The sequence below is a fragment of the Schistocerca gregaria genome, chromosome 2 (genome assembly GCF_023897955.1).
Source record: "Schistocerca gregaria isolate iqSchGreg1 chromosome 2, iqSchGreg1.2, whole genome shotgun sequence".
Lineage (NCBI taxonomy): Eukaryota > Metazoa > Arthropoda > Insecta > Orthoptera > Acrididae > Schistocerca > Schistocerca gregaria.
In genome coordinates this window covers 431,300,230-431,444,408 of record NC_064921.1, presented here as the reverse complement: position 1 = coordinate 431,444,408, position 144,179 = coordinate 431,300,230, and the positions used below count along the sequence as shown (strand labels likewise).

At 41.0% G+C, this 144,179-nt stretch overlaps 1 protein-coding gene and 1 long non-coding RNA gene across 2 annotated transcripts; one reads left to right on the top strand and one right to left on the bottom strand.

Annotated features, from left to right (window-relative positions):
• The first annotated feature begins 52,543 nt into the window (after positions 1-52,543).
• Positions 52,544-70,945, top strand: LOC126324574 (uncharacterized). The gene is made up of 2 exons (XR_007559895.1): positions 52,544-53,437; positions 64,791-70,945. It is a non-coding gene; the product is annotated as an uncharacterized LOC126324574 (long non-coding RNA).
• An 886-nt stretch (positions 70,946-71,831) lies between these two features.
• On the bottom strand, positions 71,832-139,569 carry LOC126324558 (protein takeout-like). Its single transcript, XM_049995072.1, has 6 exons — positions 139,469-139,569; positions 102,150-102,242; positions 99,897-100,044; positions 87,718-87,851; positions 87,009-87,158; positions 71,832-72,225 (listed from the first exon to the last, which is right to left on the bottom strand). The coding sequence occupies exons 1-6, from the start codon at positions 139,536-139,538 to the stop codon at positions 72,071-72,073; spliced, it is 750 nt and encodes a 249-aa protein (XP_049851029.1). The 5' UTR covers positions 139,539-139,569; the 3' UTR covers positions 71,832-72,070.
• Between the last annotated feature and the right edge of the window lie 4,610 nt (positions 139,570-144,179).

Below are 144,179 nucleotides of genomic sequence, written 5' to 3'. Positions count from 1 at the left end.
TTTTCACACTATATATAAATAACCTAGTAGATAGTGTCGGAAGTTCCATGCGGCTTTTCGCGGATGATACTGTAGTATACAGAGCAGTTGCAGCATTAGAAAATTGTAGCGAAATGCAGGAAGATCTGCAGCGGATAGGCACTTGGTGCAGGGAGTAGTAACTGATCCTTAACATAGACAAATGTAATGTATTGCGAATACATAGAAAGAAGGATCCTTTATTGTATGATTATATGATAGCGGAACAAACACTGGTATCAGTTACTTCTGTAAGATATCTGGGAGTATGCTTGCGGAACGATCTGAAGTGGAATGATCATATAAAATTAATTGTTGGTAAGGCGGGTACCAGGTTGAGATTCATTGGGAGAGTCCTTAGAAAATGTAGTCCATCAACAAAGGAGGTGGCTTACAAAACACTCGTTCGACCTATACTTGAGTATTGCTCATCAGTGTGGGATCCGTACCAGATCGGGTTGACGGAGGAGATAGAGGAGATGCAAAGAAGAGCGGCGCGTTTCGTTACAGGGTTATTTGGTAACCGTGAGAGCGTTACGGAGATGTTTAGCAAACTCAAGTAGCAGACTCTGCAAGAGAGGCGCTCTGTATCGCGGTGTAGCTTTCTGTCCAGGTTTCGACAGGGTGCGTTTATGGATGAGGTATCGAATACATTGCTTCCCCCTACTTATACGTCCCGAGGAGATCACGAATGTTAAATAAGAGAGATTCGAGCGCGCACGGAGGCTTTCAGACAGTCGTTCTTCCCGCGAACCATACGCGACTGGAACAGAAAAGGGAGGTAATGACAGTGGCACGTGACGTGCCCTCCTCCACACACCGTTGGGTGGCTTGCGGAGTATAAATGTAGATGTACTTTCTCAAAACAGCCATAGATTGCCAAGCAACCAAATTCTGTGGTGTCGGAGTAATGTCACTGCCTACTAAAGACAAATTTGCAAGCGAAAATGACGAAATAACACTAGTGAAAGTAGAAAGAGAGAAGAAAGAAAAAATCGTTACATTAGCATATGTCAAACATATGTAAAAAAATAAGTAAGAGCCGTTGAACGGAATGGATAGTGTCTTGAAAGGAGGATATGAGATGAATATCAACAAAAGCAAAAAGAGAATAATGGAATGTAGTCGAATTAAGTCGGGTGATGCTGGGGGAATTAGATTAGGAAATGACACACTTAAAGTGTTAAAGGAGATTTGCTATTTGGGGAGCAAAATAACTGATGATGGTCGAAGTAGAGAGCATATAAAATGTAGACTGGCAATGGCAAGGAAAGCGTTTCTGAAGAAGAGAAATTTGTTAACATCGAGTATAGATTTAAGTGTCAGTAAGTCATTTCTGAAAGTACTTGTATGGAGTGTAGCCATGTATGGAAGTGAAACATGGGCGATAAATAGTTTAGGCAAGAAGAGAATAGAAGCTCGGGACATGGATGTGTGTGATGTCCTTTGGTTAGTTAGGTTGAAGTACTAAGTTCTAGGGGAATAATGACCTCAGATGTTGTCCCATAGTGCTCAGAGCCATTTGGACGAATCTCGTTTCAAATTGTATCGAGTGGATGAACTTTCACGGGTATGGAAACAACCTCATGAATCCATGGACCCTGCATGTCAGCAGGGGACTGATGGAGGCTCTACAATGGTGTGGGGCATGTGCGGTTGGAGTGATATGGGACCCCTGATACGTCTAGATACGTCTCTGACAGGTGACAAGTACAAAAGCATCCTGTCTGATCACCTGCATCCATTTATGTCCATTGTGCATTACAGCGGACTGTGGAAATTCCAGCAGGACAGTGCGATACACAAGTCCAGAATTGCTACAGAGTGGTTGCAGGAACACGCTTCTGAGTTTAATCACTTCTGCTGGTCACCAAACTCCCCAGAAACGAACATTATTGAGCATATCTGGGATGCCTTGCAGTGTGCTGTTCGGAAGAGATCTCCAGCCCCTCTTACGGGTTTATGGTGTCAGTTCCCTCCAGCACCACTTCAGACATTAGTCGAGTCCATGCCACGTCGTGCTGTGGCTCTACAGCGCGCTCGCGGCGGCTGTACATGATATTAGGCAGGTGTACCAATTTCTTCGGCTCTTCAGTCTATAAATAAAAGCAATAACAACCTCTGCACGTTTAGTATCCGTAAAATCGACACTCAAGAGTAGTCATAGAGCAGAAACGGTAAGTTACAGAACATCTTAGAATAAATAGAAACCTAGAAACATTTCACAAAAGATCCACGTAACATTTTAAACGAACAAATAGAACTCAGAATATGTTAAAAACTTTGACGAAATTCTTGTAGATAATAAAATTCAGGACAGAAGACAATCCCAGTTTCTACGCACAGTATGAATCAATTTTCGTCAAAGACATAAATTCAATAAAACGCCGTATCTCTGACACATAAAACGATATCGCAACAATTATGCACAAATATAATAAAGTCAAAGTAGACCATAATTGTTAAATAAAAAAAATGGTTCAAATGGCTCTGTGTACTATGGAACTTAACATCTGAGGTCATTAGTCCCCTACAACTTAGAACTACTTAAGCCTAACTAACCTAAGGACATCACACACACCCATGCCCGAGGCAGCATTCTAACATGCGACCACAGCGGTCGCGCCGTTCCAGATTGAAGCGCTTAGAACCGCTCGGTCACAACGGCCGGCTGTTAAATGACATTTAAGATTTTATACCGTAACTAAAAATTTACCGACCACCAAATAAGCATACAAATTTACAGGTTTTTGTTTTAACTTGAGACAACTAAATATCACGAAAACGACGCATCGTACGTAAAAAATTTTCTACGAGAAAAGTTAACATTAGTAAAGGGGATATCCACCTGTTCAACAAGTGTCCACCATATAACAACCGTTACTGAGTGGACAGAATAAACTTTATATTTTTACATGCGAACCCTCGATTTTTATTACATATTGGGATTAACACCAAACAGTACTAGTGGTTCACTCAAACTATTGCTTTCATTTCGTGGTGGATGGCGCTGTAATCGGAAATATCAAGTGTGCCTGTTTTTGCAATTAAGAATTGCCCCATTTCTTATTTCATTTACGATGTAAAGGTAAACCTTTGTTTTCTAACGGTTGATATTTATGTTCGAAGTTTAATTTAGTGTGGCAGATTTGCATGTACGGTACATTATGGTTAACCGTTTCAGTTTATAGTTAGAAACTACGTTTAGCGCGAGCCAGGAATAGCGGCGTCAATGTAATAGTTTTGTGTTCCAATCGGAAGGCTTGATTTCGGTGAGTCCCCTTGCCTCTCGCCATTGGGATGCTTGATTTCGGTGAGTATCCATGGCAGGTGCGCCACCTCATTATCATTTTACCTTATTACAAATGTTGTGAAGCGTGCGAGCTTTACCGTGGTAGAACGGAAACACACAACGAAATCAGTCACCCTGAAGACAGCATTCGAGGACGGCCACCGAAATTACGCATTCCGATGGTTTGGGGACTCATCTAAGTCAAGCCTGTAGGCAGCAGAAACCTACACAGTACAAAGTGTACACAAATTTCTTCAATCATTAAAAAAAATCATAACCTGGAAACTGTTAGCGATAGAACAAAACAGTTTGTAGTAAAAGGGACCATCACGTCCGAATCATCTATCAGGAAATGTGTCGTTCACCACATCCCACATGTTCAGTCTCCAATGTGGACTACACCATCATGCTGGGAGATGGTGGACGGCTGCAGCTCTTTGATCTGTGGTAGTGAATGTGCGAGCATCCAGGTAAACGTTTCCCGTTAGAGTTTTTCCCTGCTAAGAGAAACGAGCCAACCAAACATTAAGCTTCGTGCTATCACGAATGTAGTCACGCGTGTTGTATGGGTTTTCGGAGCCCCAAATCATAATGTTGTGGTGATTCACTTGTTCAGAGATGTGGCAAATTGCTTCAACTGAACTCAGGCACTTTTTCAGGTAGGCACTGTCAGCACGTATGGAGACAAGCATGGAACACGCGATTGCATAGCGCAGAGAATGATCGTTTTGCAACAATTCTTGGACCATTTTCCCTTCGTACACAAAAAGCCTAACCCGCCTATGTAACACTTTATGGACAGCTGACCTTGCTTCCTGCAATTCGCTTGATACACGACGAAATGACTTCCGGTATCTGCGTTTAAATGCAGCTTTCATCCTATCAACACATGCTCGAGATACAGGGGGCTGTCTGACGCTATGGAAGAACATCAATGGGTTTGATTTTGCCAGTGGTGCCCTCCCATATTGGCTTCAATAATTCCGCAATGCCGTTAACACAGATTTCGATTCTGCTTACCAGACGAGACATTGCGCATTCTCCTGATATGCGGCCATTTTGATGCACTCCAAATCAAAACACAACATAGATCAAAGGAAAAGAGCCGCTAAAAGTTTTACAACAAGTTATGATCCTTTGTTTCTAATCGGTCCATGCACAACAATAAACGTTATCATTTTGTTCCAAAAAGCCGCGCGCGAAAATGCGTTTTTTTTCAGGGGTCATATCTCGGTTTCTATTGATCATAGAGATAAGGGGTCAAATGTTTTGGGTAGCTCTTAGCCCAGTAACCATTTGTATACCTATAGTACGCACGGATATACCCCAGCTATCCATCAGAACATGGTCAGACTTCAGACATTACACACTATTTTCATCCGAGACAAATTAGCATATAAGTTGGTTCTTTTGCATTATGTGTGGTCTAGAGTAGGCCTCATGTGGCTTATAAAAGCAGTTCTTGAGAAAACATCGAAAAACCATTATTTTTGGGCTCCAAAAATACCATTTGTGGCGATGGGCACTTCTAGAACTTTTATTCAAGGCAAATCATCGAAATTTTTATTATACAATCTTAAGATGGTGTTCTTAGGAACCTTGAAATTTTTTCGGTAATTTCCATTGTCGAGACCCAGAGTTTGAAAGTTACCGTTCGGATGCACGTAAAATATGGGAGCAGTATTAGGTCTGAGGCGTAAATGTATTGTAGCGGCACCACCGTTAAAAGTTAGATTCGGTGCAATATTTCTGAGCGCACAACTTACAGCCAGGTGCGGGTCTGTTGACAATAATTTACGCTTACCAGCGGTTGCGAAGTGGAATGGAGGCCACAGGGCAATAGCGCCACTGAAAAGAGTTAACGCAGCGGCGCAAGTTACAGGGAGAAGGAGCCCACTGGCCCAACCTAGATGTTATGAGTACATGACTCGGAGTGGCGTGTTGGCAAAACAGAGGCGCTCAGCCATGCATAAATAGGTGCCGGTTTTCTAACGAGGGGGATTCAAGTGTGGCAGCTCTCTTGGACGGTGGGGCGTGTCACACCGCCGGCTACATGCAGCAGCAGATGGGACGCCAGCGTTCCAGTCCATGCCTGGTCACTGGTTCAACGCTCTGAGGCCAACGCGGGGTCCGTAGCCAGCCAGCGGCGGGCCACTCGACGGCTCACTACTACGGGCAGTCATGTTGGGACCCAACACACGCCAGAGGCATCCCGAGGCGAGGACCGCAGATTTGGCCGTCAGGTCGCAGGCGCTTGTTGTCGCCCACGATCTTAACCATGACAGCGAAGAAGCAAGCAGTGGGTCGCCCTGTGGCTCCCGGCCAGCGGAGCTGAGGCAATGGGGACGAAGGCCACTGTGTCGGCTGCCAGCGCATCCTGACGTCGTCAAAGCATCATGACTGTACACGACTGGCATGCTGCAGTACGTTGCATGGGTCGCAGAGGTAGCCCTTCTGTGCTAAGCTGCTTTGCAAAGTGGCGTCCTCAGCATCATGGGACCCTGTGACACGGACAGAGAGGAATGCGGTACTGTAGCTGGCAATAATAAAACTCTTGAAGATCACTGCCGACTTTTAAAACGGCGCATCCTGACAGTTTCCATCTACGTCCAACATTCCTCCACCGCACGCCAAGATCTACATTTTGCAGTGACGGCCACAGTAGTTTCAACTGATGTAGTGAACACATGACAACAGCCCTGGTGTGATCGCAAGGGTTCTGAGGTCACCAGTCGGTTTTTACCAATAAAGCTTTATGACGCACTGTGTCTGTGTAATGGGTATTTCTCCCCTATACAGACTGTCTTGATCTGGAAATTGTTCTATGGTGCCACGTGGCGCGTAAGCACTTTACAAAGAATTTTTTTGTCGCACATAATTCTTTGTATTTGCAAATGAAACAACGCAATTTTCGTATATTGTATGTGTAGCCTTAAAATGTTGCAGATTTTTATGTAAAGTGAACTTGCGTTAGACGGGAGACGATTTTCTGTTAACCTTATATTATGCATACTTACTTGTTGTTTAAATCTGTCAAAATTTGTAAATACACTCCTGGAAATTGAAATAAGAACACCGTGAATTCATTGTCCCAGGAAGGGGAAACTTTATTGACACATTCCTGGGGTCGGATACAACACATGATCACACTGACAGAACCACAGGCACATAGACACAGGCAACAGAGCATGCACAATGTCGGCACTAGTACAGTGTATATCCACCTTTCGCAGCAATGGAGGCTGCTGTTCTCCCATGGAGACGATCGTAGAGATGCTGGATGTAGTCCTGTGGAACGGCTTGCCATGCCATTTCCACCTGGCGCCTCAGTTGGACCAGCGTTCGTGCTGGACGTGCAGACCGCGTGAGACGACGCTTCATCCAGTCCCAAACATGCTCAATGGGGGACAGATCCGGAGATCTTGCTGGCCAGGGTAGTTGACTTACACCTTCTAGAGCACGTTGGGTGGCACGGGATACATGCGGACGTCCATTGTCCTGTTGGAACAGCAAGTTCCCTTGCCGGTCTAGGAATGGTAGAACGATGGGTTCGATGACGGTTTGGATGTACCGTGCACTATTCAGTGTCCCCTCGACGATCACCAGAGGTGTACGGCCAGTGTAGGAGATCGCTCCCCACACCATGATGCCGGGTGTTGGCCCTGTGTGCCTCGGCCGTATGCAGTCCTGATTGTGGCGCTCACCTGCACGGCGCCAAACACGCATACGACCATCATTGGCACCAAGGCAGAAGCGACTCTCATCGCTGAAGACGACACGTCTCCATTCGTCCCTCCATTCACGCCTGTCGCGACACCACTGGAGGCGGGCTGCACGATGTTGGGGCGTGAGCGGAAGACGGCCTAACGGTGTGCGGGACCGTAGCCCAGCTTCATGGAGACGGTTACGAGTGGTTCTCGCCGATACCCCAGGAGCAACAGTGTCCCTAATTTGCTGGGAAGTGGCGGTGCGGTCCCCTACGGCACTGCGTAGGATCCTACGGTCTTGGCGTGCATCCGTGCGTCGCTGCGGTCCGGTCCCAGGTCGACAGGCACGTGCACCTTCCGCCGACCACTGGCGACAACATCGATGTACTGTGGAGACCTCACGCCCCACGTGTTGAGCAATTCGGCGGTACGTCCACCCGGCCCACTATACGCCCTCGCTCAAAGTCCGTCAACTGCACATACGGTTCACGTTCACGCTGTCGCGGCATGCTATCAGTGTATGCAACTCCGTATGCCACGGCAAACTGGCTGACACTGACGGCGGCGGTGCACAAATGCTGCGCAGCTAGCGCCATTCGACGGCCAACACAGCGGTTCCTGGTGTGTCCGCTGTGCCGTGCGTGTGATCATTGCTTGTACAGCCCTCTCGCAGTGTCCGGAGCAAGTATGGTGGGTCTGACACAACGGTGTCAATGTGTTCTTTTTTCCATTGCCAGGAGTTTACACCGAAGTATAAATAATCTGTTAAAACTTTTCATTTTACATAAGCTGCTGCAACATGGAAAAGAAGGAAACCAGCTGAAAAATGTTTCTGTCAAAGAAGTCGAATTTGCTGCTCTTTAAAAGACTTACATAAAAGTGGGGAGCTAAGTGGTTCTAGGTGCTTCAGCCTGGAACCGCGCGACCGCTACTGTCGCACTTTCGAATCCTGCCTTGGGCATGGATGTGTGTGATGTCCTTAGGTTATTTAGGTTTAAGTAGTTCTAAGTTCTAGAGGACTGATGACCTCAGATGTTAAATCCCATAGCGCTCAGAGCCATTTCAACCATTTGAAGAAAAGTGGGGAATCAGCTGCCTCAATCAACATTCCATCTTCCTCACCAGATACTTGGAGATCCGAATATGTTTGTGTTTTTTCTGCTGAAAGACAGTAGAAGAGAGTGACGGTGGTAGAGAGAGGGACCGAGCGGGGTGGCGCAGTGGTTCGACACTGGACTCGCGTTCGGGAGCACGACGGTTCAATCCCGCGTCCGGCCATCCTGATTTAGGTTTTCCGTGATTTCCCTAAATCGCTCCAGGCAAATGCCGGGATGGTTCCTTTCAAAAGGCACGGCCGACTTCCTTCCCTGTCCTTCCCTACTCCGATGAGACCGATGACCTCGCTGTCTGGTTTCCTTCCCCATACAACCCCCAACCCAACCCAAGAGAGAGGAGACAGGAACAGTGGGAGAGAAAGAGAGAGGAGATGGTGATGGTGTGAGAGAAAGTATCAGTGAAAGAGAAAAAGAGGTGAGTGAAGACAGTAGCAATGGGAGCCAAGGATAGAGGAGACGTTGATGGTCAATGGAGGTAGTGGCAGTAAAAGAGGAGTAGTGGGAGCAGAAGAGAGAAGAGAGTGGAAATGAGAAAGAGAGATGAGTGGACACCATCTATAGGTCTGCGGTGTCTGTAATCCTGGAGACCGGCGAACTGTAACACGAAAAAATTTTCCCATTTCCTTCCATCCTCTACACTCACGTGTTAAAGTTTCCAGGTCTTGGCGTCAGAATAGAAAGCAAATCATCTCCATGTTTGGATTGGTGTCAATGATGGTTCAAGAGACATTGGCAGTGGGAGAGAAAAAGAATGGGAGAAAGACCATGGCAGGGGGACAGAAAGACAGTGAAAGTGGGAGATAAGAAGGCAGTAATAAGAAAGAGCGAGAGAAAGGGATATTGGTAGAGACTGGCAGGAGAAAGTACCAATGGGAAATTAGCGTATGGCATTGCGGGCTGGGAGTCACTCATTTGGGGAAGTTCGTTGGCTGAGGCAAGTACTTATTGCTTTCGACGCTACATTGGGCGACAAGTGCGTCGGAGATGAGGATGAAATAATGATGAGGACAACATAACGTCCAGTCCCTGAGCGGAGAAAATCTCCTGCCCCAGCCGGGAATCAAACCCGGGCCCCTTGGCGTGGAATTCCGCCGCGCTGACCACTCAGCTAACGGGGGCGGACAATACCAATGGGAGAAAAAGGAGACAGCGGGAGAGAGATACACTAGTATGTAGACATTGGGAGCGAGAGGGAAATGTCTACTACGAAAGTTTCGCTACAAAGAGAGACTGGGTAAAAGGATTTAGAATATTCTGTATTAAAAGCGCTTGATATGTTCGCATACCAAAATTTTTGGTTACGAACACGGAATGAGAATCAAGTCATCTGGTTCCTCACTTTCCTATCAGGCGCTTTTAGGGAGGAACATATTCGCATTTTTGTGCTTCAGCAGCTGGTAGTTTCTCCTGTACAAAGTCACAATTTTTACACAGTCCATCTTCTTTTACAGTCCAATCTAGACACTGCCACAAATGATGAAGATGATGAAATGATGAGGACAACACAAACACCCAGTCGCCAGGCAGAGAAAATCCCCAAACTGGCCGAGAATCGAACTCAGGACCCCTTGAGCCAGAGGCAGAACGCTAGCCACTATACCACGAGCTCCGGAGTGGTAGTTTATGCTCTCTCTCTCTCTCTCTAATAGTTTCCAAGTTATGATTTTTTGAAATGATAGCGGTACTTTACGGACACTCTGCGTGGGTAAGAAGAACACGTAGTTAAATTTCTAGATGATTTGCGGGAATACAAGGTGCAAAGTATATTGCACAGAGCTGCCGCCTCTGGCAGTAACGGGGGCTCTCACCCGGCTGGCCATCGAATGTCACTGCGCTTGGATGACCGACAGTGACATGTTATTCCACGCTGCTTCATCTATACGCTGCGTTCCATAAACCGTGGTGGATAGCGAGCGGTTGAATGCCAGTCTCCCGGCAACCGATCCAGCCCAACCCCTTGGGTTTTGTGTCCTCAGTGTTTCCTTGCAAGAATTCACGTAATAAGATTTTAAATCGTATCACTGTAGTACGATCTGGCCAAAGAGTTTTTAGATTTTGTCAGCTATTTAAAAAATACAGAGCTCTTTCCTGATTAGCCTCTATAGCGGCTTCAAAGGCTAAATTTAAGTTGTGAATTGATTCTTTTTTTTTTTTGTATTTCATTTTAAGGTAGATTCCGTGACGACGTTACAAACTTTCAGGAATGATGGAGAAAGATAAATGTATCAATCTGCTGGGTCGAAAGTTGTAAGCGAGAACTGTTCGGATTCCCTTGATAATGTAATACATGTACCGCTACTCTTGTTGCTAAGACTGTGTGGTAGGCTACTTTTAGAAGTGGAATTGCGAAAAAAACAGAAAAAAGTCCAGAAAATATGGGCTCTAAAGCGCATACTTTAAGACCTGTGAACACATGTTCATGTTCAGTACTGTGAAACACATCTCTTCCATTGAACAAATGCCATAGCTATTCAGGTACGCATTTTACGAGCCCATGTTTATTATATATTTTTTTCTTGTTTGGGTTCAAATCCCACCCTACAGTCCTACAAACAGCAGTGCCGGTACATGTATTCCATTGTCAGAGGCACTATTTTTGCTTAGAAGTTTAGACTCGGTCGTTTCCGGACAAAGGTCCGATACCTCAAATTCACACATTTGCCATTTTAAATCATCCATTAAAATTTGTAACATCATCACGGAATAACCCTTTAGATGGCATTTAAGAGGTGTGCACCTCCATTGCCTTGGCTACAACATTTGTTCACGTCTATCTGCTTTCGTACTATATATTCAATTAACTGATATTCGAATCTTAATGCAGATTGGTGTTTGACATGACTGAATGATGTAAATGCATCACATTTCTTTACCTCTGAAGGATTCCCAGAACCATCATTGATTTTTTTTCTATTTTTTTTACTTGTCCTCTGAGGCCACGTGGTTTTGTCGAAGTTACCCCAGTACCTCAGCCTACTGACGCCAGGCAGTCAATGCGAAATGTCTGCAGAGAAAAATGTGAGATATTCCAGAAAGGAATGGTCGTCGGGAGGTCTGATTCAGCGTATAGTAGAAAAAGTAGAAGTTTAAAGCAAGGGTGGCTATATTAAGAGTGCAGTGGGAATACCACTGTTAAGCGCGGAGGAGAGAAAAGATTGGTGAGGAGAGTAAACTGAAAGTCTCTATGAGGGTGGGGACTTGTCTGGTGACGCGCCAGGCGAAGAAATAAGAGTTGCTAAAATGAGATTTTCACTCTAAGCGGTGTGTGCGCAGACATGAAACTTCATGGCAGATTAATACTGTGCGCTGGACCGAGACACGAACTCGGGACCTTTGCCTTTCGCGGGCAAGTGCTCTACCAGCTGAGCTACCCAAGCACGACTCACGCCCCCTCCTCACAGCTTTACTTATGCCAGTACATCGTCTCCTACCTTCCAAACTTGCCCGCGAAAGGCAAAGGTCCCGAGTTCGAGTCTCGGTCCGCCACACAGTTTTAATCTGCCTTGAAGTTTCAAGAAAGAGTTGATACGAAAGTCTCAGTGGAGCCAGTATTAGAGTCTTAGGTCAACATTGTTTTGGGAGGCTCTCGATCACGGATAAACAACAATTTCTGAAGTAATTAGGGGAAACTTCTATTCAGGCTGGTGTGTATAATCTGTGAGAGTGAACTCACACTATCAGACTTTCTGAAGAATACAACATACGATCCAGGAGATAGAAAGGACAGGTAAATACGAGAACTGCTGCACTATAAGCTTAACAGCTCTGGTAAGAATAATATACAGAAGAATGAAAAAGAAATTTGAGGATTTGTTAAATGTAAAGCAGATCAGTTTTCGGAAAAGCAAAGGCACCAGAGAGGCAGTTCTGACATTGCGATTGGTAATGGAAATAAGACATAAGAGAAATCAATACACGCTCATAGGATTTTTTGATCTAGCATTCGACAAGGTAAAATGGTACAAGGTGATGAAAATTCTGAGGGAAATGGGAGTAACTAGAAAAGACAGGTAATATACAATATATACAAGGACCGAAAAGGAAGAAGAAGAATGCATGATCAAGAACGACGTGCCCAGGTTATAAAGAGTGCAGCCTTCCGCCCCTGCTGTTCACTCTATGAATCGAAGAAGCAACTTTGGAAATAAAGGTAGGTTCAAGAGTGGGATTAAAATTGATCTTGAAAGAAATTCAATGATAAGATTCACTGATGACGTTGCTGTCTTCAACGAAAGTGAACAAGAATTACAGGTTCTGTTGGATTGAGAGTAAACAGAAGAAAGGCGAAAGTAATGGGTAGTTGCAGAAATGAGATAAGCGGTAAACTTAACATCAAAATCGGAAACCACGAAGTAGATGAAGTGAAGGAATTATGCTGCCTTGGAAGCTAGAAGGACTTAAAAGGCGTTCTAGACCAAAAGAAGTCTTGTAGTGTCAAACACAGGCCTTAACCCCAGGAAAAAGTTTCTGAGAATACTCATTTGGAGCAAACCATAATAATAATGGTAGTGAATCATGGGAAATAATGGTAGTGAATAGTTCGCCCCCGGGAGCTGAGTTGTTTGCCGGCACGGTAGCTCAGCGTGTTCGGTCAGAGGGTTAGCAGCCTTCTGTAATAAAAAACCTGAGTTAATGGATCAACAACGAACTTAAACGGGTGTTTTATGACGTCCGCCCCGAGCAGATGCAACGAACCAAAGTGAACAAAATGAGATTAAAAAAAAAAAAAAAAGTGGTCAGCGCGACAGACTGTCAATCCTAAGGGCCCGGGTTCGATTCCCGGCTGGGTCGGAGATTTTCTCCGCTCACGGACTGAGTGTTATGTTGTCCTAATCATCATCGTTTCATCCCCATCGACGCGCAAGTCGCCGAAGTGGCGTCAAATCTAAAGACTTGCACCAGGCGAACGGTCTACCCGACGGGAGGCCCTCGTCACACATTTCATTTCATTTCATGGTAGTGAATCATAGACCATGGGAAAACCAGAATGGTACATATTCTAAGCATCTGAAATGTGGGTCATATAGAAATATGTCAAAAATTCTAAGGAGTGATAAAATAAGGAATAGCAAGGTTCTCTGGAGAATCAGTGCAAAAAGAAACAAACTGTAAACACTGAAAGAAAGTAGGATCAAGGTAATAGGAAATGTTTTAATACATCACCGCATAAGTTCCATGGTAGTAGAGAGTAAAAACTGTAGGTAAAGATAGAGACTGGAATACATGAAACAAATAATTCAGAACGTAGGGTGCAAGTGCTGCTCTGAGATGAAGAGGTTCAAGAGAGGAATTCGTGGCGGGCCACGTCAAAACAGTAAGAATGCTTTTTCGAGAAACTAGGCTCAAGTAGTTGTTTGGCAGTTCCAGTTAATTCTTTTATTTATTTGTATTTATTTTCTTGACGCTGAAGGCAGTTAAATAATTTCTTTTATGAATTTGTCTTCTTGGTAATTTTCCAAGTGGAAAGGGCAGCACTGGAGTCAGGCAGTGAAGCGCCGACAAACGATAAATAGTGCTGTAATGGAAATGGTAGAGTCTTATACCGCTAGGAAGCAAGGAGACGATGTAGTTATGGGTGACCGGTATCCTGTTTCTGCAACACAAATGCACATGTGGATGAATACAGTTCTTTATTTACATGAACTGGATACTTAACTTTAATAGAGTCCTTATGTTTGTGGTAGAAGCTCCTCAGTAATAGTCCCCTTGCAGACAGTATCGGTAATCTTGCTATTACAAAATTTAGTCTCACTGCTGGAAATGTACAAGTCCCGCTATAGTCACTAATCTGATCGCTACTCACTGCCGTAGCCTGTGGCGTGAACCGAGCCCGTACTGCAACTGACAGACGCCAGACCGGAAGAGTGAATCAGTGTGGCCCTCTGGTCAGCGGCGGCGGCCTAAATACATGCTGTCGAGAGGGCGTTGGCGGCATGTTGCTTGTCGGTGTGTCTCTGGCTTCTCTCGTGAGAAGCATTCTTGATCCAGCGCCTACTGTCAATCTTCACTCTACATCTTTACCGACTGGTGTGCTGGCCACAGCTTACACCAGAACAGAAATAACTGGGTCATTTGTTTAGGCACCATACATTTAAGATTAAGTACATGATAATTATATCTCATATCTGTCGATACAACATGGTGTGGTTCTCATACTGACAAGCAAATCCAGTGGCACGGTTTTATAAGGTTGTTGGCCCCACTTTGTAGCAATGAATCTTTTGTCGCTTGCAGAAATGCTGCAACATACCCCTTACGAAGTAGATGACTTCACTGTAAAAGAACTGTCAGCATCACTTCTTGTGTGTGTGTGTGTGTGTGTGTGTGTGTGTGTGTGTGTGTGTGTGTGTGTGTGTGTGTGTGTGTGTGTGTGTGTGTGCAATATCTGCGTTAAACCTATAGGTATACAGTGCATGGCTTTATAACTCATTATAGCTCCTGATTGTCTCTTTTAAACATGGTGTCTACTTATGGTATTGTGTCCTACCACTACCAAATAATCCACTAACTACAGTCTTCCACAACATCTACACAACCAGAAAAATATAACGCTCAAGTATTTTAATTTTAAGATTTATAACCAGGAAGATGTCATGATCAAAAATGGACAAAATTGTAGAACTATCTTCGGAATACACATACGAAAATTTTAATAGGTAATGGTCTAAGTCTGCTCAGTAACCATTACCTCCTTTACACATGCAGAAGGTATAATTTGTTCTATTTCTTTACCAGCAAGACATTCAGAACCTCTAGAGGTGTATAATTGTCTTAGACAGTTATCCATTCAGGGATAGTATACAAGTAGAACTCACAGCAATTCTGTTTGGGAGCTCATTTAGTCGACTACCAGATTAAATAAATAAAATTATAGACATGTAGAACATAGCTTCATAACCAATTATCAGTGCTAATTACATGGGATGTATGCACAGCCACACAATCAACATTATTTACTTTAATTTTGTGGAAGATGCAGATTTAGGCCCCATATCAGTCTTCAATCTGTCTTAGTATTCATAAAAGTGAAGGACAAACACTGGAATGCGTCTTATCATGGAAATACAACCACCAATAACAAACTCTTTTTGGTAATGACGAATATTCACTCTAGTATCAAAAAACATCAGGTAAAGGTCATGATGATAACACTATAAGCCAGTTGATCTTCTGGTCATACTCTCTAAATGTGAATGGACTTGCAATCCTATTAAACTATTTTGTGTGTATGTGCCGTGAACCAGATACTCCAAGGGCTATGGGCGCTGATGACCTCGATGTTGAGCGCCCATAAGCCCCAACACACCACATCCAAGGGCCATTGGAAGGGAAGTGGGTCAGGGAGCGACAAGAACATGCACTCAGTATGGCAGCACTTTCTGTTATATCATCCAAATGCGGCTGTAAGTACAGCCTTTTTACATGTGCTGTGACGTATATGCCTCAACACCATAAGTAGGGTGGGTGTGATATTTTTCCTGTATGCATGAACACAACACATAACGGATACTGGTGGTGAAAATTCACCTTAAAGACACCAGGCAGCGTTATAGCAAGAGGTTGATTTATTTTAATCATCATAACAATAACATATGATGGTAGAATGGAGGATGGAGACAGAAGGTCGCAGGATGACAGTTAGAACTATCACAAGATCCTGGTGATTCAGCTGAGACTAACATACCACAATGGGATAGCCGTGAGTTATGAAGAACTAACTGCGCTGACAGCATCTTTGACCATCCATCTCCACTGAGCATTGAGTCCCGTCCATGACACTCAATTGCATACTCTTCAAAAGCAGTGAATTTCCCAAGACTGATAGCTACTGAAGAGAACAGTCGAAAAAAAAAACGGTTAAATGTAGGATAAATGATTTTAAAAATAAATGACTAGCAATAGTATTAGTGCTAATCTAGTCGTTAAAATCCCTCTATACCGATTACCGCATCTATATAACGATTTTTAAAATTTCTACGTATGTGTATTAGTTCATATCTCTCCCTATGTCCCTCTGTATAAGAAACATAATCCTTACCTTCTTTTCAGGGGTCTATGAGCTCTCTCTCTAGCTCTCTCAGCCTTTTAACGTGGATCTATGTCAAATTGGAGGTAGATGGTGCTGTGATGCAAATAGATCCGTTCTCCTTGTAGTTTCTAGGAAAGTATCAAAGAGATCTCCATATGCTTTGATCTAGTGCTTATGTCACAAAAATTTGCCTACACTCTAAGCATAAATACAGATATCCTGTATGATCATGTCGTATCTAGATCTAACGGAATTTTTTGTATTTTCCATATTTGCCCCTTTTTTCCGATAATTGTCATATGTGCATGGTTCAAATGGCTCTGAGCACTATGCGACTTAACATCTGTGGTCATCAGTCGCCTAGAACTTAGAACTAATTAAACCTAACTAACCTAAGGACATCACACACATCCATGCCCGAGGCAGGATTCGAACCTGCAACCGTAGCAGTTGCACGGTTCCGGACTGAGCGCCTAGAACCGCGAGACCACCGCGGCCGGCATATGTGCATGTACAAGTACATAAATGCTCTTATTGCTAAAATGACCAGGTGTGGCTTCCTACTTTTTTGTACCATCTTTCTAAGATACAGAGTTCCAGTCCAACCAGGGTTCCTACAAACAAGACTTATTCCTCCAAATGTCAACACAGAGTGCCAATGCCAACACTAAAACACACTTGCATGTACATGGATTGCTGTGGGGGGTAAAGTATTGACATTATCCCTTTGGAAACACGCATACACACACACACACACACACACACACACACACACACACACACACACACACACAGAGAGAGAGAGAGAGAGAGAGAGAGAGAGAGAGAGAGAGAGAGAGAGAGAGAGAGAGCACAGTTATGCTATTTTATGTGCTAGCTTCACTATGGGGACATCAACTCCCTCCCCCCTCCCCCCACCAATGCTGGAGCATTGTCAGAGGCAGCAGTGGTGATGACAGTTTTAGCGGCAGTGCTGGCAACCTTGGCAACACTGGATCTAACATCAGAGGATACACCTTTTGGACACCATCCTCTATATCATATGTTGATGCAAACATATTGAAGATTATCTGGGAATTATTATACAGATGGATCCACCCAACTGTTACCCCCGTCTTTCTACAGGTGGAACCTGCCCAAACAATATTCCCAGATGCAGTGCATACTGGATCCAGCCTGCACAATATTGGCAGATGTAGCACATGCTGGATGCAGACTGAATAATTTTCTCAGGCTTTGTGTAGCTGAATCTGCCCTGAACAATATCCCTCGACATAGTGCATGCTGAATCCATGCCTAATAATATTTTTATGGCAAAGTGCATTGTGGTTCCAGCACCAGCAGTATCCCATACATATGCAGACAAATCTATCTTTCACATGCAACTCTGAACCCACCTCAGAATGCTGCCTCTACCAGCGCCAGGTAACGTCACGCATACAGAAAAAAATCACATCCACCCTACCCATGGTCTTGGGGTAGCAACATTGCAGCACAGATGTAAAAATAATGTGATTACAGACACAATTAGACCATATAACCGAAAGTATTGCCATATTGAGTGCATGCTGTTTGTCATTGCTGGACCCATGTCCCTCCTCATTGCTTTGTGGATGTCCAAATGGCAGCATAATGTTGGGGAGGGAGCGCAGTTCCTCATAAACTAAATGCGAATTTGTAGCAGTCTTTGTTATTTCTGGGAGTGCAGTTCGTCATAAACTAAGTGTGAATTTGTAGCAGTCTTTGTTATTTCCACCAATGTGTTGGGATATGTATGCCACTATTACTGTAGATGGCGGAATCCTTGGTCAGAGCTGATATAGCAGCTGTGCGTTTTATTCTCCACCAGGCTGGAGATGATTACATCTATAATTAAGCATCTTCTCGGTCATTGCTGGGTGGAGGGAGGGGGCAGTGTTCATGGCTGTACACCACATGTCAGAGGTTGAAGAGTGGGCTACCCAGCAGGCGACAAACTTTTCACTGGGGTCTTCTATTGGGATCTATTTCTAACTGTGTATTTTGTAGCACTGTGCTACACAAGCAGTATCTTTGGTTGGAAGCGTAAGAATTTTGCTATGACGTCACACAATCCAATAATGTGATGGTGGTCTGCCAGGTGTCTGTCTATTGTATTGTGGTATTTCTTATTCATACATATCTTTGGTTTAAGTTTGGTAGTGCTTACAGAATTTGCTGCGACATTATCAATATGACGTAACGTCATTATTTCTGCCAACATGTTCATTTCTAACTCATATACTATGGCGTCACACACATACGTGTAATGTAGTGACGCCTTATCAATGATTGATAGTTCGGATACTTGCTGTATTTTGATTAATTGAGAGCATCATGAATTCGATGGAATGTGTTGTTGATGTGACGTCAAGACAGAATTTATGTAATTAGATAAAAGTCATAAAATTGTGGGAGAATGGGACTATTTACATATTTGCATTGGGAGTAGTCTCTGTCGGTGGCTCAAATAACGAAATATTAAATTGTTACTAACAAATACCCCTCCAATGATGTGACTTAATGTAACTTTTTGTGAACAAACAGACACATTCTGATCCTCTCGCTATACTGTTTTAATAGGTAACTGGATAGGGCATTGGTAGGTGGAGGTCTGTAACTGAAAGAATTCTGCAGGAAACATATCAAACTTCAGTTACTATTTCTTTTTACAATTACATTGCATACTGGTAGCAAAAAAATTTTGAAAAATGATGTTGTCTGTAGGCCTCAAGCTCGGCCAGTATGACATTCAAGTTAGTAGGTGGTGTTCTGAAAGTAGGAATTCTCCCTGTGAACTCACTTTCTATAGTATTTACAAACTCTACAGCTACACACTTTGGCACAAAGGAATACAGAAATTTATACACAGCTCCACTTGGTAAACACAGAAAATATTTTTGCTTAGATAGTCTACAAACACATAGTAAGTTGCTCTTACATATGGCTGCCAACGACAGTCTTTCTGTGGCAAGAAATATTGCACAGTACATATCATCTAATTGCACAACGCTTGAATTCACCATATATTTTAACTATGGTCACTTTACGTCTTAACATTTGAATGACAGTCGGTGTTTAGGAAGGATCCTACTCGTCTGTCACACCTCATGATACTGCACATGTACTTTCGAAGGTAACCTGAGTGTTGATCTTTGTAATAATTGTATTGTTCTTTTTCAACTGCAATAACCATGGAAAGGTCATTATGCGTATACAGGTCCTCATTTACTCGTTTAGATCCACAAGCAGTAACGGTAGGGACCTGAGGTCATGTCTGTGGTTCTGTGAGCTCCAATGGTGACAGGAACTGATGCAAAGGTACACTATAGTTGAATGGCTGTGGTTGTCACGACGATACCAAATAGTTTAACAACATTAGGTCCAGTGTATCAGGAAGCCCTGTATACGTGATACAGACCTGGAGATGTAAGAAGGTTTCAGATTGATTATATAATGGTAACACAGAAATTTAGAAACCAGGTTTTAAATTGTAAGGCGTTTCCAGGGGCAGATGTGGAATCTGACCACAATTTGTCGGTCGTGCACTGCAGATTAAAACTAAAGAAACTGGAAATTGGAAGGAAACTGAGGAGATGGGACCTGGTTAATTTGAAGAATCAGAGGTTGCTGAGAGTTTCAAAGGGACCATTGGGGAACGGTTGACTATAGCAGAAGATAGGAACATGTTAGAAAACGAGTATGTAGAGATGCAGAAGTGAAGGCAGCAGAGGATCATATAGGTAAAAAGAGAAGACTTAGGAGGAATCCTTGGATAAAACAAGAGATACTGAATTTAACTTAGGATAAAACATAAAAATACAGCCAATGATGCATGCGAAAGGGAATTCAAACATTTAAAAAGTCAGCTTGACAGGAAGTGCAAAATGGTTAATCAGGAATGGCCAGAGGACAAAAGGAAGGATTCAGAAACATATTTCATTAGGGGAAAGAGAGATACCGCCAAAGAGGTCTTTGGGGAAAAGAGGAGCAGCAGTATGAATACCAAGAGGTAAACTAGCCCTAAGCAAAGAAGGCAAAGCTGAAAGGTGGAAGGAGTGTATAGAAGGTCTATACAAGGGAGGTAAATGAGAAGGCAATATTATAGAAAGGGAAGTGGACATAGATGGAAATGGGATGGGAGATATGAAACTGCTAGCTGAATTTGACAAAACGCGGAAAGATTCAAGCCTAAATAAGGCCTTAGGGGTAGACAATGTTCCGTCAGAACTGCTGATAGCCTTGCGAGACCCAGCCATGACAGAAATCTTCCATTTGGTGTGCACATAGAATGAGACAAGTGAAATACCCTCAGACGCTGAGAATAATGTAATAATCACAATTCCACAGAAATCAGTTGCTGATACAGGTGAACATTACCGAACTGTCAGTTTGGTAAGTTATGGTTGCAAAATTCTGACATGAATTCTTTACAGAAGAAAGGAAGATCAGTTTGGATTCAGGAGGTTTGTAGGAACACGCAAGGCAATACTGACCCTCCAACTTATCTTAGACGGTAGATTAAGAAAAGACAAATCTATGTTTATAGTATTTGTATACTTACAGAAAGTTTTGACAATGTTTATTGGAATAATACTTTTCAAATTCTGAACGCATCAGGGTAAAATACAGGAGCAAAGGGCTATTAACAATTTGTACAGTAGCTCAATGGCAATAGTAAGAGTCAAGGGGCATGAAAAAGAAGTAGTGGTCGAGAAAGGGAGTGAGGCAGGGCTGTAGCCTATCCCCGATGTTATTCAATCTGTACATCGAACAAGCAGTAAAGGAATTTAAAGAAAAATCTGGAGTAGGAATTAAAGTTCAGGGAAAAGAAATAAAACTTTGAGGTTTGCCGACATTGTAATTCTGTGAGAGATGGGAAAGGAAGAGCAGTTGAATGGATAGACATGGTCTTGACAGGTGGATAGAAGATGAACATAAACAAAGGCAAAACAAAGATAATGGAATATAGTCAAATTAAAGCTGGTGATGCTGAAGGAATTGCATTAGGAAACGAGGCACTTAAAGTAGTAGACGAGTTTTAATATTTGGGCAGCAAAATAACTTATGAGACCAAAGTAGAGAGGATATAAAACGTAGACTGGCAATGGCAAGAAAAGCATTTCTGAAGAAGAGAAATTTGTTAACAGCGAATATAGATTCAAGTGTTAGGAACTATTCTCTGAATGTATTTGTCTGGAGTATAGCCATGTATGAAAGTGAAACATGGACGATAAACAGTTTAGACTAAAAGAGAATAGAAGCTTTCGAAATATAGTGCTACAGAAGAATGTTTAATATGAGAGCGGCCGAGCACATAACTAATGAGGAAATACTGAATAGAATTGCGGACACAAAAAAATTGAGGCACAACTTGATTACAAGAGGGGACCAGTTGATAGGACACATTCTGAGACATCAAGGGATTACAAATTTAGTAGCGGAGGGAAGTGTTTGTGTGTGTAGGGGGGGGGGGGGGGGGGGAATCGTAGAGGGAGACCAACAGGTGAATACAGTAAGCAGATTCAGAAGGATGTAAGCTGCAATAGTTTTTCAGAGATGAAAAGTCTTGCACAGGATAGAACAGCATGGGGAGCTACGTCAAACCAGTCTTAAGAGTGAAGACCACAACAACAACAACATATATTTTAATAACATTAGTAACAATTACATTATTATTATTACATAGTAACTTTCATATCTACACTACCGGCCATTAAAACTGCTACACCATGAAGAAAGCAGACTATAAACGGGTATTTATTGGAAAAATATATTATACTAGAACTGACATGTGATTACATTTTCATGCAGTTTGGGTGCATAGATCCTGAGAAATCAGTACCCAGAACAATCACCTCTGGTCGTAATAACGGCCTTGATAAGACTGGGAATTGAGTCAAACAGAGCTTGGATGGCGTGTACTGGTACAGCTGCCCATGTAGCTTCAACACGATACCACAGTTCATCAAGAGTAGTGTCTGGCGTGTTGTGACGAACTAGTTGCTCGGCCACCATTGACCAGACATTTTCAATTGGTGAGAGATCTGGAGAATGTGCTGGCCAGGGCAGCAGTCGAACATTTTCTGTATCCAGAAAGGCCCATACAGAACCTGCAACATGCGGTCGTGCATTATCCTGCTGAAATATAGGGTTTCACAGGGATCGAATGAAGGGTAAAGCCACGGGTTTTGACTCATCTGAAATATAACGTCCACTGTTCAAAGTGCCGTCAGTGCGAACAAGAGGTGACCGAGACGTGTAATCAATGGCACCCCATAGCATGACGCCGGGTGATACGCCAGTATGGCGATGACGAATACACGGTTCCAATGTGCGTTCACCGCCATTACGCCAAACACTGATGCAACCAACATGATGCTGTAAACAGAACCTGGATTAATCCGAAAAAATGACGTTTTTCCATTCGTGTACCCAGGTTCGTCGTTGAGTACACCATCGCAGGCGCTCCTGTCAGTGATGCAGCGTCAAGGGTAGCCGCAGCTATGGTGTCCGAGCTGATAGTGCATCCTGCTGCAAACGTCGTCGAATTGTTCGTGCAGATGGTTGTTGTCTTGCAAACGTCCGCATCTGTTGACTCAGGGATCGAGACGTGGCTGCAGGATCCGTTACAGCCATGCGGATAAGATGCCTGTCATCTCGACTGCTAGTGATACGAGGCCGTTGGGATCCAGCAACGCGTTCCGTATTATCCTCCTGAACCCACCGATTCCATATTCTGCTAACAGTCATTGGGTCTCGACCAACGCGAGCATCAATGTCGCGATACGATAAACAGCAATCGCGATAGGTTACAATCCGACCTTTATCGAAGTCGGTAACGTAATGGTACGCATTTCCCCTCCTTACACGACGCATCGCAACAACGTTTCACGAGGCAACGCCGGTCAACTGATGTTCGTGTATGAGAGATCGGTTGGAAACTTTCCTCATGTCAGCACGTTGTAGGTGTCGCCACCGGCGCCAACCTTGTGTGAATGGTCTGAAAAGCTAATCATTTGCATATCACGGCATCCTCTTTCTGTCGATTGAATTTCGTGTCTGTAGCACGTCATCTTCGGGGTGTAGCAGTTTTAATGGCCAGTAGTGTAACAGTCTTATTCTTCTTGTGTCTGGATTACACTGGCTGGTCCCTGCTGCTGCTGCTGCTGACACTTCATCATCTTCTCATTGTGAAGATCAAATCTCGAATGAGGAGGGCTCAGGCAGCTGGATTCATAATATAATAAAGGGATGGGAGGGAGAGAGAGCTCGAATCTTATTGGTCCATTTATTGTGCGCCCATTGGCTGAGAGAAAGAGGGAGGAGTTACCCATCATTTTTACGTTATGTGACCAGTATCAGTAACTCAAATAACTGCCTAAGATCTGTGAGGATTCTCCTGACTGACCTTGAGCAATTCCCGGTGGTTCACCTGGGGGGGAGGGGTGAGGGGGAGATCACCAAGGAGCTCAAGTGTGTAACCTGACACCGGATGTGTAGCCTGGCATCAAATGTTACCTCTCCAGTCGTCCATAATTGCGAAAGTGTTGCCAGTGCAGGATTTTGTGCCCGAACTGAGCTCTCGATTACATTCCATAAATGTTCGACGGGATTCACATCGGGAGATCTGGGTGGTCAGATCACACGCTTCAACTGTTCTGAATGTCCTTCAAACCAATTGCGAACATTTGTGGCCTGGTGAAACAGCGCATTATTATCCATAAAAATTCCATCAGTGTCTGGGAACACGAAGTCCATGAATGGCTGCAAATGGTCTCCAAGTAGCCGGTTCCGTTTGGCCCAGAGGTTCCATTCCATTCCATGCAAACACAGCCCACACCATTATGGAGCCATCACCAGCTTGCACAGTGCCTTGTGGACAACTTGGGTCCGCGGCTTCGTGGGGTCTGCGCCATATTCGAAGCCTACCGTCAGCTCCTATTACTTGAACTGGGGACTCATCTGACCAGGACACGGCTTTCTTGTCGTGTAGGTTCCAACCGATATGGTCACTGACCCAGGAGTGGCTCTCCAGGCGATGTGGTGCAGTTAGCAAAGGCATTCGCGTCGGTCTTCTGCTGTCATGGCCCATCAACTCCAAGTTTCGCCGCTGTGTCCTAACAGATACGTTTCAGCGGTTATTTCACGCAGTGTTGCTCATCTGTTAGCACTGACCGCTCTCACAAACTCGGCTGTTCTCGGTCGTTATGTAAAGGCCATCAGATACTGCACTGTTTGTGGTGAGAGGTTATGCCTGAAATTTGGTATCCTGGGCACGCTCTGGACACTGTGAAACACGGAATGTTGAATTCCCTAACAATATCCGAAACAGAATGCCCCATGGGCCTAGTTCCAACTGCCATTCCGCGTTCAAAGTCTGTTACCTACCGTTGTGCGGCCATAATCACGTCAGAAACCTTTTCATACCAAACGTTTAAGTATAAATGACAGTTTCGCCAACGCACTGCCCCTTTACATTTTGTGTACATGCTACTATCACCATTGTATATGTGCATATCGCTATCTCACGACTTTTGTCCTCTCAGTATTGTGCTAAGCACTTGGATATACTCGTAATGAGTTCCTCTTGAACTTAAATACACCAGGTTACAATTCAAATCCCATCTTACCGGATTTTCAAATTTATCGTTATGACTTTGCTACAATAAACTGTATATATTTCGTTACATTGAGATTTTTTTGTTATATGTTGACACTAAAAGGCGACAAGGTATTACTTTAATGATGAGATGTATAGCTTCAAAAGTCGGCATCTGATATTTTGCCTCGAAAATGAAGTACGACGATTTCCTGTTTCTTTACCTTGAAATATGTCCTAAAAACACCAGTGTACTCTCCAAAACCCGTCTCCTCTTGTATTAGATAAGCATTGAAACTCAGAGTTATTTCCAGAACTGAATATATTCTCGTAAGAGAACGTTCCAAAACTCGACATGTGCAGTTAATTCCAGTCAGATGCACTCCTGGAAATGGAAAAAAGAATACATTGACACCGGTGTGTCAGACCCACCATACTTGCTCCGGACACTGCGAGAGGGCTGTACAAGCAATGATCACACGCACGGCACAGCGGACACACCAGGAACCGCGGTGTTGGCCGTCGAAATTAAAGCGAAATTAAAGCTGGAGAAAGGTAACGTTATTCTCGCGAAAACATGTGTGTTTAACCTAAAGAAATGGTTTTCCAGGTACACTGAGTTACTGTTCTACGGCCACCGTCGTACATCTAGTGCAGAAACCACGTGAATAAGATAAGAGGGGTTGACGCATATCGACACTCATTTTCCTCTCGAAGAGTTTGTTTATAAAATAACGTTTTATGCTATCAGTCACGAATTTCCTTTCCTTTGTCTTTTGCACGATGAGTTTCAGGAAAAAATGCATTTTTCGTGTATTATACCGTTTATTCGAGAAGATTTTTGATGCGTCACGTACTTTAATGTTCTCTTGACTTTGAGCAATTTTGTAAGTAAGTGATCGGTCTTTACACAGAGTTACTAGGGAGTTTGGAAAAAAGGTGCACTGACTGTCTTACCGCAGTCCGCTTTTGTAGGAACTCGCCCATATTAAAACAGCTCGAACAATTTTCTTTCCATAACACACGTTGAAAACCTAAAACGTACAAAAACAGTCACAAAGATATTTTTGCATGTAGTCAACGAAGATAACGTTATACACCGTCCATAGAATATGATATACTATTCTTTCGTAGAGAGGATATTTCTCGTAAACTATTTCTTCCCAGTATTGCGTACAAGCAACACGAAGTTTAATTTCACTGAATACCTTAAAAATGAACTTATTATACATAATTCATCCTGTACGTGTTAAGTCACCCAGAAGTTCTCTCTCTATGTTTTTTTGTATTTTACAATTAGTCCAACACATCGTGAAAAAACAATAAATCAATGAAAACTTCGCGCTGCGTGTACGTAATACCGGGTAGAAACTGGTTAATAATCTGGATAGTAATTTGCTGTTATATACACTCCTGGAAATGGAAAAAAGAACACATTGACACCGGTGTGTCAGACCCACCATACTTGCTCCGGACACTGCGAGAGGGCTGTACAAGCAATGATCACACGCACGGCACAGCGGACACACCAGGAACCGCGGTGTTGGCCGTCGATTGGCGCTAGCTGCGCAGCATTTGTGCACCGCCGCCGTCAGTGTCAGCCAGTTTGCCGTGCCATACGGAGCTCCATCGCAGTCTTTAACACTGGTAGCATGCCGCGACAGCGTGGACGTGAACCGTATGTGCAGTTGACGGACTTTGAGCGAGGGCGTATAGTGGGCATGCGGGAGGCCGGGTGGACGTACCGCCGAATTGCTCAACACGTGGGGCGTGAGGTCTCCACAGTACATCGATGTTGTCGCCAGTGGTCGGCGGAAGGTGCACGTGCCCGTCGACCTGGGACCGGACCGCAGCGACGCACGGATGCACGCCAAGACCGTAGGATCCTACACAGTGCCGTAGGGGACCGCACCGCCACTTCCCAGCAAATTAGGGACACTGTTGCTCCTGGGGTATCGGCGAGGACCATTCGCAACCGTCTCCATGAAGCTGGGCTACGGTCCCGCACACCGTTAGGCCTGCCTCCGCTCACGCCCCAACATCGTGCAGCCCGCCTCCAGTGGTGTCGCGACAGGCGTGAATGGAGGGACGAATGGAGACGTGTCGTCTTCAGCGATGAGAGTCGCTTCTGCCTTGGTGCCAATGATGGTCGTATGCGTGTTTGGCGCCGTGCAGGTGAGCGCCACAATCAGGACTGCATACGACCGAGGCACACAGGGCCAACACCCGTCATAATGGTGTGGGGAGCGATCTCCTACACTGGCCGTACACCTCTGGTGATCGTCGAGGGGACACTGAATAGTGCACGGTACATCCAAACCGTCATCGAACCCATCGTTCTACCATTCCTAGACTGGCAAGGGAACTTGCTGTTACAACAGGACAATGCACGTCCGCATGTATCCCGTGCCACCCAACGTGCTCTAGAAGGTGTAAGTCAACTACCCTGGCTAGCAAGATCTCCGGATCTGTCCCCCATTGAGCATGTTTGGAACTGGATGAAGCGTTGTCTCACGCGGTCTGCACGTCCAGCACGAACGCTGGTCCATCTGAGGCGCCAGGTGGAAATGGCATGGCAAGCCGTTCCACAGGACTACATCCAGCATCTCTACGATCGTCTCCATGGGAGAATAGCAGCCTGCATTGCTGCGAAAGGTGGATATACACTGTACTAGTGCCGACATTGTGCATGGTCTGTTGCCTGTGTCTATGTGCCTGTGGTTCTGTCAGTGTGATCATGTGATGTATCTGACCCCAGGAATATGTCAATAAAGTTTCCCCTTCCTGGGACAATGAATTCACGGTGTTCTTATTTCAATTTCCAGGAGTGTATTTGTCTTTGACTGTGCATCACGATAGCATGTAATGTTCCAGAACCCGACATCTTTTCATACGACGTGTGTTGCTTTAAGACACGTGATATTTATTTTACATAAGTTCGTAATACTACATCTTTATTGCGGGCTTTTCGCTGGAGGGAAATTTAACCACGTAGCGTTAGCTTCATGTCATATTATTAACCTGCATTATCGCCACATTCGCACTTGTCTATCGTTTCTCTATGTGAGTTGGTGTGTTATCCTGAGGTTATAAAACGGAATATCACGCACAAGAGGTGTCACCAGTAGAGCCAGGACATGGAAGGAAGAGAGTACGCGATACCACTGAATGGACAAAATACAGGAAACAAATAGAAAGGTAGGCGTCAAGTATTTTATATTATTCTATTGTATTGGCTTGTTTTCTTATGTCCACTCCGCTGCGTATTTGTTTATGTTCTAATTGTGTTTTTATTCCTTATTGTAGGCACTCAGCGAAAAGTGGTACCAAAGCTCCAGTTTGTAACCATAAAACAGCAGCTTTCCAATGCATTCTTTTATCCGTACGTGATATGAAACATTTTCATATAGTGTTTTATAGTGTTCTTAAAAAGATGGGTTAGGATGCATTGATTCTGAAATACAAAGCAGCTTATAGTCCAAGAAGTCATAAGAATAACACTAGCGATAATAAAAATAAAAAATCTCTTCTTTAAGCATTTTGTAAAAGAGCAATGAGACGCTCAGGGATGAAATCACTTGTTGTCCCAGTTTGCCAACAAACTTTCTTAGGAATATTGCAAGACTTGTAGATTCGGGTAGGGCTCGTCTGCAAGCAGCGTTTACAAAACTGACTACCACCAGTAGAATAAAAGAGGACGTGATGTGAACTCAAAAAGGTGGATATGAAAAATTTCATCGAATATTTGGGTAACGTAGCTGAACTCCATTATTGCAGAGGTCAGATTAAAGGCCGCCGGTACCTGCTAGATATTACCAATCTCTGGAGAATGTTCAATGAATCGGCTGCAACTGATATGAGAGTATTTCTGACATTATTTTTGTACGAATTACAATATGGGCTTTGGAAGTTCATCAACTGATGTTTGTTCCACCAGTTTTGTGCTGAAAGAAAACAAACACCCCAAGACAAATTAGAAATGATGACTACTATAAGAGTACGTAAGTTAAAAACCCAAGCTTTCTACGTTATTTTGCGAAAGGAAGAGACTGATCAATTCATTCTTGGTTACGATATCCGAAAAAAAAATGTTGGTATCCCGGAAATCCCTGATCAGGCAACTTAGCACTCTCAACAGTTTTACATGTACAGCTACACTATTGGTGTTAGTTCATGGTCTACAAAATAAGGACAGTACTTTCATGTTTGGCTATAATAATGTCGCCGTAAGGGATCCAACGAAATCCGTCTACAGTTTTACAGATTATACAATCTTGATCTCTCTGACCATAAAAAATATTAAGCTAATTGACGACGGATGCTCAGGGAAAAACAAAAACAGCGTTATTGGCATGATTTCCTGTTGAATGAGAAATGGAGCACCACAGAATATCGATAAAGCTCAGTTGGTCTCTCCAGTTGTTGGCCTCTCTTTTATCTCGCCTGCCGAGTATTCAGAAGACTAAGAAGGAGATAAAGAAAATGGACACCATTACAAAACCGAATGAATATTACAACTTTATTCAACAACTATGGTTCCCAAAACAAATTAGGTGCTGACTGTCCAGTTTATGACTGGAAAATGAGTGCACGAAACCTTTTCAACCCGCCAAGTATATGGCATTTCAAAATTGCAAACGAATTATGATAAAAAGGTCGAAAAATGCAGTTGTAGTAAGAAATGAGCAGTACTACAGTAGTGACCTGAACGTGTACAGAGGAATACTGTTCCGGCGCGACGGTAAGCGGCGGCACGAGATGAAGTACCTGGAGCAGGCTCGTCCCAACTGCGCCCCTGGGGCGCTAGAGCCCGCCATCGCCCGCGGCCAGCGCCCCGGGCGAAGTTGCTGCAGTGGCCGAGCCGTGCCGCTTACATCCACATCTACATCTACATTTATACTCCGCAAGCCACCCAACGGTGTGTGGCGGAGGGCACTTTACGTGCCACTGTCACTACCTCTCTTTCCTGTTCCAGTCTCGTATGGTTTGCGGGAAGAACGACTGTCTGAAAGCCTCCGTGCCCGCTCTAATCTCTCTAATTTTACATTCGTGATCTCCTCGGGAGGTATAAGTAGGGGGAAGCAATATATTCGATACCTCATCCAGAAACGCACCCTCTCGAAACCTGGATAGCAAGCTACACCGCGATGCAGAGCGCCTCTCTTGCAGAGTCCGCCACTTGAGTTTGTTAAACATCTCCGTAACGCTATCACGGTTACCAAATAACCCTGTGACGACATGCGCCGCTCTTCTTTGGATCTTCTCTATCTCCTCCGTCAACCCGACCTGGTACGTATCCCACACAGATGAGAAATACTCAAGTATAGGTCGAACGAGAGTTTTGTAAGCCACCTCCTTTGTTGATGGACTACATTTTCTAAGGACTCTCCCAATGAATCTCAACCTGGTACCCGCCTTACCAAAAATTAATTTTATATGATCATTCCACTTCAAATCGTTCCGCACGCATACTCCCAGATATTTTACAGAAGTAACTGCTACCAGTGTTTGTTCCACTATCATATAATCATACAATAAAGGATCCTTCTTTCTATGTATTCGCAATACATTACATTTGTCTATGTTAAGGGTCAGTTGCCACTCCCTGCACCAAGTGCCTATCCGCTGCAGATCTTCCTGAATTTCGCTCCAGTTTTCTAATGCTGAAACTTCTCTGTATACTACAGCATCATCCGCGAAAAGCCGCATGGAACTTCCGACCCTTCCGCTGGCCGTGCTGACCGCACGAACTCCAGCCGATAGATATATTTGTTCTTCCGTTTTCCCTTCGGGCAGAGGACATCTCGCAAGTGCTTAAACTAAAACTGATTGATCTAAAGTTCCATATCCGCCTGAAGGACCGCTTTCTTATGTGTAAAACTTTGGATGACTTTAGCAGCTCTTCCACGACAGAAATATCCTCTTTTGCACAAGCAAGCGACCAAAGTTCTCTCAATGTTTGGTTCCACGTATACTTGTGAGCGCTTTTTCTCTCTTTTAAAGCTTGCTAAAACTAAGAACCGTTCATTCCTTGGCGATCAAAATTTGACCAATTCTTTGAGGTTAGCAGTCTAACGGAATATTGTACCAAGCCTAGACAAAATCGATTCCTCGAAAAAGAAAAACGTGTAAAATGTTAATTGTCTTCTTTAACAATGTTGACTGTAAGAATTAAAGAGCTTTATAACCTTAATTCTGTTTTAATAAGTTTTAAAACTTGGTCAGTTAAAATTATTACGTACAAAATAGCAAACTGTTGTTGTTGTTGTTGTTGTCTTCAGTCCTGAGACTGGTTTGATGCAGCTCTCCTTGCTACTCTATCCTGTGCAAGCTTCTTCATCTCCCAGTACCTACTGCAACCTACATCCTTTTGAATCTGCTTAGTGTATTCATCTCTTGGTCTCCCTCTACGATTTTTACCCTCCACGCTGCCCTCCAATGCTAAATTTGTGATCCCTTCATGCCTCAAAACATGTCCTACCAACCGATCCCTTCTTCTAGTCGAGTTGTGCCACAAACTTCTCTTCTCCCCAACCCTATTCAATACCTCCTCATTAGTTACGTGATCTATCCACCTTATCTTCAGCATTCTTCTGTAGCACCACATTTCGAAAGCTTCTATTCTCTTCTTGTCCAAACTAGTTATCGTCCATGTTTCACTTCCATACATGGCTACACTCCAAACAAATACTTTCAGAAACGACTTCCTGATACATAAATCTATATTCGATGTTGACAAATTTCTCTTCTTCAGAAACGCTTTCCTTGCCATTGCCAGTCTACATTTTATATCCTCTCTACTTCGACCATCATCAGTTATATTACTTCCTAAATAGCAAAACTCCTTTACTACTTTAAGTGTCTCATTTCCTAATCTAATTTCATTTGACTACATTCCATTATCCTTGTTTTGCTTTTGTTAATGTTCATCTTATATCCTCCTTTCAAGACACTGTCCATTCCGTTCAACTGCTCTTCCAAGTCCTTTGCCGTCTCTGACAGAATTACGATGTCATCGGCGAACCTCAACATTTTATTTCTTCTCCATGAATTTTAATACCTACTCCAAATTTTTCTTTTGTTTCCTTTACTGCTTGCTCAATATACAGATTGAATAACATCGGGGAGAGGCTACAACCCTGTCTTACTCCCTTCCCAACAACTGCTTCCCTTTCATGTCCCTTATAACTGCCATCTGGTTTCTGTACAAATTGTAAATAGCCTTTCGGTTCCTGTATTTTACCCCTGCCACCTTCAGAATTTGAAAGAGAGTATTCCAATCAACATTGTCAAAAGCTTTCTCTACGTCTACAAATGCTAGAAACGTAGGTTTGCACTTCCTTAATCTAGCTTCTAAGGTAAGTCATAGGGACAGTATTGCCTCACGTGTTCCAACATTTCTACGGAATCCAAACTGATCCTCCCCGAGGTCCGCATCTACCAGTTTTTCCATTCGTCTGTAAAGAATTCGCGTTAGTATTGTGCAGCTGTGACTTATTAAACTGAGAGTTCGGTAATTTTCACATCTGTCAGCACCTGCTTTCTTTAGAATTGGAATTATTATATTCTTCTTGAAGTCTGAGGGTATTTCGCTTGTCTCATACATCTTGCTCACCAGCTGGTAGAGTTTTGTCGTGACTGGCTCTCCCAAGGCCGTCAGTAGTTCTAATGGAATGTTGTCTACTCCGGAGGCCTTGTTTCGACTCAGGTCTTTCAGTGCTCTGTCAAACTCTTCACGCAGTATCGTATCTCCCATTTCATCTTCATCTACATCCTCTTCCATTTCCATAATATTGTCCTCAAGTACATCGCCCTTGTATAAACCTTCTATATACTCCTTCCACCTTTCTGCCTTCCCTTCTTTGCTTAGAACTGTGTTGGCATCTGAGCTCTTGATATTCATACACGTGGTTCTCTTCTCTCCAAAGGTCTCTTTAATTTGCCTGTACGCAGTATCTATCTTACCCCTAGTGAGATAAGCTTCTACATCCTTACATTTGTCCTCTAGCCATCCCTGCTTAGCCATTTTGCACTTCCTGTCGATCTCATTTTTGAGACGTTTGTATTCCTTTTTGCCTGCTTCATTTACTGCATTTTGATATTTTCTCCTTTCATCAATTAAATTCAACATTTCTTCTGTTACCCAAGGATTTCTAGCAGCCCTCGTCTTTTTACCTACTTTATCCTCTGCTGCCTTCACTACTTCATCCCTCAAAGCTACCCATTCTTCTTCTACTGTGTTTCTTTCCCTCATTCCTGTCAATTGTTCCCTTAAGCTCTCCTTGAAACTCTGTACAACCGCTGGTTCTTCAACTTATCCAGATCCCATGTCCTTAAATTCCCACCTTTTTGCAGTTTCTTCAGTTTTAACCTACAGGTCATAACCAATAGATTGTGGTCAGAGTCCATATCTGCCCCTGGAAATGTCCTACAATTTAAAACCTGATTCCTAAATCTCTGTCTTACCATTATATAATCTATCTGATACCTTTTAGTATCTCCAGGATTCTTCCATGTATACAATCTTCTTTTATGATTCTTGAACCAAGTGTTAGCTATGATTAAGTTATGCTCTGTGCAAAATTCTACCAGACGGCTTCCTCTTTCATTTCTTAGCCCCAATCCATAATCACCTACTATGTTTCCTTCTCTCCCTTTTCCTACTGACGAATTCCAGCCACCCATGACTATTAAATTTTCGTCTCCCTTCATTATCTGAATAATTTCTTTTATCTCATCATACATTTCATCAATTTCTTCATCATCTGCAGAGCTAGTTGGCATATAAACTTGTACTACTGTAGTAGGTATGGGCTTTGTGTCTATCTTGGCCACAATAATGCGTTCACTATGCTGTTTGTAGTAGCTTACCCGGACTCCTGTTTTTTGTTCATTATTAAACCTACTCCTGCATTACCCCTATTTGACTTTGTATTTATAACCCTGTATTCACCTGACCAGAAGTCTTGTTCCTCCTGCCACCGAACTTCACTAATTCCCATTATATCTAACTTTAACCTATCCATTTCCCTTTTTAAATTTTCTAACCTACCTGCCCGATTAAGGGATCTGACATTCCACGCTCCGATCCGTAGAACGCCAGTTTTCTTTCTCCTGATGACGACGTCCTCCTGAGTAGTCCCCGCCCGGAGATCCGAATGGGGGATTATTTTACCCAAGAGGACGCCATCATCATTTAATCATACAGTAAAGCTGCATGTCCTCGGGAAAAATTACGGCTGTAGTTTCCCCTTGCTTTCAGCCGTTCGCAGTACCAGCACAGCAAGGCCGTTTTGGTTAATGTTGCAAGGCCAGATCAGTCAATCATCCAGACTGTTGCCCCTGCAACTACTGAAAAGGCTGCTGCCCCTCTTCAGGAACGACATGTTTGTCTGACCTCTCAACAGATACCCCTCCGTTGTGGTTGCACCTACGGTACGGCCATCTGTATCGCTGAGGCACGCAAGCCTCCCCACCAACGGCAAGGTCCATGGTTCATGGGATAGCAAACTAAGGATCCGATTTCTAAACTCTGAAATGGGATACAAAAAATTGTAGCACGAAGTATAACAAAAAACACTTACTTGTAACTACTAACAGTAAGAATGAGACTCTATATCCCTTACATGAAATTAATTCCAAAATAGAATATTTTGTTTACGTTAGATCTGACCGCGGGACAGTCCAACGTAGAGCAGTGCTGTCCGGTCTCACTCGCTCTGCAGCTCTCTCTCTCTCTCTCTCTCTCTCTGTCTCTCTCTCTCTCTCTCTCTCTCGCTCCTATGCCGACACTAGCGACACACGGTCGCGGACGGGGCGCTGAACTACACTGTCTTGCGCCCGGGCGCGCCCGCCGGGCGCAATTCTTGGATGAGCCTGACCTAGAGCTAAGAAGGCTGTGAGACGACGACAGCCAAGAGCCCGCTGACAAGGACCGCAGTACGATACGAGCGCCCTCTAGTCGAAGAGAATATAAGCGCCCCTCCTGCCAGCCTCGGCTGCACAGTATTAGCACGATACAAGACCCAGCCTAGCAGAGAGTGCTACGGTAGCAGTTAGTAGTGATCCATATCAGCTGCTTACATGGACACTGTCATAGCGAAGAATATTACTTGTTTGCATGTTGTCCATCGCTTCCGACACCATTGTAAATTCAAAGTTAGGTATTGTCAATCTTCTTATTTGTAATAAAAACTGTTAATATGAATTGCTTGAATTGTTGTATAGCATTCTGAGAAAGCAGCATCCTTTAGGCACCCTATACGAGACGAATGGGCAGGGTCCCACTTTGGCGATGAGGACTTCAGACGCACCCTGGGCCTGACGTCCACGGAATTTTCTGGTTTTTGCTGGAGCCTTAATTTTCTCTTATCTTCACTTTGCAGGGGCGCTTACACTACTGACCATTAAAATTGCTACACCAAGAAGAAATGCAGATGATAAACGGGCATTAATTGGACAAATATATTATACTAGACTTGCATGTGATAAAATTTCACGCAATTTGGGTGCATAGATCCTGAGAAATCAGTACCCAGAACAACCACCTCTAGCCGTAATAATGGCCTTGATACATCTGGGCACTGAGTTAAACAGAGCTCGGATGGCGTGAACAGGTACAGCTGCCCATGCAACACGATACCACAGTTCATCAAGAGTAGTGACTGGGGTATTGTGACGAGCCAGTTGCTCGGCCACCATTGACAGGACGTTTTTAATTGGTGAGAGATCTGGAGAATGTGCCAGCCACGGCAGCAGTCGAACATTTTCTGTATCTAGAAAGGCCTGTACAGGACCTACAACACGCGGTCGTGCATTATCCTGCTGAAATATAGGGTTTCACAAGGATCGAATGAAGGGTAGAACCACGGGTCGTAACACATCTGAAATGTAACGTCCACTGTTCAAAGTGCCGTCAATGCGAACAAGAGGTGACAGAGACGTGCAATCAATGGCACCCCATACCATCACGCCGAGTGATACGCCAGTATGGCGATGACGAATTCACGCTTCCAATGTGCGTTCACCGCGATGTCGCCAAACACGGATGCGACCATCATGATGCTGTAAACAGAACCTGGATTCATCCGAAAAAATTATGTTTACCATTCGTGCAACCAGGTTCGTCGTTGAGTACACCATCGCAGACGCTCCTGTCTGTTCAAATGGCTCTGAGCACTATGGGACTTAACAGCTGTGGTCATCAGTCCCCTAGAACTTAGAACTACTTAAACCTAACTAACCTAAGGACATCACACACATCCATGCCCGAGGCAGGATTCGAACCTGCGACCGTAGCAGTCTCGCGGTTCCGGACTGCGCGCCTAGAACCGCTAGACCACCGCGGCCGGCGCTCTTGTCTGTGGTGCAGCGTCAAGGATAACCGCAGCCATGGTCTCCGAGATGATAGTCCTTGCTGCTGCAAACGTCGTCCAACTGTTCGTGCAGATGGTTGTTGTCTTGCAAACGTCCGCATCTGTTGACTCAGGGTTCGAGACGTGGCTGTATGATCCGTTCCAGCCATGCGGATAAGATGCCTGTCATCTCGATTGTAAGTGATACGAGGCCTTTGGGATCCAGCACGGCGTTCCGTATTACCCTCCTGAACTCACCGATTCCATATTCTGCTAACAGTCATTGGACCTCGACCACAGCGAGCATCAATGTGGCGATACGATAAACCGCAATCGCGATAGGCTACAATCCGACCTTTATCAAAGTCGGAAACGTGATGGTTCGCATTTCTCCTCCTTACACGAGGCATCACAACAACGTTTCACCAGGCAACGCCGGTCAACTGCAGTCTGTGTATGAGAAATCGGTTGGAAACTTTCCCCATGTTAGCACGTTGTAGGTGTCACCACCGGCGCCAGCTTTGTGTGAATGCTCTGTAAAGCTAATCATTTGCATATCACAGCATCCTCTTCCTGTCGGTTATATTTCGCGTATGTAGCACGTGATCTTCGTGGTCTAGTAGTTTTAATAGCCAGTAGTGTATTTGCTTTAACAGTTTCTTATGGTTTTTGCTAATCAGTGTTTTCAGGTGGGCATTGTAGATTTTTTTTTTTTTTTTTTTTTTTTTGCTTGTATGTTTCTTGAGACTGTATCTTCCAAAATTCCCACACCTCCTGTCCCGTCCCCAGCTCATGCGTCGCAGTCGTGAGCATTAGATGCCACACAGCTAATGCAGAGGTTTCACTTCCAGTCACATCAGATACCTGCGCTACTCAACATGCTGCAACAGCTACTGCCCAACGCTGCTCTCCCGACGGAACACCACCTACCGCAACACCTATTGCTATGCCGCCTTTTCGACTGTTTAGTGAACATGAAGAGGACTGGATCGAGTGGTTTTCCCAGTTTGAAGCGCATCTCCTCGCTGACAAAGTACCAGGTACTGTGAGAAGCAATTATCTATTATCAACGGTAGGAAGTATAGTGTTCCGCCTAATCAAAAAACTTTTTCCCCAACGCCACTCCGAGTGAATTGTCTTACCACGAGCTGGTGTACCCGCTAAAAAACTATTATGACCGACAAGTGACTGTGGTAGCAGCTCGGTTTCAGTTCTTTAACTTGCAAAAAACGGTCGGAACAAACTTATAGCGAGTGAGTAACAGATTTGCAGGGTATGACAAGGAAATGCAAATTAAAATGTGCTTGCGGTGCTTTATATTCAGATGTTATGTTGCGTGATGCGATCATGCACAGTGTACCTGATGTCAAACTCGGAGAACAAATTTTGAAACAGTCTGATCTATCATTTCAGCAGGTAATCCAAATATCAGATCAGTATGATTCATGTGCCTTGTCGGCTCATAAATTTGAGTGGCCAGCTATTTGTTAGGTTGAGTCCCTTAGTTGCGATTGGCCCATGCGGCGGCGGCAGCAGCTCGCCATGCCGAGTAAACAATCTTCCACGCCACGTAAGCAGTTTGTTACACAGGCGGCTACCTCAGCCAAACAGAATTAATTCTTGGCCTCGGTGTTATTCACGGCACAAATGCCAAGACTGCCCCTCCCGACAAGCTCAGTGTTACGCTTGTTATAGGAAAGGACATATACAATCCGTATGTTTGCAACGGAACAAACATAAGAATTCGGCCCTCTCACAAGAATCTAGTCACAAGACCCCTGTCATTAATCCAGTATATTCAAAGTCTGCAACAGGTAAGCTTGCAGTTTTTTCAGTGATACGCCAGTCAAACAAACTTTTTGATCAATTACTGGTTTGTGGGAAACATGTGAAATTTCAGTTGGACACGGGTGTCTCTGTCACATTGCTAAACCGTCACACATATGAACTGTTAGGCCCCCCAAGCCTGTTTAAAACTAGCACGAAACTGATGGCTTATAGTGGACAAGACATTCCTGTTCTCAGAAAATGTTATTTGCCTGCTATGTATCGCTCGCATACGCCAATAGTGACTTTTACAGTGCTACAATCAGGCGAGTGCGAGAACATATTTGGTCTTGATTCTTTTGATTTGTTTGGCTTTAACATTCAGGACAATGTGATGTGTCTACATTCCATGTAAAAGCAGTGTATAGCTTGCTAAAAGAATTCCTGGAACTCATTTCTGAAGGTTTAGACAAAGTTAACAATTTTGTTGCACATATTACGCTGAAAGACAATGCTCAGCCGAAATTTTACCAGGCCAGAACTGTTCCCATTGCATTATGGGGCAAAGTCGCTGCTGAACTTAAGGAATTGCAAGATAACGGACTTATTGTGGCCTTATCAGCTAGTCAGTGGGCAAGTCCACTGGTTTTGCTCCCCAAACCTTTATGTTGCATTTGCCTCTGGGTTGACTTTAAAGTGTACAGTCAACCCACAAATTGTCATTGATACTCATCCATTGCCACGGCCAAAGGATCCCCTGGACAGATTAGGCGCAGGACACTACTTATCAAAAACTGATTTGCGCGGCGCGTATCTTCAAATACCGCTCAACGAAGAATCTCAAAAAATGTAGTAAATACTCATTTGGGCTTGTTTAAATATTTGCGTTTGCCTTTTGGCAGTGCTTCCACACCCGCCATTTTTCAATGGTATTTCAAACAGCTGACTGCACAAGAGCCAAACTGTTCAATGGCTCTGAGCACTATGGGACTTAACTTCTGAGGTCATCAGTCATCTATAACTTAGAACTACTTAAACCTAACTAACCTAAGGACATCACACACCCATGCCCTAGGCAGTATTCGAACCTGCTACCGTAGCGGTCACGCGGTTCCAGAGTGTAGCGCCTAGAACCGCTCGGCCACATCGGCCGGCCGCCAAACTGTTCAAACTATTTGGACAATATAGTAGTAGCAGGTCTTACACCTGAGGAACGTATTGCAAATTTGCGTGCTTTGTTTCGTGTGCTATCTTAGACATGACTTACGTGTAGACTAGACAAGTGTGATTTTTTTTTAAACCTGAGTTGCAGTATCTTTGCAATGTCATAAACAGTCAAGGTGTACACCCTCTCCAGTCGCATTTATTAGTCATCCCTGCGACTTGCCAGTTCCTCGCAATTTCACAGAATTGCAGTCGATTTTAGGGAAAATGAACTATTATATTCGGTTCATACCGAATGCTGCACAAATCGCAGCTCCATTGCATCGCTTCAGTCGCAAGAATGTCCCCTTTGTTTGGGCAGATGAGTGCCAAGAAGCTTTTAAAAAAACGTAAAGATGTATTGCTCATTGATCCTGAAACAACAGTTGTATTGCAAGTTGACGCTTCCTCTTACAGAATCGGTGGAGTGCTTTCCCACAGAATTGGTTTCAAAGACAGACCTATCTCTTTCGCATCAAAAGTGTTTTCCAAAGCTCAATGTAACTATTCCGAAATTGAAATCGACGCTTTGGCTATTGTGTACGGTGTCACCAAATTCCACCATTATTTGTACGGCAGAAAATTCTACTTAGTAACGGATCACGTCGCTTTGCAGTACTAGTTTCATCCGACGAAACCGGTTCCTCTACGAACTGCCCAAAAATAGCAAAGATGGGCTTTGTTGCTGTCTCAGTGCCAGTACGAGATTGTGTATCGTCCCAACAGCTCAACACGGTAATGCGGACGCGCTTTCACGTCTTCCGACGGGCCCTGATACAGACTTTGATGCCTCTGCTGCATCTTGTTGTCATATCGATTGTCAGGATTCTGAATTGCTTTAATCTTTTCCGCTGAACTATAAGAAAACTGCACAGGCCACGGAAGCTGATTTAGATTTAAACATTTTGCTAACATACATTAGCACTTCTTGGTATCGTTCCTTGCGCAGCATTCAGAACCCTGTAGTGCGCCGATACTTTGCCCGTTAACATAGCCTCGCTATACAGAAAGGTGTGATTCTTGTTCAAAATGACAGTGGATAGTCACTTGTGCTGATCCCTAAAGCTTTGCGAAAAGAAGTGTTGCAGTTATTTCACCAAGGACACTGAGGGACTGTTCGTACGAAACAGTTAGCGCGTCGACACTGTACTTGGCATGGTAAAGGCGCCCACATAGAACAGATAACGTCACAGTGCCACGTACGTGCGGAAAATCACGCTGCTCCGCCACAAACATGCTCTGCTTGGCCAAAGTCGCTATCACCACTGCAATATGTGCACATAGACTTTGCGGGACCTTTTTGGAACATTCACTGGTTGATTGTGGTTTATTCGTATAACAAGTTTACTTTTGCTGTGCCAATGACCTAACCGTCACGTAGCACATTTTCACGTGTTGTCATCGATTTTTTTCCTCGAGGGTTTACCTGAAACCATAGTGTCTGACAACGGCTGTCAGTGCACGTCAAATGAATTTGGAACATTCTGTGAACGCAATGGCGTACACCACGTAACTAGTGCAACGTTCCATACACAATCAAACGGCGAAGCGGAACGTTTTGTCAGGACCTTCAAGCAGCAGATGGCCAAACTCCGCTCCGCTCACACCAGGGATCAAGCAGTGCCACTGTATCTCGCCTCATATCGTTCGCAGCCACGAGATGGACCATCGCTGGGGGAATTACTCCACGGCCGCCGCCATCAACACTGCTCCACCCTCCTCGATATCCGACGCCAAAGGAAGGCTGCAAGTTCGCTTCGTGCAGCATGATATTGTCTTTTACAGGGTTTTTAGCGGCAGTATACGATGGGCGCTAGGCGAAATCATCTGTGACTTGGTGCTTTCTTGTATCTAATTTCAGGTCCAGATGGCTTGCAGCACCGCCATCAAAATCAACGTCGCCTCTGTCATGTACACGATGATCTTTCAGTCTTTCTTCACCCAGATTCACGGGTCCACAGGACAGCACGGCCATGGCAGCCGCCAGAGGGTGTCCTCACGACACCGCAGGACGAATCCATAGAGACGGAACATTCGCCTCCTCCGCCTAATCTAGTCCTGCCGATGGAGCAAGACCCGCCCACACCGCAGCAGTCGCCGCCTTCTTCATCTGGTCTATGGCAGCAGGAGGTGGACGCGTACCCTTCTGGTCGTTTTCTGGGAAAGTTTCCGCCACAGCTTCTAGTCTAGCGATGTGACTAGACTCCTGCCTTCCCCGCCGTGGTCGCACTCCCTACACATGGTCCGTCGCTTAGGACGGGAAGAATGTTCAGGTGTAACGATAAGCGACGGCACGAAGATGAAGAACGCAAGAGCAAAGAAGGCTGTGAGACGACGTCTGCCAACAACCCGCTGACAAGGAGCGCACAACGACAGGAGCGTTCTCTGGACGCAGAGAATATAAGCGCCACTCCTGCCAGCCTCGGCTGCACCATATTAGCACAGTGCTAGACCCAGCCTAGCAGAGAGTGCTACGATAGCAGTCAGTAGTGGTCCACATCAATTGCTTACATGGACATCACCTATAATAAAGAACACTACTTGTTTTCATGTCGCCCATCACTTGCGACACCATTGTAAATTCGAAATTAATTATTGTCAATCTTCATATTTGTAATAGAAACTAAAAATGTGAATTGCTTGAGATGTTGTACAGCATCCTTTAGGCACCCTATACGAGACGAGTGGGCATGATCCCACGAATACTAAAGCAGGGAAACACACTTTCTAACATGGCATAAACGGGGCTTCGCACAGATGCCTCCATCATCGAAAATGAAAAACTGCGTGATGTTGAGCAATTACTTGGGAAACATTTTGGAGATAGCTGGAGACAGATGGAATCCTTAGTGTGTTACAGGAATATAATAGATCGTATTTATGATGATGATGAGGGGGAGGGGGAGGAGGAAAATGTGCATCCAGATCCAGACTGTGCTATATGTGAACCACAGGAAAATGAATATAATCTTATCATACAGATATTGTACTACATCTTATTAACTAACGAAAACATAAATACAGCCTAAATTAGTAAATGTTTTTATGTACAACATTTTGAGTAAAATAAGCATTCTTAACTAAAATAGCACATATGGCTTCATTATGAGTTCCAGAGCCTGATATTTTCAATGTTGTTCGTTTCAAAAGGTGGCATATTCAATAATCAGTTCCAAAACGCCACTTCTCCACGTTTGTAGCCCTTATACCCCATAAAATAGGTACTTTATTTTATTCGCACCTACATATTTTGTACTTAATGTCCTTTTTAATGACAATTATAATTTCCATTTATTTTTCTAAGAATGACTTTGTAAGAGGATGTCGCCTTTTGGAACTATATACATCTTACATGTTCCTGTATGTATTGGAAAAATCACCACATCGTTTAGAGACTGACATACTTGAAAGTTGAGGAGTTGTCTTAAGACTGAGGTTCCAGGTAACAGTTGGTGATTCATGAAATCACCACGTGCTAAAGACCATTGCTGCCAGACGCAGCCAGGATTGAGAGACATTGATGAAGATGCACTCTCCAGAGATTCTATCCAATGCCGATGTTGGAAGACTACTTACGTCAGGGAGCAGCCCCACTTGCCCCACTACGTGATGGCCTACTATGAGAACAGTTTCACCGTAGATCAGGTGTGGCAGTGGTAGCATTACTAGTCAGATCTATGTATCAAACATTATAATTAAATGTACACTGACATGTGACTCTTTCAATACTATTCAATATTATGATCTCTGCAACAGTAGTAAAAGTATACCTTTTTGGACAGAACGTTCACCCTAGATATCCTTTTTAATGGGATCGCATACACATGTGGTAGGTAGGTTTGTCACTCACTGCTTATACAATGAATGCAATTGGATGTAAATTAATAGTTCGGGAAAAAGCAAGCCAACACATTCAACCCATTGAAGTTAGCCACGTTTACTTCCATTACATTGAAGACTTCGTGGAACGCACCTGACTATAGTGTTCTACAACTTCCTTGCATAATAATTGCAAATGAAGGTTTCAAGTGATAGCACCGCATGATAGAGTATGTGTGTCCTGAGTGGGCCAATGCTTCAGACACAATACAGAAGCTGCAAGGACTACAGAAAATAGCATATCTGTTCTGTCATAACCATAAGTGCCGGAACAAAGATGAATGCAAGAGAAGAGAAGGCGGAGAAACGACATTGGCCAATGGTGCACTGACCAGGACATTGCCATGATAGGTGCGGCATCCAGCCAAAGTTAACATAAGAGCCACTCCTGGCAGCCTCGTCTGGACATTAGTGGACAGTATTCACAGAGTATTAGTATGGTCTTTCAGAGGGTGCCTCAATAGCAGTTATTAGTGATACACAAACTGTGTGTCAAACTTGCATGAACATTATATATAAGAAAGGACTCGGATTTATGTTACATGTCGCCAATCGCTTGCGACACCAATTTTATTTCAAAGTTAAGTATTGCAATCTGCTTTATCGAAATAAAACTACCAATGTTATTTGCATGAATTCTTATGTAGCATTCCGAGAACGCAACATCCCTTAGGTACCCTAAACGAGACGAGTGGACAATACCTCCACACTTCCGGCATTACATGTCCTTACTTAGTAAAGGTCACAGAGTTACTCATGAGACAGACATCCCACGCTTCTTCCAGAGATAAAAGAAGCTGCCAAACAGTTTTCATCTTTCATGACATACATCTCAAAACACATGTTTGGAACCTAGGGATTATGACACGAATGGAGCCTGGAAGAACTGGTGGCCCTTGTGACTGTTAAGGGATTGAGGCGACTCACTTCCAAGTCATTATGATTTCGACCTGTCACACCCAAGCCATACTTATTTCCTTAATAGTTGGTCTCTAATCAATTACTGTCATATCATATCGATCAATAGCTATCACCATACGATGGCATGTAATATTACAATAAATATTAACTGGGAATAGACATTTGTGGTCTTTGAAGACAAGCGCACCTAGTGATGTGGCAATTGGGGGGAGAGGCCTTTTCGTTCCTTAGGAAGGCAACCTTTCCACAACAGAACCGTCACACTGGATATCTGTTTTTAAAGGCGCCATGTACACATGTTGTAGTTTTTTCACTCATTGGCCGATAGTTTCACTTCATTTTATTATAGCATATTTGAAATAACCAGAGTTTTGACATATGATCTTTCTTTCCTTATGAGATGCACATTGTTCACAAACAATAAAATCCCAGATTATCTGGCTGTGGGATTATAAAAACAATTTTACATGTTTCATCAAACAGATACCATTGAAGGATGATGTCATATTTAAGATTTGAATCCTTTTTTTAATGTTTGAGTTTAATGTATGTACACGACACCTTTAGTTCTTTTAATGTTGGCAAGACTGGATAATCTACATGCCTGTAGCAAATAAGCAACAAGGTTACTCAAGAATGTTTCATGCATGTTGAAAATAAATCAATAATTCATCTCCTTATTATCAGTGTTCTGTCATTCATTGTTGTTAACTTGTAAGAAATACGTGTACTTAAACAAAAATGTCAATATTTTGCATCGCTATTGTACCAATTTTGTCACCCATCGTGAAATATCGATATTCATGTGTCGATTTTTTTAGATTCTTTTTTGAAAATATCGGAAATCATCACACATATTTCAACAGACGTTAAAAGATTTTCTAACTACAAGCACATGTTATCTGACAATGAACTTCCTTCGTTTTTGAGAACTTTTTCATGATGTCTGACATACACTGCTATAGTTCTACTACGGCTCTACAACAATTTTCGTGCATCTTCAAAGAATGAAGGAAAACATGGCGATTTTGAACTAATTATCATTTTTTGTAATTCCGGTTCCAGTCTTCTATAAAGTTCTTCATTCCTCTAGTTTGTAATATAACTCACTTAACATACATTTTATACAATTTTTACATCATTTTATCTATTTTTTCAGGTCGCTTCAGTGATAATTTCCAAGGTATAATTGGTTGTTAAAGTGTGGTACTTGAAGTTAAGAGTCCTTTTTCATATTCTTAAAGTAAGTGAATTATCACTGGGGATGACACCTACTATTAGCTCTACCCCTCATCAAGTGATGTGGGAACTGGAGAGGGTGACCTTTTCGTTCATGTGGAAGGCTACTTTTCCTAGACAGAACTCTCACCATGGATATTTTTCTTAATGGGACCACATATACAAGTCACAGATTTGTCTCTCATTGAGTTTACTTAATTTCATTATTGCTTAGTAGTAAAGATCAGAATTTGATGACATGTAATCTGTCTTTCATTCTGAGTTATGCATTATAAAACCCGAATTATCTGGCTGCAGGAATATAAAATTAATTTCATACTTTTCGTCATACAGATACCATTCAAGGATGGTGTCATTTTTTAGATTGTAATCCATTTTTAAATGTTTGAGTTTAATGTACAAACATAGCATCTTTAGTTTTTTTAATGTTGGCAGGAACAAACATGAGCGACCATGTTGCTCATGAATGTAACATATATGTTGAAAATATATTGATGGTTCATATATGTAATATCACTGTTGTGTCGCTCAATGTTGTTAACTTGTAACAAATATGGGTAGTAAAATAAAAATATTAATATTTTTTATCGCTATTGTACCAACTCTGTGCCCATTTGTGGAATATCGATATTCGTGTGTCGATTTTTTACATTCTTTCTTGAAAACATACTATACTATCAAAATTCACTCAACAAACATTAAAAGATTTTCTAACTACAAACGTATGTTACCTGACAATGGACTCCCATCAATTTCGAGAACATCTTCATGCTGACTGCCACACACAGCAGTAGTTCTACAATGGCTCTACAACAATTTTCGTGCATCTTCAAAGAATGAATGAAAATGTAGCAATTTTGAATTAATTACCGTTTTTTTAATTCCAGTTCCAATCTTCTATTAAGCTCTCCATTCCTCTAGTTCGTAGTGTAACTCACTTAACGCACATTTTATACAATATTTACGTCTATTTATCTATTTTTTTAGGTCGCTTCAGTGATAATTTTCAAGGTTTTATAGGTTGTTAAAGTGTGGGACTTGCAGTTAAGAGTCCTTTTTCATATTCGTAAGTGAATTACCAGTGGGGATGACACCTACATTCAGCCCTACCCCCCTCCTCCCCTCATCCATGCCTTTCAGGCATTCCTGGTGTGTGTCAGCATGGTGAAAATTGTTCTTAACGGTTGACCTATGCTGCAGCACTGAAGTGAGTCTTCTTTAAAGCTCATGTAAATGATGGAACAGTTTTGTCAAGTTTTGCTATGTCGTAATGATAGCAAGATCACATCTTTCACAGCCACATATTAAGCAGGAAGAAATTAAGACGAAAATCAGTATTTGACACAACATACAAGCTGGAGTCCAATAAAGTAAAGAAATGGAAGTTCTCACTTTTTCCTTCAACAGTTTTTCATATGTATATTTCTTTCTCATATTAAACCGTTTACAAAAGCAGCATCATATTTTCTTGTTGCCACTGGCAACATTACAAATGCCTTATATGCATTTGTGGCTGTACCTACTGGTGTCAAAACACAGTACACACAAACAGTGTCTGCTCCAAAAGTGAGGTTAACTTGACAAACTTTGTTGGTACATGTACAGGTTTGTCTGACAAATCCATGACCAAGTAAAAGTAAATTTGACAAACAAATTTAATCATCCATGAGACCTGAGAATTAATTTGCTACTATATCGAGTTTTTTTGTATTGATATGAAAATTTCACTATCCAGCAGCAATTTTACCGAAATGGGATATTTGTCGCTATGTTCGAGTTGTACATAAGACAAGGTAAGTCGTTAATCTTTGTACTTATTATGTTAATGCAGTTCACAGGTCAGTGCTATTACCCATAATAATGGATGAGATTTTGGTTCAAATGGTTCAAATGGCTCTGAGCACTATAGGACTTAGTTTCTAAGTCCCCTAGAACTTAGAACTACTTAAACCTAACTAACCTAAGGACATCACAAATATCCATGCCCAAGGCAGGATTCGAACCTGCAACTGTAGCGTTGCCTGGTTCCAGACAGTAGCGCCTAGAACCACACGGTCACTCCAGCTGGTGCGATTTTGGTATCCAGCTTCCAAATACAAATGCTGTATTCCACCTTTGAGCACCTTTACATGCAAATTGTTTCATTCATCAATGTTAACACAATAATAATAACAAAAACTAGGACAAATGTCATTATGAACCAGAAAATAATGCAATGTAGATACACTGTATATTTCAGTAGTTGAAATCAATAACAGAAAGTTTGCTGACAGAGCAATTAATAGATAAAAGAACTACACAGTTGAGTGAATGACAAAGAGAACAAATAATTAAACAGATAAATGACAATAAGTACATGAAACAATAATAAAATAGTTCCACAGATTAGCATATATACTGCTTCTTGTTAACTTACTGTTCATTCTCATAAGAAATGTGAGTCATTTATCACACACTCAAGGAACTCTTGAGCAGGATAAATTTCTTTACTTTTCATCCATCTCCAAAAGCTAGTTTTAAATTAATTTACTGCCAATGTGTAAGCATTTTCAGGTAATTTGTTGAAGTAGATGAAGAAATTTTTAATTGTTATGGGTCTTTGGCAGTGCAGTGTACAGCACATTGAGTGTATGTCCACTTCTGTGTTGTAGTCATGAAATGTCCTCCTTAGGTCAAATTTAATTAGATTCGCTTTAACAAAGACAGAATAGTTGTAGATATACAGGCTAGGTGCTGTAATTATATTTAGTTGATTCAAATAAGATCGACATGATTCATGTGGGCTAAGTTCTGCAATGGACCTTACAGCTTTCTTTTGCCATTTAAACACTAATTATGAGCCTACAGTATTACCCCATAACTGGATCCTGTCACTCAAGTGGCAATGGAAGAATGGAAAATATGCATATAATAGAAGTTTCTTCTGCAGTAAAGTGCCTCAAACGAAGTATTACACATTTCCAATGTTACTAACATGCTGTGTGGCACATTTTCAAGGGTAGTATCACGTGTGATGATTGTTATTTCACATGCACATAGCAGTGTAACACATGATACAACTGTGGATAAACCATTTATATAAATAACGAAAAGGAAAGGTCCAAGAACAGATCCTTGAGGTGCCACCCTCTTTAAATCTGGAAGATATTCTAACTTTGGTTATTTACTTTAATAACGGTTTTCTGTTGTCAAATAACACTGCATTAAGCACAGAGAATTCTCTCTCACTCCACAGTGGCATAGTTTGTATATGAGAATATCAAAATCTTTCCTGAGGCTCAACAGTATTACGCAGATAATATTTTTATTTTCAAAATAATTATATGTCTTTGCTGCCACGCTCTCAACTGATTTGACTGTTAAAAGGCAGAATCTGAAACCATGCTGTGAGGAGCTAAGTATATAATTAGATTCAAAATATTAAGTCATCTCTTTATGCATGCAGGATTCTGTTATTTATGAAGATGTGGGTATATGTAATATATGTCGATAGATGGATGCTGTACCTCCTTTATTGCATCTCCTTTCTTATGTATGGGTTTAACAACAGTTAACATTCTGGATAAATATCTTCATTTAAGATTTTATTGATTATTTTCGTAAATATCATTACAATTTGAGTTTTGATATATACTGACAGAAAAACGCAACACCATAAAATATTTAATGTGGAGTAATGAAATTTTCGGGAATACGTTTGTCTAGGTAACATATTTAAGTGCTTAACGTTGTAAGATCACAGGTTAAAGTAAACACAAGATAAGATATTGCAAATGTGAAATGCTGATACATTAATAACCAGCGTAATTCCAGAGTTCAATGCAAGCATGCAAACATGCATTGTGTTGTGCAGCTGCCAGGTTTCAGTTTGTGGGATGGAGTTCCATGCCTGTTGTACTTGGTCAGTCAGTACAGCGACAGTTAATGCTGGTTGTGGATGACGAGAGTGCTCATATTGACATTACAAATTGCTCCCCAGACCTTTAATCCAAATGTAGGTACAATGTGTGTAGCACGCAAACAGTTTGGTTGCAGGCCCTCAACTGGCCTCCTTGTAACCAACCAATGGCCGTAATTGGCACCAAGGCAGAACCAAGTTTCATCAGAAAACACAATGGACCTCCACCCTACCTTTAATTGAACTCTCGCTTTACACCACTGAAGTCGCGAATGGCGGTTGTTTAGGGTCAGAGGAATGAACGCTAAAGGGTATGTGGCTCGGATCTATCCTTGAAGTAACCAGTTTATAACAGTTTGTTTTGTCACTGTGGTGCCCACTGCATCTTATCTTGTCGATAATTTATTCTGAGTACACATTCTTAACTATCTCTGAAAGAGATGTCCCAGACTTGTTGAATTTCGTGGATTTCACGGCTGATGCCTCATTAACACGAGAGGTGATTCCAGGTGTGTGGCAATCCGCTAGAATGTAGCGGTTTTCCTGCGCAAGTATCTGTGTGTGCAATAATCGCTGCAAACGTGTTGTGTTCACGCGACAGAAGTTCCAATATGGTGCTCGGTCGCCATCTGTCGGTGTAGAAAGGAAACCTCAGTGGCTTACGACTACACTCCCGTAACATCATAAATTTATTTCATTTTTTAGGAATGAAGGCAATTGTATTACGGTACGTGTTCGCTATTTATGTCACAAAAAAGAAATGCAAATAAATTCAAAAACAGTAAGATCGATCAAAACGATCTAGACGGTAGCTGCTTAAGTGAAGGCAGTTTTTGTAGATAAATTCAGTTCACGAGTGGCAGGGCAAATCCGATGAAAGGTGTAGGAAGGAGCTGTAAGGAGCTAGAATTTTCTACTGCAGATTCAAAACAAGAATTGAGTGAAATTCTACCCTAGATTTTGTGAGATTCTCTCACTCTCTTTTATGTCTCAGGCACGTTCCTCCCCCACTGAATCCGCCTTTGCACCCAACAAATGCGATGCTATTGACCCTGTCATGAAGAATGACTTCATGAAGGCAAGTTAAGTACTGTTCCTCAATTCTGGCAAGTTGAAGATAATATTTGAAAATATGTGGTAACTTTGTGTGGTACGACATTGCTGAGGCAATCGGTCCCGAGGCTTACACACTACTTAATCTAACTTAAACTAACTTACACTAAGGACAACACAAATATACACACACACCATGCCCGAGGGATGGCTCGCACCGTGGCAAGGCGCCTCAGATCGCACGGCTACCTCACGCGGCTTACAAATAATACTTTTAGTTTGAAATAGTGTATTTTTAGAAATTATACAAGAGGCCGGTGACATATAATGTAGTTTGTTTCTGAGTCGGGATTAGCAGTTCCATACTTCAAGTCTACCAGCAACCTGTTAAAGACTTTTAACCAGAATATAAAACTCCTTTCTGAGTTCTAAGCAGGCAGTCATAGTTTATCTGGAGTTTCACTTCCAATATTGCGGTAGTGAGTTGTAACAGTTCACCTCTATACCACTCTGGTTATGAATCACATATTATAATAGGAAGCAAACAAAGTGTGACTATCGTCCCTGGAGAAACTGTTTCCAGATTTCCCCATATCAGCTTAACGCAATATTCTGACTGCACTCTTACTTAGAAAACACAGAGCCTACTTTATTTTGCTACACTGCCACATAAGATTGTACCGTAGCACCAAGCTGAATGTTAGTAATTCCCCTATACTAGATCAAATAGAATTCGATATTTTTCTTGGCTCTATGCGATAAACCGTCCACAACGAGTTTTTTTATTACCGTTTCCTATTTGCCTTAGGGTCAACCGGTCATAATTTGTCTCTTAAATAATAAGCCACCGTCTTCTCTCTATGGCTGTAGTCCCTGTTTCCAGTTTTCCACGAACATGTATGATTCCTATACATTTCTATGAATTCGTCAATGAACTCTCTACAACATTGAAAGGGAATTTGCCATTATAAATGCACTATGCACACAGACGAAACACACTAGACTGAATAAACATCTGACTCAAACACGTTTCGCGCACCAGATTTTGCGGCGATCTCCAGTTACATGCTCCAACTTGCCTGAGCACTTGTAATCTGAACTCTGGTACTATTTCACATATACTATTATTTATTTCATTTTCCCATTGTTGTGTTAGATTTAAGTTTCTCCCTGCCCAAAATCCCCACTTTCCCGAGGTAGTCCCGTTAGATTAAATAATTATCATTATACATTAACGCTATTTTATAATATTACGACTTCACAATATATATATATATATATATATATATATATATATATCAGCGTCATCCATCAGCACAACTATAATGACATAATATCTTACATTTTACGCACATTACACACATTACGCACATTAATGTATAATGATAATTATTGAATCTAATATATATTCGAATTTAAAGGTTCACTGTGCAATGCGGTAATAGTACAGTGCAAACTATCAAAGTATAAAGACAATATATATCCATGTAACAGCAAAAAAATCATGATCGCTTACAGTGCACTCGTCCACATACAAGCGCGCGCACACACACACACACACACACACACACACACACACACACACACACACACACACATTTCATGGTTAAATAAATAACCACATTAATTTTGATTGTAATTTTAGCGTGTGCTCTTTTATCTGTTTACGAATATCAACCACTGTTTTCAAAGTTTGCCTCTATGTAGCGTTACGGATATCAGCCACTGTTTTCAAAGTTTGCCTCTATGTTTATTTCATACACTCAGTTTGTAAGTGAAGCTCATTTTCTAATTGTTTTCTTTTGCAGTAGCAATATCTCATATTTATTTTTCAGTTTTTAATCTCATTTAGTAGTACAATGATGACCTCATTTGCATAGTCTATGTAGCTAAGGTTTAAACCTAATCTACAGTCGTTATATTTGTTGCATACCAAATTTTGCGCTTCGCTTTCCCATCAGCACAACTATAACGGCATAATATCTTACATTTTACGCACATTACACATTTTATTGCGCGCTTTTCGCAGGTTCAAATATCAGTGCTTATTTTTGGCGATTAGTCATATGACGACGTGACTCCCGCACTCGAGAATTCACTTGCATGTTTTTCAGTTTTAAGTTTATTTCTGGCATTTTTGTTATTGTATAACACAAAATACACTCTGTTTCTCTGTATACATAAAATTTTCTGCATTTCAGACACTATTCTCCGGAATTATTAATTGTATTTACGATCCAGCTAAACTCACAACTTACATTTTGCATCACGTTAACGTTACTAGATTACAAGCAATATGGGCGTTCCTAAGTTACAATTTCTAATTCGAAGTGTGAATAGTAAAACGACTAGTGTATGCTGTTCAATATCAAATTATGCGCCGTGAGAACTCAAAGTCGACTGCTCGCTTGAAAATGAGTCATCTGTAGAATCGAGCTTTCTGGTCGAATTATCGACTTTAGCGACTTTATGTGTCCATTCGCGCACATCTCTACTTGACATACGAAGTCCGAAAAGGAGAGGAAGTGGGTGTTTGTGTGTTATTATTGTCGAACAATGGAAAGTCGCCCGTGCATTGGAGGTGTATGATCTCATAAAAAAGGATTTGAATCGTTTGAATGATATCGTAATTTTTCTCCTCTGCAATAAATTTTTCATTGTGTCATGCGGATCTGTGTCACGGAGTGACAGGACTTGATTATTTGGGCGAGAAAAGAATTGTATTGTTAGAAATCAAGACCTGGGTGTTAGTTTTCTCCTTTGTTTATCTGACTGCATTGGTGAACTTCTACAAACATTAAAGGCGAATTACTTTTGTAGGTTGTGCCATGCCGGCAGCAGCTAAATTAAGGAAATATGAAGAACATAACGTACGCAGTTTGAGAAACAAGATGTTGAAATCTGCATGTGGATAGACAGTACAGTATTGTAACATTTCGCAGACGTGAACAAGTTGTCAGTATAGCTCTGTTGCAGGATATGTTGTAATGTTGAATGGCAGTGTATACGGACTCCCACTGACAGTGAATTCAAGAAATATCAGTCTAGGGCTGTATTTATACTAAGCGTGCAAATACTCAGAAGAAGTGCAGATTAAAATGTCACCAAGACCTGGTATGCCTCCAGGCACGAGTACTGACGCACCACCTTCACCGCCTCCCAATGAACCGCCGTCACCGAGACAGATGAAATGTGCTGAAGGGTTGCCAGAGCCTCCTGGTCTAAATGAAGTTGAGATAATTCTCAGACCTAATCGTACTTTAATGGGAAGGAATTGCACAGTCGTTAAATCATTAAAATTGAGAGCTACACGTTACCTTCGAACGACGATTAATGCTTCAAGTAAGTGTTTTTATCGTATTCTGTGATTAATCTGCTCGGCATGCGAAGCGTTTGTAATGAAGTTTAAAGTCATTGTAGAAAATTAGTGTGCCGTAATTTTGCTTGATGTAATCAACTGTTAGGGGCGAGTTTGTTATATGCATATGTGCTAGTTTCGTAACTACGTATCAGTATGACGGGTAGTAATATAGAAATTTTGCGAACACTACTGTTGTACTATTTTTTTTTTTTTTTTCTTAGATATCTAAGTGAGACCTCATTTGTGAATTAATGGCTTTCTTTCACATTAGTACATTGCCATTTCGTCTGCCAGCCTACAATCATATGGTGTGTATGTTTTCATCTCATGTTGCACAGGCGGACTCAGGCTTTCTAGGAAAACATTTTTGTTTGATTTGTTCCCACGAAAGTGGCGAAGAGGCTCAGACAGCAAAGTATTAGGAAAGTAAAGTCATTGTGAAATACCTGATGTTAAAATTGGGTAAGCATATACAAGACATAAGATTAAGTCTCTCTGATTTGTTTGTCTTATGTTAATGTAGGCTTTGACTCATTCCACATCCTTGAAGGTTTTCTGCCTTGGATTCTATGGAACACAATGAATGAGTAAATGGGTCATTCCATGTCAATTCAACCAATATGAGAAAATGTTCTAGTTGATAAGTCTCAGATTTGGCTGAAATTTAGTGCATCAATGCTGCCAAGTGTGGAACACTCATGTACAAAATTTTAAATTCTCCTTCCAATTAGTTCCAGAATTATGGCTTGTGAAAGAAGGTGGCATGACTCGGAAATTGCAACCCGCATCAGGCAATCTATCTTGGGTCCTCTGCTGTTCTTAATATATATTAATGACTTGCCATTCTATATTCACGAAGAAGTCAAAGCTGGTACTTTTTGCCGATGATACAAGTATAGCTATCACACCCAGCAGACAAGAATTAACTGGTGAAATTCTAAATGATGTTTTTCAGAAAATCATTAAGTGGTTCTCTCCAAATGGGCTCTCATTAAACTTTGACAAAACACAGTATATAGAGTTCCACACAGTAAATGGAATGACCCCATTAATAAATAGACTTCGATCAGAAATCGGTAGCTAAGGTAGAATATTCATAATTTCTAGGTGTATACATTGATGAGGGGTTGAACTGGAAAAAAAACACACTGAGGATCTGCTTAAACGTTTGAGTTCAGCTACTTATTACATTAGGGTCATTGCAAATTTTGGCGATATACAGCTGAGTACATTAGCTTACCACTCCTATTTTTATTCTCTGCTTTCGTATGGCATCATATTCCGGGGTAACTGATCATTGAGTAAGAGTGTTCATTGCACAACAGTGTGTAATCAGGATAATTGCTGGAGCTCATGCAAGATTATCCTGCAGACACTTATTTAGAGAGCTAGAAATCTTCACTGTAGCCTCACAATATATATATTCACTTATGAAATTTGTTATTAACAATCCGAACAAATTCAAAAATAATAGCAGTGTACATGGCTACTACACTAGGAGAAAGGATGATCTTCACTACTCAAGGTTAAATCTTGGCTCAGAAGGGGGTAAATTAAGCTGCCACAAAAGTCTTTGGTCACTTACCTAATAGCACCAAAAGTCTGACATATAGCATTTAAAAAGGAAATTAAAAGAATTAGATGGATTTTTGGATATAGTAACTGGGTAATTTTCCAACCTCCACAAAAAAATTAAAAATATTGAGTGTCATGTAATATTTTGTCTAATTTAATATCTTGTATAGACACCTTTTATTAACCTTGCACGTTCCACATCATTACGAAGTGTCATATTCATGATCTATAGAACAAGCACTAGTCTAATCTAATCTTCAGACCCAACTTCAGGTCTTAATAACTTTGGAACTATTCCGCACAGTCCAGTGAAATTTTTACAAGTCAGTAACATCCACTTAGAAAACACACTCCAAGGAATAAAACACCAACAACATATTTCTGAGGGAAAATAAAAAATTTCCAAAATGTGATTAAAAAATGTAGTACATTAAAAGGTACATATTGTAGGTGCCCTCTATGCCAAATATAATTCACTCAAAAAGGGTATAAATTTTTTGTGGTAGGCCTAAGCTTAATGTGGCTAAACACACACAGAACTCGTCTTGCCCATATCATTCACACAGACAGAGTTACATGCACACGAAAATACAAAAACTTCAAAAATTACCTGAAGAACATGGATTTTCTAAGTGTGGTAGCTCAAAAGGGACAAGTGATATTGAAGCCAAATTTCAAACACTGCATAAGTAGACCATAATATAATATGTGGCAAAATTTCAACTTGTTTTTGCAAGGCATTTGTGTACAATAAAAGATGACAGAGATGTATTTGGTTATGTTTCTTTTAACACGATTAGCAAATAATAGTGATGATACAGACAGCTTGTTTCAGATAAAGCTGCAGCAATTATTGTGAACCATTAGGCCACAGAAAGTTAAACAATGGTAGTTTTCAGGGACTGAATGAGTCATTGTTAGGCAGGAACAACAAAGCAAACAAGCAACAATTACAGGTTACTCATGTTTTTAGGATTCTAGTTCAGACTGACCATTACTGTTGTGGAAAGTCAGTATGGAGGCAGAAGAGTGTACTATTGGTGCTTTTGTTGAAACAAGTTGCAGTATTGGTAGAGCACAAGCATCTGAATTTCATAAAACAAAATGTGGCATTCACTTTGTACTGGATGATCTGGATGAATCGGACCAAGATTTGTTGCTATGGAGATCCGGGATACACCCAAGGACACTTTAGTGTTTGGTATCATCATATGAAAGTGTTTCTGGCTAAGTATTCTTTGCTACAAAGAAGTTGTTTTGATCCATTTCAGATTCATAAGAAGACAGTGAAGTGCAGCCTCAGAGAAATTGATATAAAATCAGTATTGAAAGTGAATCAGTGCATGGGACTTAACATGATATCAGGACGAAACTTATGTTCCTGGTGTGTCACACTGCTAAAAATGAAGAGTATTCTGATAATTTACATGACAGTTACGAAGAGTATCAACCACCTACAACCACATCGGATGAGCAATTAATTACTTCAGTGACTGCTCTTGGTTTGTCTCTCATGAAGAGACACAAAGTTGGGAAAAGAGACAGGCCCAGCTATGGTAGAAGAAAACTACAAGAAGCTCAAATGGAATTAAAGCACTAAATAGCTGACACACTAATGGTGGGAGAGGAAGAACTATCTGCTCCAAAGGAACAGAAATCATGCCAGAAGTGCTCTGATTTTGACAAAATTGTGCATGATTTGAAAGAATAATGTGCCATATCCACACGCCAGAAAAAAAGTAGCTCCTCTTACCCTTGCACCTTCCAGCTGGTCTATTGGCTACATTGCAAAGGAATTCAGTGTTTCTACATATATGGTAAAACAAGCTAAGAAAATAAAAGTAACCCAAGGAGTGCTTCCACAACTTCAGCAGGCTCAGGGTAAGCAGTTGAGTTCAGAAATACAGGTGCTAGTGTCGAAGTTTCATGAAAATAATGACTACAGCCAAATAATGCCTGGAAAAAAGACTGTGTAGCAGTGAAAATGGGAAATGTATGTGTTCAGATGCAAAAAAGACTGTTGCTATTCAACATATCAGAACTATATCTAGAATTCAAAGAAAAGTATCCCAATACCAAAGTAGGTTTATTATCTTTTTTCAATCTTTGGCCAAAATGGGTTGTGCCTGTAAGTGCAAGGGGCACGCACAATGTTTGTGTATGTGAGAGCCATGAAAATGCTAAGCTGATGTTTGCTGCTATAAAGGATTCTGGTCTGGATTGCAAAGGTGCAATGAAGCTGCTAGTGTGTGACTTCAGTTCCTACCAGTGCATGATACACAGGTGTGAAAAGTGTCCAGGTAAGGCAAATCTTGCAGAACACATGAATAACAAACTGTATGGTGAACTCCTTATGGATGATGATGATGATGATGAACTTGAACTTGAACTTGAACTTGAACTTGAACTTGTTTCTTATAAACAATGGACACACGTGGATCCCACAAGTCTTGAAACAAAGCAAAGTACAGTGGAAGATTTTGTTGAAATGTGTTGTAAAAAAAATGGACAAACTGACCACACACTGCTTCACAGAAACAGCACAATTGGCTTATTTCCAGTTTTGTAAGGATAATTTGAAACAAGATGAAATTATAGTTATACTAGACTTTTCTAAAATTATGCATTTATAGTTAAAGACGCCATCCAAGGATATAATTGGGACAACAGTCATGCAACCCTCCAGCCATGGATGTACCCCCCTCCCCTCCCCAGAAGATATTTGCAGTTTTTCACTAGTTTACTGTTTTATTTAATAAGAAATGCTGCATGTTTTCTTGGATTGTACAAGTTCATTCTGGTATTTAAAATGTTTAGTAAAAGCAGTTTTTCTACTGTTTTATATAATAAGAAGTGCTGTGTGTTGTCTCGAGTCCTTGTTTCCTGAGACTAGTATGACCTGCTCCGCCCCCCCCCCCCCCCCCCCCCTACTTCAGATCCTGGGTGCGCCCTTGCCTCCAGCCATTTGCGATTTACTATAGAGGTGAATCAGGTGATGTGATGTGTCTGTCATGAACCTGTGCGTTTTTAGTGACTGTTTAATTCATGATGCCATTTCAGTTCATGCCCACATTCGCACTGTTGTGGCATATGTGAAAAACAAGCTGCCTCACATACATTTTGTGAAATACTTCAGTGAGGGGCAGCTAGTCAGCGCAAAAACTGTAAAAATCTCAAAAATTTATGCACACATTACCATGATTTTCAGATTCACGCAGAATCGATTTTTTTCACAAGTCATGGTAAAAATGTATGTGATGGTATTGGTGCTATCATTAAGCGCATGACATCACTAGCTAGAACTACAATGAGCCCAATATACCTCCCTGGGATGGGCACACCCAAAGTTAGTTATACATCTTTGATGACTCTTCACCCAAGATAACATGCTGCACATTTCCTGCCAAGAAATTCTCAATACAGTCACAAACTTTTTTTGATATCTCATATGATCATATTTTTGCTAATAATCGCAGGTGTGTTACAGAATCAAATGCATTTTGGTATTCAAGAAATAATGTACCTACCTGATTGTCTTGATCCATGGCTTTCAGGATGTCATGTGAGAAAAGTGTGAGTTGAATTTCACATAACTGATGTTTCAGAATCTGGACTGATTAGTATGGAGATGGTTATTCTGTTTGAGATACCTCATTACAGTTGAGCTCAGAATGTGTTTTGTGGTCCTACAACAGATGGATGTCTAGGATACTTTACCATGTTTTGGTGAATCACTTCTGCCACTCTTTTGTAGTAGATGGGTTTGACCCGTCTTTTCTTCCAACTTTTGTGACTGGTTTTTGTTACAAGGATTTATGCTATCTTATGGTAAAAAGAGGGACAAACTAAACTGTTGTTTCAGTATAGACTCAGGTGATGATTCCTTTGAGCCCTGGAGCTATGTTAAGTTTGTGATTTCATCTGTTTCTCAACACCACTGGCGCTAATATCACTCAACTTTCCAGTGGTGCAAGAATTAAATTGGGGCACTACCCCTTAATTTTCATTTAGGAAGGAATATCTGCAAATGGAGTTTAACAATTGTGCTTTTGCTTTGCTATCCTCAATTTCAGCCCCCATCTTGCCCACGAGTATCTGGCTTTATGTAGGGCTAGAATTGCTTCCAGTTTTGAGAGACGTAATTTGATAATATTTTGCTATGGCTCTTTTAAGGCTTCATGTCATGGTATCTTGACATCCAAATGCATTTCATCCATCATCTGACTGTATATAGCCCTATGCTTAGTTTTAGCATGCAGTTGTCTTTCTTTAGAAATTTCTTTACAGAGACTATACAATGAAGGACCCTACCATCATGAATTTGTGTTCTAGGTACACATCTGCTCAGGGCATGGTCAACTATTCTTTTAAACATGAGCCATAGTTCTTGTACATGCTTGTCTCCTGAAATAAGTTTTTCAACTTTTTTATTGAGGTATGACACGGGTTTTTTTATTTAGTTTGCTGACTATATAGGTCAGTGTACTTATTTAGATGCCCTTTGTACATTGGTAACCGTAGTTGCTACAACTGTCTCATTGTCACTGATACCAGTTTCTATGTGAACGACCTCAAAGAGGTTTGATCTATATGTTGCTAGTACATACAGTTCTGAACAATCTGTTCTTTGAGAAGGCATTTAATAATGTTTTGCAGAATGCCTTGTCATGCCCATTACAAAACTAATTTTCCTAATTGATTGTTGGGTGGTTAGTATCCTCCAGTGATGATAATATGATTGGGGAACGTATGTACTATGGAATGTAGGTTTTCTCTAAAGTTTTCGGTTATATTTTGTGGTGATTGATAGAAGGATCTGATAGTAGTTTGTGTCCAGTCTTGATACTGAGTACTGCTCAACAGACCAGCAGACAGTCTCGTTGCATGAAGTTACGTTATCTGTTTTGAGGGGGGGGGGGTTGAGTTTCTTGCCTACTGTGACAAATACACTACCTACATTTCTCCATTTACCAGTAGCTATGCTTTTGATGTATGTTAAAATTTTCCCCAAATATCTCATTGCTGTCAGTTTTGGTTTTTTCGGTACCTAATATGTGAACTCCAATGCTTTCTAGGTGTGCGTCAAACACTGGCACTTTGTTGCAAATGTGTTGGCAGTTAATCACTGAAATGAAATGAGTGTATGGCATTGTTGGCAAAGAGGCCCCATCCACTAAGGTTTTAATACTCCCATCTATAGGTGGTATTTCTTTGGATCATATACTGATGCTTTCGAGTTGTCATTATGCAATCTGGATAAAAAGTCACATAATCTAAAAGAACAATCATGTGCTCCCCATACACTTTGTTACCTGGATAGCAGCCTTTGATGTGTAGTGCACTTCTGACCCATTTATTGGGGCCTTTCAGCTTTCAGTCCTATGACACAAGTCCAGGAAGTTGCAGCCTAGCTTGTTACAGAATGTTTGAAGTCTGTGGTTCAGCCCTTACACTCCATCCAGATCCAGGAAGCCACAAACAGTTCTGGGGACAATGCTGTAAATTGCGAGTTACATTGAAACCCCCTGAACAAGACTGATCTTCTCAACCTACTTTGTCAGTCTTTGGAACAATCCAAGTATGAATTCAAAGCCTGACAGCAGGCATCTTTTATTCCAGTGTGTGCCACAAAATTTACAGTTGGTTGCACCCTGTGCTCCTCAGTGGCTGCCTTGGTCAACATTGAGTGAAGTCCCCAGGAATACACACTGAATACACCTGGTGTTCTTCCAGTCCCTTGCTGCCAGTTCCCTGAGGGGTGCTGTTATTCATCCTAATCTTGTATGTTTACCTCCTCTTGATACAGCAGGTTTGCAATAGGAGAAATGAGTCCTGCTAGCTCAGTCAGTTTCAGTGAAAGCCAAAACCTCAAACTTGTTGGTTAGGGGATCGGTATAATACCTTGAGTTCTCCCTGGTCCCTGTCTCCTTTGTACAGGGCGCCTAGCCGTACCACTAATGCGCGTGGCACTGTCATGTGGATGAGTGGTGACAGATGCTGTACTTCTTGTAGAGGAGACAAGATCCACAGAAGAGTATAGTGCTTAATTCTCCCTTTACCAAGCTGTTTCACACCTCTATTTATCTAGATGGGGTATTTGGACTACCCCAAAAGTGTTTTATGTTTTATTGTAATATTTGTTCTCAGTTTTCATTATTTCCATTGAAAGGGTTTATTTAGTATTGAAAAACAGCTTTTCAGATTATTAGAAGTATTTAATCAGATCACAGATACAAAGTACAAAATTTTTTTTGTATCTTTCACTAAATTCAGTATTCAATGAACAGAAAATTTATAATCTATTTACCTCAACAGTTACTGCAGTAAAATACCACAAGACTTTTTTCAACTTTTCAGTCAAGTTCATTTTTGCACTGCATGCACTTCACACTAACAGTTTCTTCTCTGTGTATATGACAAACAGGTTTCTTGCACGTTACACAACAGAATCTTTTTTTCCAATCTTTGTTTCTCTTGCAATCTTGACATCGTTGTGGCATTGGTAACTTGGATCACTGGGTCTAGATGACTGCTGTAGGAATTGCAATACCACAAGCTTTCAGTGCATCTTGTACATGTTTATGAAGACAATTGATATTTTTGGCTCTTTCTTCCATGTTGCCTTTGCTGAGTCCAAATGCTAGTTCAATCGTGAAGCGTTTACGATGGCTTCGGTTATTCTTCTGCCATTCAAGAAATCTTTGAGTGTACAGAATATATGAATTTAGTGCTGCAATATCTATGATTTCAATCGCGATTTTTAATGGCCACCGCCTTGTTCCTCTAACACAACTGTATTCTCTTGTCATTTTATCTCCATTCTCTACAGCACCTTTGGTTTTGTTGTAGTGCAGTGTGATTTCGGGTTTGTGTTCACTTTCTTCACCACTCACTTGTCTCTCATTATGCTGAGTAGAGAGTAGTATTACTGCCTTTCCCTTCTTTGGAATATAGAAACTAGGGTCAAGTCATTGTGAAACCAAACATTGAAGAGTGAACTTCTCTCTTTCTGTTTGGCAAGAATTCCTTCGGAATCTCTTTCTTATTGGAACGCAAGGTACCAACCAATGTTGTTTCGTTTTAGTAGATCAGCAGCCAGTGGAAAACTGAAGAAAAAATTATCAGTTGTTACAATATGACCGTTATTCAGAAATGGTTCCATCAGATCCAAAACAACTTTCTGTCCTTGATTCACTTCCCGAGTATTGTCCACCATTCCTGTGTAAATTTGGATTCGTAATAAGTAAGATGTCTTCACATCAGCACAAACTGAAATTTTAATGCCATACTTGCCAAGCTTGCTCTTCATATAAACCCTAAAAGGGCAGTTTCCTTGGTACATTGCTAATCATTCATCAATAGTCACGTATTCATAATGATAGAAGTTCTTGCACAGGTTAGACTGAAATTTGTCGAACACTACCCTGATGGCTTGTAGCTTGTTCTTGGTTCCTTCAATTCTCTGTGCTCTTGTGTCTCTGTTGTCAAATCGCAAGAATTTCAGTATAGACAAAAATCGGTTTCTTGACATGGCAGTGGAAAAGAATGGTTGCCAAAGGCAACATTACCTCCCCACAGATTGGAAGCACTTGTGCAATGTCCATGAGTTCGATCAGCTCCTATTAGAGTTGCTAATACAGCATACACTTCAGTTTCATTTATATCTTTCCATGTAATTTTGTTCGAAGAATGAGCTACATTCCACAAAGAAATTACTCGTTTGGCTTCCCTTTTTGTTTCTTTTACAGTGATGCTCATTATTTCTGGTGAGATAAATAACAAATGACTCTTGTTATTGTTTTGATTGTTTTTCCAACATTCACTGGGCCAGGTATTATGTTCAAAATGTTGCGACGTCGACGTCGCCCACCATTTGCTGGTTCACTAGAAAATTGTAGGCCACTTCTAGAAACAAACCAATCTCCAGTGTCTTCGTCTTCTTCTTCATAACAAATAAGCATTGTTTTAGAAAGCATCTCTCCATACAAAACTCGGCTTGCCCTTTTCTACATTATATACTAAGAATAATGGATGAAGGGCAACAGGCAGATTCCATATTTCTAGGTTTCTGAAAATCATGTCACATGGTGCCCCATGGCAGGCTGTTCATGGATGTAGAGCATATGGAATAAGTTCAGAGATATGTGAGTGCCTCGAAGACTTCTTAAGTAATACAACCCAGTATGTTGTCCTCGACAGTGAATGTTCGTCATAGACAAGGGTATGCCACAGGGAAATGTGATAGGACTGCTGCTTATATTATCTACATGCATAAATGATTTGGTGGACTGGATGGGCAGCAGTCTCGGTTGTTTGTCGATGATGCCTCGCCCTGTCCCCCTGCCTCTCCCCCCTGCCTCCCCCCCCCCGTCCTCCTGCCTCCCCCCCGTCCCCCTGCCTCTCCCCCCTGCCTCCCCCCCATCCCCCTGCCTCTCCCCCCCCGTCCCACTGCCTCTCCCCCCCCGTCCCACTGCCTCTCCCCCCCCGTCCCACTGCCTCCCCCCCCCCCCGTCCCACTGCCTCCCCCCCCCCCGTCCCACTGCCTCCCCCCCCCGTCCCACTGCCTCTCCCCCCCCGTCCCCCTGCCTCTCCCCCCCCGCCCCCCTGCCTCTCCCCCCCCGCCCCCCTGCCTCTCCCCCCCCGCCCCCCTGCCTCTCCCCCCCCCGCCCCCCTGCCTCTCCCCCCACGTCCCCCTTCCTCTCCCCCCCGTCCCCCTGCCTCTTCCCCCCTGTCCCCTCTCTCTCTCTCTCCCCCCTTCCTCTCCCCCCCGTCCCCCTGCCTCTTCCCCCCTGTCCCCTCTCTCTCTCTCTCTCTCTCTCTCTCTCTCTCTCTCTCTCTCTCTCTCTCTCTCACACACACACACACACACACACACACACACACACACACACACACACACACACACAACCTTTTCCAGTTGCTTAGCAGTGTGATTTTTTAATGACTTCATGTTTTTTTTATATGTGTGTAAGCAGATACAAATATATCATTGATGGTTTTTTCCGTTTTTTGGGTTGTAATTTTTAATTGTTAAAACTTGTGAAACAGGTGGAAGATGAGAGTGGGAGACATTATTTGGTATCTGGTTTCATCGAACAAAAATTTTGCTGATCTAGCTTCTAGCCCCTAAGGTGTGAGCTGATTAAAGTCAATAACCACTGTATTTTGGTGCAACAGTGTAATTCTATCTTACTTCAAAGCGAGGTATTTTAAGAAACGGAATGAAAAGGGACTGAAGGGCTATATTATTTTTGTTCTCCTTCTTTTGGAGAACTATTCTGTCCCATATGAGATGTCACATGTTAATGTAACTGTGTGCATGAGTGGTGTAATAAAAACTCTTTAACAGGAAAGCACAAAGAGAACTAGTCTCTTCTGTGTTCTTGTACAGTGATTACCAGGGTGCAGTTGTAGATGTGAATGCAGATTTGAGCAAGGGGAGAACTATTGTGCTTTACTTACTATTTCTTTTCTGTCAAATTCCCATTTGGATGCTTTTGTTATCATAATGTAATGAGCTCTTGTCGTATACATGTGCTCCAAGCAACTCCTTTGCTTTCCAACATCATTTCCAAAGTTCCATTTCAAAACATTTACTAACCCTGTAATACTGTGTTCTGTCATGAAGCACATATGTATTTTATAATGGTGATTTATGTATCTTTTCATTGTTTTAATGAAGTGTATATTGTAAATAGGTAAAGTTATATTTACTACACAATGTTATATTTAATGTGTTCACTATTTTGTTTGTTGCAGTTGATCACTTGAAGGAGTACTTGCAGTATTGTTTGTCACGTGACCTGCAATGTGATATTAAAGTGGCAGACATGTCTATTTATGTACAACCAGCACCTCATGGTCCGATGATAGAAGTTAAGGGAACCCAGACAATCCGTTGTGTCCGGTACAAGTACTGGAGGTTTAGCTTATCACCTATTACACTTTATTATTGCTGCAAGAAAGGCTGATTTCACAGTATTCACCAACATTTTTCAGGCATGAATGTACAGTAATGAAAAAAGGACTCTGAAATGGATATTGAGACAACCCATAATTTATTTATAAAATGATGAGCAATAAAAGTGTTTATATTATGGTTATGAAAACTAGAATTTTGAGAGATTTCACACGTGAAAAGATTTGAGCATATGTGAGACAACTTGGGAGCACACGGAATTTGGCTGTGCATTAGAGATTGTCAGTAGTGATAAACTGTAAGTAAGTTTAAGTTATCTTGCTATATTTCATCAGCTGCAAGGAATGTAAGACCTATTGATTTGTATAAAGAAAGTGGTCTCTTGTACATAATTACTAGTCAGAATTCATATATTACTGGAAAATATATTATTTGAAACCAAACATAGAACACTTGACACAGTCTAGTTACCCCCAAGACTAAACATATGCCAAGTTAAATATTTCTGTAACAGACCTCATCTAAATGCTTTCTTCACTTCTTGAAACTAGACTAGTTACCTTATATCCTTTTTCCTTGATTTTCATTCTTTTCTTCCCTCCTTCAATTCCTTTTATCTGATCTTTTAACCTGTTGTAGGTAATGATATTCCATATTTGTTTGGAACCATAACTGTAGGGTCATGTAGCAGCAATAATATAAGGCCTTGATGACAACAGAAACTGTCATTGACTGCTTTAAGGTAACTTTACTGATTCAAATTTCAGTGCTATTCATTCACGACGAGACGATCCCACACATGCATAACAGTAAAACCCTTTGTAGTCACAATTTCTACTGGAAGAGACAAGACTGACTATAGGAAGTGAGAGAGATAATCTGTAACATATCTTGCTCTGCTGTGACAATTGAGAGACTGTACATGTCAGCTGTTGACTAAATTTAAAAAAAAAAAAAAAAAAAAAAAAAAAAAAGCAACCCCAGTAAATGAGAATATTTGAATATTTGCTGCTCACTGAAAAGTATTTTATCAAAGCAATATTTGCAGTCTAGGAATATAACACTGTTGTGTTATATAATAGTCCAGTGTAGTCATTTACTTCCTAAAAGTGCATATGAAATCTAATGCTTAACAGTAATCCAAATAATATCCATTTAAAATCTAGAATCTTGTGCAAGTAGTTAGGTGGTTATACATTACAATAGCTTTCTGCACATTTTGTATCGACACTCTTTGTTGTCATCGCATTAATAAAAGATGCGCTCATACAACTGTAGTGTGCATTTTCAAATATTTTAATGTAATTTTTAAGCATATTAATGGAGAAAATTGTAACAGACTGAAGTCCCACGTTAATATTAACAACTTTAGAAACTCTCTCTTCCTATCCTGTCATTCAATATTACTAGATTTCTTAATACTGAATGAGTCATCCACAGTGTGTGTAGCACATCAGTAACCATGTATTCAATGGTTAAACAGTAGGCAGTCAGCTTTAAGAAGTGATTGTGCCTCTGTTTATGCAGTCCTTATAATGAACGGTGGTTGTTTATTGTTCTGTCCAATCATGGTACTCTACTACATGCACTGGCTGACTGTTAAAACTGTGCATATTCTGTTAGTGGGTGATGCATGTTTCTTAAATTTATCTTTTCATGGTATATTACCAGCATGATCAATCTTGCTGTGAGAACATTCTCAGATAAACACTAAAAGTGATGGATTTGCATGTTTTACATGACCACTGTTTTGTTTTTAACAAACCTAATTCAATTTTCAAAGGTCGACATATCACGTCTTCTAAATTTTTCGATGGTTAAGTTCAGTTTCCATTTTTTTTATCATCCAAGGAATTATTACTGATAAAGTTCTCGAGCCCAAAAGAAGTTACTTCTGGCATTTATAATCAACTGATAAGATATCAGGAAAGTCATTGTACATAGGAAGTTCCTCACCTACAAATAAGTGTTGTGGGCATGGGGAAAAAAAAAAAAAAAAAATGAATTGTGTTCTCTCATCCATGTGATTTTAGATTTTGATAGACCAAATCCAACTTCAGTGATAATTCTACAGCATATGAGGTTAGACATACAGCAGGTAGTATGCATTTGATAATATCTTGACTAGTGCAGCATTGGTGCATTTTTACTTCTGAATTATAATGCATGTTTAATACTTTATTATTGTGAGTTAGATATCTAACTTAATTTGAACTAGTATGAGTAAGATGTGGGTATGTGTGGGGAAGGGTATGTGGAAAGATAGGCTATTGAAAATGATTGTCATATGTTAATCATTGCAGTTAATAAGACACATCATCTTATGGGGTATCCATTGCAGTACTTCTGGATGAGTGATAATATCAGTATGTTTAACAAGCTAAGAGTCATTTGACTGAACATTTTGCTTGATACAGTACTCTGTAAGTAGGCAAGATTAGAGAAACAGATGTATGCAAGCACTCAATCTGTTGTAAGAAATTTGAATTTTACAGCCTTGACATTTACTTGTAGCTAAACATGTGAAAGATATTATTAATACTTACAGAAATTTACAAACTGATTGACCAAAAGTTATGGTATTAAAAAGTAGAGTTTGAGTCAAAGAACAATTATTTAATTTGATTGGATTATTAGTACACTGATCAGCTCTATTAATTTAATTTTAGTAATAGAAACTAGTACATTCTGAAATCCACTATAATTCCTCTAAGTACTTTCAAATCTGGTTACTGTGTTCATTTCTTGTTCTCTCTCTACAATCTCTCTCCCCCCCCCCCCCCCCCCTACTTACCTCCAGTACTAAATTGGTGATCCCTTTATGTCTCAGAATGTGTTCTATTAACCAATCCCTTCTTTTCGTCAAGTTGAGCATAAATTTCTTTTCTCCTCTCATTAGTTACATGATCTACCCATCTAATCTTCAGCATTTTTCTGTAGCACCATATTACAAAGTTTTCTGTTCTCTTCATGTCTAAGCTGTTTATGAGCTCTGTTTCATTTCCATATATGACTATGATGCAGACAAATACCTTCAGAAAAGACTTTCAAACATCTAAATGTGTATCTGATATTACCAAAGTTCTCTTCTTTAGCAATGCTTCTCTTGCTATTGCCAATCACATTTTATATCCTGTCTATTTTGGCCATCGTTCATTATCTTACTGCCCATATAGCAAAACTTGTTTCCTACTTTTAGTGTCTCATTTTGTAATCTAATTCCAGACTACATTCCATTTACTCTTGTTTTGCTTTTGTTGGTGTTATTCTTATACCCTCCTTTCAAGAAACTGTCCATTCTGTTCAACTTCTCTTCCAAGTCCTTTGTTGTCATTGATAAACCCTAAAAGTTTTTATTTCTTCTCCCTGAACTTTCTTTCCATCTTTGTTAGTTACTCTCATGTTCCATGAATGATTTTGCACAATAAATTATAATGCTGTGGATGGATTTTACATTCACATCGCAAATTAATTTGTAAGTGTGCCTACTTGCTGAACATTTGTAATTTTTTTTTAAAATAATTCCTATCCCACACATTTTAAACATTACAGAAATAGAAATTCTTCTGCAGAGTAGGAGGAGTTGTCAAGGAGTAACTTCTTCAGTTTTATTTTTAAATTTCTTTGGGGTTGCTTAGACATTTTATGTCACTGGGTAAGTGATCAAAAATTTTAGCTACTGCATTATGCAATGTTTTCTGTGCTAAAGCCAACTTTAATATGAAGTAATAAGTGTCATTTTTCCTTCTGGTATTGTGGTTATGTACATAATTGTTTCTTTTGAACTGCAGTATGTTATTTACAACAAACTTCTTGAGGGAATAATTATACTGTGAACCAGTTGTCAGAATACGTAACTCCTTAAACAGATATCTACAAGATGATCATGGGTGAGCACCTCATGTTATTCTTAGAGCATGTTTTCTTTCTTAAAACTTTGTTTCCCCAAAACTTTGTTCCATAGGACATCAGTGAATGAAAAGATCCAAAATATGTCAACTCACTGATTTATCTCTCCCAAAGATTCACTATGATTTTAAGTGCAAAAGTGAAGTAAGTTTTTTTGTGCTTCAATTTTTTCTTTGGTGTCCTTTACTGCTTTCTCAGTGTACAGATTGAATAATATTGGGGATAGGGTACAACCCTGTCTCAGTCTCCTCTCAACCACTGCTTCCCTTCCATGCCCCTTGACTCACATAACTGCGGTGTGGTTACTGTACAAGTTGTAAATAACCTTTTGTCCCCTGTATTTTACCCTGACTGCCTTCAAAATTTCAAAGCCTTTATTCCAGTCAGCATTGTCAAATACTATCTTTAAACCTACAAATGCTATAAATGTAAGTTGGCCTTTATCTTTGAAGGGAAATTGTATGGTCAGTATTGCTTGGGTGTTCCTGTATTTTTCAGGTATCGAAATTGATCTTCCCGTGAGGTCACCTCCTACCAGTTGTTCCATTCTTCTGTAAAGAATCCACATTAGGAATTTTTAACCATGACTAATGAAACTGATAGATTGGTAATATTCACAAATGTAAATCCTTGTAAAGGTATTAAAATTCTGACCTTTTGTGACTGCTTGCTTTCAAGATTATTTTCCTTTCCCTGTAATCAACATTGCTGTTGCACACTAATGACTTGGAGGTAGTTGCTTCAAATCCTTTTGATGGAAATTTTCTTCATCAGCATTTCACCAACAAATGTATAATCAGACTGTCGAAGTGAATTAGCTTAAATTGTGAATTTGTCAAAGATTTCCAATGAAATGAGAATATGTGATATTTTTCTTCTCCTGTTTGAATAGAATAAACTAAGTGCCACCATGAGGTTTCATTTCATCATCATCATCATCATCATCATCATTACAAGCAACAGCAGCAATCACCACTAACACGTGATGTTATAGTGTACAAAACTACTCAGTCACCTGTAAATATCTGCAGCATTTACACCAAAGATACACATCATGTTTTGGCACAGAAACATGTCTAAAGGGTGACAAATAAAGAAATCCTTATAAATGTAGGCAGCTGAATGCATAGAGCATCTCAGCCACCAACACTATGTAACTGCAATTTTAACAGGTGCATCTGAAGAAGGAATGTAGAAGGATGTGTAAATATAGTTGAGACATAAAAATTGCAAGCTGGCAATCATATTTCCTGGAAAGAATAGTGTGCTGAAATTACGAAAGATATTGAATCATTATTTAAGCGATACTAAAAATTTTTAAGAATGACTACAGTTCACATAACTATTGAAAAATCTTGCGGATTTCAATTGATGCCACTTTCCTTCTTCACCCAACAGTCCTAGAAGCTTGGGTTATTATTTTATACTTAAATAAATGTTGAAAGAGTTTTTACTTGGCAGATGGCACTATAGATAATAATATAAAAAGGCACTAAATATCAGATTCAGAAATTCCTTCATTAGCCAAGTGAAGGGAATAGGACAGCTGCATCGTGAAGTAGGAAAGTTGTCAAGGTAAACTGGGCCCGGTAAGAAGAGCAGTTATTGCTTTATGATTGTTGAATCCATTAGTTTTGTTGTAATACAATGACATTTTATGATTTTTTTACCTGCACTACTAAAGAAACGTGGTAGTTCTAGTATAAAAATATCTTTGTTGCATATAGTGTTGCATGGACCATGTTATATTTTAATACTTTATGAAGTTGATTATATTTGTTTAAAATAGCCTGCTCGGGAACTGTTACAATTATATTTGTATTCTACACATTCATTTCCTTGTTGGTTCCTTGTGACAGCTAAGAGGAAAGAAGCAGTGATACATTAATATAGAATGATTTAAAGACCTTGTATTGATTCTTCTGCTACCTATAGTTACAACAGACTTGATAGCTGTTCATAATTGTTATGTAGCTCTATGAATGCAACTGAGAAAATGAGTTGAAATTATAGATGAAATATGATGTTAATTTCATCTTGGTGTAACAGAATCATATAGAAATTAAAAGCTTATTTTGTATTGATTTGTCTGATGTTCTTGTTTGCTCTTCAGGATCTGTTACAAATTGTGTCATTTATTTTCACATTGAGCTGTAAAATCTTATATGAATCATATCATATTAGAGAAGTAGCTTCAGTCTTACATTACTATATTGTAGGTAGATGATGATGAGTAGCTGACTTTTCTGAAATATTTGTATGACAACAATCATCTTCAAAGTGAAACCAGAGTAAAATTTTGTACTGTTCACCAAATGGTCCTAGATGCATACTGACAAAAGAAAAGAAGGGAAAAAAAACTAGTTTTTGTTATCTTAGGTCTTTTGCCGAGAAAAAGAGGTGAGAAATGGGTTGAATGAAGTGGGATGATGCAGTGTTAATTTCCCTAAATCAAATTAGTTAAATATTAGGATTGATTATTTGACAAAGTTAGGGCTGGTTTTCTATATCATTGTTTGCTTTGTCTAACAACATTGTTAATGGTGATGTCAGACCCTAATCTTCCTACCTTTTCAGCAAAGTAGTGTAAACATCACACAAGATCCCAGATCATGGGAGACATAGCAGGAGAGAAAGTGAGGAAAATAAACATTGAAATACTAGAAACCCAGAAATATGGGAATCACTGAATAGAGGGAAATGATTGGTGTACCAAACTATTACTGTATAATGACATATGTGTATAAGATAAATTTCAAACAGATTTCTTCTCAGCTGCACCATAAAAGAATGAAGAAAGCTCTCACTTGCTAACAGTTCTAGCACGTGGTATCTTGACACATCGTGATGGTGTTACTAGTGCTATGTTTCACTATGAGGAATTCTGATATGATTGGGTTACATATATGCTGATATTCCTGCCAGCAACAATATAATTTCCAGCAAATTATTAATTCTTATTACAATTGAAACACAGTATAAGTAATAATTTATTTTATACATAATTTATATAAAAAATTAAATTTCTGGAAGGTTAATGTAGTGAAATATTGTAGTGTTCAGTAATAGAACATGAAACTCATGTTGTGTTGCAGAAGGTAGAATGTAATTCACTTTCTCAAATTTCTTTTTTTTTATTAAGAGATATTTATTGCCTCTTTCTAATGCTGGTATAGAACTTCTGTACATGTCTTCAAAACCTTCTGACATTTCACTTTTTAGGGAACATTTCATCAAATGGTACTTTCAAAAATACTCCTCTTGAAATATTCAGGAATATACGACTGAGGGCAGTTTCTAGGGTAGGCTTTAATTCAGCAAAAATTTCCTTCCAGTTTTCATTGAGGAATTTATTCATGTTCTCGTCTGCAAAAAAGAAAAGGCAGAGTATGATTACATTTATAATTGTATTGTACTGTACTGCATAGTATAATATACTAGTCAGACATCTGAAGTGTCTTGCACATGTATATATTATAGTTTCCTATTGACTTCGTATTTTCTCATCTAGAAAAGTGTGTTCTCTCTGTGATTTCCTTTCAATTGAATCCATAGAGGAAAATACTATTTTGTTTGAAAGCTGGAAATTACAGATATTACCAACCCGTGTAGAAAATATAATGCAAGTATGAATTAAAGAAATCTTAAATCAATTATGGCTATAAACTTTTGTAAAGAGTGTGTTTATTAATTCCCATTGCTAATTTTGAACTTTTCATTGCTTAGTCTCAGAGAACACATACAGAAGATGAGTGAGAAATGTCTCAAATGTAATGGTCTGAAAAAAAAACAAATATTTCTCAAAATTGATTTTACATACTGTCATTAAAAATATCTGCAATAATTAAGCAGGTGTTTGTAACATTAATTAAGCTAAAAAGTACTGTGCTAAGTCACAGTAAATGTCAGTATTATTTAATTATATCATGTAAATTGCTTAGATTATATTTCTTATAGTTTGTATAGAAGTACTGTGAGAAGTGTCTGAATTGACTCAGTGGGATACAATAATTTTTTGTACCAAAATGTTGAAAGCTTCATCAGAATAGTTTATTCATAGGAAGAAGAAATAATGGTGCTTTTAAAATACCTCTGTGAAAGGAAACAGAAATTGTTACTGATTAGACAGTGGAATTACATAAATGGAATTGGAAGAAAGGCAGAATTTATAGAGGGGTGTGGAATAAAAAGGGAAGAGGAAACTGACTTCTGTAAAAGTGCAGAAATTTCACATTAGTTGTCAGAAATGTCTTCTGTGAGAATGTCATCAGACAAGGATAAGGATGGAGCAAATGGAAAAAATGTTTAATCTGTCATACAGATTTCACAAAGGGGAGAATGCTTAGAGATGGAATGAATTAAGAAAATAAATAAAAACATTACTTTTTGCAGAATTTAAGTGTAACTAGGTTGAAACAGTATCACATGAGCTGATACTTAACACACTAGCAGTCATCATTGTACTGATAAAATGATCATAAAGGCTAATAATTTGTGTGTCACATTTTGTTTCTGTGTTTATTATGAAATTTGCTTGTCGGCTGGTGTCCTTACTTCCAGTCTTGGGAGCTATTGAGAATGAAAGCATTTCAGTTTGTAAGTAGCATGAAACCAGATAATCACATGACATTTGGAGTCTGACTTCGACTTTGTCATGGCATGACAATCAACAAGTTAAGAAGTACTGCTGTTACGTTTCTGACTAAAGCAATTTAATTACAATAACTTCAAATATACATGTATAAGAATGTTACATGAATTATAAAAACTCGACACAGTGAAAGTTGTTACATCTTTCAAAATTCTCCTTTGTGAAGATGAAGAGAATAGTTGTCTTTCGATATTATTTTTGAGATATGCCCAGATAGCCCAGCAAGGGGCTGTGTTCAGGTTTGATGAACCCAAGGTTTTTGGAACTGGTAGTTGATAAATCATGCCAGTCCTCATTTTCTATGCAGGGTGGTTACAATTAAACTTTTACTACTTCAGAGAGCCCCCACAGGACTACAAAACTTCATGGAAATATTCATAAAGACAGGCGGAAGAGAAATAACAACTAAATCTTTGCAGGAAGCACATTTTAGTTTCCACTGTGTACCATGTGTATGTTACAGCTTACTAAGGTTGCTCAGTGTGGTGACCATTTGCATCCACGGCAGCCTGGAACCACACTAGAGATTGTTCGTACCAGTTTTCAAATGGTGGACCCTGGGATTTACAGCTGTCATCCACTGCTTGAGAATCACACATTACGCTCAGCATTCCCAGCCATGACAGCAGTAACTTTAACAATTTGTGGTAAAGTTGGTTACATCAGCATCTTCGAGGAGTAATTACCAAATTGACAGTTAGCCATTTAAGTCGAACTTTAGAATGAGACCCATGTTGACTGACTCCAAATGTAACGCACACTGATTCTTGTTTCAACCCTATGTCGCCATACAATTACCAGTGCCTAACAGTGAGTGGTGGCACTAACACTACCAACAATGCAAATGCTGCAGTGCACATTCTGAACATAATTTCTAGAAAGTTTGGTACTCATATTGTAAATAGTTTTCTCTCTTGACTGGCTCAAGTAGTGAAACTTAAGTTATAACCACCCTGTACTTGCAGGACATGGGGGCCAGTGTGTCAGCTAGCCTGGATGTAGGTTTTAGGCAGTTTTCCACATCCAACAAGGTAAATATCAGATTGGTTTCCATGTCTAACCTCAGTTCCATGATTTGCAAACACTTCGAAAAACAAAACCACATTTGCCCATGTGATGAACACTAGATGCAGACAGAAGGGGTACACTGAGTTGGCAGTAGCTTTAAAATTCCTTTGGGAGTGGCAATCTCGATGTAATAGTAGTCTTTGTAATAGTATGGTTGGTTCTGTGCATACTTGAAGATGTACTTAGCTAGTGTTGACCTGGACTTGGCTTGATAAAAGGTCCCAGAATGGATCAATGGATTTATTGAGAATCTTACACCTGATCGGAACTGGTATGATCAGTGTGTTTTACAGTTAGGAGATAAAAGCAATGTTTTCTTTAAAATCTAATGAATAGGTACACTCCTCTTTCTTATCAGTTTTCTGTTATTATCTACATTAATTTGATTATTGTGTGTAAGCCAATCCTCGCTGTAGTCATAATATTCCTCAAGCCACATGTTTCCTCCTCCTCTCCATGAATAATGTCAAATGGTAGTCAAATGTTCTGTATGTGCCACGGAGGAATTTATGGAAATAAATTAGCTGATGTGGTGCACATGGGTGTGCTCTTCCCATACATCCCACAATCTTTAAATGTATTCATGGAAAGATGGATGGCTGAAAATGAGGAGATAAAATTTTTGATGAATGAAAGTCAACATTTTACTCTGACATTGCCACTCACATAGAATGAAATGGTCATAAACCACCTCCAAATTGTATACATCAATGGAAGGTGCGCTATGAGTATGTAATGAATTGCATATGAATTTCTGTACATTCATCAAGTTAACTGCTGACTTACCAGTCTTGTGTACAAACTATGGGGATGAAATCACAAATTTAGCTAATGTGTTTCACGCATACAATTTATAATCAGTGCACTGAAAACAGTATCCATGTAGGAAAACATGAGCTGAGTACAATACAATTTCTGCGAAGTATCGCATCTCTTGCCTATAGGTGGACAAAAGTTAGATACAAGAAGCAACATGCAAGAAGAAAATTATAGTCACTGATAGTGCAATGAATGATATCAAACTACATGGGAAGAAAAAGGACATTGAAAACAAAGTACGACAGCCATTTTCTACCTCAGAAAAATAACAGATCCACTGTGAGTCAGGTCTCTGATGGTGAACCAATAATGAGAATTTCCTACAATGCATTATGAGCTCCTATGAACAAGAAAGACAAAGGGAGCTGTTGTTATGCAGCAGAAAAGTGCTAATAGGATAAAAATCAGTATCAACCAGCAATAACAGGTAATGAAACCAGGCACAACATTTCCCACAGCAACTTCTGTGAATCATGTGTAATAACAACTTCAAAGTGCAAAGACATTTGTGTGTTCTTAGCAGGCTCTAATAAAGAAGCATGAAATTAAACAAAAGACCTAGTAATCTCTCTCAAAAGAAGACTGTAAGAGTTGAGAAGCTTACATGTAATCATCATCTCTGTTCCACATTGTCATGAATTACCAGATAGGTCATGTGTAAATAGAGCTGCAAAGTGCAAATGGAGATATACAAAATTATGCACGAGATTTGAAAGTATAACTTTTCTTTTATATAAGTAGGACAGGAAGAATATTCAACATTGCTAAATCTCAACAGATGAGGGTAGGTCATAGTAATAACGTGAATTTTAGATTAATACACAGTTGACTTTTAAAAATAGTAAATTGAATGTACAGTGTCATGCTGCAGATGCTATTCCTATCAAAGACAAAAATTATTAATTCTTGGGAGAAGTAATCATGAAATGCCATGTCAGTGAAGCAATACATCTGCAGCACTAGGGTTATGGTGTTTTTCTGTGACAAGTAAACATTCCACCAAGGCCATACTAGACCATGCCAGTGTATGGCACGACTCGTATATGCCTCTGACAGACTTATTCACATGAGAGTGATCTAGCATTTTTGCATTATAATATACAAGACTTAAAAAACAAAACAGATGTTTTTGAATAATTTATCACAGGACTGGCTCAGTTTTAATAGTTTTTTACAAAGCACCAGAAATCAATAGGTAACATTTATTTTTTTCTAATTAGAAGGATATAACCTAGCAGTGTCTTAATTGTAGAGCATATAATAAAGGTGGCAGTGTGTGTGTGTGTGTTACCAGATTGTCAGGAAAGCAAACATTTTACAGGTTGTATGCTGTCTTAAGGGGCTAAAGATCTGCTTGGACTAGGACCCACTAGAACAGTAAATTAGTAGTGAATTAGGTATAAACCTCTATTATTTTTGTGTGCCCCTTTTTGTAAACAGAGAGCAGCATGATCTCTGCTCATTGTTGCTTTCTTTTCTAGGGATTGTTCTCTACAGCTAGAACGTTGTCACACCATTTGTTTAGTCAGCATCACAGTGTCAGAGCAAGTAGTAATATCATCTGGTGTGCAAGGTATTATAATAAAGTTTCTCACAGCAGAAGGTGTAAACCCATCTGATATTTTGAAAAGCAGCACACTTTGGGGACAGCCATCTCAAAACGACTCAAGTGTCAAGTTTATGAGGACGAGAAATGGTTGAGAATGTATCTCATTGACATCACCTGAAGACCAGTAGACTGAGGAGAATATTGGCATTGTTAGACAGTTTATTGAAGACGATTGTCAAATAACAGTTGCTGAAATTGCTAATGATGTTGGGACAAGCTATGGCAGTGCTCAGGAAATCATCACTGGCAGTCTTGGATTTTGGAAAGTGTTCGGAAGGTAGGCACAGAGCACAAATTTTACTGTCTCGATGTGTGCAAACTTCTATTCACACAGTACCAAACTGAAGGGAAACTTTTTGCAAAAGACTTTGAAATGCAATGAAACATGGGTGCATCACTACAGTCAGGAATCGACAAAGAGCAGCATGGACTGGTACAAAAAGGATGAATCTGCACCCATCAAAACCAGAAGCTGTCTTTCCACATAGAACGTTCTTGCACCAGTCTTTTTGATTTTGTGTGTCTTGTTCTCATTGATTTTCTTCAAAAATATTGTACTGTGACTGATGCATACTGTTACCAACTTTTCAATCAAACAAAGCATACTATCATCCGTAAAGGCACACATTTCCAGTCTAGGATGTGGTCAGGATTTGTGACAACTCTTGACCCCACACAACTGCCTGAACTCAACAAAAAATTCAGGAGTTATTCTGTATGACACAAACATTCTTCCTACAGTCCAGACTTATTGCCCTGAAATTTTCATTTGTTTGGACCACTAAAGGAAGCAATAAGAGAAAACAGATTCACCAATGACGTTGCCATTGACATGTCCATGTGCAACTGGCTGCTGTCACAGCCATGTTCATTTAGTGAAAACAGGATCAAGAAACTGGTTGTTTGCTGGTACATAGAAGAGTTAGTTTATTTGTATGTATTTTGCCGAAGTGTAAATAAACTTATAAAAAAATTCTAACTTATATTTGATTCACTCTCATAGTAGTACAGTAACTCATAACAAGAAATGATCAATTCTCAGATCTTCTGAATTGGTGCGTGCTAAAATATGTAATTCAGTCGTAGAAAAATGAATGAGCACAAGGGAAAAATATCTGCAAACTACATGTTAAGACATTCTTCAAGTCAGGAATCTTGGAAATCGGTAGCTACTACCATCGGGGCCAAAAACAAATGGAAAAAATTCTTAGAACTTCTGTTTGGACTCTTAAGTAGTAACACCCCACTAAAACGGTAATATTTTTTATAAAACCACATTTAAAATCAAAGCTTGCACCATTAGACCTTAAAATTAAAAAAAAAATATATGAAAGGAAAAATGGAAAACATGCATAGCCTGCACAGATTGATGAACTCTGTGAGTAAGATAAAGAACTCTAAAAGTGGTACAAATACCAGTTTCACAAAGATGTCTGGAGACAAAAGGCATAAAGAATCACAACAGGTAGGAACCTCAGATAATGTTTCAGAATCTTGCTGGACAGCTGTAAATAAGAACTGCAATATACCACCTGCCGTATGCAGTGAAGACATGCTATAGCTTATTGATAGTTTTTTTTTTATATATAAAAATATTACCGTTTAGTGGGGTGTTACTACTTAAGAGTCCAAACAGAAGTTCTAAGAATTTTTTCCATTTATTTTTGGCCCCGATGGTAGTAGCTACTGATTTCCAAGATTCCTGACTTAAAGAATGTCTTAACATGTAAATGTTGTTTTTTTTTTTTTTTTTTTTTTTTTTTTTTTTTTTTTTTTTTTTTTTTTTTTTTTTTTAGAAAAAGGGGGGCAGGATTGGATGAAATTACCCTATTTCTGTTGAAGAAATTAAACTTAAGATAGGCTTAAGCAGTTTCCTTAAAGGTGTCCCTGACAAGTTGAAACTGTCTGTAGTCAAACCCTTACACAGAAAGAAAAAAATAAAACATGTTCAGAACTATTGCACTAACCTCAACATTTAGCAAACTGGTGGAGAAAATAATATTAAAAGCCCTTTTGAACATTACAGCAGCGCTGACATGTTAGATGTTTCCAGCGTGGTTTCAGAAGATGTTGAAGAACCACATCAGCAGCAGTTCAATTTGTCCATTATATATTTGAAAAAAACAAATGGAAGTCCCAGGCAACGGTAGTATTTGGGGACCTCTCTAAAGCTTTCAGTACAATTCATGAAGTTGTGCTCTTGTCAAAAATTGCAGTGAGAAGTGTTGATGGAAAAGTCTTGTAATTGGTAGAAACACATTTCAAAGGCAAACTACAGTATACAGAAATTATATGTAAAAATAGAAACATACTGGAGAGAAGATGAGTAAGAATGAGATGTATACATTTTGGTGTTCCTCAGGGCTTCATTTTAGGCCAATTTCTGTTCATATGTTATGTAAATGATTTTCCAGTTTTTATAGATAATACGATTCTGATTACTACGTATGCCAATGACACATCTGGTATATGTTGTGCAGGCGGTAAGCATTGAATTGAATTGAATTGAATTTTGAATTATTCAAAAGTTTATTAAAAAGACTAGTTCACTCTGGAAGAAACAATTTAAAAGTTCATGTAGAAAAAACAAACAATATTCACCTTTAACTGAGTGGTCCAGATAGAGAAAATATTCTGGATGATGAGATTCTGCCAAAAACTTTTTCAGAAGCTAATTTTTTGGCTGCATACATTTGGGGAGCAAAATAACTGATGATGGTCGAAGTAGAGAGGATGTAAAATGTAAGTGGCAATGGCAAGGAAAGCATTTTGAAGAAGAGAATTTTGTTTACATCGAGTATAAATTTAAGTGTCAGGAAGTCATTTCTGAAAGTATTTGTATGGAGTGTAGTCAAGTGTGGAAGTGAGACATGGATGATAAATAGTTTGGACAAGAAGAGAATAGAAGCTTTCGAAATGTGGTGCTACAGAAGAATGCTGAAGATTAGATGGGTAGATCACATAACTAATGAGTAGGTACTGAATAGGATTGGGGAGAAGAGTTTGTGGCGCAACTTCACTAGAAGAAGGGATTGGTTGGTAAGACATGTTTTGAGGCATCAAGGGATCACCAATTTAGTATTGGAGGGCAACGTGGAGGATAAAAATCGTAGAGGGAGACCAAGAGATGAATGCTTTAAGCAGATTCAGAAGGATGTAGGCTGCAGCACGTACTGGGAGAAGAAAAAGCTTGCACTGGATAGAGTAGCATGGAGAGCTGCATCAAACCAGTCTCAGGACTGAAGAAGACAACAACAACAACATAGATGATTGACATTTATGGAAGCGACAAGTTGGCCTTGTCTCTCCATTCTGTATGCAGTACAGAGATTACCAACTTTCCCTAAGGAATGTATATTTTGGACTAGTATATCCCTTCTTGTCTTATGAAACAGTACTGTGGAGTGGGACATGCCATGCTAAAACGAAAAGTGTTTCCTTACTGTAGAAGACAGATTTGAGGTTCATAATGAAACAAGGAAGATTTTCTAAAAGCGTATTTACTACTTTCAATATTCTCTTAGTTTTTGCCACGTATCTGCTAGAAACCATTGTGCTAGTGAAAGAAGAGACAAAGTTCACATATTAGCAAAATATAATGCTGTAATTCATATTTTATTGATTATGCACATACAAGTAAAATTACATGTTAGAGGCACAAAATAAATATCATATGTGTTTTCTATTAAGACAGTTGTAATAAGAACTAAAACCCATAAATAGATAAATATGATGTTTAATGTCCTGCATAAATTGGGAGGGAGGGGATTCTATTTTGTTTTAGGTCGACTGTTTCATCAGTTGGTATGGTAAGTGATATCAGCCACAATCTTCTGATGTATTACTTTTACTTTCATTGACTTACTTTTATTACTTTATGTTAGAGTTTAAAGGTAAGGATGATTGTGTGTACGGCAGTGATAAAGCAAGATTTGAATTATATTTTTATGTTATCATTGTACGAGTTTACACATTTTAATGACATTTGTCTCTAACTCTCAGTAAAGTTGCTGCTAATCTTGCCGTTGACTGTATTTATCAAATGGCTCTCCTCCAACACAACAATGAAAATTACTTTTTCTTTGTGTTATGAAATGCTCTACATCCTCACTGTGGATATATGGAACCAAAAAACACTCTTGATCTAATCTAATTGGAATGGGTTCCCTTCATAAAAACAGATTTAGGAAAATGTGAGAAATGCGTAGCACATACCGGTATAAGATTTTTAGTCATGTTTAATGTATAGAATCAACAGCTTCTCATATCTTTCTTGTTAATGAAATATTCTAAATTGTTTGCTGATGTTGATTATTACATTTCATTTTAATAAAAGAAGGGATTCATTAAAAAAATTCCATAATTTTGTTGTTGAAAACATGAAATTTTTAAAGTGAGTAAGAAGCGGACAAGTACATATTAAAATCTACCCAAGAATAAGTACGAGAAATTGGCTCCTCATTAATAAATCGTCAAAGAGGACCTCCTATAGAAAAACTGAAAAAAGATACCAGCATCTCAGAGTGTTGTTATTTTTGTATACAGGGTGGTCCATTGATAGTGACCAGGCTAAATATCTCACGAAATAAACATCAAACAAAAACACTACAAAGAACGAAACTCGTCTAGCTTGAAGGGGGAAACCAGATGACACTATGGTTGGCACGCTAGATGGTGCTGCCATAGGTCAAACGGATACCAACTGCATTTTTTAAAATGGGAACCCCCATTTTTTATTACATATTTGTGTAGTACATAAAGAAAGATGAATGTTTTAGTTGGAACACTTTTTTCGCTTTGTGATAGATGGCACTGTAATAGTCACAAACGCGTAAGTACATGGTATCACATAACATTCCGCCAGTGTGGACGGTATTTGCTTTGTGATACATTACCCATGTTAAAATGGACCATTTACCAGTTGCGGAAAAAGTCGATATCTTGTTGATGTATGGCTATTGTGATCAAAATGCCCATCGGGCATGTGCTATTTATGCTGCTCGGTGTCCTGGATGACATCATCTAGGTGTCAGGACTGTTCGCAGGATAGTTACGTTATTTATGGAAACAGGAAGTGTACAGCCACGTGTGAAACGTCAGCCACATCCTGCAACAAATGCAATTGCCCAAGTCGGTGTTTTAGCTGTCGCAGCTAATCCGCACATTAGTAGCGAGAATCAGGAATCTCAAAAACGTCAGTGTTGAGAATGCTGCATCAATATCGATTGCACCCGTATCATATTTCTATGCACCAGGAATTGCATGGCGACGACTTTGAATGTCATGTACTGTTCTGCCATGGGGCACTAGAGAAACTACGGGATGGTGCCAGATTTTTTTTTTGCACGCATTCTATTTAGCGACGAAGCGTCATTCACCGCCAGTGGTTACGTAACCGGCATAATATGCACTATTGGGCTACGGAAAATCCACAATGGCTGTGACAAGTGGAACATCAGCAACCTTGGCGGGTTAATGTACGATGCGGCATTATGGGAGGAAGGATAATTGGCCCCCATTTTATCGATTGCAATCTAAATGATGCAATGTATGCTGATTTCCTACGTAATGTTCTACATGTTACTACAAGATGTTTCACTGCGTGACAGAATGGCGATGTACTTCCAACATGATGGATGTCCGGCACATAGCTTGTGTGCAGTTGAAGCGCTATTGAATAGCATATTTCATGACAGATGGGTTGGTCGTTGAAGCACCATATCATGGCCCGCATGTTCACTGGATCTGATGTCCCCGGATTTATTTCTGTGAGGAAAGTTGGAGGATATTTGATATCGTGATCCACCAACAACGCCAGACAATATGCATCATCGCATTGTCAATGCATGTGCGAACATTACGGAAGGCAAACTACTTGCTGTTGAGAGGAATGTCATTACACGTATTGCCAAATACATTGAGGTTGATGGATATAATTTTGATCATTTATTGTATTAATGTGATATTTACAGGTAATCATGCTGTAACAGCATGCGTTCTCAGAAATGATAAGTTCACAAAGGTACATGGATCACATTGGAACAACCGAAATAAAATGTTCAAACGTACCTATGTTCTGTATTTTGATTTAAAAAACCTACCAACTGTTCGTCTAAAATTGTGAGCCATATGTTTATGACTATTACAGCACCATCTATCAAGAAGCGAAAAAAGTTGTCCAACTAAAACATTCATATTTCTTTACGTACTACACGAATATGTAATAAAAAATGGGGGTTCCTATTTTAAAAAATGCAGTTGATATCCGTTTGACCTATGGCAGCGTTACCTAGCAGGCCAACCATAGCACCATATGGTTTCCCCCTTCAAGCTGGACAAGTTTCGTTATTTGTAGTTTTTACGTGTGATGCTTACTTCATGAGATATTTGGCCCGGTCATGATCAATGGACCACCCTGTATAAACTCATTTGCTGCTTGTCATATGAATCAAAACTTAACTGTGTTCTGTCTGCAAGGGTGTGATGACAGTTATGCAACTTAGCCTGAGAAACTGCGTGGGAGGTGAATTTGAAATAGTAATAGCACTTGATATAAAAAAAGTAAGCTGTGAGGATGCATTCCGTTTCTTCAAAGGTTCTTGTAAGGTATTAATGGCCTATTTATGCAGGAGGGTGTATTTTGAAAAATTCTGTAATAACCAATATTGTGTGTGTGTTTTATTAATTCTGCAGACATAACGATCTACCAATATAAATATCATGGATGAACTTAAAGAGGGAGTGTAATTTTACTGGTTAAAAGCCATAATGTATCTGGAATGAAAACCATCATTTCTTAAGTAATTCATTGTTACTGAATCCGAAAAATGCCTTTTTTTTATTACCCTCCACAAGGCACTTAACAGCAGTTTGCAGAGTATTTATCTTGATTGGTATTCTACAAATACCTGGGTATAACACTTTGTAATAATACGAAATGGAACGATCAGTAGGGCTAAGTCGTGGGTAAAGCAGGCACTAGCTGTTGGTTTACTGGTAGAATGCTGGGAAAATGCAGTTGGTCTACAAAGGAGTTTTGTTTAGAGATCACTCATGTGACCCATTCTGGAATATTGCTAAAGTATGTGGGTCCCATACTAAATAGGACTGACAGGGGATATTGAATGCAAATAGAGGACAGTGCAAATGGTCACAGGTTTGTTTGACCCATGGGAGAGTGTCACAGACATGAAAAAAACTGAACTGGCAGACTCTTGAAGATAGATGTCAACTATCCAGAGAAAGCCTACTTACTAAGTTTCAAGAACAAGCTTTAAATGATTATAGAAATATACTACAGCCTCTTACTTATGTCTCATATGGGGATCACGAGAACAAGGGTAGATTAATTACAACAGACACAGAGGCATTTGAACAATCATTCTTCCCTTGCTCAAATGGGAATGGAATGGGAAGAAACCCCAATAATTGGTACAGTTGGACGTACCATTTGCCTTGCATTTCAAAGTCGTTTGCAGAGTATAGATTTAGATGTAGACCTAGTTAATGATTTGGAGGAACAGTGTTTTAATTTCACTATTCCCTTGCTGAAGCATATACATTTAGGCATAAAATGAGGCAGCACTGTAAGCTAATCATGCAGCATTGATGTCTGATATCATCTTTCAGTATTGTTTCAGCTAACACATTGGTGAGTTGTGCTGTCATATGTCAAAGTGAACAACAGTAATATAAAATAAACAGTGAACTAGGTGAGAAAAAAGTTATGATCCATACAAGAAAATGACATATTTCAAGCCAACACTGCCATCCAACAATGAGGCAATTCTCTACAAGGTAATTAGTGACTGAATATATCTAATGCAACTGCACTGTCTAATGCTTTGAATGAGTCATTACTGTGGGGTAACGTATACACAATAATGGAGTGATGTAATGAAAGTTTATTTTGTTATTGTTTACTTGAAAAGTGATTTAGCTCAAATAATGCAAGTTTATTTTATCGCTGTGTAATTAATCTAAGATTTTGCTCATACATCTTTACCCAAGTAGTATAAAGACAGTTGTTCTTTTCATGTGTACAGATTAAGCCATGTACCCACTTGAGGGCTAAAGGTTCCTGATCGTGAGCAAATTTCCTATGGTTGACTGTACTAAGGTTGGCACACTTTCCTCAAAACTATTTGTTCAAATCAGACCAAATTTGAAACATGTGTAAGTATCATATTTTCTTCAGATTGTGTTACTTACATGATGGGAATATTGTTAACACAGAAGAAATTCCAAAAAAGGAGTGTGACCTAAAAAACTGGCATTTAAGAAATAATATGTAAATATTGGTGAACCTTTTATTTGATTGCCATAATTGTAGTACTTTTTAATCAAAGTAATGCCATTAATTTCTGTACTAGTTTCATTGACATAGATATGTTAGTTTCAGAAAAAATTGTATCTGAAGCTAAAAATTTCATATTATCGGCAAATTTATTTAAAGTTTGTGATATAATCTTTCCAACCTACATCCAAAGTTAAAACTCTACAGGTTCAAAGTCATCGTCATTCCAATTTTCTGTACCCTCCAGCTTGTGTTTGGAGGACCTGCTTCCAATTCTGGCTCCTTTTGTCATTTGTAGGGCAGTTTTCTCAGCCCTCACACCCACAGCTGAGACCAGGTGACCATGGTGGCCTGGGAAGATGCAACAATTCATCCCTGTGTTCACAAAACCAGTCTTGGACAATGAGAGCTGTGTGAGCAGGGATCCTGTCATACTGGAATACAACGTTGCATTTGTGGAACAAACATTGTACCGTGGGATGGAACTGATCAGCCAAAATAGTCACATAACTCTTAGAAGTAGCTAATGTGACCTGGCAGAGTAACCATGGGACCTATCCAATACCACAATATGGCTGCCCAAATCATCACTGAAAACGTGCCACATTTCACTTGTGGAATGTAAACTGGGCCAGAAATTGGAAATGGTGTGAAACGAGACTCATCTAACCAAATGATTTTCTTCTATTGATTAACAGTCCAGGTTATATGGCTTTGGCACCATGTTTTCTCATTATAGACATTTGTGTCACTGATATATGATTTTAGAATTTCAGTTTAACCTGCTATTCCCAGATTATGAAACTCCCATCATGGTGTTTTGGTGCTCACAGGGTTCACAAGTACAGCATTCAGTACTGCAGCAACTTTCATACTTATCGTCCCCACATTTTTCATCACAATCCCCTCCGGTGACCATCTGTCACGATCATTGAAAACACACTGTTGTTAGCATTATGACCTGGCAGGTGATGTTTTTCTGCCTCCCGTGTATGTGATATAAATCTTTGATACAGTGCCTCTTGAATTACCAAACACTTTGGCTACCTTAATTACAGAAGCATCCACCATATGAACATAAACTATTTGCCCACATTTGAAGGCACTGAGCTCTGATATAGTGCATTCACAACAATGCAGGACACTTTTCTGACTAGGAGTGACACTTAGACATATTGAGGACACTGCACAATTACCGTTCATTTACAAATACAACAACTCGACCTGCGTACTTGGATAGCATCTGCATATATATTCAAGCATGCGTTTCTCATGGCATTTTTATATTTTTGTTGAACCCCTTAACCTACTAGGCATTTTGATCAGATAGGTTATGTCTCAGTATATTACTCAGCTGTAGTTAAAGAATTAGATGCAGCTTCAAATTGTGTTAATGTCACATGGAGAATACCAACAATGACTTGTATCAAAGTTATTTTAACATGAACAACAACATAACATTCATAATTATTGAAGTTCACACTTTTGGGACTCGTCACAAGTGAATGAGTATCCCAGCTAACACTGATCATAGTAAGTAGCATTATGCTGTAGTTTATGATGACACAAAATGGTAAAGGTGTTCTTGACTCTGTACTAAGATAAAAGGTATGAATTAGGATATGAATGTGGAACTTAGTATCAGTGGTGAGTAATTATGTAAATTACTGTGACCATGATTGACTGAACTCAGAACAGGTTCTTACCTATAGTTTTTCCTGCATTCAGAAGGTTCTCAAAATTCATCTCCATATGTGCTGGTTCCATAGTGTATATGAATTCAGTTTCATTTCTGTAAATTTTTCCCCCTTTCTCTGCTGGAACAGCTTTATGGGTGAGATGGGATTTCAAATCCGCTGCAAAAGAAGTTGGTGCACTTGACTTAAAATTTACAGTTAGCAAAAAATAGAAGTGTAATTGTAAGTATGCATTTCATGAATTAAATATGCAGATTATTTTAATTGGTATCATTTTTATGAATTAGAACTGCAAGATAACTTGATTTGAAGTCTAATTTTAAACTGCCTGTAAAAGCATTAGAAATTATGTAGTGTAATGGGATACATGATAGTGATTCAGTTCTGAAAAAAGTATGTTGTTTCAATTAGAAAAAAAACTATGAAGGCTTCACTCCAACTGTATTTAATCATAATAATTTGTGTATGTTTGTCCATGTACAATCTGATGTTTATACATTCTGACTCACAAAAACAATTGCACCAACAGTACTATTGATACTGTCTTTCTTTCAGTACAGAATTCTAAAATTAAATGTATTTTATCTGAACTAGGTAACATAATGGGCAGTGTGTGGACAGTAATACTGCATTAGTGTTCATATGGTAGTGAAAGGTAGTTCACTACTGTGTAGGATCATGCTGATGAGAGTTATTTGCTTTCACTGTGATAACTCACTCATTATAATTTTTGATTTTCCTTTGCCTTTCACAGGGAGCAGCAGAACTTTTCCATCAGCTTCATAGTCAGCCTCTATTGTGAGTTTTGGCGTAATAGTATCACCTTCAAGATTATATTTTGATGGATCAGAGCTGAAATACAAATAAGTTCCATGTTACTTGTGATATTATTTTCAGTTAATTTCAACCGCATATTATTATAAGCTGTACATGTTAAATCGTTGAGTGTTTCGTTCTAATCTAGTATGAACCCCCGACACAGTGATCATATGTATGCATGTAAATGATATTTGCAACTCAGTGATTACTTGATAACACCGAAAATCAGTGATTTTGTTAAACAAGATATTTTCACTAACTGTTGTGTGTCTTGGTCTGCTGATTCTGAATATAACGTTAGAATTTCTCTGTTTGGTTCCAATTTCGTGTAATGTATTTGGTCTGCTAATTCTGTGAATGAAAAAAATCAATTTTTGACAATAACTGGATGGGTAAAAAAACCTACTCACCAAGCGGCAGCAGCAGAACACAGACAAACATAAAAAGGTTTAACTCATGGAAGCTTTTGGAGCCAGTGGCCTGTGCTTCTGGCAGAAGAGTTGAAGGGAAAGGGATGGAGGTGAAGGAAAGTGCTGGAGAGGTTTAGGAAAAGAGGTACAGTTCTGAAAAATCATCCAGAACTATGGATCGGTGGAGACTTACTACACAGGATGAGAAGGAAAGACTTCTCATCCCTTCCAAAAAGTCTCCCCTGACCCAGGTTTCTGTGTGACTTTTCTGAACTGCACCCTTTTTTCTAAACCTCTCCAATACTTTTCCTTCACGCCTCTTCCTTCCCTTTCAACTCTTCTGCTGGAAGAAGAAGCCACTGGCTCTGAAAGCTTGCTTGTCTATCCAATTACATTATATTGTCAAATTCTGAATATGAATTTAGAATCACTCTTTTGGGCTTCATTTACTATCACAATGTGAAAATATTTTAAGCTAAATTATTTATTATTGCACACCAATATTCATTTCCGTTACTTGAAGCTAAGCCAGCCGGGGTGGCCGAGCGGTTCTAGGCGCTACAGTCTGGAACCGCGTGACTGCTATGGTCGCAGGTTCGAATCCTGACTCGAACATGGATGTGTGTGATGTCCTTAGGTTAGTTAGGTTTAAGTAGTTCTAAGTCCTAGGGGACTGATGACCTCAGAAGTTAAGTTCCATAGTGCTCAGAGCCATTTTAACGGTTTTGAACTTGAAGCTAAATTGTTTATTATTGCATACTAACATTTGTTTCTGTTATTTGAAGCTAAATTATTTGTTATTGCTTACTAACATTTATTTCTGTTATTTGCAGATACTGCTGTATTGGAACAATATCTTCCTGTTGGAAGAATATTTAACAAGGGATGTATATCAGTGAAATAAAAAAATCTTTTATGTTTGACATTTTATTAACTTTGTTAACAATTTCCCAAATTTTTAATATTTTGTCATTGTATATAGTGTGTTTGCCAACTAACAATGCACCGTGTGTGTGTTAGCCATCCAAGGAGTTTTTGTTACATCTGTGGAGTGATAACTCTTAACTCTCACAAGAGAAATATAACCTTAGTGGTAAGAATAGCATATGAACTCTCCTTTGGCTGTAAGACAGGTGACCAGGATAAATCATGGCCACCACATACATATTGTGCTTTATGTGTGACACAGTTAAGTGGGTGGCTGGAAACCAGATCTCTTCACTAGTGATTTGGCATTCCCATGGTTAGGAGAGAACTATAGTACCACACAACAGACTGCGACTTCTGCATTACACAGCTCTCTGGAATAACAGTGAAGACTAGGCACGCTATCCACTATCCTGATTGTGCTTCAGCTAAAAGGCCCGTCCTCTCAGTTAAGCCTGCCCATTCCTCAAAAACCAGAAACATGGAGGATAGATATTGATGAGGCCAAGGATGATGAATTTTCCAAGGCTGAGCTGCATTCTGGTAGTGAAAGACAGGACCCGTTGTTTTTTGACACAAACATTTCAACTGAGCTTCATATGATGACACAGTCTGAATTAAATTATCTGGTTTGTGATGCTGGGAAAAAGGATGGAATGTTCTGGATAAAAAATGCAAGTTTTTTTAAAAGAGAACATCAGTTTTAATGTCTTTTCACTCAGTACGATAACTTGATGTACTATAATGATGTGAACATTTTATTTGACATCTTTGGGAAGCCGCACAATCCAAATGAAAGGTAACTTTTCATTGATTCTTCTGAGATTAGTTTCAGAACAGACCTTCTGCACAATTGCAACTAGTATCATTCGATCCTTCTTGCATATGCTGCATATGTGAAGGAATCGCATAACAATATGAAGCTTGTGCTGAACAGTATATAATATGATGGATGGCATATATGTGGTGATCTGAAGGTGATAGCCCTGTTTCTTTGGTTACAATTAGGATATACAAAGTTCTGTTGTTTCCTTTGTGAGTGGGACAGCAGGGACAGAAAAAACAAGAATTTTGTCAAAGCAATGGATCGTACTGGCAGAGGTTTTCAGTTTCTCAAAACCAAATTCCCTAGGATTAGTGGCACCAAGATCGAAGAGGGTATATTTTATTCTCCACAAATAAGGAAACTAATGAATGATAATGCATTGATAGAAAGTTTGAATGAAGCTGTGGCAACTGCTTGGAGATTCTTCCAAAGCGTTGTAAAATAATTTCCTGGGAAACTATAAGGCTGATAACTATGGAGAACTTGTTAGTCAGTTTATCGAGAATTATAGGAAACTTTGTTGTAATATGTCTCTAAAACTCAATGTCTTGCACTCACATTTAGACTTCTTCTCCTCCAATGTTGGCAGTGTAAGTGATGAACATGGTGAATGTTTCTGTCAGGAAATATCTGTGATGGAAATCCATTACAAAGGTAAATGGAGCCCAAGGATGTTAGATGACTACTGTTGGACTCTCATAAGGGATGATCCTCAGGCTAGATATCCCAGAAAATCACAGAAATGCACATTCTAGGCACTATACAGTGAAATGTAACTTTTTTGGCACTAAATAAATATATAATTTCATTGAATTGTAATGTATGTGTTTAAAAAGTCTATTCCCAATTGAAAAAGAAACTGTTAACAGATTTGAAATCAGCAGACAAAACTCCATATAAATCACCTTTCAGTTTCCATTTAACACTTCCATTCCTCAGTGAAATAGAAAAGTTCTACTATTGAGATAGAGTGCAAACACACCTCTATGTCCCTACATGGTGTGAGCTGGCTGCAGTTTGTCAGCTGGACTAGGTTGGTATAGGGACTGTGTTGGGTGGGATGGGTATGGAAGAAGAGGTACGAGGGCTCAGGTGTGGTATATTGGGGCTCAGAGAAACAGCCACTTTGCCAGCTAGGGATGCTTTGGGAGGGGTGATTCATGAGGTAAGCATGTGATAAGCAGGTGTCAGAGCCATTGGGGAGCAGCAAACACTGAAAGTGGTGTGGGGTCATGAATTTTGAGGGGGTGATAGGATGGAGGAAGGAGAAACTGTTGGGTGGTAGGTGTGGGGCATTAGTTTACAGGAGATAGAGGCGAGAACGATTACGGAAGCAAGGAATATGTTGCAAGAATAATTTCCATGTACATAGTTCAATGAAGCTGGTGGTGAAGGGATGGAGCTAGGTAGCCCATGGGTGAAACAGATGTTGAAATTGAGCATATTCTGCTTGTCTGCCTGTTGTACCACCAGGAGGTCAATTTTGTTCTTGGCAACAGTTTGGCGGTGGCCATTTATTGAGATAGGCAGGTGGGTGGTAATCATACTGACATAAAGTTGTGCAATGTTTGTAGCAGAGTGCATAACCTGTCAGCTTCCATAGGTGGCATGGTCTGTGGCGGTGTAGGATAACCCTGTGACAGGACTGGAGTAGGAGGTGCTGTATGGGTGATTGGGCAGGTATTACACCTTGGGCTCCCTCAGGGATATGATCACTGTGGCAAGGGGTTGGAGTGGGAGTGGCCTAGGGATGGACTAGGATATTGCTTAGGTTGGGTGGGAAACACAACACCACTTTAGGAGAGGCAGGGAGGATAGTGGCTAGGATGTCCTTCATTTCAGGGCATGATGTTAAGTTCTGATAAGGGATATGGTTCAGTTTTTTCAGGCCAGGGTGATATTGGGTTATGATGGAGGGCTGATTATTGTACTTGGTGGGAGGATTGGGGTGTTCGTAGGAATATGTTATGAGAAATCTGTTTGCAGACTAGATTTGGGACGGTAGTGCCTGTCTGTGAAGGCCTTCGCGAGGCGTGCAGCAGCGAGGTTTCATCACTGCTGACAACTCGTCCATGGGTGGCCAAGCTGTATGAGTGCAATTTTTTGGGTGGGAAAGGGGTGACAGCTGTCAAAATGCAGGCACTCATATTGGTTAGTGTGTTTAAGGTGGGCAGAAGTGTGGATGGAGCCATCAGAGAGGTGGACGTCAATGTTTAGGAAGGTGGCACATAGGGTTGCGAAGGACTCTGTGATGTGGAGGGAGACGCGTTGAGGTTGTGAGGGAATGAGAGTAGGATACCTTGGCCTTGAATCGAGGTTGTGAAGAGATCATCAATGTCTTGAACCAGACTAGGGACAATAGCTGTCAAAATGTAGATGCACTGGATCCTTGCATAGTGAGCATAATTCATTCCAGAATCTTACTTGTAGTGCAAAACACTCATTAAGTGAAACTATTTGCAAAACACTTGTGTAGTGAAACAGTTAATTCCATATAAATTAATGTAAAATATGATAATGCATCTTATTTGTGCCATTTATTCAAAGAAAATTATACATACAGTATTGTGCACTTTATTATTCACAATACATAACTTATTCTTTATTAGTAGAAAGCTATCTATAGTCATTTGTTTCTGCAACGCTCCAACACTTGGCGTAAATACTACACAGCATTATTGTCAAATAAATTTGTAATGCATTTAGCCACTGCTTTATTGGGGTGATGATTGTCAATGTGTGATGCTACCAATTCCCATGCTTTCAACAATTTTTTTATTTCCACTAGAAGATTGCTGCTTTGCTCTTACCAGCTAATGGCCTTCTCACAGTGGTAGCACTGATTCTCGTCAGATCACCAGTGACACCTGTGGGCTGAGGATGAAATGGCAACCAGTTGGTACCATTGGGCCTTCATGGCCTGTTCGGGTAGAGTTTTTAGTTTTTTCTGTTACTGCCTCTTCCTCCTCCTCCTCCTCTTCTCCACAACTTCCTGCTGTGAAACACATTGCAACTCCACAAGCTCTTTGTTGGTGATTTCTTGGCTGCAATCTTCCACAAGCTCATCAATATCATTGTTATCCACTTCTAGTCCCATACTCTTGGCCAAAGACACAATCTCGTTGACTTCAGGCTCCACAGATAATGACTTGAATGCCTCAAAGTCACTTTTGAAAACGCATTCCGGCCAAAGCTTGTTCCAAGCAGAAGTGAGAGTTGTCTTACGTAGGCAGTGATGTTTCCAAAACTCTTTAAGAGTGAGATTGGTAGTTTCAGTCAACTCAAATCAATGCTGGAAGATTGTTTTAGTTTAGAGCTTCTTAAAGTTAGAAATATTCTGCTCGTCCATAGGCTGCAGTAATGGATTGGTGTTGGGGGTAGAATTTGGATCTTGATGAATCAAAATTCTTCAACAATGTGGTCCTGTAGGTCTGGAGAATGGGCAAGAGCTTTGTCCATAACAAGCAAGACATGGAGTGGCAGATTCATCTCAAGCAAATATTGTTTTTTCCGAAGGATCAAACACTTCATTGATCCAATCACCAAAAAAAAACATGTGTCACCCAAGCCGTGTTGTTGGACCTCCATATCACATTTAATCTGCTCCTCTGGACTTTACACTTCTTGAAGGCTCTTGGAGTTTCTGAATGGTAAACAAGCAACTGTTTGCTTTTCAAATTGCCACTCACATTGAGGCAGAATAGCAGTTGAGAATGTTTTTCATTGGCTTGTGACTGGGTAATGTAGACCCATTTTGTCACAATTAAAAACCTGTTGTGACAGATAATCCTCAGAATCTTCAAGCATCTTAAAGTTGCTGATGAAGTTCTCTGCTGTCTTTGTGTCGAAGCTGGCTGCTTTGCTGTGCACCACAATGCTGTGGGTGCCGATTCTTCTCCTAAACTTCTTAAACCACCCATGGCTTCCCTTAAACACTTCTTTGCTCGCTGGTGATTCTGTCGTCTGCTTAACAAGGCTGGCAAAAATCATTCGTGCCTTCTCACAAATGATGTTCTCGTTAACAGTGTCATCTAGCAATTGCTCTTCATTTATCCATATAAGGAGCAATCATTTGACATAGTTCAGAATATGAAACTGTTGTTTTGATACTCTTGTCACTCCCTTTGAAGCATATATTTCCCTAATCTTGGCCTTGTTCTTGAAGATGGTATAAATATTCGACATAACCAATTGTATGTGCATGTTAAATAAGCTTGCTGACATTTCATTCACGTTTTTCAATGACTTAATGTTTCATTTCTAACATCATTTTCTTTCTCGTATGGACATCTTCTTGTGGCTTTATCTTCAGGGACATTCCTACGAAGGTAATTAAAATTTGCACACAAAAAAACACTGTGTGTACTTAGGTCTAGAAAAATGTATAATCACAAGCTGCACTAAGATGGTGGTAGAAAGAGCACTAAACCCAGGCTGCAGCACATTGTTCATATGTCACTGCCAACAATGTAAGATGTTCATATTGTTAAGTTTCACCTGACGTGTGCAAATAGCTGTTGACATCACATTCAATCATTGTCACTCATTATATGAAACATTGCTCGTTAGGTAATTTTTTTTATTACTTGTTTTGCTTGTCATGTGAATTATTTGTCCTGGGAGGTGCTCGTTAAGTGAGGTTCCACTATACTGTTGTTGGTTAGGGTGTTTGACATGGACAGAGGTGTGAATAAAGTCATCAGAGAGATGGAGATAATGTCCAGGAAGGTGGCACTTTGGGTTGAGGAGGACCAGGTGATGCAGATGGAGAGAAGGTGTTGAGGTTGAGAAGGAATGAGGTCTTGGTTGTTAGTCCACATCATGAAGATATTATCAGCCAACCTGAACCAGTCTAGCTATTTGATGTTTTGGGAGGCTACAAATGTTTCCTCTTGATGACTCATAAACATGATGCCATAGGAAGATGCCCTGTGGGTGTCCATGGCTGTGCTGTGGATTTGTTTGTACCTTCCCTTCAAAGGAGAAGTACTTTGTGTCAGGATGTAGTTGGTAATGTGTATGAGAAATGAGGTAGTGGTTTGTGGTGTGAAGGATATTGGGAAAGGTAGTGTTCTACAGCAGCAAGGCCATGGGTGTGAGGGATGTTTGTGTGTAGGAAGATACTAGTTAGTTAGTTGGTTGGTTGGTTGGTTGCATGTTCCAATGATCAATCACATGGTACAGTAGCCATTATGATGTGGAACATGTCAAGTGTAACAGTAACTGTAGACAGATGACATCAACAGTGACAAGTAGGGATCCAGGAGGTAAAGTGGTGGAGATGGTGCAAAATCGGTGTAGGAAGTGATTAGTATCTTTCAAATGGGTGGCTAAGATTTGGGCAATTGGTTAGAGCTGTTTGTCAAGAAGACCAGGAATTATTTCAGTTGGGACACAATAGCCAACTACAACAGAGCTTTGAGGATTGTTGGGTTTGTAGATTTTTGGGGAGTATGTAGAAGGTAGGTGTGTGGGGTGTTCGGTTGAGGAGAGAGATAGACATGGGACATGGGGGGGGGGGGGAGGGGGGGTGTTTTGGAAGAAACCTTGGTATTTCTGTATGGATTGGAAGTTTTAGTGCACTTCTGCGATGGGAGCACTATGGCATGGCTTGTAAGTGGAGGTGTCAGACAGTTGGTGGAAGCCTTCTGTCAGATAGTCACTGCGATTCATCACGAAAGTCGGGGAGCCTTTGTCTGCTATGAGGATGATAAGTTTGGGATCTTTTTTGAGGTTCCACATGGCTGTCCTTTCTCCAGTTGAAAGATTAGTGTTCCTAGGAAGCAACCTGGGGAAGGATGGTGAGACCAATCTGAGGTAAGGAATTCCTGAACATTGACCAGAGGAGTGGTTAGGGGGGAGACGGAAAAGGTCATGGTTGGATGGTGGTATGAGTTGGGAAAGGCAAAGTCCAGTGTTGGGATTAGGTTGGTGTTCGAGGTGAGGCAAGGAAGTGTTTCCACTGTAGTGATAAGGAGAAGGAGACAGGTCTTTGACAAGTCAAATCCTTCAAATTCCACAAGTCTAACACTCTGCAAATTCCAGAAACTGAACAAATCCTAAACACTATTGTTAACCATTCCACCAGAAACTTCAGCCCCATACAAGTTTGTCTACTCACCTTCTTCTGATCCTTACAGTAGAAACACTTACTTGGCACTAGTCCCTCCAACTAAAGCCAACCTAATCCCAACACTGACCTAGCCTCTCCCAATTTGTACTGCAATCATATCATGATCCTCCCCCTCCCACCTAACCCCTCGTCACCTACCATGAACTCTTTACCTTCAACTTGGCCTTACCATCCTTCCTCAGGTGTCTTCCTCAGATCACTTGTCTTGCAACTGAAGAAAGGATAACCACACTTGACCTCTAGATATATTCTGACCTAATCATGATCCCTGCATGTAAAGACTCCAACACTGTCATGATGAATTGTAGTGACTACGTGGCAGAAGACTTCCATCAATTTTGTGACTCCTCCTCCTACAAGCTGTGCCATAGTGATCCTATCCCAAAACTCAAAATAACATGCAATCCCCAGTAAATGCTTAAACCCTTCCCTGAACTTCTCCCTGAAGTCCATCTCCCTCCTCACCACAATAACACCTTGTACACCCACTTCCTACATGCTCCCCAGAATCCACAAACCAAACAATCCTGGACATTTTTTTTTGTAGATGGCCACAGTGCTCCTGACTGAAAGAATTTCCACTTTTGTCAACCAATGCTTCCAAGCAATTGACCTAAAACCTTGCCTTTCACATCAAACCACTTCCTTCTCTGACTCTCCATCATCCCAACCCTTTTAATTCCTGAATCCCCACTCATAACTGTTCATGCCACCTCCCTCTACATCAATTTCCTTCATCCCCATGGCTGTGTCACTGTCAAACACAACCTATCCCAACATCCTTCAGACTCCAAACCCATTATTTCATGCCTAATACAACTTCTCAACAAATCCTGAAACACAATGGCTTCTCCTTGCTAGGGAAGAAATACAAATCTGCAGCATAGCCAGTAGTACCCATGTGATACCCTCCTTCAGAAACCTGTTTATGGGCCATCTAGAGGAAACCTTCATGGCCTCCCAAAACACCAAACTGCTAGTCTGGTCCAGATTCATAGATGATCATGATATGGACTCAGGGCCAAGACAGTTGTTCTCATTCCTTCACAACCTCGGCACCTTCTCTCCCATCTGCATCACATGGTCCTCCTCAATTCAATGTACCACCTTCCAGGATGTTGACCTCCATCTCTCTCATGGCTTATCCACACCTCTGTCCATATTAAACACACTAACAACAACAGTACCTGCATTTTGACAGCTGCCACCCCTTTCACACCAAAAACTTGCTCCCATACAGCCAGGCCACCCATGGATGACATAACTGAATTTATGAAAACTCCCTTGGCCAGTGTGCTGAAGGTCTCACAAAGCCCTTCACAAACAGACATTACCCCTTAACGTATTTTCTGTGACATGTCTTCAAACACCCTCTGTTCTCCCATTGCCCATAAGAATCAGCTACAAAGGAGCCCCCACTATCTCCCCCTCAGCTCCCCCCATCTTCATCCAGTATCACCATGGACTGGAACAACAGAACCATATCCGTTGTCAGGGCTTTAATTATCTATCATCATTGTCCAAAATAAAGGTCATCCTATTCCAGATCCTCCTCACCCCACCTCAACTGGTGTTTTGTTGCCCACCCAACCTACACAACATCCAACCCTTTCCCTATGCCACTACCACCCTCAACCCCTTGTCACAGGGAATTTGCAAGACCTGCCCAATCCACCCACATAGCACCTCCTTCCTCATTCCTGTCAAAGGGTTATCCTACACCACCAAAGACAGAGCCACCTGTGAAAGGAGTTGTGTTATGCACTCTACTGCAAGCATTGCACAGCTTTTTATGCTGGTATGACTACCAACCATCTCCAGAATGAGCGGCCACTCTCGAACTGTTGATGACAACAACAAAAGTGACCACCATGCAACATGCAGCTGAGTATAAAATGCTCAATTTCAGTGGCTGCTCCACAATCTGGGACATCTGGATGATTCCCTTCATGATCAATTTTTCTGAAGTACCCGTATGGGAATTATCCTTGCAACAACACACCCTTCGCTCCCATAACCATCCTGGCCACAGTCTTTGATAACCCATTGTCCCCACAACCTCCACACAATCATTTCTCCTTCCTCCATGCTATCCTTCCCTACCAATTCACTCTCTCACATAATCTTCTGTTTGCTGCTCCCACCAGCTCCAAAACTCATTCATGAATTTCCTAGCCTGTGAGTCCTTTGTTTGTGTGTGTGTGTGTGTGTGTGTGTGTGTGTTTAAGCTAGCAAGTTTTCTTTCTCTTCAGTAAATGGTCCCTTTCACTCCTAAAATATTTACTTGATAATGCTTCACAAAGTCATATGGTTCAGGGGACTACTGTGAACTTATGAGGGACAATTTGAAAGTTCTGTGGCTGTTACTTTAGTTATTATATTGTGATACTTATACCATTACATAACTTTGAAGTATTTTTCCTGATGTTTTGTGTGTACTTGTGTCCATTGAAACAACTTTAAGATTACATCAGGATAAAATACTTTTGGAAATTCCTTAAGTACACATCACACAAATAGGTGGATTGTATTTGGAGACTAATCAACAACCACAGAAAACAGGAAGAAATTACACAAAACTATATCAGGACTATAGCACGGGTGAGTAAGCGTCTAGACTTGGGTTATTCAAGGAAAACTTGTAGAGTAACTATTGTCTGTGCATTCCTTTGGATTTGTTTAACTTTTAAGAGAGGGCTGGCAGTTGCCACACTTTTTACAGATGTGAAAATAATGAGAAATCACTGCATTGTGAAAAAAAAGAGATACCAGCATTATTAATGTTAATTTTTTGAATGACAGTCAGTCAAGTTTTATCTTGTTTACATACAGTTATGAGTCATCATCCTAAACTAAAACTCAGTCCTGTATAATAATAACTCCATGAGCCAGCCAAAGTTCTGAAGTGCTTGGAGAGATCATCTGTGATGACACAACATTGTGCAAGGTGGCATAGCAAATATGTAAAGCTGCATTGGAAGAGATGTATTGACTTTCATGTGTATATGCACATGATACTAACATTGTTTACTCTAGCATATTTCACTGGAGGGCATAGCAAATGGAGGAGGAGTAGCTACTGGTGTAGGCTTGGATCATTCTAGGTGTAAGACTCAGAAGAAAGATCCTAAAGCTGTTGGCAATTTGATGTGTGGGAGGTGAAACAAGTGCATTATAGGAAAATGTAGTACCTGTGTACTCAAATCCAGATGTACTCACTTGGTACAGAAATGTAACAGATCATATTTTCTGAAAGCATTGTACCTTCTCAAATAAGTGTTAATATAAATGTGTATGAAGCATTTAAAAGTCAGGAAAACCCACATTTGACTTATCCCCCCCCCCCCCCCCCCCCTCATCTGTTTCCTTCTGTTGTGTATAAATAGGCTGATTCCCCAAGAACAAATCTCCAAAAATTCATTTTTACTCTGCAGTAGCAGCTGAATAGACTTAAGGAAGATAATCAAATCTGAATACAAAATGTGTTCTGCAATTCAAGGGAAAACAGATCTGCAGTATAAGTTACTATCTTACCTGAAAATGGAAGTTTGTGCTACAGCACTGTGTAGATTAAATTTGATGCAATTTCATTTAAAATTACACCTTAACTAAGCTTATATTCAATCTGCATAAAGTGATATAAATTTTTGTAATTGTATTTTCTTTTCATCAAACTAAATTGTTTCTCTCATCTATCTACAAATAAAATTCTCCATGTGATAACTTCTGTCTTGGAAAGTGTTCCAATAGTTTAGAAGTTGACAGTTTGTAAATATACTCACTTGTGCTTGGTGATTATAGAGTCAGAAATGCCATAAATCTTCATGTTTTTAAACTTTAGCCCAATTCCAACAGGACCATCTCCCTTATCTATTTCAAGTGCTGTAATCTCCAAAGGATCCAGTGGCAGCATATCCAGCTCACGCACACCTTTAAGAACAAGATGTAAAATAATACTTTCTTGTTCTAAAAAATCAAGTGAAGAGGGGTTTCAACATCGTGCAGCAGCTCCTGACAAAAGTGAGAAATGATGTGCTGATATATGAAAGGAGTGACCTGAGGATCTAGTTGACAATGGTGGACTGAGCTATTTCTAAGTTGGCATCTACTCATAGTCACTAATAACATAGATTAATGTAGTTGTTGGAAAAAATGTTATTATTATTATTACATTTACTTAAGTTTTATTGTTCCTGCATTTTGTATTGACCTTTTAGCTATCAAGGATTAGCGTGCACCATCGATTTTGTCTTTGCTTTATGTTTCCATCAAATTGTCAAGCATGGTAATTACCACTTATGGCTGTCAACTTCTTTTTGTTAGAGTAAATAAAAGTTTTGGCAGCCACAAACAGTAGTAAACATATTTAACAATTAATCAAAGACTGTTTACCTACCCTTCATCACACTGTTTGTATTAAATACCACTTGAAATAAAAGGCCAACAGATATTGACATATAGGTGTTACCATTGTTTAATAAAACAGTCTCTACATTACTTTTGACCTGCCTCGAGATGACTGGGTGTTTGTGTTGTCCTCATCATTTCATCATCAAATGGAAAGGTTGGGAACTGGTACGGGCGCTGATAACTGCACAGTTGAGCACCCCACAATCCAAACATCATCAACATCATCATCATCATCATCATCTACATTACTTGTAGGAAAATCTATAAACAGGTTCCATCATTTCCTACACCAGGACTAAATTCTTAACCAAATCATTTAGCTCAGTTTTTGTAAGCAGCTCATGGGTTCTGTGTAGTCTAAGGTACAATGAAAATTATTATGAGGTTATTCATTTACATCGGACTGGATACCACTACAAATGTCTATGATCATCATCAAAAGCTTCTTGTCATGTAGACGTGGAAAGATCTAGGTCATTGCCTACTGACTGAATGTCTAGAAATATGTTGTTGTGTTATGTATATTCTATTATTGTTTGGACTTTAAGTGTGTGCAGTATCATAGTGTATGTAAGTAAGTTTTCTAACATGTCCAGCATACTTTATAAAATCTCTTTTACATTACACATAATGACAGTGATTGCATGCAAATGCTCAAAGATGGATGAATAAATAAATAATGACACTCAGAAGCTTAGGGTATATTATTACTGCTTTTAGTTTTTGAATTGAAACCAGACATGAGCATTACAAATGTAAAATGTCACTAGAGTGGTATCTCGGGAATGGCAAGTTTGGAGAACTGTTTTCTCTTTTTTTTGACATTTTTCAAGATTAACAACATATACAAAACACACCCTATGCAGTGTCCATGACTTATTTGAAGTCTGTACTATTCCTCTGATGTTTCGTAATCACAAACTCACCACAAACATAGTAAAGACCGCCAAGAAAGTTTTTACCATCACAAATAGCCTCTGTATTAAATGCATGTATTAGAGGAGACATAGGTAAGGTTACACTGTAACAAATGAACAACTGTAAATTGAAGAAGAGGAGCAAAAGCCCTGGTCCTAATAGTTATAATGTTTGCTAATCAGAACAGCCATGTCACCATAATTTCACATAATATTATTGACTAAAATAATATAAGAAATATGTAATTAAAATCACTAGCAACATTCAAAATATTTAGAGTGTTAATTACAAAAAAATTGGCAATACTACTTTTTTGTTCTCATTTTAGAACTGATCACACCAAAAATCATTGTTTGCTTGGGTAAATAGCTACATGTTGGACTGCTGATGTCTGTCCTCTCCACATACACTGGCTCAACAGCAGGATACCTGTAGAATACATATTATCTTATAATATACCATATCTCTCATTGAGTTTGGTGATGTGGCTTTCTATCTACCTTCTGGTTAAAGAAGTTAAGCCAAGCTACCTCAGGACTGTTATTTTTGAATTATTGACCTGCTATGACCTGTCTGAACTAATGCAGCAGAAATAGTGAATTTAAAATTAAATATCATTTAAGCCATTCTATGGAAAGAAGAAACATTTAGAGTTCAACATTCCAGTGACGATGGCATTCTGTGGAAATATGTATAACGTAACTCACCATTCTTCAGCTTTGGAAGTGTGTCCTGGATAGCTTCCACTAAGCACTCATCGAACTTTGGGTCATTTTGACTACACCTCTTCCAGTCAGCAGCTGTGGAGAGAGGAACCATAGTTTCAACAAACATATTTATTCACATTGTGAGGGGACATAATGCAAACATTGTAATCAGAGATGCATGAAATCAAGATGCACACCCATTGAGCAGACAAACAAATGAAAATAACAGAGGTCTGTCATGTTAGAAGGAGTTAGCTGTCACAGTAACTGTAAGACATCAATAAAAGCCCCATATGTGTAAGGATACACAAAAATTTTGAGTAAATTGATGAACATGCTTTGATAAAATCAAATAACTCAAGTGACTTGCTGTTCCTTTCATACTCAAGTCTTAATATCGATATTTTGTCTATATTTTTGTTTACAATTCACCAAATACACATCTTTGTTACAGGCAATATAAATTGTATTTTTTCATACTTTCACATGAATTGTGGAGGAAATTTATTTGAATTGTATAGTGTCAGCTTGATATGTACAAATGTCATCGAAAAATTGGAGAATGCTAAAGCTTAAGCTACTCTGCAGACTTCCGTGTTTTTTAAAATGTGTAGTGACATTAAAATTTCTGTGCAGTGTAAGCTCACAGGTTACTTACTTGTATCTGTCATGAAACGGCTTATCATGAAAAGAACCATTATCCCTCCTGTACTAATGGTATGTTTTCTATTATTATTATCATTATTATTTGTATTTGGAAGTTTTCATTTGTTGATTTTGCATTCCTTTCTGATTTTGACTAGTTTGTTGTGTTCAAAGATGTGTAATTGATGTAATAAAATATGTCATATTTTCCTTACAAATTTGAAGTAAATTACAATTAGTTTAGCAATGTAAGTCATTGAAAGGTGATACTTTGGGAATATGTCAAAAACAGGGAAACAGGGTCTTGTTATTCAAAGTCCTTGATGTGGGGTTTGCAGAGTTCATGAGAAGGATTTCAAATGAAATCCAAAAAAAGACCAAAACAACAAATTATCTTTGCTAGCGTGGACCAAGTGAGGTAGCATTTGTTGTTGGGAGGAGAAATGTTTACTAACTGCCTGTCATGTTGATTTAGATCTTTCATGGTTCTGTTCGTGAACAGAGACACTTACTGTGATGATTGTTTCAATGTTGTCATGGCTCTCTCTGCAACTTTCCCAATTTCTCAGAGGCTACTCTGCAATTCTTTCTGTAGTGAATGTCTGGGGGAAAAATACACCTTAGAAAGGTATGCATCTTGGTTAAAGTATAAATAGAGCTCAGAGAGAGCTTTGTTTATGCTTGTGCTTTGTTGCACCATGGAAATTTGATCATGAATATGATGGAATGCTGGAGGAATCTGTTTGTGCTTCTGTTATCGCAATCTGACAATTCCACCATATTGCAAATATATTCTACACACAGCTGCCTTGAAACACTAGATGCACACAGTTTCCACTATCTGTAAACGCTCCTGTTTGATGTCCAGTGGTAGTTAAACAGCAGAGAAGAAGCCCTTCCAGAACCTCATTATCAGTGGGATGGATGGTAAACACTTATCTGATGAAACTTTAGTTTCTCTTGGCATATAAAATGTTCAAACAACTTGGGAGAATGCATATAGGTGTTTTCTTTGATATCCCACACTATTTTTATAGGTTTACACTCCATTATTTTTTAGGCACAAATGGTATTGGCACAACCAGAAAGGAAAAACTTAGGAGTTATTATTAGTGGCTGAGAAAGTAGCATTAACTCTGTCCCTAAGTTGTTCGGCCAGTAATAGAGCAGGATTCAAAGCAGAATTTAAGTGAAAACCTCCTTGAATGATTTGAACACAAATTTTTCTTTTATTTGTGCCTGTGACCCTGTTCTGTTTTATAGTGCAGTGTGAAGGAAAACCAGATTATGCAGCATCTAGTCGAAATTGAGCTGTCATTAATAAAACTAAAGATGGAAGATCAAAAGGTGCTATGAAAACCAAATTTCAGGAATACCAGCATAAGATTTATGTGGAGGAGCTTACTCATTGTATTTTGCTCCTACGAAGCAGTGGCACATGCAGGTGTCCCAAGTTGTGGGAGAGGTCAGTCCAACACTGACCAGTTGGCAGTGAACATGTAGCTATTATTCATTGTGTGCTGTAATATTTGTGAGCTGATTGAACCAAGTGGACCTGTTATTGTGCTTGCTGCAGTTGTCACTGAATAGTGATTTTAAAAGCAATTTTAGCCTTAATAGTGGATGATTAACCTCTGTTAATTTCCCATCAGAGATCAGAAAAAGGGGAGATACATGTGCACAAACAAAAGATGAGACAGACAGTATAAGGACAGGCAGGAATGGGGTGGACAATAAATAGAATGATGGTGAGAAGAGGTGGAGTTCTATCACATTCAGAATTGTATGAAAGTGTAACAAATATGGAGAATGATCACATGCTTCATATTCCAGTTGCAGAATGCAGTAGCACAAATAATTTAAAAGAGACAAATGACAGTAGATAGGTGACAGAAGAATATACAGTCACTTGTGGAAGTATGAAGAAAATACAAACGTTATTGGACGTGACACGAAAAAAAGGAAGTTTCTGTGGCCGGAATATGAAAATGAGTCGTACTAACTAATTTGAAGAAATTAATGTATTAAGCACAGGGAATAAGACACAGTGTCAGACACAGTTATCCAGAAGGTTATACAATTAATTTTCTGTCGTGGTGGTTGATCATTTTAGCTCGGTATATACAATTCGCACACAGACACTGACGAACTACAGACCCTACTGGATGCCATCTTCAGCTGCAGACAGAAGACATTCATCATAGGGTATCTGTATGTGACACATGGTCAAATTCTTTATGATCATAGACTGTAATATGTCCTTAGCTGTGGGCTCTTTATGTACTTGTATCACTTTCAAACAGCCTATTCACAACTTAATGCCATTGGGACACAGAAAAATAGTTAAAATTGGTCATTTAAATGCAGAGTTCAGTGCCATGGTGGTGAAAGTTTTATGAAATGTATTAGAAGAGATAAACCTCCACACATGGTGCCCACAGGAGCCATATTACTGAAATTGTACACTGCCCAACACACAAATTGCAGTGGTTGTCATAACATTAGACACAATCCAATAGCAGTGGTTGTGTTGCTGGATACAATCTTGACAGTGCTATAGATGTATCAACCTTGTGAGGAACATGCTGTAACAATATAATTAAGAAATCATATGGAAAAATGTCATATATCAAATCAACACCACTGCATAGGCCCATTAAAAATTAAAAAGGACAATGACACCAGATTGAGGCATCTGACAAATGTTAGTAATGGATATTAATGTGAAATCTGCATTGGGGCACAGCACAGTGACTGAGGTAAGAGAAATCTACCTTTAGAATACTGTACAAGAACTTGGGCTTCACAAATACAGGCCTTGCAATCTGCCTATTTTCGGTAATCATGTAGGTATGACAACAAACATAGACAATGCATAGGACCTAAAGCAAGTGACCTCAGTCTTATGTACTTTACAGTAATGAATGTAGACAATGACTTCAGGCTAACACCCTGCCAAGCTACCTCAACTTAGCCCTTTTTTGCCCTTTTTTTGAGCCAATGAAGCGTTCATATCTCTCGTTCATGATTTAAGAGTCACTCACCTTTAAAGCTAAAGCTTATATTGAACTAACAGTCTTTTAATTTTATTTAGGGTACTATCACAGATCCAGATGCAGGTCTGAAGTGCAAGTTCTTCAAAACTTCAGACAGTAAAAAAAAAAAAAAGAAGTCTGAAGTTTTGAAGTAGCCACTCTTTCAGCAGCAAACGAGACTTTGTATGCTGATGGACCGCAGGCGGAACATCTTGCACTGTTGTTTGTTATTCAGTGATCGCGACTGACTGTCACGACCGCTGGTGGAGAAGATGGAGGGAGCTAGCTGCTACGTAGAAGGACCTTGTCTCCTACGAAAGCGATACTCTGTGGCCTAACTGGATGACAGTTTCAGATACAGGTTTCCTTCAAAGATCTCCAGTGTTTTTCGGTATACAGGAGAAAAATAAACTGCAGATGGGAAGACATGTCGTAAACTGTAGTGCACCAAGGCAGCATAACATGGAATTCATAGGAGACAAGGCCTTTCTGTGCAGCAACTAGCTCCATCTTCTTCACTGGCGATCAGTGAATAACAGACAACATTGCAAGACGTTCCACCTACGATCCGCTAGCGTTCAAAGTCACGTTTGCTGCCACAGAGATGACCTAACGGCAGGCGCTAGCACCTATAACTTCGATGCGCTGTAACATTGTTGGATGACGTTTCCAGACATGCATTCCTATCCAGGATTTGCTCCTCAAGACACCCTGTACAACTCCTCGAAGTTTGTTGCAACATTCCTGGGACACCCTGTATAACCAAATAAAATAAAAACACACAGCACAAAATATTGTCCATTTCCCTGGTTAAGAGCCAGGTTTCAGGTGGACTATCTTTAGCAAGACGTGAAAGTCGTAAGAAAAGTTGCAGGCGCCTGGGTTGGGCTGAGTACTGGTCAGTTTGGATGGCTGAATGATTGCTTAGCTCTGTTTGTAAACCAAATACATCTTCCATTTACTAACAATAGGCAACTTTTTAATTGACAACTGAGAAGGTTTATTACAGCCAGCACTCCTCTATTCATATCTACATCTACATTTATACTCCGCAAGCCACCCAACGGTGTGTGGCGGAGGGCATTTTACGTGCCACTGTCATTACCTCCCTTTTCTGTTCCAGTTGCGTATGGTTCGCAGGAAGAACGACTGTCTGAAAGCCTCCGTGCGCGCTCGAATCTCTCTAATTTTACATTCGTGATCTCCTCGGGAGGTATAAGTAGGGGGAAGCAATATATTCGATACCTTATCCAGAAACGCACCCTCTCGAAACCTGGCGAGCAAGCTACACCGCGATGCAGACCGCCTCTCTTGCAGAGTCTGCCACTTATAGAGTTTGCTAAACATCCCCGTAACGCTATCACTGTTACCAAATAACCCTGTGACGAAATGCGCCGCTCTTCTTTGGATCTTCTCTATCTCCCCCGTCAACCCGATCCGGTACGGATCCCACACTGATGAGCAATACTCAAGTATAGGTCGAACGAGTGTTTCGTAAGCCACCTCCTTTGTTGATGGACTACATTTCCTAAGGACTCTCCCAATGAATATCAACCTGGTACCCGCCTTACGAACAACTAATTTTGTATGATCATTCCACTTCAAATAGTTCTGTACGCATACTCCCAGATATTTTACAGAAGTAACTGCTACCAGTGTTTGTTCCGCTATCATATAATCATACAATAAAGGATAATTCTTTCTATGTATTCGCAATACATTACATTTGTCTATGTTAAGGGTCAGTTGCCACTCCCTGCACCCAGTGCCTATCCGCTGCAGATCTTCCTGCGTTTCGCTACAATTTTCTAAAGCTGCAACTTCTCTTTATACTACAGCATCATCCGCGAAAAGCCGCATGGAACCTCCGACACTATCTACTAGGTCAATATCTTGTGTAATGCAATCAAATAAACAGTTTACAGCTCGTTACCAATTTTACACAACATCGTATACGGTTCAGTAGTAGCTTAGTACTGAAGGGGATACCTAAGTCCACCAAAAGTATGTAGCCTATGAGAATCTGTCGTTGCTCTCCAATAAAGACGATTTTACTGATGTCGGGTTTTACTGATGTCGGGATGGGGCAGTTGAGTTTTAGCCGATCAAGGAATAGCGAATTTTTGGAATCATGCATTGCAACCGAAGAAGATAGTGCCATTTCATTACATAGCTGTAGCAAAGACTGCGCGAGATCGAAGTGGTGCAGGCTGCATGTATTTCTGAAACTTCTCGAAGATGAACAGCTGTCATATCAATCAAAGAATGGAAGCGAAGGATATTTTTGTGTGCTTGAAGCTCCTCTACTTCGGGCAAGACTTCTGTACTTCGCTGTTCCACACTTGCTTCGTTGAAGAACTAACTTTTAATGTAGTACTGGTTTCACAGTGAGTAATTTCTCCGTTATGAGTGGCCTCTTTAGCCAAAATAACTAGTATTTCGTTTTCCTTAATGGCGCAATTTGCCTTAACCTGGCAGAGACTGCCGTATTGACAGTTCTTTAACAAAGTTGGTCCCTGCATGTTGCTCACTGGGGTATTGCTCAGGAGCTGTGCAAATGATTACAAAAAAAAAGAAAGCCTTATCTGGAGTCTGTTCCTTCACTTCTTGTTGAAGTGTGTGGGAGACATAGGACGACTGTCATCTCTGCTGTTAGCGTAGTGACGTCCACTGGAACACGAATTTTCCTTTTCTTTTCCCAATACTCATTCTTCTGTAATGATCCTGACGGTCCTTTGTTTGGAGAGACATTTTGTTACGATACTGCAAGTGTGACGGTCCTTAAAAATGAGAACTAACGAGACTTGTAGCCGAAATACAATGCATTCGTAGGGATCAGCGATTAGAGTAAGCAACCCATCAGTAAGAAAATCTATGTTACTTTCTGCAAAGAGATCCGTTTTCTACAGACTGGTGCGAAATGTTTGGCAGGGGGTCCTTCCAATTGTACCACATATTAGAATTTCTGCGCGGCCTGTGTTGTTTGGGGTACAAAGGGAGCTGCAGTATATTCCTAGATACCTCACTTCATACACACTTTTGAAATTTTGTATGCCGGCTTTTGATGCGTAATTGACATCTGTCTTCAAATGCCTGGAATTCATCTTTTACAGCATTTTCGTGACAGAAAGAAAGAATCGTATGGCATGGTTGGCGGGGAGATTCGGACGCATTGTTAAGCCGCCTACTGCCACACAATGGTTCATTTCCATGTCATATGTGAGGGTAGTGGCTTAAGTGTAACTGTTGAATTTAGGTTACTGTATTAGTGTAGTGTCATGTTTGTACTATAAAAATCAGAGAAGAGAGAGGATGAAACCTAGTGTTATCATATTGGCTACTTCTCTTGGACAGCACCAAGGTGATCGCCGAGGTTAACGCCCCACATCCACAACAACAGTGTCAAATGCCCTCATTGCAAGAGACCCTGCATATGGGATTTCAAGTTTAATCTATGATAGTGGCTCATAGACTGATGATCAGAATATACACAACACCACATCTCTTTACCTTTTCAGCCAAATCCTGGAGGTAAATATTTCTTCCACCATCGGGATTTAAACCGGATACTTATTCTCCTGGGAAATAGACAAATCTGAGCGCGCTCATGCCTTCCATCTTTATATACATTCAGTTACCCTGGATTCTATACAATTGTCCAACGTTGACCTTCTTTATATACATTCAGTTAACGTAGGTTTCACACGCTTGTCCTACATTGTGAGATGAGTGACACAAACGTTTTGTAAGCAATGTCTTTTGTAGGCCGGTATCGTACCAATGACCCGATAACTACAACCTGATTTAGCTTACAACCGAGCGTAGGTGATTATTTCATTTCATATCCCCCAAAATCTTTTCACCCAGGTGTTTATGTATGTTGACTTATTCCAATCGTGACTCAGTGATATCGTGGCCATAGAATATTACGTTTTTCCGTTTTTTGAAATGCACAGTTTTATTAACGTTTATTGCGAAGTTCCAATATTTGCATTCTTGTGAAATCTTATCTGATATGACTTGATATTTGTGTAGCTGTTTCTTATAGTAGTCCTTATAGACATATGCAAAAAGTCTGAGGTTACGATTAATATTGTAAGCCAGCGAATAATATACATGTACAGCAAGAAGCCCAACAGCTCCCATGGAGAATGCCTGTCAAAAGTCTCTAGCAAGATAATATTCTGTGTCCTCCCTACCAAGACATCCCAGTCTAGTCATAAATTTTGCTTGAAACTTCATATGATCATAATTTAGCTGACAAAAGTTGGTGCGAGTCTGAGTTAATTACTTTTCGGGAATGAAGTCGTTATCCATGGATTTCAGCATGTCATGCAAGGAAAGTGTGAGTTACGTTTCACGTGATCAATGTTTTCTGAATCCATACTGGTTGGCATGCAGGAGGCCGTTCGATGCAACTCATTAGATATGAGCTCAGAATACACTATGTGATCAAAAGGATCCGGACACCCCCAAAAACACGTTTTACATAGTAAGTGCATTGTGCTGCCACCTACTGCCAGGTACTCCATATCAGCGACCTCAGTAGTCATTAGACATCGTGAGAGAGCAGAATGGGGCGCTCCGAGGAACTCACGGTCTTCGAACGTGGTCAGGTGATTGGGTGTCACTTGTGTCTCACGTCTGTACGCGGGATTTCCACATTCCTAAACATCCCTAGGTCCACTGTTTCCGACGTGATAGTGAAATGGAAACGTGAAGGGACACGTACCGCACAAGAGGCACAGGCCGACCTCGTCTGTTGACTGACAGTAGTAGGGGGTCGTAATGTGTATTAGGCAGACGCCTATCCAGACCATCACACAGGAATTCCAAACTCTATCAGGATCCGCTGCAAGTACTATGACAATTAGGCGGGAGGTGAGAAAACATGGATTTCATGGTCGAGCAGCTGCTCATAAGCCACACATCACGGCGGTAAACGCCAAACGACACCTCACTTGGTGTAAGGAGTGTAAACACTGGACGATTGAACAGAGGAAAAACGTTGTGTAGAATGACGAATCAGCTACACAATGTGGCGATCCGATTACAGGGTGTGGGTATGGCGAATGCCCGGTGAACGTCATCTGACAGCGTGTGTAGAGCCAACAGTAAAATTCGGAGGCGATGATGTTATGGTGTGTTCGTGTTTTTCATAGGTGGACTTGCTCCCCTTGTTAGTTATGCGTGGCATTATCACAGCACAGACCTACATTGACGTTTTAAGCACCACCTTTTTGCTTCCCACTGTTGAAGAGCAATTCGGGGACGGCGATTGCATCTTTCAACACGATCGAGCACCTGTTCATAATGCACGGCCTGTGGCGAAGTGGTTATACGACAGTAACACTACTGTAATGGACTGGCCCGCACAGAGACCTGACCTGAATCCTACAGAACACCTTTGGGATGTTTTGGAACAGCGACTTCGTGCCAGGCCTCACCGACCAACATCGATGCCTCTCCTCAGTGGGGCACTCCGTAGAAAGGGGTGCCATTCCCCAAGAAACCTTCCAGCACCTGACTGAACGTATGCTTGCGAGAATGGAAGCTGTCAAGACTAAGGGTGGGCCAGCACCATATTGAATTCCAGCATTACCGATGGAGGGTGCCGCGAAGTTGTAAGCCATTTTCAGTCAGGTTTCGGGATACTTTGGTCACATAGTGTATTTTCTAGATTTCACAACAAATGGATGGCAGTGAAATTGGAAGATAACTTTGTAGATCATTGCTGATATCCTCCTTGTAGACAGGCGTGACCTGTGCGTTCTTTCACCTTGTACAGTATTTTTGCTAGAGGTATAAACGGTATATTATGGTTAAAATGGGAGCTAAATAATCTGTAAATCATGTGCAGAATGTGACAGGTATTCCATCGGACCCTGTATCCCTGTTTCATTTTAGCGATTTCGGATGTTTCTCAATGCCACTGACACTTAATAAGTGCGGTCTATTACACATCTGTGCAGTGGTGGAAGAATTAAAGTGGAGTCTTTCTTTGTAAAGAAAAACAAAATGGATTTTGCATTTTGCTTTCATAGTATCAGTTTCAGTTCCTGCGTCGTCCGTAAGAGTCGTAACTTTTGTACCTCTGACAGTTTTTACAAATGAATAGAATTATTTTCAATTTAGTGAGACACCTTGTGATAAAATTCTGCTACAGTACTCGCTGATGGCTTCACGCGTTGCGTGATCTACATACAAACGCATTCAATTCTACATCTGTAGAATTGAAGCCTGGTGTTTTCTTTTACACGTAATTAGCAACCCGGCCGGGCTTCGCACGGATATCATTAAGCACATACAGCCAGACGACTTGGGTGGAGCAGCGTATTTTGTTTCCACTGCTTAGAGTTATCAATAAATTTCAGAGAAAAATTTTAAGTAACGGAATATCATCACTTTCATAAATCTTATGCGATGGAAGCAGCGCATGGCATGAAAGTTGTCTGGAGGTATGAATGTTGTATGTTCCACATTGAATTGGCGTTTAGAGTGACATCTCATGGCAATGATGGGAGCACATCTTGAAGTAAGTAATATGTTTACAACCAGTGAAAATTATGAGTGTAATGTGTGTGAGTGATTCAGTGCGTATCGGAGACTGACTGAGTTGACACAAATGAAAGAAGAAATAAGAAAAAAAGGCTTGATGTACATGTTTAGTTCGTGTTACAGCACTCCTCTTGTGAAGCTTAGTTACGCATTGTTAAATATTACTAAGATTCGTTGCTGCAGTTCTTTGTCGTGGACAGTTGACGGCAGACTTCTTCGCCGACCTGGCAAACAATCGTGTCCACATCTACATTTGTTTCAAGGAAGGCAGAAAGCTGGAAACTGAGTCATCTGCTGCGCTGCAGCAAAATTGCTGAAGTAGTTTTTTGGAAAATGTTTTAATGGTTGCATAAAAAATAAAATGTCACATATTTTGGGTTCACGTGGTTTTTCGCTATGTAATTGTTCTCAAACGATAACAAGGAAATTATTGGTTAAAATATTTTATTATTTAAAATGGTAAGTCTCACGTCACATCCTTATAATGAGGTGGTTATCTTTTTGTTGGTGGTGATATTTATTACGATACTTTAGGGTGAGTAAAACTCTGCCCACTGTTCGAAGAATCTGCAGCGAATTAAGTCTGAACAGCGATTGATAACCTGAGGAAGCAGAAATTGGGAATCTGAAATTGCCATATTTCGACACCTCCGCATAATTGAGGGACGAATGCCAGGTTAAAGGGCAGAATGAAAAAAGGTGACCCAACCAGAATTCGGTTCCACAATCTTCTGGTTTCTACCCGCGCGCTCAACTGCTTTCTTTCCCGTCTCTTTTCTGATCATTTGGTCGGGCGGACGTCACATGACTCTCCTTGAAGTTACCTGTTGAATACTTCACTCAGTTTTTATTTTTATTACAGAGGACAACAGGCCATCTGACGGAACACGCTGAGCTACGGTGCCGGAAAAACGCTAGACCAGCCCACCAGGTGCGAACTAGATCGGGTGCTGCGTTCTCGAGGTACCGCTATTCTCGAGTTGTGGTGGCTGTCCATTAGGTCGCAATGGCTTCGTTTCCACATCTTAACTTTAACTCATCGAAATTCAGACGTTTTGCACGAAATATTTGTAAATTGTATACAAAAACCTTCCTTGTGAATTAGTGTGTCTATCAGGCAAAACTTGATCAAAATCCTTACAGCAGTTCCTGAGGTTAGCCTACATATACAGATGTAAGCAAGCAAGCGAGTTCAATATATTTAAGAGATGTGCAGTCGTCTTTGTATCTTTGGAAGTGTCCTTACAGAGACCGTATACCAAGAGAGGATGGACACTTATGATCCCAGCCATTTTGCGCACTTAAGTTTATTTATTTATTTGTTTAAAAAGAAAGATTGAACATGTAGGATCCCTTCTACTATGAGCTGTTCTACAATGTATATATGTAGGCCTGTCTAGTACTTGGTCAGCTGTTGTTAAAAACTTGAGCCACAGATGCTCTATATGTTCCTCCCTATAGTTAAACATTGAGTTCCTCCTTGAGATGTGATACTACTTTCTCTATCTGCTCTTAGTTTGCCGGCCAGGTAGTCAAGCGGTTCTAGGCGCTATGGTCTGGAACTGCACGACTCCTACAGTCGCAAGTTCGAATCCAGCCTCGGTCATGGATGTGTGTGATGTCCTTAGGTTAGTTAGGTTTAAGTAGTTCTAAGTTCTAGGGGACTGATGACCTCAGAAGTTAAGTCCCATAGTGCTCAGAGCCATCTTTTTTGCTCTTAGTTTACTGAATATACAAATCTTTGTATTTCTTGTGGCTGCCCTATGTAGAGGAAAGGTGCCTAATATGAGACACACATTTGTAAACCCATCTGAAAGACCTAAAAGTAAGTGCAGTTGTATTTTTTATGATGGTAATAAGATCTTGCATTATTTAATTTTATCATACAATTATCGTATCTGCAATAATAAACACTCTTTCAGAGTAGTTATTAAATCTTCACAAACAAGGCATTTCGTAGGAATGAGATCAACGTTTCCTAATATGAGACAGTAATAATATTTTGCTTTAATTATTTTATTACATAATAATGACATATGAATATACAGTTTTTACATGTTCATTCATTTCTGTTATCCTTCACTCATTTCACACTACTTAGGTTTACATTTACGACATCCGGACAAACAAATTGTCTTCTGTGACACCGCAATATTCATGAGCCCAGCGATAACATTTCGTGCACTGTGTCCATGTCTCCCCGGGTTTGCCTTCAGAAAAGCGCCCAGTACAGAACAGACACTCTGCGTCATCGTCATCACTGCTGTCTGAATCTCCATTGTCATCAAGATGGACATCGGATGCCGAGTCACTAGACAATTCTTCTGCTTTAGGTCTATGATTGAAAGATTTTCCACTCTTCTCCCCAAATAACTTTCTGCTGCTTTCTTAGCTTCAGCCTCCGATTTCTTCTGTTTAGATTCTTTCAAAGACTTCACATAAGTAGTTGAAGTTAGTAACGCAGCACAGCAGGAATGCGATGTTTGATCTGTTTGACTAACTCCAGGTGGTTTTGCGATGTGTGGGAGAGGTCTGATGTCTGCTGGGCTGACAGCTTGACCATCACCATCAGTAATTTCAGTTTCGGTTTTGGCATCTCTTTCTTGAAGAGCGTAAGCATGGCGATGAATTGAAAATTCATGTTCCTTAAAGACGTTTCTGTTGCATGGCATGAGACCCTGTTTTTCTGAGGCATTCACAGATGCTTCCATTGTTGCTGCTGGGTTGTAAGCTGCTCCAAATAACTTGGCTATTAATAATGTGGTGATAACACGACCTGAGTTACTTGCCAATGCATGTTTCTATCTCTTGGACATAGTATGTTTTCAAAGGCCCCATAAATCCGACGTCAAGTGGCTGCATTTTATGCGTTGAGTGAGGTGGCAAACATACAATATGAACATTATTTTCACGTGCTTTATCTAACACATCGAGATTCTTTGTGTGGGAATAATGCCCACCAAAAATCAAAATGACAGGGTCATTTGAAGATGGCTTTACATGACTCACAAAATGATCAAACCACCGAGTAAAAATGTGAGTTTGTATCCAGCCACTTGGATGACAAGCTGATATTGATTCTGCAGGTGCACCGTCCGTCAAGTTCCAGAAAACATTACAATTTCTGGTCATAAGACTAGTCAAAGTAATCCCTGTTTATGATAATTTAATCGAATTAAAATAAACGCTGTTGCCAAAATTTTACTACGGTAAATGATGAAATATTGTTATCTCATAATAGTATTGCGAAAAATTACATATAAAAAATAGTGAGAGGACGAGTTCCCCCAATATGCGATAGGTATCGTAATATGCGACACTGTCGCATATTTGGATTCCCATACTGCCACATATTAGGAATTTCGCCATCTTACACAAAGAATCACGCACTTGCTAACAACGTTCGTTGGAAAATGAACCTAATTGTCAAAATTATAGGTGATACCGTTCCAAATAGCAACAATAAAAGAGTGTAGTAATATCCAGTCACCTTTAAGCTAAAATTTTGTCTCAACACCTATGTCGCAAAAACTCCAAACACAAGGAATTAACAACCTCTACGTACTGTGTCCGGCTCTACTATGGCGTCCAACTCGCTGTGTGACCCTGTGTCGTCGTCTGGCACACAATAGACGTGTTTAAGAAACTCTCCACCAGAGTGCAATACTTAACATGAGCACAGTTGGGATGTTTCATTATTAGGGAACTATCGTATAATAGGCACCTTTCCTCTACTCATCTATGTTTTCAGTAATTGTTCTCCTGTTTTGTCTTCTGTGATCTATGTATCACACGCTTTGGGGTGATCGTTAAAGCCACTCGTTTACATCTTTTACTGCATTAGAAATGTCTCTCTGCTTATATTCCCTCACGATTTCCTTCTACTATATGTACACGGTGAGTACGTTGACAGGGTCGTTCGTCATTAATAAACTCACAGCTTGTATTGGTAAATCTAAATGCACTACTGAGTAGTACAGTTCATTCCGTGTTGTATTAAAGTGTTCATACTAATCCTCTGTGTCGGCACAAATTATTAGGTACCATGGTATTACGAAGTGCTCACTTTTTGTCAACCATGTTTCCGATATATCTCCTCTGTTTACCCAGTGACTGTGTGCCAAATTAATTAGATTACTTCTGGTATTTTTTGACGGAGTGTGCGTTCCATTGCACAAATTTCTTAATTGCTGTAAACATCATGGAAATAAGTTTATGCCAACGACACTGGTAGGTGGTGATGCCCATTACTGATGTCATTTGCGACGTCAACGATACATTTCACACATTGCTCACATCTACTGGAAAAATTTCATTGCGGACGCCTTCGTTAATCCTACAATCAATTGAGCGACGTCTGTGTCTATGATTGCGTTCTTTGGTGAGGATACATCTGTCTGCTTGGGATCGAAATATGTTTAAAGTGTATATCTATTGCGCAGTTCACTTTGTGAATGCAATACAAAATGTGCAACATGCTACTGGGGACGTTTCTGTAGGTCGACACGCCCTTATTAAGTGAACTGCGCATTGGGGACAAATTATGAAAATCTTTGGATCCCACAGAGATCTAAACGGCGCAACTCGTGTACTCTGACGTCGCTCGATGTTGAGGTAGTATATATGGGGAGGAATGGGCATTAGGACTGCTTTCCTAAACGATTCCGAGAAACTGTTTCGAACGCAAAACAGTGGAGGCTTTTTTTTACCGTACCAACGGTCTAGAATTCGAGTGTCCTGATTGATCCAGTACTGGGACATCGGAAGCAAGCGATTAAAACGCCATAATATCCATGTAGGAAAACGAACGCCAGACACAGCGCATTGTTGATACTTGTTTTAGTCTTAGGATAGCCGTACTTTTTTTTAATGCGCGGGAAGAGAGAGGCGCATCAGTGGAGGGAGATGTCACGAATCAGCATAGCTCCGCTGCGTTTTCCGAATCTTAACGGGCTCCATGAGATCATGGATCGCCGCAGTCATGAATGCAAAATGTCCTTCTTGCTACTTTACTGCTTACCAGAATAACGACAGCGTTTTTAAAACGTCCACACGTTCATGAATGCAAAATGTCCTCCTTGCTATTTTATTACTTGATAGTATAACGACAGCGTTTTTAAAATGTGTCTGTTTATGCAGGGCATGTTTACCTGTCTCTGCATAATGTTATACAAAGCGTACTTTATTGGTACTGGGTGAGGCCAGAGTTGGTTAAGGGATCCTTTCTATTTTGTTACAAGGAACTCGTGGTTTCCGGTACTCGTTACAGAGTTACTATGTTTCATTTCATTTCTTCTACATCTACATCTACATGATTACTCTGCAATTCACATTTAAGTGCTTGGCAGAGGGTTCATCGAACCACAATCATACTATCTCTCTACCATTCCACTCCCGAACAGCGCGCGGGAAAAACGAACACCTAAACCTTTCTGTTCGAGCTCTGATTTCTCTTATTTTATTTTGATGATCATTCCTACCTATGTAGGTTGGGCTCAACAAAATATTTTCGGATTCGGAAGAGAAAGTTGGTGACTGAAATTTCGTAAATAGATCCAGCTGCGACGAAAAACGTCTTTGCTTTAATGACTTCCGCCCCAACTCGCGTATCATATCTGCTACTCTCTCCCCCCTATTACGCGATAATGCAAAACGAGCTGCCCTTTTTTGCACCCTTTCGATGTCCTCCGTTAATCCCACCTGGTAAGGATCCCACACCGCGCAGCAATATTCCAACAGAGGACGAACGAGTGTAGTTGTAAGCTGTCTCTTTAGTGGAGTTGTTGCATCTTCTAAGTGTCCTGCCAATGGAACGCAACCTTTGGCTCGCCTTCCCCACAATATTATCTATGTGGTCTTTCCAACTGAAGTTGTTCGTAATTTTTACACCCAGGTACTTAGTTGAATTGACAGCCTTGAGAATTGTTCTATTTATCGAGTAATCGAATTCCAACGGATTTCTTTTGGAACTCATGTGGATCACCTCACACTTTTCGTTATTTAGCGTCAACTGCCACCTGCCACACCCAGGTACTTAGTTGAATTGACAGCCTTGAGAATTGTGCTATTTATCGAGTAATCGAATTCCAACGGATTTCTTTTGGAACTCATGTGGATCACCTCACACTTTTCGTTATTTAGCGTCAACTTCCACCTGCCACACCATATAGCAATCTTTTCTAAATCGCTTTGCAACTGATACTGGTCTTCGGATGACCTTACTAGACGGTAAATTACAGCATCATCTGCGAACAACATAAGAGAACTGCTCAGATTGTCAGCCAGGTCATTTATATAGATCAGGAACAGCAGAGGTCCCAGGACGCTTCCCTGGGGAACACCTGATATCACTTCAGTTTTACTCGATGATTTGCCGTCTATTACTACGAACTACGACCTTCCTGCCAGGAAATCACGAATCCAGTTGCATAACTGAGACGATATCTCATAGGCCCGCAGCTTGATTAGAAGTCGCTTGTGAGGAACGGTCCGCAGCTCGTGGTCGTGCGGTAGCGTTCTCGCTTTCCACACCCGGGTTCGATTCCCAGCGGGGTCAGGGATTTTCTCTGCCTCGTGACGACTGGGTGTTGTGTGATGTCCTTAGGTTAGTTAGGTTTAAGTAGTTCTAAGTTCTAGGGGACTGATAACCATAGATGTTAAGTCCCATAGTGCTCAGAGCCATTTGAACCATTTTTTTTGTGATGAATGGTGTCAAAAGCTTTCCGAAAATCTAGAAATATGGAATCAACTTGAGATCCCCTGTCGATAGTGGCCATTACTTCGTGCAATAAAGAGCTAGTTGCGTTGCACAAGAACTATATTTTCTGAAACCATGTTGATTACGTATCAATAGATCGTTCCCTTCGAGGTGATTCATAATATTTGAATACAGCATATGCTTCAAAACCCTACTGCAAACCGACGTCAATGATATAGGTCTGTAGTTCAATGGATTACACCTACTACCCTTCTTAAACACTGGTGCAACCTGCGTAATTTTCGAATCTGTAGGTACAAATCTATTGGTGAGCGAGCGGTTGTGTATGATTGCTAAGTAGGGAGCTATTGTATCAGCATAATCTGAAAGGAACCTACGCGGTATACAATCTGGACCTGAAGACTTGCCCGTATCAAGCGATTTGAGTTGCTTTGCAACCCCTAAGGTATCTACTTCTAAGAAACTCATGCTAGCAGCTGTTCGTGTTTCAAATTCTGGAATATTCCGTTCGTCTTCCCTGGTGTACTGTACTGTGCTGTACTGAAAAGTGCACAACAGTGAAGATGCAATGCTATGCGGGGTGAGTTTTGTTAGGGAAGAAACTTACTGTTCCATACGCTAACTTCTTTCTTCCTAACTTTTTTTTGCGGGCTTAGCTGCACATTAACAATCGCTCTACAATCTGCTGTGATTATGATGGTCGACATTTTGAACACTACCCGTAAGGGAACATTTGCACATTTTTTTTAGTACCTTACATTACAATGGGCCCACGGCCTACTCGCTGTGGTAACACTGGTTCCCGTCAGATCACCAAATTTAAAGCTGTCGGACTTGTCTAGCACTTGGATAGGAACCCCGTCCGAGTCTGCGTTGCGCTGTTGGCAAGTGGGGTGCACTCAGCCCTTGTGAGGCCAACTGAGGAGCTACGTGACTGAGAAGTAGCGGCTCTGGTCACGAATACTGCCAACGGTGTGCTGACCACATGCCCCTCCATATCGGTGTCCGGTGACGCCTATCGGCTGAAATGACATGGCGGTCGGTCGGTACCGTTGAGCCTTTCAAATGCTGTTCGGATGGAGTTACATGGCAATGACAAAAAGAGATGAACTCACTATGATAAAAGTTGATATGTTTCATCCTAGGGTTGTTGCCTTATTTTTGTGTTTCGTGTTGTAAAATGGTTTAAGTGGCTCTAAGCACTATGGGACTTAACATCTAAGGTCATCAGTCCCCTAGACTTAGAAACTACTTAAACCTAACTAAGCTAAAGTCATTACACACATCAATGCCCGAGGCAGGATTCGAACCGTAGCAGTCGCGCGGTTCCGGACTGAAGCGCCTATAACCGCTCGGCCACCGCGGCCGGCGTTTCCCGTTGCACTTTTGGTGGTTGATATTACAGACTCTTTCATTGTTGTGAAGACATTTTCTCAGAAACAAAGGTAGTAAGGCAAGAAACCTAATAAATCATAATGACGTCATTACTACGTAACAAGTGCTTAAGATGAGGACGTTACACCAGAATATTCAGAAAAAGTCCCTGAATAACGTTCAAATTTTTTTCGACAGCGTTTGGGTTCACCTTTTATTAGTTTTCTTTGCTCTTTCCGTTCCTAGCGTTCTCCTTTTTGACGCTAGTTATGAAACATGATATATGTGTACCATCGCGCCATTCTTCTGTGGGTAACTCGCTGTAAACAACGCAGAGAATGCATAGGGAGGACCACAAAGAAGAAGGATCCATAGAGTTGGCAGGATATATTGACCGAATCCCCAGCGGCTGCTAGATGTGCTTGATGCGTTCCGCAACTGCACTAGAGTCGATCAGAGCCGAAGGTGATCCAGGCTGCGCGAGAGCGAGTCAAGGACAACCTTTACTGGGGCGTTCGGGCCTCAGGTGTATGCTGGGGACACTCGTAGCTCGCATACTGCCGTAGTGCTGAGCTCTCACCGCTAGGTCGGCAGCAGAGACTCTGCCGTTCTGGAAAAATCCACGCGCAGTCACTTCCGTGGCCAGTTTGAGAGTGTATTGTCCAATCCCTTCGGGAATAACAACAAACCATTCCAGTGCTAGATAGGGAAACGAACGTGTAGTGGGAAACACGTGGTGTGCAACACAGAAAGAGAGCATTCTAGCAACAGGGCCTGATCATACAAAAATTTGCAATATTTCAAGTGGCTAACAGCTACATATCGTTACAAAAAGTAGAAAATCTCAATCATGGGCCTAAAATGAGAAAACGTTCCATCACGTATGAAATCCAAGCGTCGTAGTGTAATTTGAAAACCGTGATTCGGAACCACTGATAAGTCCTTTCGACACTAATTAAAAGTTAGCGATTAATAAAAAACAAATTATAGGATCGCACAGCGCACCCATATTGAGTCATTACTTATTTAGACTAACGGGCGTTTTAACATAGATGTTCTGTGCACAGGTACTTGTGCAGGTTCCACTGAAGCTCGCTTTTCACTAATCACCGACGTCCGCTAATTGAAAACACTACCTTTCCTATTAAATACCACCAGAACATCATTTGCTTAATGTCATCACATTCTTTAAATAGAAATTACGCTACAACGAATCTACTTCTCTGCTTGGGGATTATCGACAATGGCGAGCCGGCCGGTGTGGCCGTGTGGGGTTCTAGGCGCTTCAGTGTGGAACCGCGTGACCGCTGCGGTCGCAGGTTCGAATCCTGCCTCGGGCATGGACGTGTGTGTTGTCCTTAGGTTAGTTAGGTTTAAGTAGTTCTAAGTTCTAGGGGACTGATGACCACAGATGTTAAGTCCCATAGTGCTCAGAGCCATTTGAACCATTTGACAATGGCGATGACGACACTCGGCTGTTCCAATGCAAGAAACGAAGAAAACAGGAAGAGAAAGGAATGCTATATCGCAGGTTAATTTACTGAGGTTTTGGTTTGTTTTGCAAAATTAAAGCCACTTCGCAGTGTAACGTGCTGTACCTCTACGATCTAAATCAACAAATATTGATCACGAACTGAATCAAGTACGAAGAATTGTAAGTTTCACTTTTTTTCCTGGTTTATAAAAGAATAAAACTACATTCAGCGTCCAGTCCAGTCTGGAACCGCGCGGCCGCTAAGGTCGCAGGTTCGAATCCTGGCTCGGGCATGGATGTGTGTGACGTCCTTAGGTTAGTTAGGTTTAAGTAGTTCTAAGTTCTAGGGGACTGATGACCTCAGATGTTAAGTCCCTTAGCGCTCAGAGCCATTTGAACCATTCGTCCAGTCCAGTTCTGTAAAATCTGTCCCGTCGATGTCAAGGTCTTTAGAGATGGACCTGTTCGAGAAGAATCTTAACATGGTACATACTTCTTCGGCACTTGACTGTGCTGCGGATTTACAATACAACAGCTTTGATATTCAACAGCTTTGATATTCGCCAGTTTTACTTTTTTCCTGGTTTATCAAAGAATAAAATTGCATTGAGCGTCCAGTCCAGTTCTGTAAAATCTGTCCTGTCGATGTCAAGGTCTTTAGAGATGGAGCTGTTCGAGAATGTAAGCCACATACTTCTTTGGCATTTGACTGTGCTGCGCATTTACAATATAACAGCTTTGATATTAGCCAGGTTTACCGATGTTAGCAGCATATTTCCATTTTTCTACGAATCTCCGAGGAAAAAAGTCTTAGGAATTGAAACAGAGTTTAATGTGGACCAAAGTTCGTCTTCAGACTTTATGCAAGAAGCATGTATGGCAGAAACCTATCATGTATCACAGTAACCTATTTTGCTTCTACGTTTGCGAATGAAAATGAAATGACCGAATGGCTTTGTTGGCCGTGAGGTCCCGTCCGGCCGCCTTGTTGCAAGTCGTATTTCATGTGACGCCACACTGAGCGACTTGCGCGTCGTTGGTGATGAGAGCATGATGAGGACAATACAACACCCAGTCCACGGGCGAAGAAAAGTCTCCAACCCGGCAGGGAATCGAACGCGCGTCCGGTGCACGGGAGGCAAACACGTTACTATTCAGCTAAGTAGTCGGAAAACGTTTGCGAACCCATTCGAAACACTGAATTTTGACGAAGCACCCGCAGGCAAGTGTATCTTTTTATGGAATAATTTTTTATTAAAGGAATCTAAGTAGAAGAAAAGAGCTGTTTGGCATCGTTCCTGGGAGACACCGAGCGGTAAGTTCAACTCCTAATGGGAGACGGTATCAAAAATGGATCAAATGGCTCTGAGCACTATGGGACTTAACTGCAGAGGTCATCAGTCTTCTAGAACTTAGAACTATCTAAACCTAACTAACCTAAGGACATCACACACATCCATGCCCGAGGCAGGATTCGAACCTGCGACCGTAGCGGTCGCGCGGAAACAGTATCATTCTCGTAGCAGTGTCTAAGAGTTGTGTTTCTGTTGCGTGTAAGTGACTAATGTGGTGTAAGCTTCGTCTTGTACGATGGTAAGAGAAGGGAGAGGGTGAACACAGTGCCGATGCATGGCTCACTCCTGTCAAATAGCACCAAGAGGGGCGCCGACATTAGCGTCCCCATCCGACAAAGTCGCATGACCTCACTCCATGAGACTGTGCATAGAGGTTTGGAATTTAATCCAGAACATTGACGCACAGTCTGGTGATCACGAACCCCACGCCAGCACTTCTCCCTGCCAGCCGAACACAGGCCCCGAAAATTGCTTCCACCACAAGGGCTCGAATAGGCTACCTCCGAACGATCAACACAACACGGATGACTACGAAGGCCGGTAATTCAAGTGAAGACAAGTTCATGTAGAGAGCCCAAGAGTGCCTGGCGCTTGTCATGCACAATGTGTAACGTTAAACTCTTGTTATTTCTCCCTGTTATCGAGACAAAACAGCACAATTATTTTATACTTGTACGAGGGCATGGTATCGATCCACTTTTTTTTATCACGTATAGTTTGTTTCACCTTTGGGAATTTGTTAATGAAAAAAGTCACGTTTCGCCGTGGCCTTAGTGAGGGTGCCCACACTGCACTGGAATTAACGCGGCTGCTGCACAGATGCGGCGCATTTTTAAGGTCGCACGCAGCAAAATGCACTTCTGGAACTCCAGTGAGCCGAATGGCGACACGAGCAGCAGCGGCTCTCGACCAGAATTCAGTACGATGTGCGACGTGGAGTGTGTAGACACCGATCTTTTGATTCGGGAAGTGCAAATACATCCATGTATTTATCATATAAGGTGCTCAGACTATGAAAACGGAAGTGTGGAGTCATGGAAAACAATTACCGCGGCACTTATTGAGGGAGAGTGGGAGAAAATGGAACCAGAAGAAAGAAATATAGTTGGTAAGTACGAAAACGGTGTAAATTGTTTTATGTATTACTTCATTTATATTTAGAAGGAAGTTCGTCTTAAAAATCCAGTTAAGGCAATCTTCTAAGATTTATTCTGTGCAGCTGATTTGCCAAGCGACTGATCCATGACTAGAATAGAAGTGGTCTGCCAAGTGGCCTCTGTTCCTCTAGGCCTACATGCGGACATACTTATAAATGGACTTGTCAGAGTGTCCTCAAAGTTTAGCTGTCAACATTCCTCACGTACATGTGAAGTACACAACATGTTTTAACTACCATCAACGAATTCAACATTCGCAACTATTGGCCAGTGCAAAATCCACCACTTATTTGTTATAATGTGAAATGCGCATTCAACAAAGCGCCTGGCTGTTGATAATTTGAAATTGTAAACTTTTTTGTGAGGCATCAAGTTCTTCGCTGGATTAGGTCTTAAGTGCTTTTCACACAGGGCAGATGCCTCGTCAGCCACAAATATAAATGGAAGAGGAGTACTATAGGATAGTTTGGAAGAAATTTCTGTTGTGGCAAATGTGATGGCTGTCCATAGATTTTTTCCCATACCACTTACTTTGAAGAAATTTGATTCTCCTTCATACCCATAGCCGATAACACCACTGAATATGAAACAGTAACTGCTATCTGCCACAGCTACTCTGACAATCGAAAAGAACTTTTTGCAGTTGCATATTTCAGTTGCCGATCCTCGTGGTTTTGTAATCATGATGTGTTTTCCGTCAATGGCTCCCACACAGTGAGAGAAATTGGTCTTAATAGCATACGTTAAATGAATTCGTAATTGCGAATTAGGACAACCATCAGCTGTAGAATGGAATGACAACACTAAAAAATTTTGTCGGATCGGGACACGAACTCAGATTTCCCGATTATTGCGAGCGGTCGCCTTACCACATTTTTTTTTTTTTTTTAAATCTCATTTTGTTCGCTTTTGTTCGTTGCATGCGCTCGGAACGGACGTGGTAAGACATGCATTTAAGTTCGTTGTTGATCTGTTAACTCAGTTTTTTTTTTTTATTACAGCGGAGCCATTTGGCTATCCGTGCACGTTTCACGGTTAGACGCAAACTTCCATATGTCGTCAACCATGCGTCTACGACGTGTACTCGTACATGCATTATGTATGTTCCAGTACAAGTCAGACGTTGTACTTGAAAGTCGCTTGCCCGGTATCGGCAGATAAATACGATATCGAATTGCCTGTGTTATTCTGATTACGATGCAAAGTTCATTTGGGGCACTGCGGCGACTACAGCCGCTATGAAATACATTACATGAATTCGCAATTGCGAATAACGACAACCTTCAGCTGTAGAATGGAATTATGACAATGTCCCGGTCCGGCACAAGTTTTTATTGTCATCAAAATCAAATGCCCCCAAGCACTATGGGACTTAACATCTGAGGTCACTAGTCCCCTGAACCCTAACTAACCTAAGGACGTCACACACGTCCATGCCCGAGGCAGGATTCGAACCTGTGACCGTAGCAGCAGCGCTGTCCCGGACTAATGCGCATAGAACCGCTCGGTCACAGCGGCCGGTCATTGTCATCATTCCATTCTGCAGCTAATGGTTGTCCCTATTCGCATTTGCTAATTCATTTAATGTATTTCGTAACGGCTGTTGTCGCCGCAGTGCCTGTTCCTTCGGACATGCATATCTAAACGAACTTTGCATCGTAATCAGAGTAACACAGGCACTTCAGTATCATATCAATCACATACTTCTGACTGATTTGCGTCCTGTCATCAGATATTGGTTGTTTCGTGAATTTTTTTCTGAGTGTCTCCCACACAGCCATACTCGTCATGAATAATGCATGTTGTCGAAGAATGACCTAGTGTAAACTTGAAGAGAAGTGAACCGAATGATTTTCTTGGTCCTAGATACCATAAAATTATTTGAAAATTATGGTCAAAGTATAATAATGCATGTAAATTTTATTTTAGTAAAGAATATATAGAAACTTTGTAAAAGCATAAGGGATAGCTATCTGAGAAATTTAAAATTTCAGGAAGGCAGAAGTGGAGATACAGTGAAGAATAGGAGGGCTTACCTATATACCAAGCAACTGACCTTTCTTACTCACGTTTTCTATTAAGAGAGTGGGTTATTAAGACATATTGAAATTTTATATTGAATTTTCAGTTAGTTTCAATCACTGCAGTTAAGAAAATACACTCCTGGAAATGGAAAAAAGAACACATTGACACCGGTGTGTCAGACCCACCATACTTGCTCCGGACACTGCGAGAGGGCTGTACAAGCAATGATCATACGCACGGCACAGCGGACACACCAGGAACCGCGGTGTTGGCCGTCGAATGGCGCTAGCTGCGCAGCATTTGTGCACCGCTGCCGTCAGTGTCAGCCAGTTTGCCGTGGCATACGGAGCTCCATCGCAGTCTTTAACACTGGTAGCATGCCGCGACAGCGTGGACGTGAACCGTATGTGCAGTTGACGGACTTTGAGCGAGGGCGTATAGTGGGCATGCGGGAGGCCGGGTGGACGTACCGCCGAATTGCTCAACACGTGGGGCGTGAGGTCTCCACAGTACATCGATGTTGTCGCCAGTGGTCGGCGGACGGTGCACGTGCTCGTCGACCTGGGACCGGACCGCAGCGACGCACGGATGCACGCCAAGACCGTAGGATCCTACGCAGTGCCGTAGGGGACCGCACCGCCACTTCTCAGCAAATTAGGAACACTGTTGCTCCTGGGGTATCGGCGAGGACCATTCGCAACCGTCTCCATGAAGCTGGGCTACGGTCCCGCACACCGTTAGGCCGTCTTCCGCTCACGCCCCATCATCGTGCAGCCCGCCTCCAGTGGTGTCGCGACAGGCGTGAATGGAGGGACGAATGGAGACGTGTCGTCTTCAGCGATGAGGGTCGCTTCTGCCTTGGTGCCAATGATGGTCGTATGCGTGTTTGGCGCCGTGCAGGTGAGCGCCACAATCAGGACTGCATACGACCGAGGCACACAGGGCCTACACCCGGCATCATGGTGTGGGGAGCGATCTCCTACACTGGCCGTACACCTCTGGTGATCGTCGAGGGGACACTGAATAGTGCACGGTACATCCAAACCGTCATCGAACCCATCGTTCTACCATTCCTAGACCGGCAAGGGAACTTGCTGTTCCAACAGGACAATGCACGTCCACATGTATCCCGTGCCACCCAACGTGCTCTAGAAGGTGTAAGTCAACTACCCTGGCCAGCAAGATCTCCGGATCTGTCCCCCATTGAGCATGTTTGGGACTGGATGAAGCGTCGTCTCACGCGGTCTGCACGTCCAGCACGAACGCTGGTCCAACTGAGGCGCCAGGTGGAAATAGCATGGCAAACCGTTCCACAGGACTACATCCAGCATCTCTACGATCGTCTCCATGGGAGAATAGCAGCCTGCATTGCTGCGAAAGGTGGATATACACTGTACTAGTGCCGACATTGTGCATGCTCTGTTGCCTGTGTCTATGTGCTGTGGTTCTGTCAGTGTGATCATGTGATGTATCTGACCCCAGGAATGTGTCAATAAAGTTTCCCCTTCCTGGGACAATGAATTCACGGTGTTCTTATTTCAATTTCCAGGAGTGTATATTTGCAGGTCAACAAGAATCAGTGAAGAGTCAGTTCCAATGGTTGACGAAACTTCGCTGTTGCCAAATGTTTCAGCTGCATCTTTGTATGTGCATGTTTGGAAGCCCCTGGCACGTATACTGGGCCGTCTAATTGCTCTGAAAGACCTACAGTCGCTGGAATTCCTGCCAAATTTTTTCCAGGTCAAATCTCGCAAGGAGAAACTCACGTGGTGCCGTAGGGTTTCTCAAACTTCGATGTTGTCTGCAGTTGCAGCGGTGGACTTTAATCCGTCATTGTTCAGACAGTTTCCACGAAATCGTATATACCATTGCTCAACGGTGTTTTTATGTCGGTACACCATATCTTCCGCATTACTCAGTCAAAATGATTGACCCATCATTTTCAAGATTTCGTTCACCACTAACGATGAAAAATACACAAGTAGTTTAAAGTAATTGGTTTTGTTAAAAATTGTATTTCGAATGCGTTGTGACTTTTTGCTGTCGTCTGCATGTTCTGTTCTCCTGTCAATACAGCTGACAAATATTGACATCAACTGAAGCTGCCAAACTCCGTACTGATCGTTGCACAACACACAACAGAAGCCTACAGCATTGAAGAAGAACATATGAACGGAAAGATAGCTTAAGAGAAGCTAAACGAAGAACAGAAGGCAATACCTGTGGAAGTCTTGGATTAAGTAAGAAATAAATTTCCCAGCTGTTACCTCACCGACGGATCGGGAGGCTTTGGTAAAACGTCTGTTTTTGTCACATTTTTGGAGGTGAAAACACTGCTGTTTTAACAACAGACATTGCTGCCCATTCTCTATCAGAGGGACACATATCACATCCGATTTTCAGACTGTCTGTACCCATCTTAAGACGTCGGTCTCATGAATTCACACTCACAGCATAGATGCACAACTTGTCCGTGACTGTGATCTCATCATTTGTGACGAGATTTCAGTGGCTCCCAAAGACGCGCTAAGCGCTGTCGACCGAATTTTAAGAGACATCATTAACAATAATCTCCCTTATGGAGGCAAAATAATTCTTTTTGGAGGACATTTCCGTCAAGTATTAGTGGTCGTTAGGCATGCCAATAGCAGAGCCATTGACGAAACTATAATTAAACGACCACCCTTACGGTCTAATGTCAAAATTCTTGAGTCAAAATACGAGAGCAAATGGTAATTCGTTGAGTCATCATTTGTGTCCGCTGACAGGACACGGGGAACAATGTCTGTCCAGGCTACTTACTATTAAAACAACAATGTTTTCAATTCGTAAAATGGGACACGAAGTCGTGCAGACAAATGTTTTATCTGAGTCTTCCGGTCCATCATTGAGACAACTGTTGAGAAACTTATTTATTACTGAATGTAAGACTTCCTCATCTACTGCCTACTGTTTTCGTTTAACTTCTCGGAGCTGTCTTGCCGTTCGTTGTTCTTCTTCTACGTTGTAGACTTGTGTTGTGTGTCGTGCATTCGTTCTCTGGCTGGTTGTTTTGGAAACAGTTGAGAGCACACTTCATGCGAACAGTCTAACAATAGTGTCAGACACACCAGGAGCCCCACTTTAGCCAGCCGGCCGAGGTGGCTGCGCGGTTCTAGTCGCTTCAGTCCGGAACCGCGCTGCTGCTACAGTCGCAGGTTCGAAGCCTGCCTCGGGCATGGATGCGTGTGGTGTCTTTAGGTTAGTTAGGTTTATGTAGTTCTAAGTCTAGGAGACTGATGACCTCAGATGTGGTGTGTGTTTGTGTGTGTGTGGGGCGCGGGCGGGGGGGGGGGGGGGGGGGGAGGGGGAGAAAGTAATTATAATATGTACACCTATAGAATAGTTAGTCGTAACTGTCAAGATCTCTGAAATGCAATTAGGGTAGTAAATTCAACTAAGATGTCCAATCAATATCTGTATAGTTCCTGATGTATGCCAGTGGTAACTATTCGACGGCCAGTTTCTGTTGTTTGTTGTTGTTGTGGTCTTCAGTCCTGAGACTGGTTTGATGCAGCTCTCCATGCTACTCTATCCTGTGCAAGCTTCTTCATCTCCCAGTACCTACTGCAACCTACATCCTTCTGAATCTGCTTAGTGTACTCATCTCTCGGTCTCCCTCTACGATTTTTACCCTCCACACTGCCCTCCAATGCTAAATTTGTGATCCCTTGATGCCTCAAAACATGTCCTACCAACCGATCCCTTCTTCTAGTCAAGTTGTGCCACAAACTTCTCTTCTCCCCAATCCTATTCAATACCTCCTCATTAGTTACGTGATCTATCCACCTTATCTTCAGTATTCTTCTGTAGCACCACATTTCGAAAGCTTCTATTCTCTTCTTGTCCAAACTAGTTATCGTCCATGTTTCACTTCCATACATGGCTACACTCCAAACAAATATTTTCAGAAATGACTTCCTGACACTTAAATCTATATTCGATGTTAACAAATTTCTCTTCTTCAGAAACGCTTTCCTTGCCATTGCCAGTCTACATTTTATATCCTCTCTACTTCGACCATCATCAGTTATTTTGCTCCCCAAATAGCAAAACTCCTTTACTACTTTAAGTGTCTCATTTCCTAATCTAATTCCCTCAGCATCACCCGATTTAATTGGACTACATTCCATTATCCTCATTTTGCTTTTGTTAATGTTCATCTTATATCCTCCTTTCAAGACACTGTCCATTCCGTTCAACTGCTCTTCCAAGTCCTTTGCCGTCTGTGACAGAATTAGAATGTCATCGGCGAACCTCAAAGTTTTTACTTCGTCTCCATGAATTTTAATACCTACTCCAAATTTTTCTTTTGTTTCCTTTACTGCTTGCTCAATATACAGATTGAATAACATCGGGGAGAGGCTACAACCCTGTCTCACTCCTTTCCCAACCACTGCTTCCCTTTCATGCCCCTCGACTCTTATGACTGCCATCTGGTTTCTGTACAAATTGTAAATAGCCTTTCGCTCCCTGTATTTTACCCCTGCCACCTTTAGAATTTGAAAAAGAGTATTCCAGTCAACATTGTCAAAAGCTTTCTCTAAGTCTACAAATGCTAGAAACGTAGGTTTGCCTTTTCTTAATCTTTCTTCTAAGATAAGTCGTAAGGTCAGTATTGCCTCACGTGTTCCAACATTTCGACGGAATCTGTACAGAAACGAAATCTCTACGTCTGACCTCTGTTGCAACGCCAGTCCCAGAACAGGCCAAGGCGACGGAGACCACTAAGCCAATTGTGGACTGTTGCTGTATTCTGCTAGCCGCGCTATCGAGAAGAAGGACACCACGTGATGACTCTCCTGCTGTTTTTGGCTTCGCTTTTGCTCCTTATGTGGAACTTACTATTGTGAACTGCATGCGATGGGTAGAGGACAAAAATCTGTTTTGCTTCTAACATTGTAAAATAGTAATATGCTTAAATAATAGAAATGACATCCTGCCGACTTAAGGCCTGACCACCTCGCAGTTAAGGTTAGATGACTATGAAGCACTATGAAGCAAAGTGGTCGCGAGAAACGGTGTCGACTTCTGGATCGGCCAGAACAAATGAGAACTGTGAATGAATGCTATCGAGCAGCTAGAACATCGTAAAAAGTGATGTGCCATTGACTACATAGTGTTAAAACTAAACCGAGTGCAACGGTAATTACTCGACATGCACTGGTAGTCGACTGCGCACAGCACTACATTGCAATATTTGGGAGGCGAGCGACGTCGTCCGCCATGGTCGGACGGTAGCACTCTCGCTTCCCCCGCCCGGCTTCCCGGGTTCGATTCCCGGAGGGGTCAGGGTTTTTGTCTGCCTCGTGATGACTGGGTGTTGTGTGATGTCCTTACGTTAGTTAGGTTTAAGTAGTTCTAAGTTCTAGGGCACTGGTGACCATATATGTTAAGTCCCATAGTGCTCAGAGCCATTTGAACAATTTTTTTTTTTGCGACATCCAGTTCGTATCCGCGTGCTCAACTATAGACTGTTGGTCTGTCAACGCCATAGGCCGGGAGATAGTTTTAGGTGGTTTTTCGCAACTGGTTTCTCGTGTACGCTTCAGGAAAACAATGCACAAACAGTTAAAACTCGAAACCACGCAGAAGAGAGTTTACAAGACTTACAAACAAATGGTGTAGCCAAGGTTATCCATCGACTGACGTAGAGTCAAGTTGGGTATGAACTACTGAAATGAATGCTAGATGAAAAGGGAGAATACGATAAAAGGTTCTTCGGGTATTAAACCTGTGAGGCGGGATAACGTCAAAGAAGGCAAAAAGAAGTAACAAGTTTCATATGGGATTTGTTTTTCGTCATAGGCGTCAACTGTAGAAGTGGGTGAAAAAAAACGTACACTAACTGCATTAGTTTTCGCTCGCTTCCAAGCAACTCACATACAGAGTTCAGATGCATGGTAATTTCTGCGTCAGCTGGCTCGAAGCTATGTCCTGATGGAGGCCAACTGCTTTTGCACTTGTCAGCCTTAACCTATTTCGCTTGCACACCGATCACCGATGACGGCTAATTTCCGCGTAGCAGCAGACTTTTCTATCCGACTAAAGGCACGCAACTAGGAAAGCCACAAGAACGATGAAGTTTAATCACACAATGCTGGCTTCCAGAGCTGGTATTTGCGTCATTGGTGGTGTTCGTTTTAGGCGCCGTGTTATTAGGCCGTGTTCCAACCAACATGCCTGAAACAAACACCAACAAAAAGCTTGAAGTTGGTAACCACTGAAAATGTAAGTAACGGATTCTGCAAAGGTCGCAAAATACTCTCATTTGAAATTTTTAATTTTAGCTGTTAGCCAATCAACGCTTTTGTTGATAGTTTTGTTTTATCAAAATAACACACTAGCTAAGGCAGAAAACAACGCTGAAGATTCACGTCCCCATCACGGCAATGTTGTTAGAGACTGATAACATCTTGGAGAGGACAAAGATGGGAAACCATCATGGCATTCGCTTTAAGCAGTTTATGGAATTCAGGTCAACGGAAAGATAAATCTGAATGGCCGGAATGGGATTTGAATCCCGCTCCTCCCGAATAGGGGTACCGAGCCATAGTCACTGTGCTAACTTCTTCAGTATCAGCAGAAACCATAGGAGTCAATTCGTTTCTCACCACTGATTATTCCCATGATTTTTCTTCACGTTTTTTTATTCCTGTCCCCTAACTTGGTATTTAGTGGGGAGAAATTTCATCAAATGAGGAGAGAATAGCATCGTGTGGCGGGAGTTTCAAATTGATAATCATAACTTTACATGAACGAAATTTCATGGATTTTCTTATTTTATCTATTTTTTTCTGGTCGTGTAATTGATGGTCACTTCTTGGGCCGCATTAATACTTGGTGTAGGCCCCCGTTTTCAGAGCCTGCCGAAACCTACTTCTCCGATGGAACGAAAAACAGGTAATCCCTCTGGACGAATGGACGTTTGAGAGAGACTACACTGAAAAATAAATAGTTTAAAAATAATTGCTTATTGTGGCTTTACGATAGTTGCTACTGTACTCTAATATCCCTGAGTCGCTTTTACTCAGTTAACGTTCAGTGTACCGTCAGCTAAGTTAAATTCAGCTACTTTGATTTTTCCAGTAAAAACTTGATTAATGCGCTTTCAAAAGACAGTTAGCAATATCAGTGGAGCGCCCGTAACTGGTGCAGTACATAAACGATTTATTTGTTAGATCACTTGCATTATGTGTCGTACAAATATGGAAGAACTCAGCTCCATGCTATTTAATGAAATTTATTCTTATTGTAGGTCACATGTTGTAATTTCAGTCCCTTCTCTGATCTCCCGAAATAAATAACAAAAGAGTGAAATGTATTTTCCTAGTCTTTGCAGGAGGTATGCTTGGCGGATAAATATTTGGTTTGCAGGCGGATAATAAATAACGTATTACCACAACGACGGGTATGTCTCGTTGGCACAACAATTAAATGACGTAAAAAGTACATGACGATGACGAAAAGTGTCACACGTATATTAATTACAATGAGACACTTTATCACACGCTGTGACAAAGCGACCTTCGAATATTCTGACGACCATCTGTGCCTTCCATCATGCCATTAACAGCTCACTGGAAAAAATGTCAAAACGATGACTTCTGTGAAATGCTGAAAGTTAGGATGAAATGCACAAAAATTACACTTCAAGCGAGTTATACTGGACAGTGAAGACGTGAAAAAGGAACAACAATATAAAAGGTTTGCAATAACAGCCATTCCATGAACTGATTTTATATAATGTTTAATCATTTGGAGAGTATAGCATATTGACGGAATGGACAATGACAGAATCCCAGAGACTTTGCAAAAGGCTAAGCCTGAACGACAACGGAATATGAAGGCTCCTCGTAATATGAGAGGATAATTTCTCTTCCGTAACGAAGAGCCCTTTCCGCCTGTGACAATGATGTTGGTGGTGGTGGTGAGGGTGACGATAGGGTTAGTGAATGAGTCAGATACCGTATCATAAATTCAAATCCCCCTTGGGCAGAATATCACAAAGATGCTTTCGAGAGGTTTGCTTATGTTAATACGTTCTGCCCTGTACCGCACTGCCCAACACTCAGTTCAGTTAGTAACCGGAACGAGAACCTTTCACGAGCAGAACGTAGCACGTTATTTTAGATGTGTGCTCCAGGTAAGTGTGGCTATGTCGCTACTGTTAATGTTCCTAATGAACTATATTTTCGGAAATGCCACTATACATTAATTTGAGTTCTTTACCGTCACTAAAAGTTCTGGATTCATACTCGAGGCGGTAAGAATAGTCAAAAACCTGCGAGTGATAATGTGAAATGAACCCTTTAGATAGGTTCAGTTGCACGTAAAGCAAGCCTCTCCGATTTATTACACGGAAACTGCAGTTCGGCTGTGTCGTACATTGTTTAAAAGACATTTTTACAGCTATACTGAAATACTGCCTAATGTGTGCGATTGATGTCAGGGCATTGAGCCTGTAAGTTGAAAAATAGGAAATGACAGTTATTCAAAAGAAGATGCTTAATATCTCTTAGAAATCTACTAGCAAAATTCCAAGAATCAAGACCCTTTGCTTCTCTACGTAGAGAGCGTGAAAATAACAGATACTTTATTGTGCCCACAAACCCACATAAGAAATCATCTTGATGAATGTTGAAGTTCTTGTGTTACTCCGTGTTCCTCAACTAAATTAGTATTTTGTAACGGCGTCTTGGCCAACACATAAGGCGAGACGTTGTTCTCTCTTTTAGTTACCGAGACGTGATTCGACACCTATGTTCCGTCTTTCGTGGCTCTCAGTACGCCAATCTCAGCTACGCCAATTAGAAAAGAAGAACTACAATAAAAATAGATGCAAAATACTACACTTCACACGCACTCATGACACTTACACAGAGGACACAGAAAGACACTTGATACTTCATAACAGGTCGGAGGAGGGCAACAGTTTCCACCTCTACCAGCAGATTGCCCAGGACGACGATGTAGGATTCTTGCATTTGCTCCCCTGAGCTTATTTCCTGGAAGTACGAGATCACTTTGACCATTGATTTAACTGTATAGAATCTTGCTGCAAAATTTTATGATTCAACGAACTGATGATAGAAAAAAGCAAAGAACTGCATTCATTAAGGCATACAGCGAGAGTTATTAACATCGCAATGAACAGCTTCATTAAAAAAAAAGAGTAAAGTGTTGAGGGTCAAATTTGCGTAAAAGTCAGTATTTCAGTCTTAAAAATAGCAAAATGGTTCAAATGGCTCTGAGCACTATGGGACTTTACTTCTGAGGTCATCAGTCCCCTAGAACTTAGAACTACTTAAACCTAACTAACCTAAGGACATCACACACATGCATGCCCGAGGGAGGATTCGACCCTGCGACCGTAGCAGCAATGCGGTTCCGGATTGAAGCGCCTAGAACCGCACGGTCACTACGGCAGGCTCGTACCGGTTTCACCCTCTCCTTTCTCTAATCATCACACAACGCATACACCCATTACAGTCGTCTACATGTCTCGGATACACTTAACACACAAATCTCACACTTCGCGAAGGAAAAGTGCCAGTGCACACGAAGGATAAAAAAAAACCTTACCAATTAGGAGACTCAACTTGTCGTTCGGAGTCTTCCAACATATCGTGCGATACGCCATTACATTTTACATTCACATCGGGTGTACATCGAAAAATTCAGCAGAATAGGCCCACAAAAAATAGTTATATCTATGTGTTTTACGAGAGCCCACAAATACGTTTTTTATTTCCAATTTTTGTGGTACGACCGCAAGGGCTGAGCCTACATAGCCTACGTGTAAAACGTCATTATCAGATCGGACATTTGGTGCGCAAAAAGGCCTACACTGGAGTACCAGAGAACGAGAATTGTCTCTGGTGCAAACGGTACGCCGTGACCGAGCGGTTCTAGGCGCTTCAGTCCGGAACCGCGCTGCTGCTACGGTCGCAGGTATGAATCTTGCCTCGGGCATGGATGCGTGTGATGTCCTTAGGTTAGTTAGGTTTAAGTAGTTCTAAGTCTAGGGGACTGATGACCTCAGATGTTAAGTCCATAGTGCTTAGAGCCATTTGAACCGTTTGCAAACGGTAGGCGAGCGCTAGCGAACTGCATTCTGTCGCACTGGGTCGCACACACTGGTGCTAGCTCGTCTTCTGCTGGCTGTTTGTCTTTCAGCGAACCGTCGTAGGAAGTTCGCGTCCTCTCACCTGCTATCTTGATTGCGAACTACTTTTGCTGCTGATGTGAACTGCGTGAGGAACGCAGAGAATATGGTGCTGGTGATATTAGAATATACGCCTCATGTCATCGGTGCTTGTCGATTCCGAGACCCGGAGAACAAACGCTGAAGGAAAAGAAGTATGATCGGTAAAAGATTGCCGTAGTACTCAAAAGTATAAATGGGGACTCGAAAAGAAAGATAAATTTGGAAATGACCGAATAATCACAAACTTTGGATTCCTTTTTATCGAAAAGGAACAACACAACGAATTTCCTTGAAAGTAGAAAAATATGTATCTAATATTCTGACTGAAATTAAAAATATAGTAAAGACCTGAACACCCTCGTTGCCTATGTTCGTTGCAACTGCAATTACATGGCTGATGTATTGATGTTATGTTAGAGATTTTTTAAATGTAATAACCGAGTAAATAAAAATATTTTTCTCGTGATCAGGCGCTAGCAAACTATATAGGAGACTTCATCTAGTAACTTATGCCACAGGTTGTATGCATAAAACACATTTTATTAATCGTGTTTTATTACCATACTATTCCTAGTACGTACTTCAATAAAACGGTATAATTGCTTCGCATATGTCACTACAGATACCACCAGCTAACAATTATTTAAATACATAACATGTATTAACGTAAATTAAAAACTCAAATAGACAGAATCAATGTATCACAATAATGTTTATTTTATAGTCTGCTATAAATCGGTTTCCGGCTTCGTTGATTAAGTTGTCTGAGTATCGCCTTGAAAGCCGGTTCATAACGAAATATAAAACAAATATTACTGTGGAACATTGATATTATGCACTTAGGTTTTTAATATGTAAATATTTTTCCAAGTACCGACGGAATATTCCTAAATACAAACTGAAATATTCCCAGTTGCTAATAAATAGACTGTAAATAATAGATTTTCTGCAGGTCGTCGGAAATTAGTGTACTGCTTTTAAATTTCATCTTCAGTTGTTATGAGAAGCCAGCGGGAAGCGTCAGCCGAAGTATGTGCGATGTTTTGGATTAATTTTATAAAGGACTGGAGCTGCAATTATGTTGTCAAGTACACTAGCTCTATGCATTGCAGGCTTACGTACCTATCCAGACACATATTTTTTTGTTTTCCTGCACCATTTACCTTCAATGAAATTTTCACTCTGCAGCGGAGTGTGCTTCATTTGGTCTGGACGGACGTCACATGAGATTCGTTCAAATTGATCGTTGATTATTTTACTTAGTTATTTATTACAGAGGAAAAATGGCCCGCTGACCGAACACGCTACCGGCTTAGCCACAGCCTGTGGAATGTTTCCAGAATGAAATTTTCACTCTTCAGCGGAGTGTCCGTTGAGGGGAGAGCTTCAGTGAAGTTTGTAAGGTAGGAGACGAGCTACTGGCGGGTGTAAGGCTGTGAGGACGGGTCATAAGTCGCGCATGGGTTGCTCAATAGGTAGAGTACTTTCTCGCGAAAGGCAAAGGTCCCGAGTTCAAGTCACTGAGCTACCGAAGCACGAGTGCCGACCCGTCCTCACAGCTTTACACTACCAGTACCTCTCTCCTACCTTCCAGACTTCACAGAACCTCTCCTGCGAACCTTGCAGAACTCTATTGGTAGAAAGCATATTGCGGAGACATGGCTTAGCCATAGCCTGAGGAATGTTTCCAGAATTGAATTTTCGCTCTACAGCGAAGTGTGCGTTGAGAGGAGAGCTTCAATGAAGTTTGGAAGGTAGGAGACCAGGTACTGGCGGATGTAGAGCTGTGAGGACGGGTCCTCAGTCGTGCTAGGGTAGCTCAGATGGTAGAGAACTTGCTCGCGAAAGGCGAAGGTCCCGAGTTCGAGTCTCGGTCCGGCACACCGTTTTAAATTGCCACAAAGTTCCACCATTTAGTTTGCTTCGTCAAAAACAGTACCCAACCATAAAAAATAATTATATCTGAATATCTAAGCTTTTCATCGCCGTTCTAACTATACATATAGTGTTGAAACCTGCGGGACGATTGTTGGTCCCCTAAAAACCGTAACGCAGCTGTCGTAGTGCTGCCACAATATGCTCGTTCTCTTCAATTATTTCCGGTGTAAATTCTAGTTCACAGCTAGAAGAGAATTGTAGTGACCACTGCCAACATGTCTCTGAATCGTCAATGATATAGTTGAAAAATTAGTTATTTCTAAAAATGAAAGCACTACCCGGTTTCAGAACGTATGTCCTGTCTCCATTTGCATATTAAATTGTGAGGTTACGAAGGATACATAACTAAGGTTAAATAGGTTAAAATATGTTAAAATAGTGCATCCTTTGTGCACGACATGCAAGAGAATATCCTCTTCAATTCTAGGTCTGCCAGAAAGCCTCTTGCAGAGGTGGACAACGGTCGAGGCTTAGGGGCGCGCCACACAAGGAGTTGCATGGAGGCCGAGGCGCGGTCTCCCGAATACAGTGCTTCACAAGACACCCATTCGGCCAGCACGAATCACATCCCAAAGTTGAAATTCCGAACAGAGCGGCTGCGTGCCCGTAACGTTAGCGGGTGGACTGCTCAAGCCATCTGACGATCTAAATTTAGATTAATGAACCCGCCAACAACTGGTCTAAGAAGCCACAAACTGTCATCCGCTGCAGTCGTGTGTCTGCCAGTTTCCTACATCCTCGTGTGAACGAGACGCACAGCCCGGGACGGCCGCAGGTGCTGCGGTACTCACGCAGGTGTGCGGCGCGGGCTGCGCAGGCGACCGCGGCGGCTGCGGCGAGCAGGGTCCAGGCGCGGGCCATGCTGGAGAGCTTCTGGAGACCGCAGGTGCTGACTGCTGGCTGCCAAGGCCGCGCGCCGCCTTTTATAGCGCCGCCTTACGTAAAACCTCACGTACCTCCCTCCTCGTCGTCTGACAGCCTCTGCGTCAACCTCTCTTCTCGGAAACACCACCTTTACCCATATTTTTTTCACCAATACCTTCAAAATGTTTGCTTCCATCACGTTGCAGCTCAACAGACTTTCAGTACCGAAATTTCAGGGAAACTAGTTCCCATTAACCGACAGACATGTCCGACGATACACCACACTTCTCCCACTGACGTAATTATTAATCCTCCCCTACTACCTGTTCACTGGCAGAGCTGTTATGCGGTGAAAAGTATCCCCGTTGGACGATGGCAAACACTTGGAAAAAATTCTGCTTGGTGCAATGAATAACATATCTCTTGAAACCTTTAGACGCGAGATGACGGCCAATGTTAAGTGTTCCCTCACTATGACATCTTCCCCCTTGTCCCACAACTTGTAACCACGACGTTTATTCCTTTCAGACCCATCATCATCATCACCACTATGAGACCTGTCATACAATGGACCAATGCAAGTTGCCTATTTCGAGGCCTGCCACATTTTGGGCCAGTGAAGCGTTTCCTCACTAAGAGGCTCGCCATATGGCGGACCATTGTAAGTGTTCACTTACTATGAGGACCATTATATGATGAACCAATAAAGGCTGGACCTCTCTACGAGGCCTGTCATGATGAACCAATAAAAGTATGTTCTCACTGTGAGACCTATGTCATGATGGACCAATGAAAAGCATGTACCCACTATGATGCTCATCACGTGCCAGATAACTGAAAGTGTTTCCTCACTACGAGGACCATTATATGATGAACCAATTAAAGTGTGCCCCTTCTATGTGCCGTGTCATATGATGAACGAATGAAAGTGTGTTCCTATAACGAGGCTCGCTGTGTGACAGACCTATGAAGGGATCTCCTCACTATCAGCCTTGTCATATGCCATCGTGTCCCCGGCCGGGGTGGCCGAGCGGTTCTAGGCGCAACAGTCTGGAACCGCGCGACCGCTACGGTCGCACGTTCGAATCCTGCCTCGGGCATGGATGTGTGTGACGTCCTTAGGTTAGTTAGGTTCTAGGGGATGATGACCTCAGAAGTTAAGTCTCATAGTGCTCAGAGCCATTTGAACCGAGTGACGAACCAATGAAAGCGTGCCCTCTCTATGTGTCATTTCATATCATGGACCAACAAAAGTGTGCCCCATCATATGCGGACCAACGAAAATATGCCATCGTTACGAGATAAAAACAAAAATTTTAAGCAATCAGTACTATCAGCTATAACCCAGTCAGTCAGTTCTCGATTTTATCTCTTCATTTTCTGACATTGTATTTCGAGTGAAGTAATTCACAGGGAGTTTCCGTAAGATCGTGCAAAAATTTAACAGGACGTAGGGGATGCTGCACTGAACAATTTCAGGCAGGGAACCTGTCGGAGAAGTCAGCTTAAGGAGACAATAGGAAGAAAATCACATTATTGTGTACTTTTTTTATTTACATTAGTTACAGTTACAGTTAACAGCAAATACCATTGTTGACACAATGAACGTAACATTTCTACATCTATATCGTACATAGATACTCCGCAAGCCATCGTATGGTGCGTGGCGGAGGGTATGCTGTACCACCACCATCTGTCACTTCCTTTCCTCTTCCACTCGCAAATAGAGCGAGGGAAAAACGACTGTTTATATGCCTCCTTATGAGCCCTTATTTCTCGTATCTTATCTTCGCGGTCCTTACGCGCAATGTATGTTGGCGGCTGTAGAATCGTTCGGCAGTCAGGTTTAAATACCGGTTCTCTAAATTTTCTCAGTAGTGTTTCTCGGAAAGAACGTCACCTTCTCTCCAGGGATTCCCATTTGAGTTACCGAAGCATCTCCGTAACACTTACGTCTTGTTAGAATGCACCGGCAACAAAGCAAAGTGATCCACTCCTTCCCAAAATTTTCCCAATAAGCCGAAGTCGACCAGTAGCCTTCCGTACCAGTGTTTTCACACGCTCGGTCCACCGCATATGTGTTTGCAACATCTACGTGCAAACATGTGCTGAAACTGACGGCTGCTACCCTCAATGGAAGCATGACATCGGTGAACAAGATTATGACGCTTCCTGACAAGTTTCCGTGTTATGTTTCGATTCACATCACAGGCAACTATAATTCTGGCAACTAATTCCATCCCCGTATCCACTGGGGTCTGATACACAAGTGACTTTAGATATACCCACAGGAAATAATTACGGGGATGCAGGTCAGGTGACCTCGCAGGCATGGAGTAGGACCTCCCCTTCCAATCCAGCCACCAGGAAATACACCATTGAGATGGTTGCTGACAGCCATACTGAATTGAGGTGGTTCACCGTCATGTTGTATCCACATCCTCTCACGAACAGCCAAGGGTACGGTCTCCAGCAACTCAAGCAGAGATCTTTGCACGAAGCTCAAGTACAGGTGGCTATTAAAAATGGTTGAAATGGCTCTGAGCAGTAAGCGACTTATCTTCTGAGGTCATCAGTCCCCTAGAACTTAGAACTACTTAAACCTAACTAACCTAAGGACGTCACACACATCCATGCCGGAGGCAGGATTCGAACCTGCAACCGTAGCGGTCGCGCGGTTCCAGACTGAAGCGCCTAGAAGCTCTCGGCCACAACGGCAGGCTGGCAATTCAGACGGCCAGGTAGAAGAATGGCCCAATGAGATCGTTGCCTACAATGCCAGCCCAGATATTCAAAGTCAAACCTACTTGATGGCGTGACTCTACTACAGCGTGAGAATTTTCCTCATCCCGCACGTGGCTATTCCTTCTGTTCGAAATACCATCTCAATCAAATGAGGCCTCGTCAGTAAACAGCACGATTTGGAGGAACTCTGTTCGATCAATAGATTGTTGGTGCAACCACTGGCAAGCATTGCATGGACTCGTTGGTGAGTAATGATGGGTCTGTCTTGATTCATAGCACGTACATAGAATATGACCTTATGGACAAGCAAAGCGAAGGAAACCTGCATCCTGACTTCCTAGTACCCAGGCTCGTCGTCCTTGTTTCCTTGCAGGAAATAGGGAATGTACATGGAAATAAACGGCACAGTACGTGTAAACTTGTACGCATGTTAGTTGTAAGTAGGCTGGAAAATAGCAATGCTAGACGAAGTTTACTTCCATATCTCCTTAAGCTGGCTTCTTCGACGCCAGGTTCCCTATCTCAAATTTCTCAGTGGAGTATTCTCTATGTCCTGTTACAGTTCTGCACGCTCTTACGGAAACACCCTCAGTTGAGATGATCAGTTTCGGTCATATATCTGTTAATTTTTATTCGTTTGTAGAATGTCGATTGAAAGTGAAGTGAAATAATAAAATGTTAGCTGCAATGAATCACACAATTGCGTAATGACTTACATACTAAATCAAATCGCTTTCCACTAACAACGCAGAAAAAATAATAGCTCAACCACCCATCACATAATTTAGAAGGTTTTTTTTTTACGTTTTTGATCACTGCACCCCACGCCTTATCAGATCAGATGTGTAATAACATGTACTTTGACGCCCGCATCTCGTGGTCGTGCGGTAGCGTTATCGCTTCCCACGCCCGGGTTCCCGGGTTCGATTCCCGGCGGGGTCAGGGATTTTCTCTGCCTCGTGATGGCTGGGTGTTGTGTGATGTCCTTAGGTTAGTTAGGTTTAAGTAGTTCTAAGTTCTAGGGGACTGATGACCATAGATGTAACGTCCCATAATGCTCAGAGCCATATGAACCATATGTACTTTGACATGTAAACTTAGTTCTGTATTTGACGTGAAAAGTGATAATATGCAATTTATAAGTTTAAACCTGCAAAAAATGTGGCAAATTAAGGAGATGGGACCTGGATAAACTGAAAGAACCAGAGGTTGTACAGAGTTTCAGGGAGAGCGTAAGGGAACAATTGACAGGAATAGGGGAAAGAAATACAGTGGAAGAAGAATGGGTAGCTCCAAGGAATGAAGTAGTGAAGGCAGCAGAGGATAAAGTAGGTAAAAAGACGAGGGCTGCTAGAAATCCTTGGGTAACAGAAGAAATATTGAATTTAATTGATGAAAGGAGAAAATATAAAAGTGCAGTTAATGAAGCAGGCAAAAAGGAATACAAACGTCTCAAAAATGAGATCGACAGGAAGTGCAAAATGGCTAAGCAGGGATGGCTAGAGGACAAATGTAAGGATGTAGAAGCTTATCTCACTAGGGGTAAGATAGATACCGCCTACAGGAAAATTAAAGAGACCTTTGGAGAGAAGAAAACCACTTGTATGAATATCAAGAGCTCAGATGGAAACCCAGTTCTAAGCAAAGAAGGGAAGGCAGAAAGGTGGAAGGAGTATATAGAAGGTTTATACAAGGGCGAAGTACTCGAGGACAATATTATGGAAATGGAAGAGGATGTAGGTGAAGACGAAATGGGAGATATGATACTGCGTGAAGAGTTTGACAGAGCACTGAAGGACCTGAGCCGAAACAAGGCCCCTGGAGTAGACAACATTCCATTAGAACTACTGACGGCCTTGGGAGAGCCAGTCATGACAAAACTCTACCAGCTGG

Coding starts and splice junctions, on each gene's coding strand:
- LOC126324558 (XM_049995072.1), bottom strand. CDS start 139,538: ATGGCCCGCGCCTGGACCCTGCTCGCCGCAGCCGCCGCGGTCGCCTGC. Junction 102,243..139,468: donor AGCCCGCGCCGCACACCTGC/GTGAGTACCGCA, acceptor CTCTCTCCACAG/CTGCTGACTGGAAGAGGTGT. Junction 72,226..87,008: donor GAATGCAGGAAAAACTATAG/GTAAGAACCTGT, acceptor TCTTTTTTGCAG/ACGAGAACATGAATAAATTC.